The sequence below is a fragment of the Nomascus leucogenys genome, chromosome 22a, assembly GCF_006542625.1.
Source record: "Nomascus leucogenys isolate Asia chromosome 22a, Asia_NLE_v1, whole genome shotgun sequence".
Classification (NCBI taxonomy): Eukaryota; Metazoa; Chordata; class Mammalia; order Primates; family Hylobatidae; genus Nomascus; species Nomascus leucogenys.
In genome coordinates this window covers 64,484,243-64,628,421 of record NC_044402.1, presented here as the reverse complement: position 1 = coordinate 64,628,421, position 144,179 = coordinate 64,484,243, and the positions used below count along the sequence as shown (strand labels likewise).

General features: G+C 38.1%; 1 protein-coding gene across 1 annotated transcript; it reads left to right on the top strand.

The window, feature by feature from the left end:
* Positions 1–51,049: 51,049 nt before the first annotated feature.
* Positions 51,050–110,189, top strand: TFAP2D (transcription factor AP-2 delta). The gene is made up of 8 exons (XM_003254169.1): positions 51,050–51,597; positions 52,603–53,100; positions 56,590–56,650; positions 66,348–66,513; positions 66,686–66,804; positions 82,483–82,624; positions 88,787–88,900; positions 109,787–110,189. The coding sequence occupies exons 1-8, from the start codon at positions 51,559–51,561 to the stop codon at positions 110,004–110,006; spliced, it is 1,359 nt and encodes a 452-aa protein (XP_003254217.1). The 5' UTR covers positions 51,050–51,558; the 3' UTR covers positions 110,007–110,189.
* The last annotated feature ends 33,990 nt before the right edge of the window (positions 110,190–144,179 follow it).

Sequence of the window (144,179 nt, the reverse complement as noted above, 5' to 3'; positions counted from 1 at the left end):
TACGGCAAGCCTTATTATTTTTACAACAGCATTTGCCTACCTTTGGTCTGCAAATAGCAGAAGAAAAAATCCAACAAACCTTTCCTCTTATTTATCTTGGTCAAAAAATTGCAGAAACTACTGTTTCTCCTCAAAAGATACAATTTAACCTCTCCAAATTGCAAACACTTAATGATTTTCAAAAATTGCTGGGAGACTTAAACTGGGTTCGACCTTTTTTGTCCCTTACTACTGCTGACTTATTACCTTTGTTTAATATTTTAAGAGGAAGCAGTGATCCTACTTCTCCCCGGACTCTTACTTCAGAAGCAAAACTAGCCTTACAACTTGTAGAGTCCGCAATTCAACAAGCTCATGTTTCTCGCATAGATTACACTCAACCTCTGCTTCTGTTAATTCTTACCCCTCACTTATATCCCACAGCGGTGTTTTGGCAACACTCTCCTTTAGAGTGGTTACATCTGCCATCCACTCGTCACAAGACTATCCAGCCTTATGCAGAATTAGTGAGTCAACTTATTATGGCTGGCCGCAAAAGGTCTCGCCAAATATATGGAAAAGACCCTGATATCCTCACTGTTCCTTTTACTCAACAACAAATTGTTTCTCTTTATCAATTCAATCTTTCTTGGCAAATAGCACTTAGCAATTTTACTGGTCAATTGTCAGTTCATTACCCTAAACATAAATTGTTAACCTTTTTTCAGCGTACCTCATTTGTTCTCCCTCTTCATCATTGTCATCAGCCATTAGCCCATGCTCACCTTTTGTTCACTGATGGTTCAAAAACAGGTGTTGCAGCCGTCATCGCTGACAACCGTCCTTTTCGGTTTCCCACTACTTATTCTTCTCCGCAGCGAGTTGAACTTTTTGCCGTATGCCAGGCCCTACAAATGTTTCCCTCTGAGCCCACTAACATCTATACTGACAGTGAGTGGGTTTTTCGCAGTAGCACTCATATCGAATCTGCTACTATTTCTTCCTTGCTTGATGATGAACTTTACCAGTTACTTTCACTTTTACAATCATGTTGTCGACAGCGTACCGCTGCCTATTTTGTAGGACATATCCGGAGTCATTCTCTGTTACCTGGACCGTTGTCTGCTGGAAATGCAGCTGCTGATAAACTTTGTTTCTTCACAGAGAATGCTGTCCAGCAAGCAGCTAATTCCCATGCCATACGTCATCAAAATGCTCACAGTTTACGATTGCAGTTCAAAATCACTCGTGAAGCTGCTCGTGCTATTGTAAAGCATTGCTCCACCTGCCCTCAGCTGCAACCTGTTCCCCATTATGGAGTTAATCCTCGAGGCTTGCAGCCCCTACATTTGTGGCAAATGGATGTTACTCACTACCCACCTTTTGGTAAATCTAGTTATATCCATGTTTGTATAGATACCTTTTCAGGTTTTCTTTTAGCCTCTGCACGCTCTGGAGAGGCTGTTAAAGATGTTAAAGCTCACTTACTCTATTGTTTTCAAACCTTAGGAATTCCCCGGCAACTCAAAACAGATAATGCGCCAGCTTATGTTGCTAAAGCTTTTCATTCTTTCCTTGCACAATTTAATATTTCACATTGCACTGGCATCCCTTATAACCCACAGGGTCAGGGTATTGTTGAACGTGCACATTCCACCATTAAACATCAACTTGAAAAAATTAAAAAGGGGGAACTTTACCCCCGCACACCTGCAAATTATTTGCATCATGCTTTATATGTGTTGAATTTTTTGCGCCTGGATGCTGCAGGACGCTCTGCTGCTGAGCGGTTTTGGCATCCGGAGGCATCTACAAAAGCTCTTGTAAGGTGGAAGGACCCACTGACTGGACAATGGCATGGACCTGACCCTGTGCTGATATGGGGACGAGGGAGTGTTTGTGTTTTTCCTGAAGGGTCTGATGGCGGATCTCGGTGGATTCCGGAGAGGCTCGTCCGGCATGCAGAACGGATTTCTGGTGAGGATGAGAAACCTCAATCTGTACAGCCCCTCGAGCAGTCCTCCGGGCAGTCCCTCGAGCAGTCCTCTGGGAGTTCGTCGCAGAGCTCCTCGCTGTCGTCGGCGCCCTCGCCGCCTAGCCATGGGAACACGTAACTCTCCCTTTCCAACTTGGGGTCAAATAAAGCATCTTGCAGTTACCGCTCAAGATATGCTTACTACTGAAAGCAAGCCCTTCACTCCTGAAAATTTGTTCCTGGCTATGCTGGCTCTCCTGAGCTCCCAGGTATTGCCCACTGAAGGAAAAACTTATTGGGCTTATGCGCCTGAACCCCCTCTTTTGCGTCCTGTTACATGGAATGACGCTAATGTGCCTGTATATACCAATAACACAGACTTATTTGGGGGCTTAGATGGAGACTTTATTATCCCTGTTTCCACCATATATAATTATACAGGATCCACTGCTACACTGCCTATTTGCCTTTCCTTTACTCCAATGGCTGGCTGTCTTACTCTTGGGTATGAAATTCGACGTGTGGCAGGATATCTGCCTACGGCGTTACATACTATTGTGCAGTGGTGGCTTTCATTCCGGGGCTTTTCGGGATTTCCCACTAAGGCGGTCGCCCCAAACAGCCAACATCCGCCTCATGTGCTTCCCCCATGCCCTGTTGTCACTCCTGGACAACATGTTGTCTCTAAATATCCTGTATGGCAAAGTTGTGCCTATCTGCCTGGAACTCAATATCAAATTCCTCATTATGACATTGCTCTTACTGACTGGTCTCACCCATATGCTCGCCTTCCTTCTGGGACGCGTAATACCGCTACTGGAGATTGGACGATGCCTATTATTACCACTCAGAAGGGACGAATACAAGAACACATTTGGCGAGCCGCTGCTGCTTTAGGAGAGGTAGAATTCCTCTCTCCAGAACACTCTCCAGAACAGACCACTCACACCACTCACAAGCGAGTTCGAACTGGGTTGCGTGCCTGTGTGCGTGCTCCCTATGTGTTCCTTTCTGGACTTTTTAATATTACTGTACAAGTCCACATGGGAAAGTTAGTGTCCCCACATTTAGCTCATAACATTTCCCATCAAGGTGAAAAGAAATACATTATTCATTGCCTGCATTGTAACCTTACCAACTGTGTTACTAGAGACAATTTCAACCTAACTTTGGCTATTTTACAGCAGCCTCCTTTCGTGATGCTGCCTGTTCATCTTAATGAAACCTGGTATACCGATCCTGGTTTTGCTGCATTACAAATAGTTGTTGAGTCTCTGTCCCAAACAAAACGCTTTTTAGGACTTCTCATTGCAGGAATAGTAGCACTTGTTACTGCTGTAGCTACTGCAGCAACTGCAGCTGTGGCTATCACACAATCTATTCAAACTGCTCACTTTGTAAATGACTTTGCAAAAAACACTAGCACTGCTTTAGGAACTCAAGAACGGATTGATTTAAAAATCAATGCAAAGTTGAATGCACTAGAAGAGGCTGTCGAATTTCTAGGCATGAGAGTAGAGGCCTTATCTACTAGACTCCCCCTAAAATGTCATGCCGAATATGAATGGATCTGTATAACAGCTCACGAATATAATCAATCTCAGTGGAGCTGGGAAAAAGTGCAGGCACACCTTCATGGAGTCTGGTCAGCTAACAACTTCTCTTTAGATGTTGCCTCGCTACATAATGAAATACAAACAATGCAACAAGCACATTTAGATATTGTAAATCCTAAGGATGTTGCTGATAGCATTTTGTCCATTTTTCATAAGTTATCTCCTACATCTCATTTGTCTGCTATAATTATCAGTCTAGCCACCCTTGCAGGTATTGTTTTATTAATTCTTTGTGTTTTCCCAGTCTGTCTCCGAGGAGCCTTCTCTGCCATCACCCAGCTCCGGATAAATCATCAATGGCTTCTTTTAGAAAGAAAAGGGGGAACTGTGGGGAGCCAAATTCACATTCCCATGCATTGGCAAAGCCTGCAGACAGGAAAGTAGGTGGCATGGCAAAGACCCCACCAGAGATCGTAGGTGGCATGGCAAAGACCCCACCAGAGATCGTAGGTGGCATGGCAAAGACCCCACCGAAGATCCTGTTATGGGTACCTTCCTGTTCTTACCAGATCAGTGAAGCACTGTGAATGGCTTTTCATAGTTAATAGTTAGCACAAGACAGACTGCAGAGGCCGCATCAAAGGAAGACAAAAACAATTATTATCCGGACTTTTGACCCCTGGCATGTATAAAAGCACTGAATAAACCAGAGCTGTCGGCGCTTCCCTATCAGGGAACCGTCCCTCCTAATCCCGCTTTTCTGTGTCTTTCTTTCATCATTCTTCTCACTACTTCTCGGTGCATCCCTGAATAACCCCTGCGGCAGGACCGCAAGACAAAACAAGCCTGGGAAACATGGAGAAACCAGTCTCCACAAAAAATACAAAAATTATCTGGGCATGGTGGTGCATACCTGTAGTACCAGCTACTCGGGAGGCTGAGGCAGGAGGATCACTTGAGCATGGGAGGCAGAGGTTGCAGTGAGCAGTGATCGCACCATTGCACTCCAGCCTGGGCAACAGAGCAAGATCCTGTCTCAAAAAAGAAAAAGAAGAAAAGGAAATCTAAAATAAATAAAGAGGTCATGGAAGACATTCCAGGAATGAATCAAGAAAGAGAAAAGTCACGTGCACATAAAATTTTAATTCACAACAAATTAATCTCTCAAAGTATAAGTTTATGTAAGAGAATTAATAAGATTTTGGTAGAAGATGTAAATTGAGACCACGTTGAGAAAATCTTAACTGACCTACTGAATGGATTTGCACTTTAATCTTCCTCAAATAGATCTCATAATATCACTTTGTTATGCAATAAATAAATATTATTTATTTTTTCATCTCGTAAAAAATAGTCTAGTGGAACTATAGTATTTAAAACAGATTGAGGCTGGAGTGATTTAAAACAACAAAGTCAGTTTTAAGGCACTTAATACTGGTTTTGGCAAAAGAAAATTAAGTGTGAAGTAAGGAGTTTGAGAAGGGAAAAGGGAGAAGGAGGAAAAAAAGCATGTGGAATGTATCTGTTATTTACCAAGTTCATTCACATTTAATCCTCCTTAAAAATGTTATGGGGTAATATTTTTACCAATGCAGAAGTAGGCTTAGAGAGGTGTACCAACATCTAGGTTTTCACACATAATATGGGCTAGACTTGGGATTTAAACCTAATTTCATTAATCTTTTTATTCTGTGAAAGTGAGCTATTGACTAATAATTTGGCATTAATGTATACCCATGTTTGGGAGCTCAGAAGAGTAGTAGACTGTTTGGAAAGTATGATGTGGAAGAAACAGTCAGAAATATGAAGAAAACAAAAGAGCAAAATGTTACTAAAACCAAAATGAAAGCAAATAACTTTAGCTAGTCTGGGCAAGAGGATCAAAACAGTTTTCTTTGAATAGAGAGCAAATGTGTGCTTATCGATAAACGGAGGAAAATCAGGCAGAGGTCAGGACTGGTGATGTTAGAGAGAATAGGGATAATTAAGGCAAACCTCTTATGCCATGTTTAGTTTTTTCACTTTTTTCTCCTGTAAACTCAAAGAGAACTTCATAGCTTATGTAACAGACTCAATATTGATCCTTAGTACAATAGAAAGAGTAGAGAGGGGATATAAAAAATGCATGTATATAAGACTGGAACTAGAAGTAGCCAAGTGAGTTAGACAAGTGTCCTAACTGTGGTATTCTTTAGGGCTAACCCCAAGTGTTTGAGTTCTCCTTTGGAGCACAAAATAGGATTTTACTTCCACACTCTCTCTGACATTAGACATGGCCATGTGATCTGCTTTAGCCAATGAAATATGAGTGAAGGTGACAGAAAATCTTTAGGAGCCTGTGCAAGACTCATATTTCCCTCCCACTCTCACAGAAGTGTATAAATTATCAAATGGGATCCGTAACTCTGACCAATAATTATCAAATAGAGAACATTTATCAAAGCACTTGTTGATTGTGAGGTGTTGCCTGTGTATGTCTGTGATGTGCAGATAGAATGTCAGGTTTTTGGCCGGGCACGGTGGCTCACGCCTGTAGTCCTAGCATTTTGGGAGGTCGAGGCAGGTGGATCACCTGAGCTCAAGAGTTTGAGACCAGACTGGTCAACATAGCAAAACCCCGTCTCTACTAAAAATAGCAAAATATTAGCCAGGCGTGGAGGTGTGCACCTGTAGTCCCAGCTGCTTGGGAGGCTGAGGCAGGAGAATCACTTGAACCAGGGAGGCGGAGGTTGCAGTGAGCGGAGATCACACCATTGCACTTCAGCCTGGGTGACAGAGCAAGACTGTCTCAAAAAAAAAAAAAAAAAACTCAGGTTTTCATATGGCAAGTAATCATCCTAGAAACTTTCAGTAATTACTGGATGTGGTACAACCTATTGTTAAGGAAAATTTACAAGCCATATCTTATATTATTTTTACTGACAATGTGAGGAGCCAGTAATATTAGATTATTAAAGAATTTTTATTCTTATTAAAGTATTATATTCAAGTCATTAATATTAAAGACATCTAATATCACATTAGGCTCCATTTTTAAATATGTAAGTAATACTCATTTTTAACAATGACTTAAATAAGATATTTATAACCCAATTTTCCTGACAAGTCCAACTGAAAGCTAAAAAATAGGGTCATAATTTCAATAAATATTCAAATTTTAATAGATCAAACTCCTATATATTTGATGTCTAGAATATGGTTGCCCTCATCATTTTGGAAGTGTCTCAAGGTGTTGTCATAAATGTACTCATAAATGGCACTTATAGTGCTGCCATGTAACCTCCTCTTCTTTGGCTATTGAGAAATCACCATTCCACTGGTCTGGCAATGCACGTGGATGCACACAGTTGCTACTCTACTCTGGCTTGGAAGAAGAAAGGGAAACCGATCTCCCATTTAGTACTCCATATCAAGCCTGGCGTGAGTCCATGTCTCAATTTCTCTGTTAGTCAGGATAAGCTAGTTAAAACTGTGTTAATAACCCCAAATTTCAATGGCTTACAACAGGGGACAGCAGAGTACAGCCTACAGATCAAATCTGGACAACTGCTGGTTTTTGTGAATAAAAATTCACCGGAACACAGCCACATCCATTCATTTTTGTATTTTTTCTATGTCTGCTTTTGTACAAAAATGGCAGAGTTAAGTAATGGCAACAGAGATCGCAAAACCTAAAATGCTTACTATCCAGAACTTAAGAGAAGAAAATTTGCTGACACCTGGCTTAAAAACAACAAAGCTTAATATCTCAATAGGCCAACATCAATCACATGTCATCAGCTCTGCTCCACATCATCCCAGGCTAATGGAGGCTCAACATCTGGACAACGGCTTGTAACATAGCAGCAGGAAATCACCAACAAACTTGTAAATGCTTCTATTAAAAAGGGACATAAGATACTTTTGCTCATATTTCATTAATCAGAGTAAAGGATATGACCATACCTCACTTCAAAGAGATGTAAAAATGTAATTCTGTGTTGTATCTAGAAGAAAGAGAAACAGAAGTATAGGTAAGCAAACCTAATTATTTTACCATTCCTCAAAACATAGAAAATTTAAAAACTGTAATTTTTTGTTTTTTTAATTTTTTACAGCTTTATTGAGGTATAAGTGACAAATGATAGATAAACTGCACCTACATACAGTGTACAACTCATATATGTATATCTGGATACCATCGGAAACAAGAAACATTTTTATCACTCCCTGAAGTTGCCTTATATTCCTTTGTATTCTTTATTTCTCTCAGCAAAGTTTTGTAGTTTCCAGTGCACAAGTCTTTCACATCTTTGTAAAATATATTCTACTTATTCAAATTTTTGATATAGTAAGTCATATTTTTTATTTTAAATTCCAACAGTTCATTACTAGCATATAAAAAAGCATTTTCATATATTGATCATTTACCCTATAACATCTCTAAACTCAGTTCTAGTATCTCTTTTGCAGATTTCACTGGATTCTCTACATAGACAATCATGTCATCTTTTAATAAAGACAATTCTTCTTCTTCTTCCTTTCCAACCTAGATGACTCATATTTATTTTTCTTCCTGACTAAACTTTGGTAGTGTATATATTCCAAGGAATTTGTCAATTTCATCAAAGACGTCAAGTTTATTGGCATAGAGTTGATAATGTTTCCTTATTTTTCTTTGAATATCTGTACAGCATTAATAACATCACCTTTAAGATTTCCAATAATGTTAACTTGTGCCTTTTCTACAGTTTTCTGATCAATCTGACTAGGTGCTTTTCAATTTTATTAAGCTCAAAAAAACAGCTCTTAATTTCAATGATTTTCCCTATAATGTTATTCCATTGTATCTTTATTAATTTCCACTCCGGCCTTTATAAGTTTCTGTCTTCTGCTGTCTTTGGATTTTATTTTCTTCTTTTTTCTGGTTTCATAAGGCGGAAGCTGAGGTCATTAATTTAGGATGACCATTGTTGCCCCTGCTTGCCCAACACAAAAGAGCACTATTATCAAAGAAAATCCTGGCAACAATATTGGAATTTTTTTTAAAGAAAAGCTACATCACCAAAAGCCTTGATTACACATAATGTAATATTATTTGGGAAAAAACATAGACATTGACAACTTTCCATTTTTAAATGATGTACAATAGATTCTTAGTGTGAAACTTTTAAAGCTATCTTGAGTAATTCATTTTATTTAAAGATTTTTTTGTATACTTATGTGTGACAAATTACAAAATTTATGTCTGGATGGACCTCAAAAACTATTTGCAATACATTTAAAACAAACATCTAGGTAATTTTAAAAAGCAAGGCAGATGGCCATACATAATTGGCATCATTTTTTTCTTGGTGGGACATGAAATCAAGGAAAATCTTATTATTAAAGGCATTTTAGATACAATGAAGTATGATATTTCACTGGACAAGACATGTCTTTTGAGTTGTTTTTCCAAAATGTTAGTAGAATCAATAGTATTTGCGAACATTCTAGTCCCGAACACCTGTGAAAGAGGACATGTTTTCTCAAGATTAAAAAAAAAAAAATCAAGATTAGGATTGGATTGTGGTCTGAGGCTATAATGCATAGCAAAGTAAATGGCTTAATTAGGATACCCAAATTTGGTCTCCTTTGTATTTTATTAATCAGTGATGAAATCATTGCTTCCCACATAAAGTTGCACTTTACCAAATTCATTGTTTTCATTTTATTCTTTCCTGGTGACCTTTAAAGCAGGCAGAAGAGGGTAGACCAGAGGACTTAAATAATTTATAAATTGACTCTTTTGCCTCACTAGTAAATCCCTTAAGCATAAAATTTCCCAAAACAAAAAGAAAAAGAGTAAGCAAAGGTGGAAAAAATAGCTAAATGCAATTTCCTAAATAAAATGCCTGACACAGAATGAGATTAAGATAGGTGTTTCTTTTTCATCAAAGTAGTCATCTTCTCATTACTGAATTGGCCTCACGACAGTATACCTCAATGTCTCTTGAGACATCAACTCTGGCATATGATCAGTGGCATGTCAAGGGTAGGTAGGAGTGATGTGCCCTGGTTGCCAGCAATAAGAGATCAGACTGTCTATTTAAAATCTTAAAACAATGATAAAATAAACTAAAAATTGGGCTGCTTTTTTTTTTATCACCAGGTACCAGCGATTCTGAACAATGTCTAATAAAATGCTTCTCATCAGTAGGATGGGCTACTTCCACACATCACTGCCCCTTGGCTGCCAACCAGATCATCAGATGCAAAAAAGTGAGGTTAGTGTGAGGAAGTATGAGAGAATAAAGAAGGCTTGAAGGAGAAGCTTGTCAATTATTCCAGGTGCCCTACAGGGGCATTAACTGACTCCCAGTATATAGAACTTCAAATATTCAGAGTTCAGGCTTCATAAGGCAGTTTCCTTCAAAGGCTCCCCTACTTACACACAATACAAGAATGAGAAAATTATTATACCAGGCATTTGTGTAGTTAATGAGTCAAATTAAAATGGCAATAACACACTTCCTTCTTGTCCTTCTCTATCATAAACCACACCCTAAGGCGGAAGCAGTTCTCACAGATCAGTTTACTCGGCAGCCTGGAGGATTGCTTGACACCTGGATAATGAGGCAAAAACATAAAATGCAAGGTTTTCAAAACTATTGAAATTGAAGAATAACACAAGCGTTGGTCAGGAACTAAGAAAAGTAGAATGGGGTGATATTTATACATTTCATTTGTGTTCTTCTGGTCACTGAGGTTATGTATACAGTAGACAATTAGTGTTGACAAACTATATTTTATAGACTTTATGGGCTAGTTGCATAGGGATTTGTGTGGGCTTTATTGTTTTTAATATATTTTTTAATCCACCCCTCTGGAACCATGTGGGTAGACAGGTGTTAGGGTTAAAAATTCATATGGTATGTGATAGGATTTTGGTGAGGAAATGGAGCAGAAGGGATGGACATTTTAACAGCTTGTGAGGTTTTAGAAGTGAAAAGGGAAGGGGGAGAAGTATTTTGCCTATTGAAAAAAAATTATTGAAATATACAACTTATGCATACTGAGGTATCAAAAAGGTTTAGTTCTAAAGTTACAGAAAAAGTAATAAATCAAAAATATTTTGTAGGACTAAGAGACTATGCAAAATGGGAATTGTTCTCCAGAAAATTTTCTAACTAATTAGCATAGGGACAGATTAATCCTCTTATTAATCAGTAAATCAATGTAGGACAGACAGAGAAAGAGGGAAACAGGCTTGTGATTTCTTAAGAGCCTGTTTGCATTTATTTATTTATTCAACAAGATGTAATGTGCTGTTAATATGTGCAAAAAACATCCTAGGAATAACTGTGGAGGAAACAAAATTTTTTTTAAAAAATGGGTTCTCCCCTCCTTTAATTTATAAGTGGGAAATGATATAAAAATAAAAATTGTTACAGTTTTTGTAATTCTACTACATATCAGGCATTTTTGTAGGAGTTTTACCTGCTTTATTTGTAATGGTGGATTTTTTTTTTTTTTTTTTAAGAAGGAGTTTTGCTCTTATTGCCCAGGCTGGAGTGCAATGACACCATCTCAGCTCACTGCAACCTCCACCTCCCGGGTTCAAGCGATTCTCCTGCCTCAGCCTCCCAAGTAGCTGGGATTACAGGCACCCTCCACCATGCTCGGCTAATTTTTATATTTTAGTAGAGACGGTCTTTCACCATGTTGGCCAGGCTGGTCTCAAACTCCTGACCTCAGGTGATCCACCCACCTCAGCCACCCAAAGTGCTGGGATTACAAGTGTGAGCTACTGTGCCTAGCCAAGGGGAATATTTTTAATTCCCATTATACAGAAATTTAAGCTCAGAAAGTCTTAAAGATCATAGAGCTATTACATAATAGAATCAAGATTTCAACCCAAAAAGATTTGAAACTTTTTTGCACTTTGCTATATTAATAACTGCAAAGGCACATGTGGGAAGCAGAAACATCATGATACAAAATGATTAGAAGTTTAAAGGAAAAGACGAAATATATTTTCAACCCTCCTCTTCACTCTGAACCCTTGCATTTCTTTCAACATCATTGACATCCATTTTTGTTTTGTCATTTATTGAATAATTTAACAAATATTGATTACCTTCTATACTATTATATTTATCATACTATTATATATTGTATGATATATTAAATATATTAAATATATAATTTACTTATAATAGTATGTACTATGCTGTATTATATACTCTACTAATATATTGACTATTGGCGCTGTCCTAAGATTGAGAGGCAGAGATAAGTAAAGCAAAGCCCCTGTCATCATGGAACTTGCATTCTAAAGTGGGAGTTGGACAGGCAATAAACAAATAAACAATATAATGTCAGATAGTGAAATGTGCTATGAAGAAAGATAAAGCAAACCGGGGATAGGAAAAATGGTGCTATTTTAGACCATTTAGAACAATACCACTCCAGAGAAATGACATTGCAAATGCTGTCCTATAATGAATTGTGCAAATACCTGAAGATGGACACTCTGAGTAGAGGGAAAGACTAAAGTAAAGGCCCTAAGGCTGAACACACTTGAAACAAAATTTAAGAAACAGCAAGGGGGACTTGTTGTATGGCTACAGTAGAAGAAGAGCTGGAAAGAGTGGCAAAGCATGAGGTCAGAGATGGTGTCACATCATACATGAGCCAGATAATGTAGGTTTGTATGGGTCATGAGATTCTTTAGTTTTATTAAGTGTAGTGAGAAGCTGTTAGAGAGTTTTGTTATTGTTGTTGCTTTTTCTTAGCATCAGAGGAACCACACTGAATATTGGAGAGCTTTGAGGAAGAAAATAACATCATACAATTTACAATTTTTTAAAATTGCCTTGGTTGCTACAGGAAGAACAGACCCTAACAGAAGAAAAATTGAAGGCAAGGAAACCACTTAGAAGATTGTTTTAATTTGGAAGGGAAATAATGACCTTTTCAATACATAGTTCTGGGTCATGTGTATCTATATGGAAAAAAACATGAATATTGACCTCTAATTCATATCATACACAAAACTTAATTTAAGCAGAGTGTGATGGCTCACACCTGTAATCCTAGCACTTTGGGAGGCTGAGGCAGGAGGCCAGGAATTCAAGATCAGCCTGGGTAACATAGCAAGACCCTGTCTTTTAAAAAAAACAAAACTGTTTTTAATTAGCCAGGTGGACATGGTGATATGCACCTGCAGTCCTAGCTACTTGGGAGAAGGGGGAGGGAGGATCACTTGAGTCCAAGAGTTCAAGGCTGTAGTGTGCTATGATCCCACCACTGCACTCCAGCCTGGATAACAGAGAGAGACCTTATCTCTTTGAAAAAAAAAATTTAAAAAACAATTTAGTTTCAGAAATCCTATAAGCTCAATATGAAAGCTAAAATATAAACCTTTAGAAGAAAACATGAGAGAATATGTTCAGAACCTTGAGAGAGTCAAGGATTTGTTTAAAAGGACACAAAAGCACTAATCACAAAAGGTTCATAAATTGTACTTTATTATAATTAAGAATAGTTGATTATCAAAAAGAAAAAATTAATACAGTAGAAAGGTAAGTGCTAGACTGGGAGAAGATATGTGAGTCAGATGATTAGATAGATAGATAGATAGATAGATAGATAGATAGATAGATAGATGATAGATGATAGATAGATAGAGATAGAGATGATAGATTAGATAGATATAGATAGATATAGATAGATAGATAGATAGATAGATAGATAGATAGATAGACAGATAGATAGATAGATAATAGATAGATAGATACTGTATAACCGTATAACTAGTTCCAGAAGATAGAAGAAACCTGCACATGTTAACAAGGCAAAAAAAAATATTTAATGTAATCATGGAAATGATATCCTGACATCTTTGCCATATTGCATTGGTTGAAAACAAGTCATGGTTGCCACCAACATTCCAAGGGTATTAGGGGCATGAATACCAGGAGGCAAGGATCATTGAGAACCATCTTAGAGTCTACCACGTATCCTGCCACCCCCTGCTTACACAAAAGGAAGCAGACTATACATGCTATTCTCATCTTCCCCCTTTTTTTTTTCTTGTTAACTGAACTAGTACTCACTCCATAAGCGAACAGGGAAAACTTTCCTATTCCTTTTTAGAGCTTCATAGTATTCTTTTGTATGGATGCACTATATATTTTTTTCAATCAGAAATTTGGGTTGTTTCCCTAGTAAACTGTGCTGCAATGAATTACCTCATGCATACATAATTTCTTTCTTTCTTTGTTTTACCAGTGTATCTGTGGGATAAATTTTTAGAAGTAATTTCTTCATCACAGGTTAATGTACATATAATTTTGTATTCCTTACAGTAATGTGTGAAAGTACCTATTGTATTCTTGAATATAATATTTCATTTGTAATTTTAATTTCCATTTCTCTTACAGGCAACATTAAGTTTCTTTTCATCAATTTAAGGGCTATTTGCATTTTTCTGAGCTTTCTATTTGTGTCTTTAGTCCATTATCTCTGTTGTGTGATTGGCCTTCTCATTTTTTTTTTTCTTTATTGAGACGGAGTCTCGCTCTGTCACCGCGGCTGGAGTGCAGTGGCACAATCTCCGCTCACTGCAATCTCTGCCTTCTGAGTTCAAGCAATTCTCGTGCCTCAGCCTCCCGAGTAACTGGGATTACAGGCGTATGCCACCATGCCAAGCTAATTTTTTATTTTTATTTTTAGTAGAGATGGCGTTTCACCATGTTGCCCAGGCTGGTCTCAAACTCCTGACCTCAGGTGATCCACCCACCTCGGCCTCCTAAAGTGCTGGGAATACAGGTGTAAGCCACCGTGCCCAGCCTGGCCTTCTCAATTTTTATAAGCTTTTTAAAATATTGGAATAATTAATTGCCCTTTGTTTATGGTATAAGATAAAAATATTTATGCCTTTTTATGCTTAGGTTTTTGCTTAGTGTACATCCTTGTCTTTTCCCTGACCCTAACAAAAAGCAAACATCTCTAACACTTGCCCATTAAGAAAGACCCATTAGCTCTCTTGGGCTAAGGTTTGTAAGTGTATATAAATGTTTATAAATTTAGATATATAATCAAGTTAAGGCAGTAACTATCAATTTCTAATTGTATATTATTAATATGAATAATTATTGAGTTATGTCAAATGCTTTGTTGTCAAGTGATTTTTCTTCTCTTTAGCTCTATTTATTTTTAAGTATATTATGGGTCTTCCAATTATTAAACTACACTTGCACTCCTGAAATAAACACCACTTGATCATGATGCATTTTTAAGTGCTCTTGGAGTCTTCCTGCTAATATTCAATTTATCAATTTGGTATTAATACTCTGTAGTTTTCACTTTGGTGTAATTTATGTCAGATTTTTATATCGATTTTATACTTGTTTTATTAAAAGAATTAGGAAGTTTCTTTTTCTATGCCAAGAAAAAGTATAACTAGCTTTAAGATAATCTTACTTATCTATTTTTACAGAATTTTATATCTTGCAAATCATACTTATACCTAGACTGGAAATTTGAGAGATGTGGAGAAAAACATCATAAAGTTAGATTGTGCTGGATACTTCAGTAAGGTGTTATAAATGGAAAACTCTTCCGACTGATATATATCTTGAAAAGCAACAATCCTTTTTACAAGAGGTCTTTTTTGCTTGGAGTAAGAAATTCCAGGCTGCTAAGGGTCAGATTTATCATGCATTCTTCAGAAATTGCAATAGCCTGATAGGCAGTTTCAAGCCAAATAAAACCTAAACAAAAATTAGGTGTGGGAGGGAAGGACTCGGGAAAAATTGTGATATGGGAAGAGCCAGAAAAACGAGCAAGCATGGTCTGACAGGCCCCTCCAAAACCCCTTCTGCAAGTGCGCTGGCCTGACAAAAGTAATAATTATAAACACCTTTCACTGAGAAGAAGCCTGGGGCAGGAGATAGAGTCCTGTTCTTTCCTGTTGATCTAAAGAACAGGCAAAGAGTAAAGCCAATGGCAAGAAGATTTGGAAAATGGGCAGAATTCTACAGCCAGTTACTAACAAACAAACTGCAAAGGGAGGCAAGGGTGAGGGTTTTGATGGTAGCCTATAGTCAAGTACCAGGACCAGATAAGAGCAGCAAAAGTCATGGAGAACTGAAAGAGTAGAAAAGAAACTCAATCAAGTGTAGTTGATTAGAATTGTAAGGGGTTTGTATTGCTGAAAAAGAAAACAGAAAATCTATTTCTGGCAAACAGAGACCTGTCATTGCTAGTCTCTAGGTCCAGGCAATTCATCCTCTACCTTTTGCCCCATCCCCAACACACCCAAACCTACAGAGAGTAGGACACTAAAGCGTTGCAGCTTCTGGAAGAGAAATCCCTCTCCATCTCCTTCAGTTGTGGCCACAAAAGGCAATAAACTAGGCAGAGAATTTTACTGGACTCACCAAGAAACCATTTCTCCAGGCAAGGCAAAGATTTCTTGTTCTTCTTGCTCAAGAGACTCTTAGAGACGTGTAAATTTGTAATTTATATATTGTCGAGTCATGTGGAGGCACATCTGGACTCAACCTTATGAGAGACATCTGGAATCGGGGATAGATGCAGTAGCTAGAAATATGTGTCTCACACTGGGGAGGGGCGAATGCATTTCGTATAGCAACTAGGATGGTTCTTATATTCATTAATCAGAAAAAGTACACATATGCATTTATATGTGTGTTCCCATACAAAGATGCTAGATGCTTAGGAAACCACTTATCCATCTAGGTAAGAGCTAGCTCTTATCTCCTGAAAAATTCCTCTTTTCTAATGGAGAATCCATCGTGTATTATTCAGATAGGGACTATCTCACCTTTTCATAGTCTTTATTCTGGGTACTGGGGATACAACAGTGAACAAAATAAACCAAATCTGTGGCCTCCAATAGCTCTCATTCTCGTCATTAAAGAAATACTATAAAAAGAAAAAACCTAATACATATAAAATATGTCCAGGCAGAGCACCTGTAATCCCAGTGTTTTGGGAGGCCAAGGTGGGAGGATTGCCTGAGGCCAGGAGTTGGAGTATAGACTGGACCACATAATGGGACCCCATTTCTATAAAAAATTTAACAATTAGACAGATGTGATGATGCACACCTGTAATCCAACCTACTCAGGAGGCTCAGGGGGAGGATGGCTTGAGCCTAGGAGTTTGAGGCTGCAGTGAGCTGTGATTGCGCCGCTGCATTCCAGCCTGGGTGACAGAGACCATGTTGCTTAAAAAAATTTTAGAAAAAGGTCAAAAATGATCAATGTGAAAAAATAAAGAAAGAAGTACAAGGGGAAGTACATTATTTAATTAATCAATTAGTGTTTTCAAAGTAACAGTTGCTGGATTTTAATGCACAATATGCTCAAAAATTTTGAAATGCACAGAAAATAGCAATCAGTCCTGAGCATTTTTTAAATTTGTTTTCTTTCTCTTTTTAAAAAAACATTTAAATTTTCTCTTATATCTAAAGCCGTATCTAGAAAATGCTGAAAAATTTCTGAAGCTGATTTAATATAAGCACTAAAATATGCCATTTATTTCATTTATGAGGTATCGATGAGATCTGCAAATATTTCAAAACTCACTTTTCTCTCTGTAGAGCTGTCAAAACAAAATCAGTGACTTTAAAATATCTTAAATTTATCTCTGCAGAGTATTGGGACTTTTTCAGAAATATATCATTCATGAGTAATTCTTTGGCTTCAAATCCTGTGCAGAGGAAACAATAGAAGGAAAGGTTTGCAGTGTAATCATTTCTAAAGAACATATTTTAAACCATATTCACAGTAATTCATGAAGCTTTAAGAAGAAAAAAAGAATGTATGTCATCAGCTTAGCCATAGCAAATAAGAAAACTCATGCATTAAACATTGCAAAAGGAAGTAATACAGCTTTAGTTCAATCTGTAATTTGTGAGCTATCACAGAGATTCTGGCTTGGCACCACTCACAAATGTTCGCTGAATGTCATTGAAAAGGTTTGAGAGGACTCTCCAAGGACCAATTAAAGGAATGGAGAACTAGGGAAGATTGTTCACCACTAAGAAAAAGCAAGAAGAATGGCACAAGATGAATGTGGCTTTCCAATTTTATTATTTTGTCTGTAAATAGAGAAACACGAGCTAAAAATAAATAATATTAAACATTTCATTCAGTTGTTTGTTCCTCATCATTAAGAAGGAGTTTTCATGCAGTTTTGATTGCCCGTGTTCTCCTAAAGTCTGGTAGTCCTCCGCTCCCAAATACCAAACTGAGTCATCGACTACATTGTCATCACCCCTTTATCCTGTTTCAATATATATATGTATATATACATATACATATTCATACAAACACAGATATATTTCCAACTTGTATAATTTCATTTAATTAACAAGTAGTGTGTGATTCAAAAAATAGAAATCAAAGATTCCTATTCAACTATACAAGCCAAAAGTTGTTTAAGATATTCTTTATCAACTTAAACTCATTACCAACCACCCATTTTCATGTTTCATGTATGATATGTTATACATGTATCATTAACATATATAATGTCCCTTCTAAAATTGTTCAGGGTGTATAATAGACACTCAAATATCAATTCACTAATTAGTTAACTAATTGACTAGTGGGACTGGTTGGACTAAGTGTATTTAATAAATCCTTTGGAAAAAAATCTTTTCTTATTTCCACAGGTATTGTTTATCCAAAGTTAATTGATATTTGATGTTTTCAGAGATTTAAGAGGAAAGCTACTGACTAGATTCATTACACATAAGGTTTCCATTTACATAATTAGTTTTTGTAAGTCTGAGCTATGGATGGAGGAGAAACCGCAAAAGGAAGATGAACAGAATGGAGGAGTAAATGGGTTCTCTCACTTAGCCTATGGATTTTAATCTTCTCAAAGGTAAGGACCTTCTTTCTGTATTCTTCTATATGCTACACAATGCCTGATGATAAATAATAAATCTTCATTGATAACTTGTTATACTATTAAAAGGCAGAAATCTAGAGAAAACCTAAATTCCTTAAAGTGATTCTGTCCTGAAGAACTCACTACTTTGTTCTCTCTTCTATCTCTTTTTCACTTTGGGGTAGTTTTAGTCCTTTTCAGGCTTAATCTCTGAAATAAACCACAACCATTTCTGTTCTCAAACAAAGGAAGGGTGAGCAGCCTTGCAGAAGGGAGAAGTCCAGTGCCAGGTCCAGTTAGAATAACTGGGTTGAATGAGGCAGCAGAGTGGTGAAGTCAAAGAGTCCTGGATTGAGAGTAACCAGGCACGCCCTATAAAACAATTTGCCTTTCCTCTCTGAGATGGAGTTTCTTCATTAGTAAAATTAAGTGACTGAATCATGTGTTCCATTCTAGCTCTAATACTCCATAATTTTTATAATTTCTCTAAGTCATATACTTCACAATCATTTATAATTAACATAGATACATTTCACACTGACATGTCTAATGTCAAGGTGAATAACCATTTTCTAGTGATTTTCTTTACTTTGTTATGACCAATTGATATGTAAAAACTAAGTTTCACTCAGTGGAGTATACGCCACAAACAAGCCTTTTAGTACTACTATAGACAGTATCACAATGTTTTTTTCATTATGAGCTAACAGGTCCTTTAAACCCAGTAGACTTATGAGCTCCTCCAGGGCAAGTACTGTGTCTTAGTCATTTTTTATCCTCCGTGCATGATCTTTAGCATGAAAACATTAAACATTTTTAATAATTAGCCTAAGTAGCTAGAGAAAAGCATGCCGAAGAGAAGCATGCTGACCAATTTCACTTCCTATGCATGACCACGAACCTCAAGAGAGCCCTCAGTGCTCCTGGCAATCAAACTGTATTTCCCTGGTTCACTCAGTGCGCACTCATAGATGTCTACTTCAGACTTCATTTTCTATTCTAAATCCTCAACACCTCCTATTTTCTTCTAAAGAGAGTATCCATCAGCTCCCATGTACATTTCTATCAGGATTTTATATGTCTTCCTCCTTCTACAAAGGATGAGCAGCCTGTGCTCCTGGGCAAGTCAACCCATTCATTTGTACAATAAATCCCAACCACTTACCCCAACACAAGAACAATTATTCATTCAGCAGTTCTCCTTACTCTCTCCTGAACCACTATGTTCTCTCTATATATCTTTTACATCAGTGTACACTCATGTGATTATTTCTCTCATCTTAAAAAAAAGAAAACTCTCTTTTGACCCGACTTCTGCCTCTAACTGCTGCTCTATTTCACTTCTTGAATCCACTCCAATCATACCTCCCATTTTCCACCAAATCTGCCCTTGTCAAATTTACCAACGACCTCCACCTGCTAAGTTATGACTGTGAATTCTCAGTCGTCATCCTTCCTGATCTGTCAGCAGCATGTGACTTGGTTGATTATTTCTTCTCCCTTAAAATGTTTTCTTCACTTGTCTTCCAAGGCACCACACTCTGCTGGTTCTCCTCCAGCATCGCTTCCCTGCTTCTCTTTCTCCTTCGTTGATTCCTCCTCATCTGCCCAGCTTCTCAAAAGTGATGGCCTCTAGAGCTCAGGCTGTGGACTTCTCTTCTTCTATCTCTCTATGTTGTCTGACCCAGGTCCATGGAGTTTTAAAACATCCACATGACAGTAATTTCAAAATTCATACTAAATTTATATCTTGAGGCCCAACCTACCACCTAGTATCCAAATTTGTATATTCAATTACCTATTAACATCACTACATGGAAGTCTAATAGCCTTCTTAAACTAAACCCATCCCCAAATCAAAGTCATAAACTTCTTTCTCAATCTTTTTTTCTAGACAGGTCTCACTCTGTCACTCAGGCAGGAGTACAGTGGCAGGATCATAGGTCACTGCAGCCTTGACCTCCTGGGGCTCAATCAATTCTCTCACCTCAATCTCTTGAACAGTTGGGACCACAGGTGCACACCACCACACCCACCTGATTTTTAAAAACTATTTTTGTAGAGACAGGGTCTTGCTATGTTACTCAGGCTGGTCTTAACTCCTGGGCTCAAGCAATCCTCCTAGCCTCCCAAAGTGCTGGTGAGCCACAGGCGCCTGGCTGTTTTTTCATACTAAATAGGTATAACTCCATAATTTCAGTTGCTCAAGCCATTAAGTTGAGTCATTCTTGATTTCTCTTTTTTTCACATTCCAATATGTAATCAAATTATATCAGATAGATCTTTAAAAATATATCATGAATACAACTTTTGCCACCTTTACCCTCACCACTCTGGCCCAATATGTCATTATTTCTCACCTGAATTATTGCAATAGCCTCCTAACTTCTTTGGCACTTGCTTGCCTCCAGAAAATTCTCAGCATAGCACCAAAATGATCCCATAATGTCAAATTTGGTCAAAATACTGCAATCTTGGCTGGGCGCAGTGGCTCATGCCTGTAATCCCAGCACTTTGGGAGGCCAAGGCAGGCTGATCACCTGAGGTCGGGGGTCTGAGACCAGTCTGACCAACATGGAGAAACCCCATCTCAACTAAAATTACAAAATTATCCAGTTGTGGTGGTGCATGCCTGTAATCCCAGATCCTCAGGAGGCTGAGGCAGGAGAATTGTTTTAACCTGCGAGGAGGAGGTTGCAGTTAGCTGAGATCGTGCCATTGCACTCCAGCCTGGGCAACAAGAGCAAAACTCCGTCTCAAAAAATAAAATAAAATAATAAAAAAAGAAACATCTTGCAATCTTTTCTCAACTCAAAGTAAAGGCACACACACCAAAAAAAGCCTCATCAAAATTATCAGGCCTCTTGTGTCTCTGGCCTACTACATTCGTCCTAGGTATCTTCTTCCCAGCCACAGTGCCCCCCACCCCTTGCTGTCACTTAAACACTCTAGGTACATTCTTATTCAGGTCTTTGCACTTGCTATTTCCTCTGCCTACAATATTCGTCTCCCAGGAGGCTTGCTCTCTCACTTCCTTTAGGTCTTTACTCAAATGTGAACTCAATGAGATCTTCTCTGTCCTCCCTGTATAAAATTTCAACTCCTCCCTGTCAATCCCCTACAGTCTCTATCCCCTTTTCTGCCATATTCTGGAACATAGTAAGATCTTGATAAGCATTTGTTTAATGAATAAAAACTAAAGAAAAGGGAATAGCAATAACACGAAGTCTATATTAGACATAATATTTTAAAAATGAAATCTATTTTTAAATGTCTCCAAGAAATTCATAAAGCGCTAAGATTTCTTAAAAGTCTTTCATTAATAGACAAGAGTTATTTATAACTGGCATATAAATCTTTTGGAAACAATCAGATGCTATTAAAATATTTAAGAGTTTGAAAGAATTCTCCTTGAGAATGAGAAATATTAACAGATGAATTTTATAGAATTATTGATTATTTATCTTTGCTACAGACTTAAACTGGAATTCATTCTTTTCTTTGAGAATACCAAGACAAAGCAGTTTATATTTAATTTGAGTTTGATCTTCACTAGTTAAAGAAAACAAAATTAAGTAACATCCCAAAACTTATATAATCCACCTAATATATACATAGTAGGGACATAGTAAAATGAAGTTTATTTCTTCTGGTTTACTGTTGTTGTTATTATTTTATAAAGTATTTTTATAATTTACTGCCTAAACTATTTGTCTCATAATCACAGTGTTTCTATAAGCAATTTAAAATCTTTTTCCAATTATATAACTTTTGCCAGAAAGGGAGCTAGTCACTAAGTAGAATAAAACTTAAGACTTTTCTTACTGTTTCTTAGGGAAAATTTGCTACTTAGACATTACTTTCATGAGCTATCTAAGGTAGTTGCTATTATATATATTTAATATTTTAAACATAAGGATTCTGAAAAGCAAAAGTCATGAACCAAATAATAGTTGAATTTGAATTTTAAATTTTAAACTGAATGCTGGATATTAAGGAGGGAGACATTAGTAACTTGGTTAGTAGCTTTACATCGTATAATGTAAGTAATCGTTAAATGAAAGGAAATACAATCATTATTTTTTTTGAGGGGAGATGTTTGGCCACCTTCTGATGATTTCTTAGCCTGGAGGGAAGCTTCTGAATATGAGCCGTTGAAATGACAGTGAAGAACTGAAGTTCAGCAAAGTCTGGAGAGATTTAGGAACAAAGAAAGGTTTTTCGGTTTGTGGGTTTTTTTTTTTTTTTTTTTTAAGAACTATGAAATTAATTCCTAATCCAGAGGGTCAAACTCTCCTGGTTTCAAATGAGCTCTCAAACTGCATTTAAGCTCCTCGAAATGAGGGTTGCTGATTGAAATTTGGGGGAAGCAGAAAGTGACTTGCTACTTCCGTTTGTTTTAGTGATTTACCCTTCCTCCTGATGTTATATTACTTTCTTTAAAAGATACTGTTGAATCCATTGTTTGGGAGACTGTTTTTCATTTACCCATCAAAGCACCCTGCCTCCTTCTTTTCAGAGTATTATCCAGAGTGCATACAGGTAGATAAAAAGAAGGATATAAAGTCAATGGTCATGGGCAGAAATTAGCTACAGTTAGAAAAATAAGTAGCAGATATCCAGTGGTTTTTACTTTTTACTCTTTGAAAGTCTCCCTGGAGAGAAGAGAAAGGGAGAAAAATGTCCCTCTAGTTCCTACAGAGTTTTACTCTCTAGTTAGTCATAAACCTGAGTGACAGAGAAAAGATGAAGGCCTCTGCTGCTCCTAGGAAAAGAAACCAGTATAAGAATATGTTACATAACCTTGCACAAAAACCATCATTATATGTGCATAACCTTTAGCTCCACCCAAAACCAATCTTCAATTAAAGTAACAACAATACTAAGAATCATGCTGAGAATCATTTATCCAGCCTCTGAAGTATTCTTCCTTCTTCATAGGAAATATATAATTTCTTCTTTTTCTTTTATTTATATACCTGTGCATTTGTGTTGGTGGATGTGGTAAAAGCTTTAAATTGGTGCACCAGCCTCCATTGCATGACAAAGTGCCAGACAATGGCTGCCACATCCCCTGTATTTTTATTTAAGGCTGTAAGTCTTTCTTCAAAACATAAACTATAAAAATATAAACATTGTATTTGCCATTAGGATGGCTGTGAATTTATTTTTCTTTCTTGTTAAGTAGGTTCAATTTGCACTTATGACAAACCAGCAAAGGAGGTGAAAACAAAATCTACTGAGATTGATGATATTATCGCATGGCTGGTTTTAGGCCTTGAAACCCCATATCACAGACTTCTGAAAACTTGACCCAAAGGAATCGGTAGTAGTAATCCAGTTGACACATAAGAAAAGCCAAGTATGAATATGGGCACGCATGTGTATATGTGCAGGTGTACGTGCGTGTGTGTGTGTGTGTGTGTTTGCCTATCTTGCTATTTTCTACCTGTAGACATTGGAAGGCTTACTTCTTCACTACACAGGCTATCCAAGGAATTTCCACTGAAGCAGCAGGAAGTCAGATAAATCATAATTAATTAATTCTATATTGAACCAAATCCCAACCCCAACTCCAATATACTTGTTAGACTCTGCTTTAGATTGCATATAATTGCTTGTAATTGACCTAAATAAATATGAATCTCACCTGATTCTGGCCACGAATTTTATCTGTTCTCTCTTGTTTATGTCATGGCTGAAAGATCACAGCCAAAAAGAAACAGGACACACTCTTTACTTTTACTCTGAAAGTCACCACCGAAACCAACAGCATTGCCACCACCACCTTCACCATGACCAACAACACCACAACTACAACCACATCACCACCACCATCATTACCACCACTGCCACATCACCACCACCACCTCCAGCACAACTATCACCACCATTATCACCATCACCGTCACCACCATTATCCCTTCATCACCACACCAACACCATCACCACCAACACTACCACTCCCACCTCCACTACCATCACCACTATCACCCCCACCTCCAGAACCACACTACTAGCACCTAACGTGTACCCTGGTTGCAATCCTCATGTTACATAGTACTTACCAGTGGTGTTTTCAAAGTAGGTATAATATATGCAGCTGCTCTCTCAGTATTTGCATTGTGAAGCCAGCAAAACCTTGTTGCAACCTCAGCATCCTTATCAGAGAGAGAACCTCAAATGTAACTTCGTATAATTTTTTGATAAACTTTTTAAGGAAAAGTAAAGTATCATTGGTGAAATGTGACTTAACTGCCTTAACTGCTGCCGTTTCAGAAGGTCAGCTTTCCCTATAGAGCCTGTACATCTCAGAAGATAGTAAGGGCCAAGTCCTGCAGGTTCAGAATAATCTTGAAGATCTTCCAGAAAAATAGATTGAAACGAAAGTGAAAATAGTACTTCACTCTGGTTCAAAACAAGGACTACTCCCTGAGGAAAGAGTTTGGAGGAAATTAAACAGATTATAACTAAAGTAACTAGTAAGTTAGAGGATTCTTAGACTTAAATGTGAGAAGTATCAAGGTTTGTAATTTATATAAAAGCCATGAATAAGATCAATTAGATTTTTTCACCAAATCCCAAAATTTTAAATGCAGGGCCAAAACCATGAAATTCAAAGAAGATATTTTTAGGATAAATAAATCACCTTTGTGAGTGGTAAATTTATGATATGGACTACAACAAGTGGTAACATAAACTAGAGATACAAGTATGTAGATGGAAAATAGATCAAAATGATAAATCTAGATAATGGGAATCTAGTTATGAGAGATTTTTTAAGCACAATAAAATAAAGACAATGATGTTTTCACATAAAATACTATTTGCCTTACCCTCAGTGTTTTAACATTGGGATCAATGGACCATTTTTCTCACCCAGAGAATAATGGCAATTTATTCATTGCCATTATTTCAAGAGCATGGCCTCTTGGGCCCACTTGCCTCTGTTTGAATCCTGGATCCATGACTAACCAGATAAGTGATTGCTCAGGTCACTTAACTTCTGTTAGGGTTTTCTTAGCTCAAGAATAGTAAGTAATAACTCAGCCTACCTCTCAGGGTTTTTGCGAAGATTCAATAAGATACTCCATGTAAAGCATTTACCCCAGTGCAGGATATATAGTAATTGCTCAATTGATTTTAAGTTTCCTCTATAATAACATAAAATAAGCAATTTATAATTTACTATCAAGTTAAATAAAGAAATAGGCCCAGCATCCTCTTAAAGATTCAATTCGACCCTGAAAATTCTTTCTTCTTGTCTTCATGTATCTATCATCAAATGTTAGATCAATAACTTTACTACTGTGTATAATCAGCTAATGCCACAAAATGATGAATTACAAATAGCCTCATAGCCTTGGTGGCTTACATTGTTAAATACTTATTTTTCTCACTCATTGGGGTGGGGTTGAATTTTCGGTAATCTCAACTAGACTCAGGTGGGCTTGGCCCAGGTCAAGGTCTGGGTTAGACCTGCTCCATGAGTTTTAACCCCCACCAGGGACATATAACAAGGCAAATATGAAAGCATATTTTAGGGCCCTATAACATTTCATGGGCCAAACCAAGTCACTTTGCGAAGACCAACATTAAATGGGGCAGAAAAGTACACTCTACCCTCAGTGCAAGGAGGGGGAGCAAATATACGTTGAACAACTATCCTAATGATCACTCCAATTAATACCAAAGGTGAGCAGAATTTTAAAAGAAAGGAGGGTGTGGGGAAGGACTCTCACTGTAAACAAGATAGCTAGAAATTGTACTCATGATTCATGTTTCACTTCAAAATAAAGAGTCAAATTTGACAAATACACAGGGGAAAATATAATGGAAGCATCAGACTATGTCCAAAAAGATCCAACAGACTCCATCATCTGGAGCTTCCAAAAGGATAGTGGCATGATCTCAAAAGTGCACATTGCATTGACAACACAAAAATACACATTGTTACTCACTCAAAGAGCATGCTCCATTCAACAGTGTTCTTATGTCCTTAAATTAATATTTATTAAAGCAAGGATATATGCTGTTCAAATAAATTTAATAGAACCTGTAGAAGCATGGCATGACCTAATTTATGCTGACTGTAAAATACCATCCTAGAGTTTGTATGTCAATAGCCACACATTTCTTAGTCCCCTCTCACTGAAAAATATTGGATAAAAGCAAAAGCCTGAAGGAGGTAAAAAGATACAAGCATCGTATGTCCAGAATCAAATGTATTGTGAGGTCCCTGGCCAATGATACTGGTTACTTTGTAAATGAATTGGAAGTCCTAATTCTGCTTTAACTTAGACATATGATTATCCTACAGCTTGTAAGAAATCAACTTTAATCCTCTTTTAAATGTCATTCAACAAGTTCTCTGCTGTACAGGGGATGCAAATGAATTTTTCTTATCAAATCTTTTCTAATTCACTTTCCTTCCACAGGACATTCTCAGAAATAATTTAAGACTGGACTCAGGAACTTGCTCCAATATTGAATAACATATGTTTGAAGCATATTGTCTCTCCAACTAGCAAATTATTTCCAAATCACTGTTCAAAGCAGAGACCCTTGCTCCTCCACACAAAAATTAAACATGAAATATTTCTGGCATATTATGTCCACATCTAAGCTGTGCTGTATATATTTTAGTGTCAGCCCAAAATAAAAATTTTAAACTCCAGCATTGTCTACCCTATTCAAAAGAAACCCAACTTTCTTATTATGTAATCATAGCCAAGTTTTCAAGAGGTTGGGAGATATAACTAAAAATGTACCTTCTCCAGTTAGAGAAAAATAGTACTAGTACTTGTTCTTCAAGCATACAAAGAGAAAAATAAATATTGAAATGGAGTCCAAGTCCTGGTTTAGTCTCAAATCTGAAGGATAATATGAAAAAAACTACATTTTCAAGCATAATTTTGAGTTGGAAAATAAATACAATTTTGCTTGTGTGTTGATAATTAGGCCCTTTTAACAACATAGCTATTAAAATGTCCCTGTGAGTAGCATGTAATATATAATCTGTATGACCTAAAACTGAACGTATACACTTGGTTGAACCCTTGATACAGAAATTTAAAATGAAATTTATGAGGCTTCATTAACCATATGCGACCCTTCTAAGAAAGTCTTGGGATGCATGAGTTCTATTTCTTTCTCTGCTTCAGTGTAGACAGTTATATAAGTGGCTTTTCGTTTGTATGTTTGTTTGTTTTGTTTTGTTTGAGACAGACTCTCACTCTGTTTCCCAGGCTGGAGTGCGGTGGCGTAATCTTGGACCTCTGTCTCTCAGGTTCAAGAGATTCTCATGCCTCATCCTCCTGAGTAGCTGGGATTACAAGGCCCCTGCCACCATACCTGGTTAATTTTTTTTATTTTTAGTAGAGATAGGTTTTCACCATGTTGGCCAGGCTGGTCTTGAACTCCTGTCATCAAGTGATCTGCCCACCTCAGCCTCCCAAAATGCTGGGATTACAGGCATGATTACATGCCCAGCTTATGTAAGTGTTAAATGATTCCATTTACTCTACACCAGCATTACCTCTTTGGGTTTTTGAAGAAGTTATTATACCAGTGACAGATCAATATTACATTTCGAGCTAGAAGAACATCAGTCAGTAACTGTTACTGTCTTTTTCTCCTAAGATACAGGGTTTTGTGTGTGTGTGTGTGTGTGTGTGTGTGTATCATCTGGACACATTATATACATACATACATATTCTTAGGATGTAGATGCTAAGATGGTAGTTCCTATCTAAGAGTAACATGTGTGACTCCCAGTATTTTAATCCCACCCCCATTTTTAGGAATTTCTCACTTTGTAAGGCCTGATAAGAGGAAGAACCTGTCCCCCAGCCTGGACAACATGGTGAAACACTGTCTCTACTAAAAATACAAAAATTAGCCAGGTGTGGTGGCATCCTCCTCTAGCCCCAGGTACTTGGGAGGCTGAGGCACAAGAATCGCTTGAACCTAGGAGGTGGAGGTTGCAGTGAGCCGAGATCAGGCCACTGCACTCCAGCCTGAGTGACAGAGCAAGACTCTATCTCAAAAAAAAAAAAAAAAAAAAAAAAAAAGGAACCTGTCTTCCATGAGGAAAAAAGGCTAAAAAACTGGATTAAAAAACTAGATACTGATTCTTTTGCCCTTCATTACAACTCGAAATAGCACATAAACTAGGCTTGGCCGATCAGACATAGCTTCCCCAGGTTTGATTCCAGGAGCTAGTAGAATAGAAGGCAGGGATGTTGGAGGATCCATGCTGGAGGCAGTGGCAGTGGTTCAGGATAGTATCCAGTGTTCAACAAGCAATGACAATCTTGTCCTCACCCAAATAATTCTAAGGCATGATTTATCCTTGAGATTCACACTTCTTGGGACCTTTACGCTGCCTGTTTTACAAAACAATTTCTGACAATTAAATAAACCATTTGAAATCTTTTAAATAACCTTCCTTCCTGCAAAATCACTTAAAATCCGTTTGGGTTGCTTGTAGCAAGGAATCTTGACTAAATACACCTAGGGCTTTGCAGAAAAAAATATCAAGGTACGAAATATGCTAGCTGTGGTATGTGGCAATCTTTGAGGCAACCGTGACATATAACCAACCTCCTAGTCAGAATTACCTAAATAAAATAATAATAGCTGCTTACCTTAAAATTAAATTATTAGGTTGGTGCAAAAGTAATTGTGGGATTCGTCATTACATTTAATATTTAGCAACAAGTGTAGATTTTAGGTAAAGTTAACAGACTTAAAATACATTCCTAAAATTATATTCTGACTACCCACACAGGTGGTTTCTACACCACTCCCACCTCTCAAATATACTGCAAACATCTTATGCTAATTATTTTCATTAGCTTCTTAAAAAAAAAAAAACCATTCTACACCTTCCTGTGCCTTTTTTGGTTCCCTAGTAGGCTTGATTGCAGCTTGCATAATTTGGGCTCCCTGACCATTTTATTTATCTATTTGGATTTTTCAGTTGCTGGCAATAATGGCACAATGTCTTTGGCAGCAGTTGTGCCCTGCCTTGACCACAGCTCCTGCTAAATATGTGTAGCTCCTGCAGGCTATGAAAGAGCAACAAGATAACAAGAACCTGGAGGGCTGAGTGTTGTCTGGGTGTTGTCTTCATCCGTTTGGTTGAAGCTGGGTGATGTCCACCAAAGGAATGAGGAAGGCAATACATGGAAAGTGCATAATTTCCTTTTAAGTGAAGAATGTAGAGGTTACACACATCAATTCTACTCACATTCAGTTGGAAAGAATTTAATCGTATGGCCACGCCTAGCTGCCAGAGAGGCTGAGAAATGAGGTCTCCAGCTGGATAGCCATATGTAACATCAACATAACTATGGGATAAGGGAGAATGCATATGAGGGAACAACTACTCATCTTACACAAAAGCTGTCATGAGGATTCAAAAAGCATATGAAGAGTGCCTTGTCCTTAATAAACAGCACATAAATGTTGGTTTCCTCTCTCTGCGTACTTTCCTACCCAATAAGCTCAGAGCGCATTTCTGCCATGGAACGTTATTACACACAGTTCTCTCTGTATGGCACAAAACTCCCATTATTGTTTCCTAATTGAGTTTAATGTGTGCCACTAAATCACTGAGAGCCATCTGCTCCATCACTCCTTTTACATTTACCCAAAGTCCATGTGCAAGTACCAAGACAGTGTGGTTAGAGTTTATTTCTTGCTTTCATTATGTTTAGAACTAATTTTCAGTAACTTGGTAGAAAACTTTAAAAATAAAGTGCTTATATTCAAGTTGTAAGACATTCTACTAGCTTGGCTGTAGCTTGAGAGTTATAGTGAAAACCAAGTTTAAAAAAAATTGATTTTATGTTTTAGAGCAGTTTGAGGTTTACAGAAAAATAGCAGTGTGGTGTATTTGTTACAACTGATGGATGAATACTGATTCAACATTATTATTATTAATAGAGATCTGTAGTTTACATGAGGCTCACACTTTGTGTTATACAGTTCCATGGGTTTTGACAAATGCATAGTGTCATATAGCCAGCATTATAGTATCATACGGAATAGTTCCACTGTCCTGAAAAGCCCTGTTCTCCACCTATTCATAGCTCCCCCTTTTCTGTGAATCACTGGTAACCACCAATCTTTTTAAATACTTAACAAATTGCCCCTATTCCATCAGACATCAGTTCCTATGGTTTTGACTTTTCCAGAATATCATATAGTTGGAATCATACAGTATGTAGCCTTTTCAGAGTGGCTTTTTTCGCTTAGCAATATGTATTTTTAAATATCCAACTCTTTTACATTTTAGTTGTTTTATTATTTGCTTTTTAATTGACAAATTAAAATTCTATCTATTTATGGTGTCCAATATGATGTTTTAAAATATGTATACATTGTGGTATGGCTAAATTGAGCTAATTAGCATATGCATTGCTTCACATATTTATTTGGGGTGAGAACCCTTTAAAACTATTTTCTTAGCAATTTTCTAGTATGCAATATGTTGTTATTATCTAAGTCACTATGTTGTGTAATATGGTGACTATAGCATTCCCCCTTGAAAGCATTCCTCCTATTTAACTAAAATGTTGTATCCTTTGTTAAATATCACCCCAGTCCATCACCCCAGTCCCCTCCATCCCCTAGTCCTTAATCACCACCATTCTACTCCCTGCCTCTATGAATTCAACTTTTTTAGATTCCATACATAAAGGAGATCATGAGGTGCTTCTCTTTCTGTGCCAAGCTTATTGTATTTAATGTAGTATCCTCCAGGTTCATTCATGTGGTTGTAGATGACAGAATTTTCTTCTTTCTTAAGGCTGAATAGTATTCCATTATGTGTATTTCACATTTTTTTATCCGTTCATCCACTGATGGACACTTAGATTGCTATAATGAACATGAGAACATTAATTATAGCATTATTCACAAAACCATGATTTCCTGTGTTCAGGATGAGGCTACCTTGAAAAACTTCTTAAAAGTTAATTTTTAAAAAGCAATAAGTAATAATGGAAAAGTAGTATGTAGGTGTCAAAGTGCCAAGTGTTAAAGTTCACTCATACAAGCCAAACTTCAAGCAATAATCAACCCCTTATTTACTTACTGTGATGATGTAAGCAAGAGACAGAAATAGGCACCAGTTCCCTAACGTTCTATATGTCCCAATGCAACAGCATCAAGAGAGGATCAGACAATATGCAGCACAGGTGGGAAGGATTGTCTCACTCTCTAGGAAGCCCAAACAAACTGAAGAGATTCTGAGTTCTTCTGGAGTTCTTTCTGAAGGAAGTGGCAGTGCAAGTTCTTGACTGCAACTCTCTCCAAAAGAATACAGTACACTGGCTGTGCAACAAATCTAGTGTGGGGAGAATAACTGTCCCTCATAAAGCCTGTCATGCAAACCCTTTGTCATTGCCTATAGTAGAGCCTGAAAGATCACACATGGTATTTTGCGTGTATCCTTTGCTTAAAATGTAATGTAATGTAACGTGTCTATCCTTTGCTTAAAATCTTTAGTTGATCTCAATGTCTCCAACATTAACTGTGAACGTCTTTACTTGACACATTCTCAGTCTAGCTTCAACAAAGACACTTGTACTTCACTTGTGCAAAAACATTCTCCATGATAGTCCTGTGAAACTACTAGGTTTCACCAAATACACTGTACAACTTTCTATCTGTTCTAAGGCTTTTCCGATGTGCTTTTCTTAGCATAGAGTATAATTCATCTATTTTCTAGTTCATACTTTCCTTGTAATCATTAAATATCTAATTCAAATATTACCTCTTCAGGGAAGATTTCTCTGGAATCCAAGAGATCAATAGCTCCACACTTCAGTTTCAGAGGTAATCTACAAATCTCTGTTCTACTACAATTTCACTCTAACGTTTTGGAAGCCATCAAGCCAAGTCAATAAGTCTAACTATGGCCAAATATTCTGTGCTCTGTATTCCTTCAATATCCATTCTCCTCTCTTTTATAGTAATAGAAGTTTAGTTGGTCTCACAGTTTCCCCAAATAAGACTACATTTCCCAACTTCCACTGAAGCTAGATGTACCCCTTGACCATGTTTTGAATAAAAATACTGTTTGCATTTTCCTGATAGTGCCTTTAAAATGTGGAATAGGGCCATTTCTTGCTCTTTCACTTTTCCATGGGCTAAATGGTAGATATGATAGAAGTGAAGCATTCATTTAAGGCCAGATGAATTGTAAAGATGGCAGAGCATGAAAAAGACCCTCTTTTTATGCAAACATAGGTAGCATATTGTCTAGAACACAGTGTGTGTCAAATCAATAATTACTAAGATCTACATTTCTATGGACACAGGGCAAATGATAAAACAATAAGGCAAATATAGATATGTTGATTTCCTAAGGCAAGTGAGAGTGGGACACCATGGCAGTTACCAACATAATTAGCCATTGGGTTGGGCAAAGCCAAAAAATAGTATTCAGCTTTGTAAGGATAAACATATTTTTTTAATCTTTATCTGGACCAAAGATGAAATAAGGGCTACTATAATTGGTAGAGGGCATTTAAGGAAAGGCAGAAATATAAACATACAAAAATAGAAATAAAAGGGAACTGACCACCTAGAACTACTTCAAAATTTTACCTGGAGAATATATATTACAAAATTCTAGCAATTATTAATTGCTCCCTCCAACTTTAAAATTTTGCAAATACTGTAAGATTTCTTGTGCTAAAAAAAAAAATCTCCAAAGGTAAGTGTCCCAGCCCATATGGTGGACATTTTTCCAGCTTTAAAAGTCATTCAGGATCATTTTCACTGCATTCTGTTAGTTAAAAAGAAACATTAAGGTTAGTCTAGGTTCAAGGCTAAAGAACATACACACGCACATGCTTCTTGGTGGAAAGAGTATAAAAGATTTTGTGAACAAGTGATAAAATCTTCACTTGATAAGTTATTATATTTGTAGACTAAGGTCCTAAAGTTTTTATATGTGCATTCTGGGCCTGAGTTACTGAACACAACACATATTTCTAATACTATAAATCAAACATTATTTAAGCAAAGCTATTACACAGAACATAGTATCTATTTTTTAATTATAATGGCATCCTTTACCCTAAGTCTTCTTTTCAAAGTTTGTAAATATATTTCAAATGTAACAGACAGAATATATTAGCAAAAACATGTTTGCCATAGCAGAAACTTCCTCAAAATAATTTTTCAAAATACAAATTAGATGTAAATGTTATGTATATTTATAGACAACAGATGATATTAGAAAGCCTTGTAGATATGTTTCCCAAAATCTTCCTACCCTACAATTACCATTAGAAATTATGTATTTTTTACAAAGCTGCATCTTTAGCCTAAAAGCTCAGATGGGCAGTTCTATGGCTTACTAATTTTAATTGTCATTATTTCAATTAGGAGTCATTCATCCCAGTTTATTCTGGATCAAGTCTAATTTCTGAGTCTGCAGTAGTCGGTTAGACTATTGCTTTAAAAGAAGCTCAATTTATTGTTCAGTGGCAGGAATATTATTCTTATTTGGGGAAGTCCAAGTTGTAGAGCTGGCCTGAAAATGATCACATACAAACAAAATCTACCAAATTTGACTCTAGCCTCATGCTTTCAGTTTGATATGCTATGACCTGCACTTCTGCCCTAATGTGTCTCTGTTATCTAGTTATCATTCCAAGCAGTCTCGTGGGAATTTCAGGTTTATGCTTTGAATGTGAGTATCATTTCCTTTTCTTAGAACAAAAAAAGAGAGTTTCCCAAAAAGAAAAAGGCTTTATATAAAGGACAAAATGATAGGTATATTCTAATATTAAAGTGGGAAGAAATAAAATCTATAGGAGAAAAGCTAGATGTTGAAAATGTAAATAAATTATTATAATTCTGTTACTTTGATTTTCAATACCACATATCAATGCCTAGATTATGACCATGCTTCTTTACAATGTCCCTCTTCACCACATCCCAGAAAACTCAACCTACACCACTGTCTGCTCCACTTTATGAAGTCACATTTTGATACCAGAGTTTGCCATTCATGTTTTGTTAGAATTTTTAACTTTTTTTCTATATACATACTGTTGTCCCAACTCAATTTTAAGTTCCCCAAACAGCAAAAATAAATGTTTCATGTATTTTTCAATGTCTTCTTTACTATCTGATATTACAGGTATATAAATATAATTGGTGCTTAACAACTACTTGTCATGATTTTAATTTCATTAACTTATTGCAAATCAACATGTTAAACTTACATGTAAAGAAAGGTAAAAGAACTAACACTGATTATCAGAATCAGTTTAATTTTGAATGGTTTCTTGAAAATAAAACAAATTTGTATGATGTAAAACCAAATCAGACCCTGATTAACTATTAAGAAAGCAATAATAATGATTTTGTTTTAACAAAGGGTTAGTTATTCCACAATAATACAAGATAAAGGAGGTTTGTGGGAGTAAACCTAACAAATAAAATATAAACTTTCAGAGAAAATTAAGAAAAGTTGAAACAATTATGATTATTTAAGCTTTGTTGACTAAAATTTCCATATTATTTATGTTTACTTGGAAATAAAGTAAAAACAGTGACTGAAAGAAGACAACTTTTAACTTATATAACAATGGCATCACTCGAGCCCAGTAGAGTTTGAGGCTGTGATGAGCTATGACCACACCAGCCTGGGCCACAGAGTAAGCAAGACTCTGTCTCAAAGAAAAATGAAAACAAAAACAAAAGAAGAATGGCAAATGGCATGACAGGACTAGAGTGAAAACTTCAGGAGTTGGAAATGTTCAGTTATAACTAAAGAAGGTCAGGCCAGGCATAGTGGCTCACGCCTGTAATCTCAACACTTTGGGAGGTCAAGGTGGGCAGATCACTTGACCAGCCTGGCCAACATGGTGAAACCCCATCTGTATTAAAATTATAAAAATTAGCCAGGTGTGGTGGCACATACGTGTAATCCCAGATACTCGGGAAGCTGAGGCATGAGAATCACTTGAACCCAGGAGGTGGAAGTTGCAGTGAGCCAAGATGGTGCCACTGCACACCAGCCTGGGAAACAAGGGAGAAACTCCATCTCAAAAAAAAAAAAAAAAAATAAAGAAGGTCAAAGCATAAAGAAATCTTAAAGATGCTTGATATACCTACCTAACATTAGAGACAAAGTATCTAAGACCAAGAGAGCTTCTGAGATTTGCCGTGGGTATGAAAATTAGTGACTAAACTGAGAACAGAAAACATCTCTCTTCCAGTGCCCTTTTTATAACAATATACAGATATCCACCCACCTATCGTGAAGAATAATGCACATTGGCTCATTTGTAAACTCTGTTATTTTGAATTCCTTAACAACCTTCTTCTCTTCCAAAGAATGCTTCAAATTTTCCACTTATTGTCTCTTTTCACCACCTGCATGATATGTCAATAAAGTATTAACTGCCAGCCTTTCTGGTGGGCAGAGGAAATCAAATTGTCCATTTCATACAACACATGATGGACAAAGGAAAAACCTGGATTGGCATGTATTCTTCACCAGTCCAAGGGTACTCGAACTTCAATGAGAGAGAAAATTTGGACAATCAAGTGTTGATTTTTATATTCAAATATCTCACTGTATTCTTAAAAACTAATTCCACCAAAATTAATGCAAACTTTTAATTTTTAAACATGTATCTTTAAATCAGTTCATTGGCTTGTACTCCACAGTGTTCTGGCCAAAGAAGGAAAGAACTCAGCTTTTTTCATTAATTTAGGATGTTTCCAAAGTATGTAATTAGCAAAAAATTCAGAAAATTTACTGTGAGTAAAAATCAGCAGGCTGCTTGCATAGAATTATTTAATGAATAAACACATTCTTCTAGATAAAGGTTTTGATCCCTTTTTGCCCGGGAACTTATTGCCTGGTAAATTGTATAAATCATGTCCAAAAAAAAGTAGGTGGACCAAGAAGTAAATTATCAGGGCCAGATGCAGATGCCTAATACAAACAATACATGCTCCAGTAGTTCAGTGGAACGAGAAATGCTTAGAGAGGGGGCTGGAGGGGTGGAGAGGTGGGGGATGGGGGGGCGGGGGATGGGGTGTGGCTAATATAACTGGACTGGATACTGCTGCTACAAAGAACTTCCTCAGAAGAAAATAAGAATGATTCTACAATTAAACCCTTTGAAGGGTTGTTTCACTGTCACCATATAGACAGCTTTTGAATGCAATATGTAGGACAGCATATCCAACTGAAGTGCAAAAATCCTTTTCAAAAAAAGTGTTTTCCTTATTACCTTAGGATCAAATAATAAATAATAATCATAAATGCAGCTTGAGGAGGAAAAGCCACACTCCCATTTATTCTTTTTTTGTGTTTCGCCTTAAAAGAAGCTTTGATAGTTTTATACATCACTCAGCATCCAGCTCATTTCCGTGTTGGTGTGTTAACCTTCTCCCTCTGGACACTTGGGATATTAATATTATCCTCTGTAACAATCAGCAGAAGAAATAAAGCATTTACACAAATACTGCAAATTAGATTAAACTGCAGTTCTGATGTAACCCTGTGACATACAGTTTCTTGCGAATTAAGCCAAATGTACAAGCATTTAATGACTAATCCTTTTAGGTATTTTAATGCCCACATGAAGATTTATTGAGGAGAAAGGGAAAGCATATGCGATTTTCCGTTAGAGCCTGCCTGCGGGCGGAGGATTGAGCAGATTGGCTTTTTTTAATTAATATTTCAGTTCTTTGTGTTTTGGCGGGCAGGTTGCACGTGGCCCTGGTACTGAACGGACAGCTCCTTTCTCTCAGGCTGTGTGCTGGGGGCTAGCATTCTAGGAGGGCAGTGGCAGACCCTGGAGACAGGAAGGGAGAAAAGGAGGGGGCGGGAAAATGAGATCAAGTGCTGTAGCCCCCCTTTCTTCTACCCCACACAGCCATAGGCTTACTTCCTCCAGAAATTAACCTACAGATCTATATTGGTAGAATTAGTCATACTAGAAGCCTTCTCAGTTCAGCCACAAAAGGGGAGGAGAAAGCTTGTCAGACCCTCCTCCTTCCCCTGGGCTTACTACAAACAACTTTTCTGATGCTAGGAGGAGACCTTTGAAGATAAGAAGGGCAAATTCGCCTGCATTTTAGGAATCTTCCTGCAGATGGGAGGGTTCTAACTAATGAAATCTCCAGGATCACACTTTGTTTTTAATGTTATGAAATCTTGTTGAATAAAGTAATATATGGTGTGTGTGTATGTGTGTCTGTGTGTGTGTGTGCATATGGTGGGGGGAAAGAAATAGATGTAGATTTAAATACAGAGCCTTATCAACTTAACTTTAAAAAGTCAATGATCCTGAAGACCTTCTGCTTTTCTATTTAATCTTATTACATAATACTTCCAAAACATAGCTTTAATTTTGTTTTGAAAGTTTATCTTAGCATGAGAAAGAGAAATAAAGAACTGCGAGCTCTTGGTAACTACACATTTCATCTAAGTAGCTGAAAACTTCAAATTGTTGCCATACAAATATGAACTAGAGGATTTAAGCATGTTTTTAAAAAATTACATCTTCAGTATCAGTGTGGATACCCTCTGAGTCCAGGCCTCCTAAGCAAAATACATTAGGCATGTGTCAAATATGTCACACATTTGTGTTAAACTAGAGATCTAGAGCATGTATTTCTATTTACATTTCTCTCTTTATGGCAGATATTGCAATTGCTTTTCATTTTCACTTCTCTCCTTCTTCTGGGAATAGGGGAAGAGATTACACTCTCCAGATGCCCTATGATTAAGCAGAGCCACATGACTAGATCTGGCCAATGTGTTTCTGGAACCAATAACTTATTTACTTGTAGAAGACCCTCCAGCACCCTCCACCTTATGAAGATGCAGAAATAAATATCTCACTAGATCCCTCTGTGGCCAAATGGAGAACAGCTCCATGGTGAGGTATTCAGACTCACAGTGAATTGTGTGTTTGAGAGAAATAACCTTTTGTTGTGTTAAACCACAGAGATTTGTGAGTTGTTTGTTACTCACAGTATAGTGTCTCCTAATAAGATTAATTAACTTCTTTGAAAAAAGTTGTATGCTGTGTGCATGGTCAGGATGGTCAATTATTGGCTATTCTGGGACATTATAAAACAATGCAAATTCAACAGAAATGAAATGCAAGCCACATATGTAATTTTAAATTTTCTAATGGCTACATTAAAAAAGAACAGGTAAATTGCCTTTTAATAATACATTCTATCAGCATATCCAAAATATTACCATTATAATTAATATGAAATTATGAAATATTTTACATTCTCTTTTTCATATTAAGTATTTGAAAATCAAATGTGTATTTTACACTTACAGTATATCTCAACTTGGACTAGCTTTATTTCAAATTGCCAATGCTTTCTAACCAAAGACCACCAAGCACACAGCTGTAGTTGAAATTTGGTTTATAACTTTCAGCAAGAAAGGGCACATGTCATGGGAAACCAGTGAACATCAGAGTAAAACAGTGTTAGAAAGGATTTGGACTTTGGTTGGATAATTTCAGAAATGGTCCAAGAAAGCAGTGGTTCACACTGTATTGAATTATCTCAGAAAACAGGAAGAACTCTGGTTGGGTACCTCAACAAACTTTTTATACAGTGTAAATACTTGAATGGCCCTGGAGCTAGAAATGGTTAAGAAGTAGCAGTCACTCCTATTGGCCAGAGGAGGAGAATGTTTGGTATTTTGTGGCTTAAACAGTGTTCATGTTTTGTCTATGTGCAGACATTACTAGAGTTATTACTTTCATCTTGATCCATCATGGTCACAGAGAGGCCCTGCCTGATATTGATGTTCTATAAGATTGTGCTCAACAGGAGAGCACCAAGACCTAACTGTGAGTGCCAGATCAGCTTGCAGGAACACTAAGTTCTCACCGATAGTACTAGGCCAACTCCTGATATCAGGGGATGCTGTTGTTGTTTCCTCCAAGTGTTTGTATTAGTCTGCTAGAACTGCCATAACACAATACCACAGACTGTGGAACTTAAACAACGGAAATTTATTTTCTTACAGGCGTGGAAGCTGAAAGTCCAGGATCAAGCATATTTGTTTTCTTCAGAGGAGAGATCCTTGGCTTGTAAATAGCAATTTTTTTTTTTTTTTTTTTTTTTTTTTTTTTTTGCTGTTTCCCCACATGACCTTCCTCTGATGTCTCCTCCTCTTTTTATAAGAACACTAGTGCTCTTTGGTTTGGGATTAGGACCCAACCTTATGACCTCAGTTAACATCCTTCAAGGACTTATTTTCAAATACACTCACACTGGGGTTAGGGTTTTAAGATAGGAATTCAGTCCATGACAGTCCTCAGTAGCCACATGTGGCTACCATCACTGCATAAGACAGCACGGTCATAGACAATTTGATATTGCTTGTGTCCATCTGTTAGACACTCACATTGGGTGAGAAAATTTCTCATTAGAATAGAAAGATATTTTGAAAGTTTTGCTGCTGGTAAAGGGAGCTCTGGATTTTCTTTGGTTTATCTTTTCATTATCTTCTTTCCCTATAATGAAGGTACTGTAATTAGGTGTTGAGGTGGCCCTATATTCTGCACTAAGGTGCCATTGTATGAACAGTTGAATCAAGTAAGTGAAATATGTCCCTACTCTTTAGCATTTTTAAATATCTAGTGAATCAATCACTTCTTAAAAAAATAGACTGGACTCTATGGCATCATAAATCCCTAAATGTCATTCCAAGCCACCCAGTTGGCATTCTCCCCACCCTAGTAGGAGTCATAACATAAACTCATTTCATGTAAATATACCATCTTGGGGAAAGACAAGATGAGCTTCCTATATTCATTTTCTAATAAGGCAGTAGTCATATTTATCTGTGGAAGTATGAAAAGGTTCCATGTTCTCTGGAAAAACACAGTCTGTGAAGTGACCTTTGGTTTGCTGATTCTGAAAAAAAGAGTCAAAATTGTTAGAATTAACAATTTGAAATCCTCACTCCTTAAAGACTGGGCAATTTTAGCCACCATAATCTATATTATAATGATGCACAAGTATATTGTCAAGGTATAAAATTTCTACATTTCAAGGATTTTGAATTTTGCTGTCAACTGCATCTGAAACACACTTGACCTTGTCAATGAAAAGAACATTAAAATGAAGCATTTCTAACATTCTCCACTACTCCCTGTCCTCCATCACCAGAGTCCAGATAATTAATGGGAGAGCTTCCTTCTCTAAGTAAAAATTGAATGTGCCAGGGCAGAGCACCTACATGTGCTTAGTTTTGCCACCATCTAAATCTTAGCATTCAGGTTGGAACACACTCCTAAATGACTAATGCTGTTTCAACGTATTTAACTAGGGAAAGAAACCTGTTCTCTTTATCTGCTGGCACATAAATATATGAGAAGTAGATAGTGTTCAATCATACAAAGAGCCTTACCTTGTATTATTTATCAGAATGTCTGCATTCATTACAGATATTTCTAATATACGGTACATATTTAATACATCACAGTCTACACCTGTTTCCAGTGTCTTGTACTAGCGAGAAGTTCCAATGTTAGATTTAGTCTATAATTTCTCTGTAAAGAAGGGTGCAAAATGGCTGGGAGCAGTGGCTCATGCCTGTAATCCCAGGACTTTGCAAGGCCAAAGTGGGTGGATCACCCGGGATCAGGCGTTCAAGACTAGCCTGGCCAAGATGGTGAAACCCCATCATGACATTGGGTAGCATTAACTAGAAGCTTTGTGCTTCCAAATCACTTTTTGGTTTTTAAGAATTTCTTGATGCTCTTATAGCTTGCATTCGATTTTGATCCTTTATTCTTCCTATTTGTCAGGTGCACAAGATTACCTTCCTTTTTTAGCCTTCTATCTTGTAACCAACAATTCCTGCTTGGTGGCCATGTACTTGGAAAAAGGCCGCATGATCTTTCTGGCTCCACTCAATGTTTAAGGCACCCTGCTTCCTTTGCTTGCATCCCACAGACTATTTTCCTCATCCTATTTACTGCAGCAAATTCTTAGTTGATGAGATTGTGTTTATCTCCCTTTAAAACCCTACCTATCCTGAATGGTCTGTCATTGTCTGCCTTTAAAATCCTCCCTCTTTCTTCTTCCTCTATTCTCTAAATAATGATGGGGCTAAGTTATACCCAAAGCTCACTTTACAAAGTATTTCCTCAGTACTTTGCAGAAAACATCAAACAAAAATGCCATTTTAAAAGAGGTGTATTTTTTCTTTTAGAATGTAAGCCCCTCAAGAGCAGGAACAATGTTTTCTGTATTGTCCCTAGTACACTGTAAATGCTCAATAAATATTGATGATGGGGGGAGAAAAACCACAAAAATTAGCCGGGAGTGGTGGCGGGCACCTGTAATCCTAGCTACTCCAGAGGCTGAGGCAGGAGAATGGCGCGAACCCGGGAGGCGGAGCTTGCAGTGAGCAGAGATAGCACCACTGCGCTCCAGCCTGGGTGACAGAGCAAGATTCTGTCTCCAAACAAACAAAAAAAAAGGGTGCAAGAGGTGACATTTTCGCATCTAAAGATATCAAAGCAAAAACCTATACTGCCCCATTTCACTGAACTTAAAATGAACTTTCCATTACATGATCTATTCCAAGCCAGATTGCCAGGATGCCCCTAAGGGGGAGACATTCCAAGAATCACTGGAGTGAATTTATTTTTTTTTTCAGTACGTTTTTTAGTAAAGGCCCTCTATCTAAAAACAAAGACTGGAAAAAGGATGGGTGGTTGAGAGTAGGAGTGGAAACTGATCAAGAGAGGATTACCAAAGAGTAGGGGTGGGGGTAGTCTCTTACTGGGATTACAATGTCCATCCTTTGCAGATGACATTGAGAGATAGAAAGGGGATTCAGTAGGGTGGCTATTGTTTTCCTCAAGGCTTTTCATGACACCAAAATAGAGAAGAGGCCGGATGAAAAGGTATCACATTCTGAATCTAGACTTTTGAAACACAGCGCTCTAACAAGGATGTCAGTAGAAATATCTATGTTCAAGACAGACAGACCACAGTTGAGTGTTGGAAAGGAAAGGTCGTAGAAGAAAAACAATACTTTTCATCACGATTAGGATTGATATTAAGCCAACGAAGAGACTTGACCTACCAGAAAGAATGTGAGTTGCAGCAATAAACTATACTAAATAATTTTAAAGTACATTATCAATTCCAAAGTTGTTTCATACCTATTTGTCCTCATTTAATACAGCCTGGCCATGAAAGAGAGCAGAGTGGTTAAGTGTCTGAGGTCCCAGAGCCAATCAGTGGCAAAGTCAGTGAATACTCCATTGTCCTCCACTTGCTCAAAAGGAAATCAAAGGAGTGAAAGCCATCCTAGCAATTATCCAATGTCCCTATGATGCCTACAAACAGAACTAGCTTAGGAGGAAGGGGCATTATCACAGACCACCGAAAGTGGCAGGGCCAAATTAGGAAAATATATATTTTTAATGGAATGTTCTGTTGGGTCAGATCTGTAATAAAGCAGATATTGTGCAAATTTCTGGACACTATCCACAGGCATTATAGACAGCAAAGAAATAGTAGGAAACAAAGGAATAAGGCAAATATGAATGGGCCAGGAGTTTCAAAACAAAACTCTTCAAGGGTAAGTAAAAGACAGACGTGAGGTCTAAACAGCATGCACAGAGTGTGGAGATTCGGCAAGATTACATAATGAAGTCGAGAAAGTGTAAAGACAAACACTAGCAGAGCCAAGTTGAAGAAAAAAGGCGATTGCACCAGAGATTAAGATAAATAAAATAATAAGGCATTGTTCCAGTACATAAGGAAGAAAAGGTCAATGGAAAAATAAACGTGGCCTCTGAGAGGCTACTGGGGTAATTGACAGAAGAAACAGACTAAGCTCTTTCAGAAAAAAAAAAAAAAAAGTAACTGGAGGCCTTGGTTGCCTCAAAGCTCCCCAAGGCTAGTAGGAAGGAGAAGAGGCAGGAGCTTGGGGTCAGCAACAAGACAGATCCACAGGGGTTGGTTAGAAGGTAGGAGAGGAGCTATGTACCAGGGTGACCAGAACATGAATTATTGCGGATGAAGAAACACCTCCATGCCCCCACTTCACTGAGACCATGCACAGGATGTTGAGGCAAAATGAGACAGAAACCTTTGGAAATTAGAAGGGAGGGAGTTAAGTCGGAGCAGAATTCCAGGAAGGAAGAGGCGGTACCCCGGAATACATTGACAGGATGGAATGGAAGGAGAGGCTGAGGGTAAATGTGGGGAGAGAGAAAGAGGGAAAGAAGGATGGAGAATGAGAGAGGGTGGAAAGAATTGAGAGAGAGAGAGAGAGAGAAAAAGAGAGAGAAATGAAGGGAGGGGAAGAAAGAAGAAACAATGAAATTTAAAAAAATTTAAAGACCAAAATGTTAATTAAGCCGTGAGGAAATACAAAATAGACATTTAAAAAAAGGACTGGACTACCGAGCTGTCCATTCCCTGAATCCTGAACCAGTGACTTGGGGCTGAGCGGACACAAGCATCTGAGTTCTAGCACCAGTCCTGGCTCTGTAGCTCCAGTGGCTGTGTGACCCTATACGGCAGTAGAGGGTAGAATCTGATGGCCACTGGAGTCTCCTCCAGCAGAACTTTCTTTGGTACCATCTGTCCAAGGCTCGCAAAACGGGGCCTAGGAAAGCAAGAGTCTGCACTGATACTGTCTCTCTTAGCAGCCTCCTTAACAACTCTCCCTCTTTCCAAATAATAGCCAATATTTATAAAGGTATTCCTTGTCCACGTTGATCTTAGCGATATATATATTCACTTACTTCTCGCAACAGCTGGACCAGCTAAGTGTATTATTTTTCTCATTTTAGAGGTGAGAAAATTAAGTAACTTGCTCAAGTGGAATTGATGCCCAAGAAGATGCCCAAGTAGGGTTGGTGCCTAGGCCCTACGGTTGCCGCTCAATTCGTGCAACCTCAGTTACCAGGGGGTCCTGGGGCCAGAGCGAATTCACCAAGCTGCAGTTGCCTGCTGCTGAATGCGAAGAGGGCACAGGAGACTGGCAGGTACAGCTGGTGGTCCCTTCGGCCTGGTTTCCCTGGTGCGTGCCACAGCCTCCGAGATCCACGACTGGCCAGGGGGAGCCACCGACTCCGAAGAGAACCAGAGGTGGACCAGCCAGGGGAGAGGGCAACCCTGGGAGCAGCGCACCCTTGTCGGTCCTCTGGAAAGCTAGCGATAAGATCCGGGAGGCTGAATTTGAGGCCGCGGTAGTCCCGGCGACTTCCCCTGGAAGGTGTGACGATGACTTGTACTGCAAAAGAAGCCTAGACCAGGCCTCCGTGTGGGCGTTTTCTTTTAGGCGTTTGAAGAGGGATGGAGACTGTGGGTGGGGGCGGGGCGGGTGGGTAAAAAGAGGAAATTAAAATCCTGGAAAAGTTTAGACGCAACGGTAAAGACCAGAAGATGGAGGGGGGCAAAGTAAAACTTCTGGATTTGGGGCCAGAGCCCCTGTGACCCAGGGATCACTCACACCTCCTTGAGTCTCACTTTCCCCAGCTCACAGACCTGCTAAGGGGGAGTGGGGCTTGGGATGAGCTGCGGCCAAACGCTTCCGTTTCGTCATCTTTTACAAAGGGAATACATTTGCACTAATACCTGCATCCAAGGGTTGAAAGAATGAAATGATACAATGCTTATAAAGGGCTCGAAACGGGGCCTGGCACGTATGATAAGAGCTCAATAAATGTTAGTTGCTGCTACTTGGCTGTTATTTTTTCGTTTATACAAAGAGGATAATAATTATACATGTCCTGAATGGCAGAAAAGGGGAGTGTTCTCAGGATCAAATGAATCAATACTTTTTAAAGCGTTGGTAAACTAAGGCTCCATATGCAATCAGAAGGCTGGCAGACGGACTTCCAAAGCCCCTTACAGTGAGTGCTACAAGGTTCAACAACTGAAAGAAGAAAAAGAGGACAAAGTGCAGCCTCTTTCGGAACTCAAACATTTCTTGGCCGAAAGAGGCAATTTTCCCATGGGAGAAAGGCCTTAGCCAGAAGAACTGGCTTCCTGCCTGAAGGCGTGCAACCAGCCAGGAGGCCTCCAGGGCATCGTGCCCTCCCGGTCTCCGGCCCTGCTGCCTGGGAGTGAACGTCCCCTGACGCGGTAGGGCTGGCGAGGCAGGCTCTGCATGCGCCCGAGCTTCTCGCAGAGGGCGGGTGAGTTTGCGCCCTGCCTGAGCACAGCTTGGCAGCTGTTGCAGAAGGGCGGTGAGCCTGCCGTCTCAGATGAGGGCCTCGGCTCCAAGTTCCATTGTTATCAAAGAGAAGACTTCAGAAGAGGGAGTTCTCCTACTTAATTTTCCACTAATACGTTCGCAAGGCTTTTTAATTGCTTGCAAATGCATTTTCTCTGTACGATTATGGAATCCGTGTTGCCTGTCGGCTGCAAGGCTAAGGCGGAATACAGATCCGTGTTAGGCTTTTGACAAACAGCCCAGGGGGCGGGGTAGGGTCGTGAAGGAGGAGGTTTTGAAAAAAAAAAAAAAAAAAAAAAAGAAGAAGAAGAAAAGAAAAGAAAGAAAAAGGAGTTTAAAAAAAATCAATGACAACCCTTAAACTAAAATGACTGCAGAGTCTGTCAGGAATGTTAATTTCCCCCAAACATCTTAAAGCTCTTTTTAAAAATGGCCTGCCTGGCCGGGCGCGGGGGCTCACGCCTGTAATTATATCCCAGTACTTTGGGAGGCCGAGGCGGGCGGATCACGACGCCAGGAGTTCGAGACCATCCTGGCTAACACGGTGAAACCCCGCGTCAACTAAAAATTTAGCCGGACGTGGTGGAACGCGCCTGTAGTCCCAGCTACTTGGGAGGCTGAGGCAGGAGAATCGCTTGAACCCGAGAGGCGGAGGTTGCAGTGAACCGAGATCGCGCCACCATGCTCCAGCCTGGGCAACAAAGACTCCGTCTCAAAAAAAAAAAAAAAAAAAAAAAGCCTCCTTTTCTTGTTTGCAATTAGGTAATGTTTGACGCAACGTAGCCCTTCTGTCATAGAAAGTAGGTTGGGTGTAGAATACCGAGAAGTAGAAGAGTTACCAAATTTGATTACTTGATAATTTATTAAGAATTATCAGATTTGATAACTGGAAAAGGGAGGGACCTTTCGAAAGAGACCCAGAGTCGGCATCAGCACAGGCCAGAAGGAAAGGAAGCAATCACTGGGAGGGGAAACCTCGCGCGTCTGCGCATGAATGCCCGTTACCATGCCTTTTCTCTCCGAATAATCCGATCCATACAACTGGATCAAGTTTTCGATTGCTGTCTCTGCCCAGAGTTGCCCTGGTATTTGGAGCACTTTTCTGTCTTCATCTCGACTAGTGAAGAATAAATGAATAAACTAGGCGTTGGTTTACGGCATGGCGAACCCAACATACTCTTCTTTTCCACCACCTGAAGTATTGCCCCCACCCACTCACCAGAGCAGTGACTGAGTGACTGGGAGAGGTTAGGAACTTAGAAGAATCACACCACAGGAGGTCCTTGGACTAGAAGACGTTTCTGAACCATTAGAATCCGGAGTGACTGTGAAACTCAGACCCTGCTGTAAAAGGGCCCTGAGGGTTCCCTCTGTGATTGTCTCTAGAAGACCCCAGGCTGAGTGCCTCTGGGAAGCCTACCAAGTGGAGGCACTGAGATGGTTGGGGGTTCTCAAAATGGTGGAAGGGGGCCCGAGGGCAGATGGAACAAAACACCCCTAGATAAGTCGCAGGAGTCCTTTGGTTACTATGGATTCTCTGAAGGCACCTCTGCTCTTCATGTTCATCCAAACAAGGAGTGAAAGGACAGAAGCTGGAAGCAGTAAGGAGAGGTGCTGATTTTCAGACCTACATATCTTGTTTTGCTTTGCGGAATGAACATCATTCACCTATATGGGATCCTTAGTGCTCCACTGTTCTTTCAAAGACAGGGTCTTTGTGACCGTGGAAATTGTTTCCTATTGTGTAAATTCATGTCTGGTTATAGAGCTGCACCTCCCACTGAAGCAGAACACACTAAATTTCATTCTTAGACAACGTACACACATGCTTGCTTAAGGCAGAAGTATAAGAGATTCAATCCCACCTCCATCTACCTTTTGTTAAAAAGGAAGGGAAGGAGGGAAGCAAGGAGGGAGGGAATAAAAGAAAAAAAAAACAGGGAAAGAAAAAGAGAAGAAATGAAGGAAGAAGAAAGAGAGAAAGAAAAAAGGGGGAGGGAGGGCAAAAGGGAGAGAGCAAAGAAGATATTCTGTTGATTCATGTGTCCAAATACATCCAAGAAAATATTTTTGTTTCAAAATGCCCAAAGTAATTCCAATAATTATTCCACTTTGCTCAGTATTATATAGGCAATTTTGTGGGAGAAGTGTATTCAATCAATAAAAAAACAAAATCAATTTGCAATAGCAAAGGAAACCCTAAGTACCAAAAGAAAGAGAAAAAAGAAAGAAACCTGAAGAAATACATGTTTATTAAAGCTAGGGATAGGAATGAGTTTGTTTGTAATTGATCACCAACCTCAAACACACAGTGGAATGGCAAACTCTTTCAGTGAAGATGTTTGAGATTGGATGAAAACTGGAGCAACTACCCCAAAACTCTTCCAGCTCTGGATCCTAACCAAGACAATAATGATATATATATATAAAGATTTCTTTGCAGATTCCTAAAGTGACTGCCATAAGACATTCCTTCCTGGCATGTGCAGCATGGAACCAGAAGGAAGAACAGGAGCACTGAGTGCTGAGGAACAATCTTTTCAGCTTTTGGGGTGCAAGGCCAGCAGCGTATCCACCATCCTCTTGCCGGCTATTTTGAGTGACTGACGCCAGCCTGGCCTCTGACTGAGGCTGGAATGCGCACCACGGGTTCCCTGTTGGAGGGGGCCCCAGGCAATAGTCACCGAGTCTCCAGAGTGCTGTGGCCAGTTAATTCAATTATGCCACCCACTGGAAAATGAGTGGCCAATCACTCTCCGGAAAAGAAGTAAAACAGAGAAAGAGGAATCAACTTTGCTAAAAAGCCCAGTCTTTGGGTCAAGTCAGACAACACTTATTAATTGCTCAAGACTATTAATTGGATGGGGGGGTGTCCGACAGAAATGAATGCTACACACACACACATCACATCATACACACACACACACACACACACACAGAGGCACCAAACACACCACACACCTGCCTCAGTGAGTTTCTTTAGAAAAGGGACGCACTGAGCAACCCCAGAGCAGATGGAAGGGAGCGCTGACCAGTATGTGCATATGGCATGGATGATTTCCTCAACTTTGTTTCTTTCAGGGGAAAACAGCTTTTTTATTTTTTTAAGTTGGGATGAAGTGGGAGGGAGCAGTTGGCCAAATGAAGTTTCCCTGCAGTTCAGACGCTGGTGTGGGAAGCCAAGACATAGGGTTAAGAGGGATGCTTTCTAAGGTAGTCAAGGGCCCTGGCAAAGGAAATCTCAAAACTGAAAGAGAGACATTTTATCCTTCCTGCTTCATTTTCCTGAAGTACAAATGAAAGGGTTTTTTCTCATTCTTTAGGATCTTTAGTTTCCCCTCATGTCCACAAGAGTTCAACAAGCACATAAGTTAAACCCTGGACACTGTTTGGATACCTAAAAGTCACTCAGGAAAGTCAACCATGAAAGTGGGGTTAGGGGGTGGAATGGGATGATTGCTAGTTAGTTGGTGATGTCCTGATGTTCACAGGGTCCAGGCTACTGGAGGTCATTCCATGGGGTGTACTCATTTCAAGGCCAGAGCTCATTACCAAGAGGATCATAAAGCTATATCTTCTGAGTGCGGTGGCAGGGGTGAGGGCGGCTATGTGTGGCTCTTCTTCCAGACAGGGACAAACATGTGGACCAAACGCGCTGAGCCAGCAGGCAGAGCAGGCAGCCACATCTTCCTGAGCCTCCTCATTGTTGTTCCCCGGGGAGAGGGTTTTGTGTCTGCTGCCTGGACCTAAACTGGGAAGAGAAGGTACCTTCACCTTCAGTGAAGACGTATCTGACAGTAGGGGTGTTGGAAAGGAGATTGCAACAGGTCTGAGAAGGGCTATCCTCTTCCATTTGACTGGGACTAACTGGGAAGCCAATATCATCCACCAGGAAAAGCGCACCTGGGAATTCCCCAAGATAACCTGCAAGTCCTACATATTCTTCCAGGGAGTGGTCTGCACTTGCCCATGGGCAGGGGTGCCCGAGTCAAGGTCGTGGGGGCAGTCTCCATCTCCCAGAGATGATTAGATTAGTTATTTTCTCTGTGGGTAAGCTATGGGGGCCCCACTCAGTCCTGGTAAACAAAGACTCCACTGCAAACATTTTTGGGATTCAACCGCTAGAGCTAACAGCACTTATTTTACCCCTTTTACTTAAAGATCAAGTTGGATATTCTTCCTTTTTGTCATCATTGGTCTCTCAGTCTCCTTACTTCATTAGGCCAAAATATGGAATTTCAAGGACGGGTGGGAGGGGGGCAGCACTGGCACACCTTGAAATAGTGAACAAGTGTTGGCTGCTGACCCCATGTGGGGCTGAAGAATCGTGTATCTCCATTTCAGACAATGCATTTCAATTCTTGTCGTGTGCCTTTGTCCATTTGTATAAAGCAAAGAGCTCTGAGTGACAGCCCCAGTTAGCCTGCATGAGCAGATCCTAATAAACCCTCCCAAACCCCAAACTAAAAAAAAAAAAAAAAAAGCCACATGCCTGTTTGCCTGCGGCTTATTATTAAGACACCTTCTCAGCTTAAACACTTAAAAGCAAACCAAATGAAATGGCAATTAAGACTGAATTACCCCTTCTATCTATGAGATGAGTCTGTGGGGCCAGCCAGTTCTTTCTTATAATGTAGACACTGAGGAGCAAAGCCTCAGTATTTCAGGTTTATAGCTACCACCACCCCCTCTAGGCACTAGACAACTTGGTGGAGGAAGCTGAATTTTGAAGGAAGGAAAGCTCAAAAACTATTTGAAAGTCAAGAAATCCACTGAAGAGATGGAAATAGGTGTGCACTGCTTCCTTCCTGCCCTCTATTTATAAAATATAACTTCCAAGCGTTTAAGCATTATTTTTGGGGGTAATAGTGTTCAAAAACCTAATGCTACACTAAATGGTCTACACCCAACCACCACTAGCACTGTTTCCAAAAGGGAAGAAGAAAAACACAAGAGAGGGGATATGGTTTGGGTTGGGGAGCGAAAGACAACATTTTACCTAAATGTAGAATCTTGTCTTACATCTTTATTCCCTTGCGTTTTTCCTAAATGCATTGCCAGTTACACCATTTCCTGATGATGGAAACTTGGGACTGTCCATCACCGTTATTTATTTTTAAAGCTTCTGAAAAGTGTAAGCCACCGCTTGATTTTGCCTTTCAAAAAAGGAGAAAGAACCCAAATTCAATGTAAATATGGAAAGACCAGCATTGTTTCCACTTGGGCAAAGGCAGACACCCCAATCTGGGCAAAATTGATTCGGGTGGTTGTTGGAAAAAGCAGCTTTCAGCATCCAGGGAGTGGAACCAATAGGAATGAACACTTCCCCATATAAAAGGAAGCTTTAATTAATATATATTTCTATGTCTAATATACATATATTGGAGCTAGATCTCTAGCTTCACAACAAAATGTGTGCAAATACTCTCCACAGAGATAAGTCCCCACCTCAGTCGGTATAGAAAAGCATGATAAAGGTTGGAAAAAATGGATAAAAATGTTGAAAGAACCTCCAGTTCCTTATTAGGCGAAGATACAATATTTATTCCTTGTCTCCTGGGATAAATCTCTTCTGCCTATTGTCCTCCCAGTTCTCAGTGCTGATGCTTAATTTTCAAAACTTCTATATTACCAAGGGACCTACGACATCAGCCAAAGAAATACTCAGCAAGTACAAAATCTGTTCCAGGGAGCTGCTTTTGTGCAGAGGGAAAATTTTGTTCCTACAGGTTTTTAAGTGGGTACGAGGCAAGGAGCTATCTGATCCGGGCAAAACCATTACAATTTAGATATCTATCTATAGAACATTTTTTTTCCTTTAAAAATTGGAAAATACAAGAACTTTGGATTTTTTTTCCCGATTCTTTTTTTGGAGGGGGAAATTGCATCGTAAGCTTTCGGAGAAACCCAACATGTCAACTACCTTTCCGGGACTAGTCCACGATGCCGAGGTATTATTACTTTTTTTTTTTTTTTGAGCGCGCGTGTGTGTGGCGGCGGCGGCGGTGGCGGCGGCGGTGGCAGCCTCCCCTGTCTCTAATCTATATTGGACCGTTACGTTTAATTATAATCTGTCTTTCGGGGGAAGTTAAGGAAGGAAAGGGGAGAAAGTTCGTTATGACATCTGTCGCCAGGGAGGGCAACTCTCTGCCACGTTAAGAAACATTTGCCATAATGAGAGGGAAAACATAATCCTAATAATAAAAGGGGGGAGTGAGGAGAAAGAGATAGAGACGGAAAAAAAGATTCTCAGAAAAGCAAAGAAAAGGGACTGGTGGGGGAGCAGTAGGTGGACAAGGCGGATGGGGAAAACGCACCCCTTTTGGAATGGGCTTATTCAAGGAAAGGGAAGCAGAAAAGGGGGAGTCGGATTCCCTCTCTCAAATGACTAAGGAAGGGAGCAAATTGAACGATTTGCACAGACTGGATTTTTTAAAATATATGGACAATGATTTTGAACAGCCGGGCCGAACATCTCGGCATAGACAGGCGCAGAATTTCGATGCTGGGGTCTAGTTAGAGTGGCAAGGCGGCGCGGGCCAGAGCTCTTTTCGGGTGGACTCGTTCCTCTGCTACCCGCGGCCCCGGAGTCAGTTGCAAACCTGGATCCCAACACCAAGCTCCCTGCACAAGTTGGGCAGGGGCTGTGTGTGTGTCTGTGTGTGTGTGTCTGTGCGTGTGTGTGCGTGTGTGGTGTCACCCGCACCTATATAGGGTGGGGGATTTTTTTCCGCTCTCTCGACTGTGAGGACGAGGCCGCCCACCCCCGGTTCGCCTGTTTGCAAAGGCCCTCTGGTGAAGACGCTGAGACCCGGCTTCGGCTCGGCCCGAGTCGTACGCGCTCGCTTTCCCTGGAGTGCCACAGAAAGCTCCTGGCTCTGGGAGAGCGGCGCCTTGGTTGCAAAATGACAAACCTCAAGTTTTTCTGCTCTCCCTTTTCCCCCTCTTCCTTCCAGATACGTCACGACGGATCAAACAGCTACCGTTTGATGCAGCTTGGCTGTCTGGAGTCCGTAGCCAATTCCACTGTCGCCTATTCCTCCTCCTCTCCTTTAACTTACTCCACCACCGGCACCGAGTTTGCGTCCCCCTACTTCTCCACTAACCACCAGTACACCCCGCTCCACCACCAGTCCTTCCATTACGAGTTTCAGCACAGCCACCCGGCCGTCACCCCCGACGCCTACTCTCTGAACTCGCTCCACCACTCGCAACAGTACTACCAGCAGATCCACCACGGGGAGCCCACCGACTTTATTAACCTGCACAATGCGCGGGCGCTCAAGTCGTCCTGCCTGGACGAGCAGAGGCGGGAGCTGGGCTGCCTCGATGCCTACCGCCGCCACGACCTGTCCCTCATGAGCCATGGCTCTCAGTATGGAATGCACCCAGATCAAAGACTCCTGCCAGGGCCCAGCCTGGGGCTGGCCGCCGCGGGAGCAGACGACTTGCAGGTAAATAAGCATGCAGCGAATTTGTCTGCTCCCTCCCCTCTTCGCCCTCCCCCTCCCGCCCCATTAATGCTCCGACTGTAAAGCGTCTCTCTCTCTCTCCCTCTCTCTCTCTCTCCTCTCTCTCTCTTTCTCTCTCTCTCTCTTTCACACACACACACACACACACACACACACACACACACACCACTTATGGAAAGTTATCAAAACAATTAGAGGAGGAGTGTGCCCGTTCTGTTCCTCTCATTGGATCCAGGCATTTCACCTGGACGCGCGGGAGTCCGGGCGGCTGCGGCCCTCCGCCTTTGGTTTGTCCTCACAGAAGCCTTTTGTGAATCAACATTTGTGACCCTGAGGGGATGAGGTGGGGGAGATCGAGGAGTCTGGGGTTGGGCCAACTGGACTCAGAGTAAGACCCAATAAATTGATGACCAATCGTACCCTCCATCTCCTCACTTTACAGGGTCTTCCGAGGCGTCCCAAGTGTTTGTCTCAGACTGAGCTTGTGGAGATCTTACTACAAATAGGCTTGTTCTAAGGAAATTGTTGGGACCCTAAGTTTGAGCAAAAGTTTCACCAAATACACTAGATTTCTGCGGAAAGTACAGAATCGCAAATGAAAGTCTCAAAGATCTACCTCAAGGAAATAATCCGCACAGTGCACTTTGCCAGGGTGTAGAGTTGAGTTTAATTCTCTCTGCCTGATGTGCACTGAAAACCGCAGCCCAGTTAGGTAATTAACAAGTTTATTTTTGCTCTTCCAGCCATTACATTTTACGTAAAATGCACCTCCTTAAAAAGACAAAAATGAGGCAATAACGGTAATGAAAGAGGGAAAAAATAAAGAAGGAAGGGAAGAAGGAGAAAAGGAAGGCAGGAAGGGAGAAAAAGAAGAAGGAAGGAAAGAAGGCAGGTATTCAGACACTGTGGAGGCCGTCACTCAATCAGATGATCTCTCTTCTACTTTATTTCTTAACACATGTTTGCACATTCTTTACCAACAATAGAATTTATAATTATGCAATTATGTTGCCATAGGCATATTTCAAACAAATGAGCCCACAAATACCCAGAAAAGAATTCAAAAGACCCGTATTTTTAGCTCCTTTTAGCTAAAAGTGCAGTTCTACCTGTGAGTTCCTACTTTTTCTGTCTGCACAAAGCTGGCCGCCTTCTTAACACTCTCCAGGACAAATAGGGAAATAGTCTAAGAACACAAGTTGGAGACGTAAGAGATCCCTTGTTGCGCACAGAAAATCTTTCCTCCTCATTTACCTTTGAGCAAGAGATTATTTTTAAATTAAAGTGAAAGCCCTTCCAGTTCCAACAAAGAGCCATAGCAGTAAGATCGGTGCACAAGAAAAAAGATTTGGCTCCATAAACCTTGACTTTCTACATTTATATTCACAAAATAATTTTATACGCTCAGGGCATTTTTACATTTTTCACAAGGATCCTCTTATGTCTCAAGAGTGAAAAAAATCTGCCATTCAATGCTTAGCTCAACTAAAACCTATTTACTCCTTTTAATAGCCGCGTCTGCTGCTGATTTTTTTGTATCTGTACAAATTTTTTTTCTGTGCTAGGCACAAAGCCGGGCATTTTTCAAAAGAGCGGATTAGAACATTTGCAAGCACTAGACAAAGAGCGAATCCCGTGCAAAAGGACACCGTAGTTTATCCAATTTTCGACTTAGTGCCATTCAACTGGTCATTTATGCAATGTCATCCGACCAAACAACATGTTTTACTTATGAGGGGAAAAAGTTTGTTAAGTGAAGAAACCAAGATTCGCTTTCTTCTAAGAAAATAAACATTGTAACCGTGCGCCAGAGAGTGGGAGGGAAAGTGGTTCACTGCTTTGGAGAGTTTTGAAACCATTTATCATCTACATTTCAGATATTTTGAAAGCTTTTCTTCAGGCTATCTCTTTTTCCATATACAAATGTCCTTTTTCTCTTTTATTACTCATACTGAAGCAAAATTACTCATACTAAGGGACACACTCCAAGATACTAAAAGAAATATAGTACTGCGTGTGATACACGTTTGTACCTTTACATAGATATATCTATGTATGTATATCATAATATATATCCATCTTTATCTATGTATTTAATCTATGAGTGCTATGTAGCGAGTTTGTAAATCTGACAAGTTATTTTCTTCCACTGTTCTTGCCCCAAGTTGGCAGAATGAAAAAGAAAGAGTCATAGCTACTTTTAAAACAAGAAATGGGGAGGGAGTGTGTGGGAGAAACCCGTCTCTCTCCTTTTATTTCTTCCTTTTTAAAACATTCATCAGCATATGCCTCATTTCAAATGCAACAAATGTAAATATACTTTTCCCTGCACAGAATTTTAAGTGAAAGTCCAATGGTTTGGAGGGCGGTCTAAGTCTGCCTAACAGATGCAAACAGTCTTGTGGCTTCAGTTCCATCTTTGAGTCCCCTAAAAAGATTTGCTATGGCCAACAAAGGAAACTGTCACACCTTTTCCCATCACCGCTTTAATTTATGCTCAGTCTCCAAGTTTTTTTTTTATATTGATTTGATAATCACTTTAAGGCAGAACATTTAAAATAAGAAAGAGCTCGTGAGTAGGTTGAAAAGGGGGGTCTTACAGGCCTGCCTCAATATGGTGAAAATGGGGAGGCGAAAGGGAGCCAGGGTTGTAAAGGTTGTTTTGTAAAGTGGGTTTTTATTATGCACCGACTCTCTCCGCATTTACTTAACTCTTCACGGGCTGTTGGGTAGGTTAACACCCTTCAAGGCCTCTTTCATGTCCAATACCTCGTTTGTTTGTAAAGGAAAATGAGCCTTTAACACATTTTGATTTGGGAAAAAAGAAAACGACAGACAGGGAGAAATTTTTATTTTTCTTAATCAAAAATCAGCAAACTCCATCTTTCCAGCTCCAGGGATTCCTCAATCCATTAGGACTTAGAAGGCCTACAATGAGTGAACCTGAAGATTTTTCTTTCATAAGGCCCATTTTGGGTAGCATTATAGGATGTTCCTACATTTGGGGTAAAACAGAACCTCTATAAGACATCCTGAATCCTGCATATGAAATAGCTCCTCTGTGTGCTCAAGAAACCCACAGTCCCAGACTTGACACTCTAGGTGTAATTTGCTCTACTCAGAAAGTGCTGAGTGTACACTGTCTGTATATATGCTGTGTGCCTTGATGGGGACTCAAAGGGCTTCTCATTCTCTTATGCCAAGATGAAAGACTCCCAGGCACTTTGAAGTGTAATATTGTATGGTGATGTAAAGTGCATACCTTAAGATTTATACAACTTTTAGATTGTGGTTTTTCTTGCAATTTTTTAAAAAACTGTGTTTGCTGGCAAGCTTGCTTCAGCTCAATGCTTGCTTTTAAATGTCTACTGAGACAGAGTTCAGGGATGGGCTAGTCTAAAAGACTTTTCCTACGTGGTCATGCATATGAGTATCCATTTAAGTAATTTTATTTCTGTTTCTTTTATTAAGGGCTCTGTGGAGGCCCAGTGTGGGCTTGTTCTCAATGGCCAAGGTGGAGTGATAAGAAGAGGTAAGTAACAAGTAACAACATGTTAACCCTAGACATTCTTCTCCTATCTCTTACTTTGTTTAGAAGATCCAGTTGTGCTCAGATTCCTTTTCTGATGATTAAGAAAACAATTATGCTTAGTCAATTATTCTAGTCCAACACTGTCATATCCACATTAAACAGCCTCCTTTCTTCCATTAAGGTTTGAACCCAGGCTGTGCCCAGAAGGCTTGTGATAGGAGATATTTGTTGCTCCTCACAGAACAGTGACAGAATCAAAGTTAGAGGCAGAAGGAAAGACAAAAGAAAAAGGCAGAGAGAGAGAAAGAAAAGAAAGAAAGAAAGAAAGAAAGAAAGAAAGAAAGAAAGAAAGAAAGAAAGAAAGAAAGAAAAGCTTCTCACACCCTCTTCCTCCAGTACTAATACCACATCCTCCAGCAGAATTTCTGGTCTTTTTTAGCCCTAAATGTGCTAGCCACAGCCTGGGTGTTTGAGGTGATGGTGTTAGCTTGAGGCTTTGAGAGATTCTGTGAAAGGCTAGACCATTGAGGCTTCAGGGGAGGCTAATGAAACACCAATATTGTAGCTGCCCTTATTTTTCTAAGTGTCCAGAACATTTCTTTCTTTAAGGGAAGGTGGGAGGAGGAGGTGGTGTTAACTGTACTGGATAAAGCTTTCTTGTTCCCATCTGTTGAGGGAAACATCTGAATCCAGAGTTACCCATGGAATTGGAAGGTGGGGGAAGGCAAGAGGAGAGGAGAGAGCTGTTGCTTTCAGCTCGGGCACTAAAGGGGGCTGCATCTCAGATGTTCCATTTTGACAAAAGGTTTTGAACTATGACATTCTCAGGGCCTTAAGACAGTGCAGATTTTGCTAGCTTCCCCTACTTAACTGTACTCAAAGCCTCTGAAGTTTATTTTTCTAGCAAGCTGAGTAACCCAAGCAGCACACAAGGCAAGAGGGACCAGCTGTTATCCTAACTTCATACGAATTAATAAGATGTGGTCTATTCACCAAGACTAATTCCTGCTTCAGGGCCACAGTTGTCTGCAGTAACAGAACACTAAAAACTGAGTCTCTTCTGATGGGACCAGATAAGTGTCCTTCAGCCCCTCTCCATCCCTTTGAAAGCTTCTTGAAAGATTTGTTTTTCTGGATAATGTGCTGGTAGAAATCAGGTGATTCTTTCATGTTTAAACGGCAGATTTTACATCTCAATGTCCAATGTAAACTCCATTTAAACTAAGGCGGAAAGAAAACAAAGGGTGCTTTCCTTTCGGAACTTGGTTATTGTTTTAGTGGATGCTGGTAGTTTACATTAAATTTAAGAGAGCTGCTCAACTCTTCTTGTTTCACCCTATGGAGATTAAAACACACACACACACACGTGGTATAACTCCACAAAGATTTTTTAAATGAGGAATATTAAGCTTGCCAGCCACGCTCGTACTCAGACATATTGAAATGGAATAAAATAGGCCCAAGACTGATGAATATTGAATGCCCTGTGTTGGAGGAGGCAAAAAAAAAAAAAAAAATGACACAGTGAACAGGGGACCAGGTGAGATGTGCTGATCAGTGGTCTGTTGGGACGGGTAAAAATAAGGTGAGGGAAGAGCACTCAGGGCGCGTAGAGACGTCGGTGGTGCTGAAGGACAGCGCCGCTAATTAGGGACGGGAGCCCGCTTCTCCCACAGCCGGCCTCTTGCTACTGCAGTTTTGCATTCAGTTCCACACTTATACCAAGATCACCTTCTCAAATGCTTGGAAACTGCATCTGAGCATAAGATACCTGACAGAGGGTGGAATTACTTGAGGCCGAGGAGGGAGCTGGAGAGGAAGAGGCTTTGGAATCAATTGAATTTCTGGGGAGAGATTTAAGGGACACCCTCTCACCCCCTCACTCAATTCCCAAGAAAGGCCAAAGCTCTTAGGTATCTCCAAAATGTTAGCTACTTTATCAGAGCCACAGAAATTATCTTTCTTAGGTGATGCTTTATTATTCCTGTAGAATTCGGTCCCTATTCTTCTCACCTAAAAATCGTCGTCGAATCTGCTACTTGAAACCAAATATTGATGTCATATGAGAACAGTGAAGCTCCACAGAGAAAGGGAATGTAATCTGGGGTTTACATCTGTCTTGTTTGACTAAACCCCTCTTCATAGGAATTCAGATTTTAGCTGCTGAGTTTATTCCATTTCCACGTGTCTTAGAGAAAGGCCAGTTAACCTAGTTGAGCCTTGGAGAGGAGGGTGTGTGTCTATACGTGTCTGTTTATTCTGAAACAATCAATGTTCATGACAATTTACAAGTGGGTAGCAGGGAAGTGTATTCCCAAAAGAGGGCGTATATTTTGCTGCAGCCTGCCCAGCCCCTCATCTCAGAACTTCCTTTTACAAAACCCTAAAGAAGCCTGTTTTCTCAATTGTCATGGTAGTACACAGGACCCCTAATATCAACAGCTCAGACTACTTGTGTTCATCAAAAATCAGGAAGATTATTAACTCAAGTGCTACTATACTGCTATACTTCATATAACCCGATATTGTCTAACAGCTGAGATAAGAATGTCTGTTTTTTTTCCAGTTCATGCTTTACAGATGACCCACCACATGAAACATGATTTATTGCAAAGCACAACTTTTCGCCATTTTCTCTTTTCTGCTAAGTTCCCGGATTAATTTACATTTCTAATGGTTTCTAGAATGTACTATGGGAGGAAAAAAAATAGATTCCACTTCCAAAGACCCCAAATGGTGTTCTTGAAGAAATATGGGTGCCTATGTACTTTACATGAGTTAATCAGGGACACTGTCCTGGTTTGCAGTGGCGTGGAGGGCTTGGGCGTTCTCAGTTGTTCTTCACATTTGGTGACTTCAACTTGTAAAGAACAAAATAGCGTCGCCCTGACTCACTTTGTTAAGTGGCAATTACATTATTTTAGCCTGTAATGAAGGCCCGATAGCCAAAGAATGCGTGGAAGAGGGGGCAGCAGAGAGGTAATTACCACCTAGATAAAATATTTGCCACCGCCTCGGAGGCGCAGCTCCCTGCGCGCTGACTCTCGGTTAATGGTGTGCGCGATTTTGCCCGCAGCTCCGCCACTCCAACCATCAGAACCAATAATCTTTACTTTACCCTGTGCTCGCGTATCGATAGCTTCTTTCGCCTCGGGCGTAGGCTTTGATATGTTAATATTACTGAGTAGCAAATTCTGCAGAGATCATATTAATGTTGTACGTACAGAGTGGAGCTTTGCCTTCGTTGAATATTCAGATATCGGGTTTCAAAAGGCATCTCTTGAAGAAATGAGGCTTCTATTTACAGGAGTCGTCTGTGTTTTTAATCATTAAAAAAAGAAGAAAAACCCACTCTTTTTTCCCCCCCTGAATCTTCTGAGGCTCCCTTATGGGCGCCTCCCCTTTGCCAGACACCGGTCCCTTTCATTTCTCGCTCTGAGTATTTAATAATAAGTGAACAATGTTGATGACGATGGTGATGATGAAGCTCATAATAAATGGATCCATATTGGAATCGCAGGGTGGGAGTTCAAGTGGATAGTGGGCTGTGGACCTCAGAAGTGGGCTAGATGAGAAGACCTAGCTTTTCCTTACGTGGGTGGAAAGTGACATTTTGGCCCTGGTCTCTTTTGTGAAATCGAGATGGCAACTAAAAAGTGGGGGCGGGGGGCGGGAGAGGAAAAAAATGAAAAAAGTGAAGAGGGGAAGCGCCCTTGTTTCGCTTTGTGATCATTCTGCCTTGCAGCCCCAGGCTAATTTCAGAAGCTTAAATACTGCCGTAGCCTCTGGGCCACGCGAAGAGGGAGCGGACCGGCCATGGGCAGGCAGGAGCGCTTTCCCGATTGCCCGTGGCTACACAAAATACAAACTACTTTGAATCAAAACATTTTGGAGGAATTAATATGATCTGAACTCTGCACGTTTTAAGAGAGTTTGAGTTTGTCAGAGCGCTTAGAGGTGACTGGCACGCCAAGGCAAAGGCATTTACGCCGCGGTACAAACATTGTCAGATCTGATTTAATTTCTTTAAAAAAAAAAAAAACTTCCTTGAAATGGAACCTTAGCTTCAATTGCCCAGTCTGCCAATAACAGAGTAGAAGGACCTGACCGCTTATCCCTTTAGCCGGCCTCAAGGCCGGCAGCAGGCTGCTTGAGAGGAGGACGCGGTTTCCTCTGCTTCTCTGGGTTTCAGGAAGGCCCAGAGCCTTGGAATCCGGGATGGAGAAAGCCGTGGATTCTTTCAGCAGCTCCTGAAGGAGTACAACTGGAGGAGGGTGGGAAGCCTTGCTCCTCTTCCTTTGTCAGTACTCTTCGGATTCCAGACGGATTACCTGGAATCACTACTCTCGCTAGCCAAAACTCATCTCTATGGTTCATCCATTATGGGTGAAGATAGAGCCAGAGATACACCTCAAGCCTCGCCTGCCTCCTTAGTCCCCAGTGCAGATTCTGCAGGTTTGAAATTCAATCTCCTTTATATGAAATCTAAAACTCTTTTACCAAAGCATCCAGAGGCATGATTTGTTGGAAATCTTTTGGGGGGTTGAGGGTTATAGAGGGGAAGAGGTGGCTTTCCCACAGCCTACAGCCTTTTCTCTAATTTCTTTAACTGCTTGGAAAATCAACAGAAACCGAAACACTTTCTGCACTGGGGAATGGGGATTAATCTCCCCCCAGCCCCCGCCATACACACACCCTAATATACACCATTACACACCTACCGCCACATTAAACCAGCCAGTCTCTTCACCCACACCTCTCTTTTGTTCTGCCTGGAATCTACAAAAGGAGAAGCGCATTCGGCCCTGGTAATCCAGCTCCACCTGTAATGTTATACCCTTCCCCCAAACAGCACAATTCGCTCCTGACACATCATCAAAGGCCTACTTGATTCCAATTAAGTCCTCATCCTTTGCTGTTTGATTACAATTAATATCTGCTGCCGTGGGGGAGGGGTAACATGGGGGAGGAGGGTTAGGAAGGGTGAGAGGCTAGAGGGGAAGCAGCAGAGAATAATTCTACCCACCCAACTCACAGGCGCACCTCGCAGAAATGCAACCGCAGAACAAACAGGGACAGGAAACTCTTGTAATCGCTTACATATTTTTAATGTGTCAGAAAAAAACGAGCGATCACTGGAGATGAAGAAGGGGAGAAGAAAAATCCCTGCCGTTTGTATTTCTTTCATTTGAATTGTAAACATCTGTTTGGCTGTAAGGCGAACAGATCATTTATTTTGCTCTCAAGATTTGGTCTAATTATGTCAACACCGACGCTACGACGAGTGGGGCGGCGCTGTGGCTTTGGAGAGGATGCGCGCACCGGCCCAGCGCCCGGAAGCCCGCTAGGAAGTATTGATCGCACCTGGAGAGCGCGCGGGACCTCTCGCCACAGCTGGGTGCGTTCTGAGAGGGGGGAGGCGCGGAGGCCGTGCGTGTGGCTCAGAGGCAGATTTAGAGGCTCCGGGGACCCGCGGCTCCTTGGAGACAGCCGCCGCTGTTTCCTCTGCCCTAATAGCCTGGGATGAGAAGAGAAAAAGCTCACCCAGGCGCCGGCGCTTGTCTTTCCCATCCAGTTGCAGCACAGACGGTGGCGGGGTATGTGTGTGTGTGGTGTGGGGGGGCCTGTCTTGTCCTACCCCGCAGTTCACACCCTGCAACGGGGTAGTTGTTTTAAAAATAAGTGGCGGGGTTGGGTGGCCTATAATCAGGTTGCCGAGCGTGCGTGCATCCATTTCCCGTTGCACCTCCTTACAAGGCGGGGAGATAAGCAGAGCAAGTGTGAGCATCTTCGTTGTTTAGATGGACAGACTGAGACCCAGAGTCATTCGCCCAAAGTTGCGTGAGTCGATAGTTGGTCAAATTCTTACTTGTAGCCCGGTACTCTTTCCACTGCCTCACACTGTCTGCAGACACTTGGCCAGATGTCCCCAGCTATGCCAAGGCAGCCAAGGTAAAGCCACCCCATGCTTCTTCAAACTGAGTAAGATCTAACAAGATATGGCAGCTGGAGGATCTGCATCCATGTATTTTGCGCTAGTTTTGTCACACCTGAGCCGGAAGTCTCAGGCTGACTTCTTCCTGTAGCTATGGCAAAGTTATCCCTTTTATGAAAGCCATGTCCTAGGCAAAGGACCTTGAGTAGATCGTTTCTGATTTCTTACCACTGTTACCATAGCTACCCATCAGAATTTGCAGCATCACTGAAAATAGAAAGCCCTATCTCCAAATTCCAAATTTAAAAATAGTGAACTTTGTGAAAGTATTGCTTCTGTGAACTGTATATGGAAAAGGGATGAACTCTGGAGAAGTTCTGCATGAATACACTGGCTATAGAATCAAAGACATTCCTAATTGGGATGCTGAATCTAGAATGATTATCACATAATTTCAATAAGAGCTGACACGTGACACAAGCACCATGAGGAAGTTCAACTAGTAACAATGGGGATGACTACTGTAAATGGCTTGGTGTGGGCCAACGTTTCATAACATTCTTCCTTGAGATCTCATCATTACCATCGGTAGTCTGGATTATCTTAAAGAAGTATCACTCCCTCAGCACCTTCAATCTAAAGGCCAAACCCTGGTGATATTGACCTATTACTTTTTTCCACCTCTCTAAAGAATAAATCACTTGAGAAGAAAGATATCAGGTTCCCCATGTTGCTGTAAACTCTACGAGTTGCCAAATCTTTAGCCAGAACTAGAGAGTTCCCCAAGGCTGCAGCAATGCCAAGTATCAAAGCAACAGAAATTCCCTTTAAAGATGCTGTGACGCAAAAAATAAAAGACTCTAGATTTGATGGCTAATCCTGAATACAAAATAAATCCTTCAGGCAATTTGTGTGTGCATAAAGCATACTCTTAATATGCAGCTTGTGTAACTTACCTAATAAATAAATGTCTACTTGAGCATAAGCCAGAAGCCCAACCTAGATGTAGGAGAGGGAGACTCTGGGCCCAGGGAATTAGCACGTGGGTAGGTAGCAGACTCAGTGGCTTCCCTGGGAGCAGCTGGCTTTCAACACATAAGGTCCACTTTGCCAAAAGTCTTCCAGTTGGGGAGAGCCTGATCTAACAACTTCTTTTAAAAATGATAATCATCCGCATCTCCCTAAATTAGGTTTCTAATCCACTGAAGATTAGTAAATACAAGAAAGTTCTAAAATTGTGTTATTCCCTACCCTTAGCATCCAGGAAAATAATTCATGCATATACTCAAACGCTCTGTTCTCTCACTCATCATAAACTGGAAGCTAACTGGCAACTGGGTGAGATTTCTTGGTCCTGATTTGTATACTGGCTAGTATGCAAGAGAGGAAAGTTTATGTAAGAATATCAATTTGCTTATGATTCGTAGTGACTGTGAGTAGAGGTCCATTTTTAGAAGAGGGCTATGTGAATTTTGCATAAAGACATTGATTTCTCTTTGTTTAATATATTTGGTGTAGACTTATCTAATTCCTAAAATAATCAGGATCAAAATTCTCACAGTATGACTCTACACCACAGATTCAATAATAGCTACCTTGCTTTCCTGTTCATCTAAAATTTTAAGAAGTCATTTAAGAATTTATTTTTGAAATGCATTTTACATCTGTAAGTACAGAGTGAAACCGATAACAAAAGTGAAATGGTAGTCTTAGGTCCAGGAATCTGGCGGAACATTTTTATTATTGTATTTTGGCTTAAAACTCGGTAAGACTATGAAGAGGGGGAAGTTACAGGAGAATTTGTTTTTAGCTCCTAAAGCAGGTGTTTACATGGTTTGCCATTGCATTGGCTACAAGTTTGATGTCAAGAAATGGATTTTAATTTGACAATTGAGATTATGAACTCTCAGATTTCTAACTGAGAACAGGTTTTCAGACACTGGCATGGAGGTTTTGGCAGAGTGCACAGGACCTAACTTCTAGCCTGAAGATGGTTGGCTACCCTGACATTCCCACTGTTTACTCTTCTGGTTTTTGTTGGTTTGTTGTTGTTTTTTAGAGGGGCTTTAGAATGCTTAGGGAGAAAGATCTTGGTCTCCAGCACTTGCAAGGAAAACTTGGGTGACCAAAAGAGAGTCAGGAAGAATTCCAGAAGGTACAGGGGTAGAAATGTTTTAAGAGTGGGGCTAGGTTAACTTCTTCTGTCTCCTCAGGTTTGGGATCCCTTTGCCTTTTTAAATGTCCTCCCAGGTTCTTTTGCAACCCAGCCCAGGGAAAATACCAGAATCTGAATGCCAGAATTTCTACCACCGATGTAACATTCCATATGTGCTAGTTAGTAAATGAGGGTAGGAGATACCTTGGAGGCAAGTGGTAAATCCTAGTTCAGTGCTTCTCAAACTTTAATGACCGTGTGAATCATCTGAAGCTCTCATTAAAATGCAGATTCTGACTCAAAAAGTTTGGAGGTGGGTCTGAGATTTTGCGCTTCTAGCAAGTTACAAAGTAAAAATATTTTAGACAACGCTCTTCTGCCCATTTTTCTTCTCCCACCTACTTTTTTAAAACCTCTTTTCTCTCATAGAACTTGTCCCTTTTCTGGATGTGGGTTGTAAGATTGACCCTAGCTGACGAAATAAAATACATGATCAAAAAAGCCAACTTCGAATTTGCCTCGGACACTTAAAAACTCTGCCTTCAGATTGCTCAATGCATGAGGTGGTTTTGGATCCCGGAACTGTATAGTCACCATGCTAGCAGGGTGGACATTGGCTCCAAAGTCTTGCAGTGGGGGAGGAATTGGACACTGGGAAATGCTTCTCAGAGACGATCACCCTTGGATCCTCAAGTCCTCTTCAGTTATTGTCAACTGCCTGAGGATAGGGAACATACACTGCTGTTCCTGGAGGAGATTGAAGCTCAGGGGGCTTTCTGGAGCTTGGAGGCGAAAGCTTCTGTTCCAGGAACCCCAGCATGGCAATATTGCCTTGGTGATTTTGCTACTGACAATTATCTTTGCTTTGCTCCCTAATAGTAATAATGACAATGACATTTACAAAGACAATTACAAAAACAATATTATTGTCAGCTAACATTTAATAAGTATTACGATTACTTATTCTAGGTCTTGTTCTAGGTCTTGTGCTGATATTGAGGGCTGACATACAATAGAGGTATTTAACCTATCATCACCTGTATGGATTAGAAATTTCTTTCAATGAGTAACTGGTTTTTAGCAGTGCCTGGGATTGAGTGACTGTTTTGCCTTTAATTGGCAGATGGATGAGGAAAAGATGGCAGTTTTCAAACACTTTGGAAAAGACAGTAATTGTGGATCAAACGTTTCCATCCAATGTGTACATTGTGCATCTGTGTGTGTACATAAACACACAACCATGTATAAGTAATACCTAGTCTTTGTGAGCTTAACTATTGGAATTCAGGTTTTTGATTAATTGAAGTGTTTCTTAGTGTGGATGTTGCCAAAATTAACACTGGTGAGTCAGTCTACACTCCATAGGATGCCAAGGTTTCTAACAATTGTACACTCACAGACATTTTCACAAACATTGAAAAGACATGACCCTGAGTAGTATTTGAAAGAACATTTAGAGCAGCTCTCTGTGATGATCTGGGGGATATATAAGTCCAACTGTTAGCATGTATTCCCAAATCCAGAATAGTCTTTTGATGTTAACTGCCTCTCATGCAGTTAGCTTCTTTCAGTGTCACTAACATGTTATATACTTTTTTTCTCCCAAGGTGGCACCTGTGTGGTCAACCCCACAGACTTATTTTGCTCTGTCCCTGGCCGTTTGTCCCTTCTTAGTTCTACTTCCAAATACAAGGTGACCATTGCTGAGGTAAAGAGGCGCCTCTCCCCACCCGAGTGCCTCAATGCTTCACTCTTGGGAGGCATTTTGAGAAGGTAAGACAAAGCTGTATTCTGGCACAGAATTTCTGCTAACTGATACCATACCCTCAACCCTTAGTCATGATGTCTTCCATCTGATAGTGTATTCCCCATGTGGTCAAGTTGTCTCATAATTTTCATCAGAATGTGAACTTTCAAAACCTAGTTTTTGTTTGTTTTTGTACAGAGCAAAATCGAAGAATGGGGGCCGCTGCCTGAGAGAGAAATTGGATAGGCTTGGCTTAAACTTACCAGCAGGAAGACGGAAAGCAGCTAATGTCACCCTCCTCACTTCCTTGGTCGAAGGTATGACTTTTCAGTTTAGCAAAATAATGCTGGAAGGTTGGCATGTCTTTGAAACTCAGGTTTCTTAAACTATGCTGTTTTATTTTTGTCTGTACCATTAAGCAAGTCAGTTAACAGTTAAGATAAATTTCCTAAATTATCTTGACAATGATGATTAAATTAGACTTAATATAAGATTTAGATAATTCATAAAATATCATTTAATTTACTAATCTTGGTAGTACTAGGAAATAAGACAATGGAAGTTTTGGGTACTTCTCCAAATAGCCTCTAAATAACAGCAACATGAAATTGGCAGTACTCTTGTCATTTGCATTATTGTTTATTTTAGAGTTTAAGTAAATCTAACTTAACTCTTTGTAATTCAGTACAACATGATCTACAGGAGAAATAACCCTTTATGAAGAGTTCACAGGGGTCTAGGCATGATACTGAGACTGAAATCATGTTGTATTAATCCTAGTAGACCTCTCTAAAGACATGGTGAACTTTCAAGGCTGTATGGATGGATAAGCTCAGGTCAGTCAGAGAGAGGTTAAGGTTAACCAGTCATACAGAAAGAGAAATGGAAATGAATATATTCCCAGAAGTTGTTTTTTTCCAACTTACCTCTTCCCTTTTTTTCTCCTGTTAAGGTCTAAACTTTACATATTCTTATTCAGTCTTCTTTTAAGGAGAGTTATTATTGAAAGGTTTTTTTTTAACATTGTGGGGAACTTTTTGAATGTCAAAGGAAAGTTTTTTCATCATGTAGAATGCTATTGTTTAAAATATAAAAGGCAGGGGCCTTTTGCCAAGCCTCACCTTGAACACACCTGCTTTACTTCATACATCTGTTATATGTCTATATGGCACTGTAGGAAGTAGTGAATGAAACACAAAACCAAACATCTATAATTTTTTTCAGATTTTCAATATGTAGCATTTACTGTACAACATTGAGAAGTAGTGTGTTCTTGATATTTGTCTTCGCAGAATTGCTTTGGTGATTTTGCTCTTAACAGCCATCTTTGCTGTGTTCCCTGATAGTAGTCACAATAATAACAACCACAACAATAACATTGACAACTGACATTTACTGTGTTACTATTACCATGTTCTAGGTCTTCTGTTGTGTTTGCCTGTGTGTGCTGGTACTAAAGGCTGGCATATGGTAGATAGCTTTAACCTATCATACACCCACATTGGGAAAGAGCAAAGTAGAAAAAAAATGACTAACAGGTTGATTCCAAAGGGAGACAGATTTATGCACATTTTAGGTAAAAATTTGGGTAAAAATTATTGTTATCATTGTTTAAAAATATAACAAAACATTTGCTCAGGATAACAGAAGGGATTCAAGAATCATATGGGTGGTAGGACTCGAGTAGTTCTCAAACCCAACTACACAGTAGAGTCAATTGAAAAGATTTCTGACAAAGTGCCTGGGTCTCATTCGCAAATCAACTGAAACTCATTCTGGGGGGATGGCTTAGGCATCTAAAGTTTTTAAAGCTCCCCAGGTGATTCTGATGTATAGTGGTGTTTAAATATCGTTGATTTAATTGTTCCTTGGAATACTTTTCACTATCCAGGATGATTGTTTATGAATGCTCATGAAATTTCTAATTGGTGTGAAAATTATCAATCCCAGTAAAGACTTTTCTCCATGCTGTCTATGAAAGTACTGGTCAGTACAAACAGAAGAGCCACAAAAAGTATGTTCACAATTCTTATTGATTTTTATGGTAGCCAAGAGCACTGGGATATCCTGCGTGGGAATCATCAATCTGTACTAGCATCAAGGGTGCAGGTCAAATATGTGGAATCCTAGGATGATCTCTGGAGTCTTGCCATCCTACTCTTTCTGCATACCTCTCCTATCCCAAAAGTGCCTGACTTGTGTTCTATTCCTGTGGCCTCTGCTCACAGACAGTTATCAGCCTTGGCTAATGAAACAAGATTTTATCCTTTTGAGGAGCATCTTATCTTAATTGTGTGCTTTTGAAATCCCCAATATCTTCAGGATGCAGAGAAATAAATCTTTCACTATTGAATTCCAGGCACATTGATGAAACCTTAGAAAACAGATTTAGAGCCAAAGAGATCTTTTGCACCATTCCATTCCTGACATAGTAACACCCTCAAACACACTTTCATACAGACACACACACACACACACACACTTTAAAGTTTTAGTACTATATACAATATTCTCTGACATTTTAATTTGATTCCATATTTTGTTTCTTTTAATGTTCATTGTAAACCCACTACATTTATTTCACAACTCACTGTCGAGTCATGAGTCATGACCTACAGTTTTAAAAATTACAAGTTATATTGGGGTATGAGGAGAACCTAATCTTTGACATACAAGGACATTTTATCTACATTGAAATAGGCTTCCTTATAACCCTGAGCTGACATGAAGAGTGACTTCATTGTTGATGACTCTCTTTTATATTTTTATCCCCATATTTCAGTTGGGTTGGTGGTAACAGCTGATGACTCCTTTCCAGCCAGCAAGATGCCATGTTCTGAATTAGGTCATGGCCCCTGGAACTCTGCAGACAGTATTAGGTGTATACAGAATAATAGTAACCCAACTCTGATTCATCAAACCTCCTGAGACATTGAAATCGTTGATGTTTATCAGCATTTTTGGCAACTTGATCCAACATGGGTCTAATGTTTGTTCCATTTGTACGGTTTTACTCCTGTATGAATTTCACCATACTTACCATTTCTTGTTTATAAATTCTTGGATTGACCGTGTTTTTGAGTAATGTTTTCTCCCTCAATCAAATATTTTTGCAAGAGCCAGAAACTTTTTAGACATTTTTATTTTCAAAAATTCAAAAACTAAAGATTTCTAGTATCTAAAATAGGCCATTGGCTTTCTTAAATGGTCTTTCTATGGTCTTGTGGGAAAGAATACTACTATTTCTTTCATCATTTTTAAACTGAAATCTCTCCTTTATCTTCTGGATTTTCTACATTAACTTATATGTGCATTTTAATTACCAATAGTTAGTAACTTAGCTTTTCTTAACTATCTCTAGAAACTGTTGCTTGAAATTGTTATAGAATAGTCTAGCCATGACCAGATGAGTAGTTTCTCAAACATCCTGATGACCCAATACATTACTGGGGTTCAATCATACTTCCGCATTTTAGCATAATATTGAGCATAAGAGAAAAAAATATCTAATTGATTGTATACCTCACAGAGTAGACTTAGAAATAAATCTCATGAAGGTTAAACTTCTACGACTTTGCAGTATTTGACTCTGCCTCTTTGTGGGGAAGATTTGAATATAGCCTTGCCATTGCTGATATTTTCATAGACTACCAATGAAGGAATAGTGTGTGGGGACCCTGGAAGGCTTTCCACACAGAGATGATGTAATCTTTGTGAAGAGCCAATCAATGAACAATAAGGTGCCTTATGATGGGGATTCAAATTAGCAAATGAACATTTGTTTTTCAAAAACCACACTTGTTACTGACATAACAGGTTTCATTAGCATATCCCTAGGTTTCTATGCTTGCCTTTGGTTTTTACTTTTAAAAAATTATTTTAAAAATCATTTTTCCTATATTCCTTTTAAATGGAGTCACTCTATGAATAGCTCCTAGCTTTGTTTTCAAATCCACATATTAGAGCCATTATTTTTAGAAATCATTTTAGGGATGTATAAGATAGGGTTATTTGATGCAAATTTATACTATATTCCAATAATTCACAACTTTTCCATTACAAATATTATCGTACCTATGAACTAATGGGATGAAGAACTTTAGACTGACTGAATGTTTTCCTACCTGATAAAGTTGTTTGAACAGTGAACATTTTAGTAAGGCAGATATTTAGACTGGGGATTTTGGGGGGGTCTACATAACATAGATTATTTAATTTTGAATGAGACAGAAATGTTTGAATTGAGTCCCATGAAAGCAATACCACATTTAACTTCTTTTTCAACTCATATGTCTTCATCTAAGTGGTTTAAATCTATAGGCAATAATTAGGTATAACTCCTTGTATGCTGTTTTATTACAAGTCTCTTCTTTCCATTTTCCTTTGCTAATTACATTGCTCTCATCCATTCTAGTATCTATAATATCAGAAATATGTCAGTCTCTGAAAAATACAGTGGCTTGGATTTGCTTAACTGATCTTCTTGAAGAGACGTTGGAATAATTTTATACTCTTCTAGAGTGGAAATAATTCTCTTCTAGAGTGGAAACTATTCTCTCTAGAAAACATTCAAGGAATTTGACCAATATTATAATTCTAGTTTTAACACCCTTGTTATATGTTTATTATTCTTGAATTGGCAACTTCTGTGGATGCCTCCTCCATGTTTTACTTCAGAAGAATGTTTGCAGAGTTGGTTATTCAAATAAATACAAGGAGTCAATGATCTTTTCATTCCTGCATATCACTCCTTTCTTACCTAGGAAGTTCCAAGATGAATGACATCGCAGAGTATTACCAGAAGAGAATTCTGTCTGCCTGAGTGGTGTGCTTCCTGTGACAGTTCTGCTGCATTTGCAAAAGCTTATGTAACCTTCTCAGCCAACACTCAGGGTTCTGAAAGTATAGATTATTTAATCTCATAAATATAAATACCTTGAGCTGAAATTTGTTATGATAGAAGATCAAATTCTCTCTCTCTCTGTCTCTCTCTCTCTCTCTTTCTGTGTGTGTGTGTGTGTGTGTGTATGTTTAAACAGTATGGGACAATGGAGGCTATAAATATGTATCTGCAAAAGAAAGGGAACCAGTTCCAAATATTGTGTATGATCTCCATCAATCTTTCTCAGTTTAAATCCTTAGTAACTGTTGCTCTTGTCTTTCATTTCAAAATATATACTCTCATACCCTATCTTGGACATCTTAGCTCATGTAAATTAGTTGTTTTGTGCTACTTGCAAAATCTATTAACCCTTTTCCTGGTACTCCTCCCACCACTTCTTACCCTCAGAATAATATCAGTTTTGAAGTAGGGCCTGACTTTGGACTGGTTACTTAACCAAGCTGAGCTTCATTTTCCTAATTCATAAATAAAGACCATCATATCTATACTGATGAGGATAATGCCAGCTGTTATAACAGTTCCCAAAATGTCTATGGCTTAACATAATAGAAGCTAATTTCTCACTCATCACAGTCTGATGTGAATGTTCATTATGAGGGAACTTTTTTATTGTCAGTGTCTCATTTGGAGACCCAGGGACCCAGAATTCTTCCATCCATAGCTTACTTTGCCTAAGTCTTAGGAATCCTATTCATCTAACTCACAGATGAGGAAAGGCATAATGGTGAAAGTATACTGCTTCTTATCCACTCTAGCCAGGAAATTACCCAGTTACTACTCTTCTCGTTCTATAAGAACTAGTCATGTGACCACACCTTATTGTGAGGATAACAGTGGGATATGCTAGAAAATGTAATCTCTAGCTGGGCAGAGTCTTCTCAGAAACAACTCTATCATATATAAAGAAAAGATAAAAATTTTATGGTCTAGCACCCATATCTACCCACAACATCTGCCCTATGTTTCTTTTGCAGGATTAACTACATTCACATAGATTAAACATTTGCACAATAGGCCTCTCATAGAGCCACTAAATAAAAATCAGTACATGTGTCCTAATGTGTGGTTGCTGGAGTCAAACAAACTTGTCTGAACTCACTTCTACACTTGCTGTAAGGGAAGACACATAACCTGTCTGAGCATAAGTGTCCTTATTTATAAGGTGGTGTTAAAAAATAACACCCTTCACATAAGATTGTTGCAAGAGTTAAATCAGAATGTTTGCAAAGCACTTACCACGGTGCCCAGCATAAAGTCATTATTCTCAAATGAGAAAACTAAAAGCAAAGTGAGAATAGCTGTTCTGCACAGGATTATACAATTGGGTGCAGCAAGGATGAGAAACCAGATCTTCTGGTTTGCAGCATCATGGCATATTTTCCATTTGGATTTGTGTTTGTGGCATATATCATGAACAGTTTCATTGCAGAGTTACTTCTGAATTTAACCAAAGTAAAACTCAGGGATAGAAAAAAGGTTACCAATCTTTAAGCCTGTTTTTCACATTAGATTGGTCCTCCCCTTCTGCTAGGAACCTTGAACAAGTTTCTTGAACTTTCTTGTGTCCAAGCTTCAAAAACTTTGTCCACTAGTACAGGGTTTTTAAAACCTGATGAACCTTCTGCTTCTACTTAATCCCTCAAAGTTAGGGGGACATTAAATCTTGGTTTAATTTCTTCTGGAAAAAATTATCAATAGTATCCATTGTACTTTTTAAAGGATGCCAATTCATTAAGTTATTAGTTACAAGATTCCCCTACAAAACCTTTTTATTCCACTGTGGCCAAACTTCCAAAAGGCAGTAGAAAGAAATCCTACCACTTGGAGTATTTCCCTTCTGCCTTTAATCTTGAGCCTAAATTATTGTATTCTCAAGAAACAAGGGAAAACAACCGATTTGTCAATGAACTCTTTCCTATAGATAAGATCTACTAAGAAAGTTTTCTTGGTGTGATTAGTCTATGACTTTGGAAAGAAGTATCATTGACTGCATGAGAAGTATAGGCTTGGAAACCGGAATCAATTATTAGGGATAACATCTGTTTAGGGAATGCTCATCATAAGTCATTCTTCTCATAGAGTTTAGAACAAAGCTAATATTCTTGTTGCTCTTACACAGGTACCAACAATCAGCTTTTTTTGGGTGGTGGTGGTGACATACGAAACTAAAAGTCATATGAAACTTGAGCAACTCATGGACCTCATTTCCCAAATAGCTCCTTCACTGGCCTTCTCCAGACATTGCATTCCCACATTAGTCCCACCTTTGGGAGAAAGGTTTTCAGCTTTCTTCTAAAAGTATATTTGATATGAAAAGTGTAGTGCATTGATCTCTTGTATTAATAGCTCTAATTGATGTTCACTTTAGTTAGACAGTCTCACCTGGAAAAGCTCTGCTGTTCCCTTTTGCATACACACATTCTGGCACTCACAGTGTTTTCTTGGAGACAGTTTTGCATATTTTTTAGACTATTAGGTTTTGTATCATTCATAAATGTCTTATTCTAAGTACAGGATAATTTCTATGTAGGAGACTCTGCTTCGGTAATTGGTAATTAGATAAAACTTATTGTTATCTATTATCTAAAAACTTACATTTATCAGTATTCAAAAATTGGTCTCAATGAACCTGAAATAGTATCACTCAATATTATGGATAAATATATACCATCTTAGAGTATATCTTTTAAAATTATTTGCAAACTTTCTAATATCACTCCCCTGTGCTGCATTTTAAGATTTCATTCATTTCTGGGGGGTGGGGATGGTATTTGCATGTAGAGGCAGAAGGAATAGGATACTATACATACGTCACTGTGTCTGACTATGTGCTTGGGTGTCCATAAACTCCTGTTCCTACTCATAGTGACTGTGCCACATAAAGACAAATATAGCCAAACCAATTTGCCTCAGTTTTTCCCTTGCCACCTTTGACCTAGCTCATTATTCACTCTTGCACATAGTGATGCTCACTAAAAATAATGTTTGAATTCTCTTCTTAGTGTCTTTCTTTTCTTTTTTCTATGATTCTTCCTTTCAAAACTTAATGGATCAACTAATGCTTTATTCCTTTTTTTGTTTTGTTTTGTTTTGTTTTGTTTTTAGAGACAGTCTTAAGAGCTCTGTTGTCCAGACTGGAGTGTAGTGGCGTGAACACAGCTCACTACAGCCTCTACCTCCTAGACTCAAGGGGTCTTCCTGCCTCAGCCTCCTGAGTTGCTGAGACCACAGACACGTACCACCATGCTTGGCTAATTTTTGATTTTTTGGTAGAGATGGGGATCTCACTTTTTTGCCCAGGCTGGCCTGGCTCAAGTGACCCTTCCGCCTTGGCCTCCCAAAGGCTAGATTATAGGAATGAGCTGTGGCCCCCACTGCTTACATTTATTGAAATTTGTAGGTATTTTAATCAAATTGCAGGCTATAATTATTCTTAGTGATGACTAACTTTTATTGAATAACAATGGAAAACTTGCAATTACCCACATTCCATCTACAATAAATATTTGAGTTCAGAATTAAATCTTTCTAAGAATAAGGCAAAGAGTAATTTTACTTTTTGATTAATATAAGTTTAAATAAATAATACAAACAAATAGTTCAGGATTCAAAAGTTACAGAAAAGTATTCAGTAAAATACTTCCTTTTCACTCTGTTCCCCAGTCATTCACTTCCCCTCCCAGAAGAAAACAAATGTTATTAGTTGATCTTTTTCCTTCCAAGGATATATGTGTGTATCTCTTTTATTCATTTTTAAAATAAATTACAGTATTCTGTAGACACTATTTTGCAATTAATTTTTTCACAGTTTGTCTTAGTGTTCATTCTTTTTTTTCAGTGCTTACAAGTTGTTTGTTCTTTTAAACACTCATGGTATTTTACTGAATGAATTTATTACAATTTATTTAACCAGTCCTCTTCTGAATATCATTTAGGTGTTTTCAGTCTTTGGCTATTACAAATAGTGCTTCAATGAAGAACCTCAGACTTATACAAATAGTTCCACAGATATGCAAGCACATATCTTCAATAAATGTCTAGGAATGGCGTTGCAGGGTCAAGAAATGATTTGCATTTATAGTTTTGATTGATTATTGGCAGATTCTCCTTAATAGTGGTTGCAAATTTATAATCCTGTTAGTAATGAGGGTAAGAAGCATTGACATTATAGTACTTTCCTGTACTCTAAATTAAACAGGAGGCTATTAATTTTTTTATCATTGCTTATTTGATTGACTAAAAAAAATCTCTATTATGAGGGAGATTCAGAATATTCTTGGACTTTTATGAGCTTTTCTATTTACTTATTTTGTATTTATGGAGTAATATTTGTACTTACCTTATTGGTTTGTAAGTTTTCAGTCTTATTAGGAAAATTGGCTTATTAAATGTTAGTAAGTCTTTCATATGACTTACTTTCATTTTTCAGTTGGCTGTTATGGGTTTTTGTTTATTTGCTTTGTTTATTGAGGTCTTTGCATGCAGAACTTTTTTACATTAATATAATTATATTCTCATATTTTATTTCATGGCTTTTAGTTTTAATTGCAACACTGTACAAGGCCTTTTTAATTCCAAGATCATAAAAATACTATGTTATCTTCTATTTACTATGTGGTTTCATTTTTTATGTTTAAATCTATGATCCATCTGGACTTTTGTTTCATGGCTAAATGTATGCTATAGATGCAGTTTCATTTGTTTTTTTCCAGGTGGCCACCTTGTTGGCTTAACATTTTCTATTGATAATCCATCTTTTTCCTACGAACTTTAAGTGCAAGCTTCATCTTATATTAAATCCCCCTTAACAAATATGCTTTTCCAATAGGCTGAAGTCTTCGTTTCCCTAACAATGCTCTCTCTACTTCTACTACCACATTTTCTCTTTTGTCTATAGAGTTCGTACCATATTAGCCAAATAAGGGAGTTCTCATCATGCAAGAACCCAGACAGACAGAGGCTCTTATCGTTTCATATTAACTTGCTAGTGGCTGCTTTCCCTTTTGTATAAGTCATAGAATCCTTATATTTTTGGAAGATGTGCAGTTCATCCCTACCTAGTGCTTTCTCTTTATCTTAGGAGAGTGGTTTCTCATCTCTGGTTTGAGAGAATTACTTTAGGAGCATTCAAAAACTGCAGATGCCCTGGCACCAGAGATTGATTGATACGGGGTGAAACACTTTTTTTAAATTATTATACTTTAAGTTCTAGGGTACATGTGCACAACATGCAGGTTTGTTACATATGTATACATGTGCCATGTTGGTGTGCTGCATCCATTAACTGGTCATTTCCCTCCCCTCTCCCCCCACCCCACGACAGGCCCCAATGTGTGATGTTCCCCACCCTGTGTCCAATTGTTCTCATTGTTCAATTCCCACCTATGAGTGAGAATATGTGGTGTTTGGTTTTCTGTCCTTGGGATAGTTTTCTCAGAATGATGGTTTCCAGCTACATCCATGTCCCTATAAAGGATATGAACTCATCCTTTTTTATGGCTGCATAGTATTCTGTGGTGTATATGTGCCACATTTTTTTTAATCCAGTCTATCATTGATGGACATTTGGGTTGGTTCCAAGTCTTTGCTATTGGTGAAAAACATTTTTTAAAGCAAATTTCTAGGTTATGGGAGTAGCAAGGGTTGAGAAAGCCTGCCTTCAAGTATAGTCTATTTTATTAAATGGCTCCACTGATAGAGGGATTTACTCTATTTTTCTGTTTTTCATAGGTTTTTCTGTATATATTTAATTCTTTCTAACAAGTCTCTTTTGCTCTAGTTCTTCCTTATATTCTAGGAGGGGATGCTTCACAAGACTGTTATCATAATTAACATACTAGTAACATAATCTGAAAGCTTTTTCATTTAACAGATGTCTACTGAGTAACTATTGTGAATCAGATGCTGTGCTAAGTGCAGGATATTTAATGGAGAATGAAACTTTCACTTTGAAACACAAAGTGTTGGTGTTTGACAAAAGCAACATCAAACTAGTGAAACTACTATATTATAAGGCACCTCTCCAGGCCATAGATCCTATGATGTATAGAGTCGTGGAATGCATTCCTTTCCGAAAAGTCTGGGAAATCTGTAAGTCAGGGCATCAGATATACTTACTTTGTGCTTCAGCTCCAGGGTTTGCTAAAGCTTGATATTATAAGAATTTACTTAATTCTCAAATTTGCTTTCTAATAGGTACTTCTTGGAATAATCCCATAGAATTGAATGTGCTATTTCTCTGTATGTGAAAATAAAATTCAAATCATAAATATATGACTGGAGTTTAACACATGCAAATTGTTATTTTCATTTAATAACATTGGGTTTTGTAACAGTAAGTTAAACTGAATTGTTTTTAAGGCAATATTATTAGAGTGACAGTTGATGAGAATTATCTATTGAATAACAATGTACAAGTACTGCTTAGTAAAAATTAGTGTTAAATATTAATTTTTTAGTTGTGTAAAGTAATTTTTTTGAAAATACCATAATTTTAAAGAAATAATTTTGTTTGTTTGTTTGTTTTGAGGTGTAGTCTCACTCTGTCACCCAGGCTGGAGTGTAGTGGCATGCTCTCAGCTCACTGCAACTTCTGCCTCCCGAGTTCAAGCAATTCTCTGCCTCAGCCTCCTGAGTAGCTGGGATTGCAGGTGCCCGCCACCACACACAGCTAAATTTTTTTTTGTATTTTTAGTAGAGATGGGGTTTCATCATCTTGGCCAGGCTGGTCTTGAACTCCTGACCTCGTGATCCACCGGGCTTGGCCTCCCAAAGTGCTGGGATTACAGGCATGAGCCACCACACCTGGCCTAAAGAAAGAAAAATTCTTAATGACTGTATAACGATTGAAAGTCAGGTATATTTATTTTTATTGTTAAAATGCATTTAAACCTGCTTCTTATAAAACTCAGGATCTTGGCACAATGTGCAATCAGTTTTTCCTTAAAAAACATTTTGCCATTAACTTTCTATTTCAGAGCAACATCAATGAATGTCACTTAAATTTTTCCTGATATTTCTTCCTAATTTTTTACTTTTTGCTTTGGAGTGTGGAAAAGTGAATTCTCTAAAATCAAGGGGGAAATTTATCTTTTACGTTCTTGCTATGTTCTGGAATTTATTTGTGCCTGCTTTTTAAGAGATATGTTTAATATAAGTATTAAATATCTGGTTCTGTTACTACTGAAAAGATGAATATCCTTCATGGTTTTCACTTTTTTAGTAGGTGGGGTTACTATGTGGCACATACAGCCTAAAGCCTTGCTCTTGGAATACTTTTCTCCAAGCACCAACCTGATCCACCTACACACCCATGTACCCTACTTCTTTTTTAAAACTTTTATTTTAAGTTCAGGGGTACAAATGCAGGTTTGTTACATAGGTAAATTTGTGTTGTGGGTGGTGGTTGTGCCAATTATTTCATCACCCAGGTATTAAGGCTAGTACCCATTGGTTATTTTTCCTGATCTCTCTCCTCCCACTCTCCACCCTCCAAAAGATCCCTGTATGTGTTGCTCCCCTCTATGTGTCCATGTGTTCTCATCATTTAGCCTCCACTTGTAAGTGAGAACATGTGGTATTTGATTTTCTGTTCCTGTGTTACTTTGCTAAGGATGCTGGCCTAAGACCTAAAGACAGAAATACCATTCTATCCTACTTCTAAAATAGGTAATTATTGAAATGATATGGAATAAAATGAAGGTATTTCAACGTTAGTGTGTTGCTTCAGTTGTATTAAATTAAAAAAAAAAAAAAGGTGGATGGCCAAGTGCTGCAATACATTGAAATAAAGGGATAGCTTAAAGTAGCCCTGAAAAAAAAAAAAAGAAAGAACAAGAACAAGGGTATTCTACTTCTCTCTCAGGAGTGAGGTGACGGCAGCCATATTTGCTGTTCTGGAAATAGAAGGGAAAACATCCTCGGGCTTTCCTGGATTGCTCTTTCCACCACAGGTTATTGCACTTCAGTTCATTGTTCATATAGACATTTTGTGCCACCACAGAGGCAGAGGAGCTCATGGATTTTTATTTTCCCAAATCAGTCAAACTCCTTACAGTCATGTTAATATGCTTTTCTGACTGTAAAATGTCTAGTTTTCTTAAACCTGTTGACTAAAACATCTGTTGTAAAGGACTTAACTATAGATTTGTCATTGTTTCTGAACACCATGTGTATTTTAATTAATGGATCCATTTGTTCATTCATTTTTGGGCCCTCACACACAAAGTTTTTGTGGCATGATATACACATTTTAACTACATATCAGAGTGTCTTCACTTGCCACTTCTTTTGATGTAGCATTGCTATACATCCTGTAACAATGTTAAATCACAAGCAGGAGAAAGCAGTAAACAGAACTGAGGGAAGGAAGGATCTGGCTGTCAGTGTAAATGTAAATAGCAGCTGTCCCATTCAAACTGTTTTTAAAACTGCCACACGGTGAGAGCTTTGCATAAAATGGGACAGATCCGCAGGAATCAGGTTTTAGCACAAAATTCAAGAGGCGTGCTGCCATCCTCGTTTGCCCTGTTTTACCTCTCCTACTATTGTGCAAACAGTAAAGAAAAAGGACTGGATGGATGGATGGATGGATGGATGGATGGATGGATGGATGGATACATAGACAGACACACATAGATAGACAGATAGATGGATAGATAGACTGTTAAAATGTTATTTAAATATCTGTTTCGGTATGAACAATAACAATGTGCAGCTATATTAATATATGTAACTTGACTTGCTGTACAAAGATGACTCTACTGATGGTATTACCTGTTAGTTACAAGATACTTTTGAATCCTAAGGTCCACATGAGTTTATCCTCTGGTCAGGAGCTGTAGCGTTATTTGATGGGTCAAGGTTTAAAACATTTTTACTTCCAAATTAGAAACTTCCCAAATAATCTCCCTTCTATCGTTTTTCAAGCAATAGTGAGTGTCCTGTATGGCATAACAATGACTTTAAAACACACACACACACACACACACGCACACACACACACACACGCCTTTGTGCCATTTCTTCTGCCAAATACGCACATATTTTCTTACCTTAAACTGTGACCCCCCATTAAACTAGCACTATTCAGATTAATATAGAGATCCCTTCCATTTAGTTACATCATCTCTCTATTTAAAATAGAAGAAAAAGCAATGAGGTTTTCCACCACACAAATATTAAAATTGCAACTAAAGACCTGCCATTGCTCATGTGAAATATGTGTGGGGAGGGGCATGCTCAGAGTTTACAAAACATTAACCACACTAATATGTTTGCTTATTGCAATACCTTTTATATTAAACTAGACTTTTTTGCTAAGGCCTAGAACAGGAGGTCTCACCTTGTGGGAATGAAAAAAATAGTATCTTTTGTTTTGTTTTGTTTTGTTTGGAGACAGAGTCTTACTCTGTCACCCAGGCTGGAGTGCAGTAGTGTAATTATGGCTCACTACAGTCTCAACTTCATGTTGTCAAGCAATCCTCCGGCCTCAGACCCTCAGTAGCTAGGGACTGCAGGCATGCACCACCACATCTGACTAATTTTTAAATTTTTGTAGAGATGATGGGGTCTTTCTATGTTGCCCAGGCTGGTCTCAAACTCCTGGGCTCAAGGGATTCTCCCACTTCTGCCTCCCAAAATGCTAGCATCTTTACTAAGGATATTTTCATTGATATTAACCGTTCTGTTTTGTATATTTTGTATATCTATAAACTTTCCCTCCCTTTTCTTCATATTATCAGCTATTTCATTTTTTCCTGGTACTTGTAATATAACATCTTGTATTATATACTGTGATCATAATAACAACAAACATGAAAAGATTATAGGTAATATTCATATAGGTGCAATAAAAATTATAAAGTGCTACTAAGATACTTGTTGGTGCTACTATTATTGTTATGACTATCATTTTCCTAGAGACAGGCAATCTTTGGTACTCTTTTTATTCCCCATTCTACCTAGCACTGTGCCTTGAATAAAGTAGGTGAGTAGATGCTTAGTATTAACAGATATACAGTAAAAACTTGATTTTATTTTTAACTTTTAGGTTCAGGGGTGCATGTGCAGGTTTGTAATATAGGTAAACTGTGTCATGGGGGTTTGGTGTACAGATTATTTCATCACCCAGGTAATAAGCATACTACCCAATAGGTATTTTTTCTGATTCTCTCTCTCCTCCCACTTTTTACCCTCAAGTAGGTCCCAGTGTCTGTTGTTCCTCTCTTTGTGTCCATGTGTTCTCATTGTTAAGCTTCCACTTATAAGTAAGCACATGCACTATTTGGTTTTCTGTTCCTGTGGTAGTTTACTTAGGATAATGGCCTCCAGCTACTTTTGCAAAGAACATGATCTCATTCTGTTTGTGGCTGCATAGTATTCCACGGTATATATGTACTACATTTGTTTAGGAAACTGGATTTTTTAAATTAAAGTTTAGTGGACAGGTAAGATTTGCCTTGACTGAGCTTTAAAAATACCATTGTTTTCCAGATTGATTTTCATCACTTAATTTTACTTTGCTGGGAAGCCATTCTTACCCCATTTCTTAAAAATTTACTTGGGTTTAGGATTTTGTGAAAGAACAAAGTTATTCATGATTTTCCAAAGTTCTCCGACTTCCTTGAAAAGTTATATGGACACTTCGCAGGTATTTTAATAGGTCGCATGGAAAAAACATCTGAATAGTTTAGACACACTAAGAATAGGTTGTAGGTTCAGCAGCCACAAAATGACTTGTCCATGGAGCCATTTCGCTTGGGAGTCACGTGTAAAACCTGGGAAGTCAGTCTGGTCTAATGGCCAGAGCCATGAGGGGAGTCAACACTTCTGGATTGTGTTTCTGTTTTTTTCCCCTCAATTTTCCACCTATCCCTGCCTGCTAAGTCACTTCTCTGTTCCTCAATTTCCCCTCATTCTTCCTCATTACCTCCCCTCCTCCCCCGAAAGAGGTCTTTTTTCTTGAATAGTTTAAGTAGGAAAAATGATTTGTCTGACCACAGCCAGGAGTGAGGCTTGAGCAAAATGCAAGACACTACTGTTATTAAGGTTGGATGCTGGTGAGAAACTCACTTGTGTTATCTGCCAACAGGGGAGGCTTTGCACTTGGCTCGGGATTTTGGCTACACTTGTGAAACAGAGTTTCCAGCCAAAGCAGTAGGAGAACATCTTGCCAGACAACATATGGAACAGAAAGAACAGACAGCAAGAAAAAAGATGATCCTGGCGACCAAGTAAGCAGAATGGTGAAACCTCTGTGTGCTTTCATCTTCAGTTTTTTTTTTTTTTTTTTTCGTTTTCTTTGAAATGAGGAAAACCGTCTAGAAGGCACCCATTCTCTAAAACAAGGAAGGTCTCACACACCAGCAGCTAGATATATTCAACAAGGACTTTCTACCCTTTGGTGCCCAGGCAAGGTTTACAAACTGCCCTTGATTAGTGATAAGGCTGTCATTGAAACTGATGAAAGTTCTTGGAAAACTTCTCCAGAATATGCAAAAGCCCCTTGGAGAAAAACATGTTTAGGAAATGTAGATCCCAGGCAAATATGCCTTTGGTTGCTATGTAATTTGGTCTAAGGCACTCATTTTGCCTTAATAAATGAGGGTAAAGATCTCAAAACACCATAAATGTTTGGAGAATGTGACAGAAGATGAGGTCACATGTTGGTGAGAGGCACCAGGGAGACTTCTGGGACCAAGGATCACTATGAGTGCCCCCATCCTCTCTTGTGTATGAGTAAGCAAATCATCCTTGTACTGCCTCATACTGTTATTGTCTTTTTTTTTTTAAGGTGTAATGTATTTCAAAGCTTCTGGAAATTGTAATTACATTAAATTGCAATAACATCTTGCAATTAAAATGCAAATTAAAATAATGAGGAAAACGATGTAGACAAATTTGACAATACAATAGGAAAGGGGGAAGCTTGCATAAGATGACTTTTAAATTCCTTGACCCTTGAAAGTTCGTCAATAATTTGTGAGAATACTGCCATTTATTGTGTAAAAATCCAGCAGAACCGCAGATAGCGCTGCAGGTTACGTTCAAAAGTTTTAGAGGAAAATCCTTCTGGTAGTAACCAATTCTTGTTATCCTCTCTTTATTAAGTTATTGATACATATAGGCTGTTAAGAATCTTAAATAATTTTTAATTCTATATTAAGATTTTAGAACTGATAGTTTCAGCTGGTTAAACTGTCATTTATGAATTAATTTATTTATTCAGGGAAAAGTATTTTGTTGTTTGTTTGTTTGAGACAGTCTCACTCTGTCACCCAGACTGGAGTACGGTGGCGCGATCATGGCTCACTATAGACTCACCCTCCCCAGGTTCATGTGATCCTCCCACCTCAGCCTCCCAAGTAAATGAGACTACAGGCATGAGCCAGCACACCCTCCTGGTTTTTGTATTTTTTGTAAAGATGCATTTTTGCCATGTTGCCCAGGCTGGTCTCAAACTCCTGGGTTCAAGCAATCTGCACTCCTTGGCCTCCCAAAGGGCTAGGATTACAGGCATGAGCCACTATGCCCAGCCTTAGGGAAAACTTTTTAAGAGAAAATCTAGGGCAGAGAGTATTAAAAACATCACTTCTTAGAAACTGATAAAAAGTAATTATTTAATGCCTTTATGACATACTGGCTAAGATTTAAATTGGCTCAAAATGCATAAAACCAAAACTAAATATTCTCTTTTCTACCAGCTTCTTATGTAACACAGGTCTTTTTAGAAATTTAAGGAGTATATGGGATACTTACCATCTCACAGGTTTGTCCAAGACACTTGAGTCCCTTAATTGAAGTTTACACACTTGCTGTGGCTGGCACTGTTTGGACTTAGGATTATATTTATCTATTGCTGTTCTGAAAGTACTAGATTATCTCATCTTGTCCCAAAGACAAGAAAAACAAAAGTTGGTGGCAGAAGGAATGGAGAAAAAGCAAAACAAGATTAAGGGGAAGGGAATAGCAGAAAGAGAGGATGAAGATCAAGAGATAGAGAAAGAAAATTATAAGGCAGGTATAAAAGTTGCACTTAAAATCTGGGAATAAATTTTGTGATGTGGAAGCCCCTGAAAACTTGCTAGTAGGAAGACCTAAATCTGAACCTTTTGCACGGTTTGTTTTCTGGGAGTCTTTATCTCTACCGTGTACTCATTTCCTTTTCCAAATAACTTCTTGACTAAATTTTTTTTTCCAAATAATTTCAGTCATGTTTCAGTTTCTCCAAAAGGACCTGAAAGCACATATAGTTAGTTTGAATCCTTTACATTACAGTAGGAGAAAGATAAAGACTTGTTACAGACCAAGAGAATTATACAGTACTAGAGTTTCAGTAATATCTCCTAGGTGTTTCCATAGCATATCATCCTAGCTGGCTGGATCATGCAAGTTTACCAACGCACACATCCACGTGAATTTTACTGTCCCAAAATACAAATTTCCAAGAGAAAACACTTTCATTTTTTCTACATCAAAATGATTTGGTTGTGGTTTTATCATGCATATTCAAAGACTTTCACTCCTTAATCCAGAGAAACACTTCTTCTTGTCCTCCTTCCCCCAGGAATGGTTTTGGAAGTATTCACCACTACCATCATTGATGCAATAAATACAATTCCTATTTTCTTGGAGATTCCCATCATTCTGTTGAAGTGTGCAGTAGTCTCTGAGTACATTCGAATTGGCACTGAGATTTTGTTTTAATAGAAGTAAATGCTAGAAGAATTTGAGGGAAATAAGAGAAATGCATCCATATTTGCCAAAATTATACTGAGACATCTATTTTTGAGTAGCGTATTTGACCAGGTAGTATTATTTTCCTCTTACCTGGGATCTAAGTAACATATATTATTTTAGGTGATATTTTGAACTTTGATTTCATAAAACATTGTGAGAACATGTAATTTTATTTTATCTGTCTGCTCAGAGCTGCACATTTGCAGACCATTAAATGTCAAGCAAGAATTGAATCCACTCATTTCAATTAACTTATTTTACAGAAGAGTAAATAGGCATAAACATCTGAAAATTATAATACAGCTTTATAGTTTTTTATTTTTGTTATTTATATGCATCCTATCTTCTTACTGGACTATGTGAAATAAAAATCAGAGACTCTAGTCATAGCAAACATATGTAATATAACCAGTAATCACTATAACTAGATAAACTAGGGAATGTGTAGAAATAACACCCTTTTTGTGCAACATATGAATGGACCCAACATGTGTTCTGAGAAGTTTCTAATTTTACACCAGTGGTAAAGCATTGGATATTTTCATCAATTAAAATGGTAAAAGTTAATATTAAGTAGCCTATATGGATATTCATTACATCCTGGTCAGTTCACCTTTATTCATAAGACTTGGACAACATTATAGAAAATACATATGAAATCTAAAATTTATTGAATGAGAGATCCAATTGCTAATCTACATTGTCAGATTGGCCTACATATTTCTTTTTTACCTCCATGGATTACAGATTCAGTTGTCGTTAAGTATATTGCCAAGTATACGATCGTATAAAGGGCCTATTAATTAAGTGTCATTAGTCTTCTAATGCCTCTTTATTTCCAGTGTTTTGTTGATTAAATATTTTTGTGTAATTTAGACATTTATTTAGGTGAAAGAATAGAAACTGAAACATTTTTTGAATTCTAAAAACGAACCAGACAAAACGTGTTTATTTGGTTAATAGAAAACATATTTAAAACTTTTGATTGAATTTAGAACTAAATATGTCTAACATTTGATCTGCATTAAGGTAAAGCAGAATAGTTAACAACTTTCAGTATTACCATACTATTAATCATCTAAAGGTGAAACATAGAATTTGGATTTCAGACATCAGCTAAAAACTTACGTCCTTAAGGACAATGATGTAAGTGATAAAGTTAGAATGTATGATTCACTGAAGATCATCTTGTGTTACATAATTCATAATATGACACTTTGCCTTGAGATGTAAGATTGTTTCTTTTTGTAGGTTTACAAATAAAAAATTAAATAAGAAGGAAAGTAGTCATAAAATCATAATTCTGTAAGTGCCATAATGAGATGATGGTGATAATTGCCTAAGGGGAATCTACAAGATTGTCATCTGTTTTCAAGTCTAAGCTTGGAAGTGAGTGAGTTAAGCTGTAGAATTACATATAAAAGGGAGAGAGTCTAATATTACTCCTGGTAGAGCCTCATGTGTGAATTATTTAGCATGAGTTAAATTTTTCCACCTCTTTAACTTTCTCTAATTTCTTCATCAATTTTATTATAACTTGCTGTATTATTCATACAGGAACAAAGTTGATTTGTCAACTTAAAAGTTTATTCCATTATCCAATTAATTCTGATATTATGCCACAATAACTAAAGCAATGTTTCAATCTTTATTTTAATGTTTTAAAATTTACTTTGATAGAAAAACTAAAAGACTGCTAAAAACAAAAGTCTAAAAACAACACCAATCTTTCTTTGTAAGAATGGATCGTAATGATGACCTACCATACAGTAATTTGGAAATGATAGCATGAGGCTAAATTTAAAATTTTAGTTAGAAATTTCCATAAACAAAGACAACAATTCTATATTAAATAACACAAAGCACAAAAGATTATGATATACTCCTCAAAATGGCACCAAATACTTAGATTAAGTTGTATTCATTGATTAAAATATAGGGAATACACCTGAAAACAGGTATATTTCATAAAGCAACTAAGTCTCACAACAGAAAATGTGAGTTCAGAAGAAACCTTCTCAATGAAAGTAGAAACACACAGTTGTTAAAAGCATGTATTCAGATGCTGTATCTCAGAGATCCAACTGGCCCTTTAGGAAGGGGATGTGAAGTACCTTATTTCATTGAAGCAGATAAGGACTTTGTTTTTCCTATCTCTGACTCTTTTTTACTTTCACCTGTGTTCTGCAAACATGAAGAAGGCAATTTCTGTGAAATGACACAATATTTGAACACTAGCATTAAACCAGACCCTCACTGTTCATTTAAAATATCATAAGTGATCTTTGATGGAATTCAATAAATTTTAGATACCTGATTAAGAAGTCGAAACCCCGTCTCTACTAAAAATACAAAAAATTAGCCGGGCGCGGTGGCGGGCGCCTGTAGTCCCAGCTACTCGGAGGCTGAGGCAGGAGAATGGCGTGAACCCGGGAGGCGGAGCTTGCAGTGAGCCGAGATTGCGCCACTGCACTCCAGCCTGGGTGACAGAGCGAGACTCCGTCTCAAAAAAAAAAAAAAAAAAAAAGAAGTCCCCACCGATTTTTAACTCAGTGATCACTTATTTGTACTTCAAGATATTTTGTCACTTTTTGGTAGTCATTTGTTAATGACACAAATGCCTTGCAGCAGAATAATGGCCGGGTTCATACTCACTTGAAATAATTTGACTCTTCTATACCTGTCTTTGTTTACATTGATAATCAAAGTCAGGGCTACATTATTACATTTTTGCAACTGTCCATTGTAAAAACAGACAAAAAACCTAATTACTGTCATATTATCCCTTGATTTACGGAGTCACCTCACTTTAGATGATGGATGTTTTTAAGCAATTCTTTGGCAATCTTTACTTTTCAGAGACTGGACTAATTTAGTGTTTTGTTGTTAAAGTACAAAAACAAAAACAAAATCTCTTTGTATAGTGTATTCTCCTTCTTTAGAATTATATCATTTGGAGTGTACATCACAAAGTCTTTATTGTTACATGTTAATACTGTAATTAAACTGAAACCAATGACCAAAAACCATAACCATTTAAAGCAAAACAAAAATGTAGCAGAAAAGTTACCTTGAGGGTAATTTTTGCAAGAAATTGGCTTACATGGAACATAATATAACCATTTTTTGTGAGGCTAGTGAACTAAATTACTGGTGATTATCTGCTTCAAATATTAGCATATAAAGTTAGCTCATAAGAATATGAATTCTAATGCAATATTGGGAAAAAAGGATTTTCCAAAGTCTGAATCATGGCTCTGAAGTAAGACTATAACTTTAATGAAATTTGTTTACAGATATGATGTCTAAAAAAATCACATTTCAATTTAAAAGATCAGAGTGATCATTTCATATGGGGTTCCCCTTATCCTGAGGTTAATTTATGAATAGTCATCTTAAAAATGAACATTGTTCTTATCAGTGCTCATGGATTGTTATTTGTTTGAAATGTTATATGATTATCCTACAACCGTTGAGAGCAAAGTCACCATTGTGAAACTCAACTGTATGCTATGAATGGAACTTTTGAGGTTGCTTTATGAAATGTTATCTAGACTTCTTTTAAAAGAGAGAACAAGTCTTTGGTTAAATATCATGGGATGAAATTAAAGCCCAATTTCAAAATTTCAATTTTAAATTTGATTCTTTTATTTTAGACAAATCTGTAAAGAATTCCAAGACCTCTTGAGCCAAGATAGATCACCACTGGGATCCTCCAGACCCACTCCAATTCTAGACCTTGACATCCAGAGACATTTAACACATTTCAGGTAAGACTGGTTTTCCAGTTTGCTCAAATTCTTTACTAACCCAGACTCTTGTATTCCTATCACAGTTCTATTTAGAGATACCACTTATTTATTTATATGGTGACTGTCCTAGTCCTTTCAGATGGGCTATAACAAAATACTTTAGACTGGGTAATTTATAAACAACAGAAATATATTTTTTACAGTTCTGAGGGCTGGGAAGTCTGAGATTAAGGTGCCGGCAGTATTAGTTAGATAAAGGCTTGCTCTTTGCTTCAGAGATGGCACCGTCTCCATGTTCTCCCACATGATGAAAGGGCCAAACAAGATCCCCTGGGCTCTTTTATAAGGGCACTAATCCTATTCATGAGGGTTCTGCCCTCATAAGCTAATCACCTCCTAAAGACGCTATTTAATACTATTGCATTGGAAATTAGGTTTCAATATATGAATTTGGAGTGGGGTGGAGGGGACACACGTATTCAGACCATAGCAGTGATTGACTGAATTTTTTGAAATTCCAAGCCTGTAAAATCAAATTGAGAGAATAACAATGCATGAAGCATTTTAGATTGGAAAATTTTATATCTTTATGCATTGTTAGGAAATCGTTACTTTATAAAAGTGAACACTATTATTTCAAATAATACTTAGCACTTCTGGATGAGGGTTCTGAAATCTTTTAAATCCTTCTTTATCTTGGTGACACAATTGTTTAGTGGAAAGATGCCATGACAGAAATTAACAGGATATCACTGACTGGTTTTCCAGAAGTATGTTAAAAATTTTGATGCAATTAGAAACTGCAAATGGTTCTTAAGTTAGACCACACAAGAGCATGAAATGCATTATTGGAAGCATATTTTAAATTTCATTTTCTGACGTGTTTTGGGAATGAAGAAAATATTTTTTATCTGGTTAGTTTATGCCCCAGATGGAAGGTGAGAAAGAACATGGTAATTACTCAGGTGCCTTACATTTTTAAAACTCTAGAATTTTAATGCCTACATGATAGGCATATCGTATCCTTTCTAAGTTATTATCATTTAGTTAAACAATGATAAGGAAAGACTAATACACATTAAATATTAAAATGCTTTCAATACCTGTCAAAAATTGTAAAGCTGTTGAGGAGGGCACTTCCTTATATAAAATAACAAGTGTTTAAATAAGTTGAAATTTAGGCTGCAACATCAGAGACAGTTAAATACAATATTCTATTTTACAATATGTCACAAGTTTCCCGAAGATGTAATAGACACACATCTCTGAAGACCCAACTTAGAATTTATCTTCCAAAAATGCACAAAATGTAGGATATATTTCACAGGACTTCTCTCCTATCACTCAACTGAGCTAGTAATAGGAAGTGTAATAAAATTGGGGGAAAATAAAATGCCCAGATGCCATGAGCAAAAGATTTTGGAGTTAAAGCCTTTTCAAATCCTTGTATCTGTGAGCCATTATATATGTAAGCTACCCACTCATTCCAAACCTTTATTTCCTCAGCTTTAAATGGGATAAGAACCCCTCCATTATATGGTCATAGGTGAGCTAAAATGAGACAAAGAATGTAAAGTAAGCATTCAGTAAATGATGTATCATTTACCTTCACCACCAATCCAAGTTTAAATTTGTCTCCAGCATTATATCTACACAAATAGTTTTCACATTTTTGTTTGTGTGCATAATAAAAGGATTTATAATTTTTACAAAAGAACAACTCAGAACTTAATTTTCATTGAGGTTTGATTCTGGATTTAAAGAAGTGTGTTAAATTACAATTTTACTCAGAGAAGGAGCATACTATTAAAGTACAGAGAAATGAGACTCTGTCATGTATACTAGATTATTTCCAATTACAGATGCTGAGGACTTCATCAGATAGTAAGCCATCCTTTTTATGCTCAAAACAAAATAGAGCAGCAGTCGAACATCAGCTATGGTGTGAAATAAATAGGCAAAACATTTGTTTCCTTAACATAGGCACAACTTGCTTATTTGTCAATACATTAGTCAGTTGCCAACTTAGTGCCACAGAACTCTTTAGAGAAAACTCACTTCAAAACGTGAGCTGAGCATTTTCTTTGTAGGCTTTATATGCTCTTATTTACCTCCCCATACAGAATATGGGAACAAGCTGGTGTTACTCAGAGTGCAGCTAAATATATCGTAAATGGCTACCCTCACCCCTAGTGAAAAAGAAAGTGAGATTATATTGGAGGTATAAAACTAAAGATTATATATGGCTTCAGTTTCTTAATCACAATTTCATGCATAACCATATCTTAAAACTTTCTAACACTACGTATTTACTTACAATAGTATCATCTATAAAATGTTTATATTATTTATATATCGAATATTTTGAATATTAGAAAGTTATGATTTCCCATTTATTATGCTTTTTAAATGTTTGCCAGAATTGTTATTTTTCTTTAATTGTAAAAATCTTCTGATTTCATAACAAAAGTAGTAGGATGATACAAATCGCATAACCAAATATTTCTTTATAGCAAATTTCCTACTATATCTTTTTCTTAAACTGTGATTAAAAATACATAACACAAAATTTACCATCTTAACCATTTCTAACCAATTCGGTAGTGTCAAGCATATTCTCGTTGTATAACCAATCTCCACAACTTTTTTATTTTGTAAAACTGTCTCTGTACCCATTAAACAACTCCCCATCTTCTCCTCTCCCCAGCCTCTGTCAACTACCATTCTGTTTTGTGTTTCTGTGAATTTAACTACCCTAGACATCTCATATAAGAGGAATCATACAGTATTTGCCTTTTTGTAACTGGCTTATTTCACTAAGCGTAATGTCTTCCATGTTCATCCATGTCATAGCGTGTGTCAAAATTTTCTTCCTTTTAAGGATGCACAGTATTTCTCTGTGTGTGTGTGTGTGTGTGTGTGTGTGTGTGTGTAAGTGTGTATGTGCCTATATATGCCACATTTTGTTTATTGATTCATTCATTGATGGCAATTGGGTTGCTTTCACTTCTTGACTATCATGACTAGTGCTGCTATGAACATAGGTGTGAAAATATCTCTTCAAAATCCTGCTTTCAGTTCTTTTGGATATACACCCAGAAGTGAAATTGCTGGATGATATGGAAATTTTATTTGTCATTTTTTGAGGGCCTATTCTACCATTTTCCATAGCAGCTATACCACTTTACATTTTCACAAATAATGTACAGGGTGTCTATTTCTCCGTATCTTCACCAAATAGTAGCCATCCTAATGGGTATGAGGTGATATTTCATTATTGATTTGCTCTTCTCTAATGATTAGTGATGTTGAACATCTTTTCATATGCTTCTTAGCCATTTCTATATCATCTTTGAAGAAATGTTTAAGTTCTTTGCCCACTTTTTGACCAGGTTATTTTTTTTAAGCTGGAGATTTTTATGTAGTCTAGATAGTAACCTCTTCTTGGATGTACAATTTGCAAATTTTTTTCCATTCTGTACATTTCTTTATTAGTCTGTTGTGTTTTTGATACATAGTTTTAAATTTTGATGTCGTTTAATTTGTTTATTTTTACCTTTGTTGCCTGTGCTTTTGGTGTCAAATCCAGGAAATCTTTGTCAAATACAATGCAGTAAAGCTTTCCTGTATTTTTTCTTCTAACAGTTTTACAGCTGTATGTCTTGTTTCAGTCTTTAATTCACTTTGAGTTAATTTTTGTTTATGTTGCAAGGTGAGGGTCCAACTTCATTCTATTTCATGTCTTAAATTTTATCATTTTAAACAAAAGATACATGATTGGCATTTCCAATTGAAACTTGAAGTGAAGGTTCCCGATGTAGACTGAATTTAAATGTGTGTAATTTCTTTACTGCACATTTATTTTAAAAGGCATCAACAGAATATGTTAACAATAGGATAGCAAAAATCAGCTTGTTGCTTAGCCTTGAAATATACTCTGCTCTTTACAAGTATATTTCTTAAACCTGGCTTTATATCAGAATCGCTCTTGAAAATGTAAAAAAAAACAAAACTCAAGGACTGGAGGACATATTTAATATTTAAAGATTTGATTCAGTAGTTCTAGGGCTGGACTCAGGTATCTATGTTATTTTTAAAACTCTCAAGTAGATTCTGATTGTTAGGTAGGTTTAAGAACCACAGTTCTAGGATATTCTATAACTATAAGCTTTTTTTTCCTGTTTTGGGCGAAGAAAAACTCCAATTCCTTTTTAATGGGTTACTGAGAATTCTATCAAGTTTTGTACTGTATACTAACATATTAAAAACATTCTATTGGGAGCCCGAGGTGAAAGGATCACTTGAGGCCAAGACTTCAAGACCAGGCTGTGCAACATAAAGAGACTCCATCTCTACCAAAAATTTTAAAATTAAAAATAAAAAGGTTCTACATTGATGATTCTACTAATAATCTGGATAAACATGTGTTAGCATACAGCATGTCTTTTTTATTTTTATTTTATTTTATTTTTTGTGAGACAGGGTCTCAATCTGTTACCCAGGTTGGAGTGCAGTAACTCAATCATGTCTCACGGTACCCTAGACTTCCTGGACTCAGGTGGTTCTTGAGACTACAGGCATGTGCCACCATGCTTGGCTATGTTTTTGTATTTTTTATAGAGATAGGGTTTCACCATGTTGCCCAGGTTGGTTTCAACTTTGTAGGCTCAAGCAATCTGCCCACCTTGGCCTCCTAAAGTGCTGGATTACAGGTGTGTGAGCAACCGTACCAGGCCGAGTGTGTCCCTTTTAAAATTTTCCGCTGACAGTGACAACTGTAATTTCGATAGAACTATAAGCTCAAGAGAAAGATGAATTACGAAGGAGACATATCATATCTGACTTTGAAAGCAGACAATTGTCAGAGTGTGATTTTCCACCATTTTTACTGAATGCTGGCTGAGAAAGAAGTGAAGAGGGAGTGTAATTGGATAGGCATAAAGAATACGCTAATTAGTACCATCAGCTTGTGTTACTATTTTATTTACTTTAACCTCCTTCCCAATGCAGACCACTTAAAAATATACCTTATAGTTTGGCCAATTTGGTGTCTTGAGAACTGTGGCTTACTTTCAGCAGATTTAATATGTCCAGACAAAGCACAAATAACTACTTCTAGTTTTCCATGGCAGTTGACATATCAGTGTGTTCTGGGAAGCCGTATGCATAGCAGTGACCCTTCTCACAATTCACAGCCTGGAAAGCTTCTTGTTTCCATCAAAATGACAGAAGGCAGACTTATTCATTATTTATAATTTACTGAGTACCATCAACAGTGTGTATTGTTGCAGAGAACACAGCAGACACCACAACACAAACAAGAAGGGGGAAAAGATTTGATTGACATCTGTGGAACACCCCATAGACTCACAGTTCCTGGGAATAGTGGTGGCAATTAGAACAAGGTGGCATTGGGGTTTCACAGTCCGAGTAGCCTCGGCTCAGATGGAAACCCAGAGCCCTGACTTTTTTGAAATGTTAGAAATTCTCCTCTTTGAGATTTCAGGAAATCTTAAAATTTTCCCCTCTTTGTCTCTTATGTTCTCATAATCTCCTTGAATCTGAAGTCAAGCAAAAGCACATATGACAATGTAATAAGTTAGACTATCTTGAAGGCTCAGTCCAGGGAAGACACCCTGTCCAAAAGATGAGAAAACCTTTTTTCTCAGCATGTACCTTGGGAGGCTGAAGTTTTGTTGTTTCTGTTATTTCTAGTAGAATTATTATTTATTGTTTCTACTATGTTAATGGCAGGTAGTGAAAAGATGACTAGAGGATTATCCCATTCTTTAGAACTTCTAAAGTGGAGAATAATTATATATATCTATACATTCTATATATGTAGAGAGAATATATATATAATTATTCTATATATACAGAATACATATGTCTATATATTGTAGAATATATTATTATATATAATTATTCTCTCTATATAGAATATATAATTATTCTCTCTATATAGAATATATATATAATTATTCTATATATATAGAACATATATAGTATATATAATTATTCTCTATATATAGAATATATATATAATTATTCTCTATATATAGACTGTATATATATAATTATATATATAAATATATAGGCTTATAATATACAAGAGTGATGCTACAATAGAAGATTAAGCATACTGGTAATTTACCTGGGGAAATAAGGAAATAATGAAATAAGGAAATTTCATTTTTTTATCCATAGTACCTAGCAAATAGTATGTATGCAATAAATATATGTAAATAAATGTAGATATACGTGCTTAATTCTCCTATTTAACTCATAAATTATCCTGACAGCCTACCTTCTTAGAAATGTACCCTCTTACTACTGCCTTGGGAAATAAGGAATGTATAGACAGTCCCAGACATCTGTGTGCTTGCTGGTGATTAAATTTTCTTCATTGATTCTCAGTGTTGGAAGGCCCTTAGCATTTCCTACTGTCCTTCAACATTTAGACCTTCTCCCCAATATCTCTGTCAAGTTACCATCCATCTCAAGCTTGGAAACTCTCAATAATAGACTGCTCTGTCTCTCTGACAACTCTATTAGAAATGCCTTCCTTCCGTTTCCCAATGTCCCACTTCTTGTGGGCTTTACAGAGTTACTTTCATCCTGGTTCCCTCCCACTTTCTAAAGGCAGTTCTCATGTCTTCCCTAGTTTTCTCTTCAAGGGTTATTCATTCCCATTTCCTTCAGGGTTACACATATGACATGCCTTACAGTCAACTTAACTGGTATTTTCTGATTGCTCTGTTCTTGGCAATATGCTGAAGAGCGGATATTTGTCTCTACTTAAATGTGAGCATGTTTAGTTTTCTCCAAGAAGCCTAAAGTGTGCATAGTTTTTGTTTTTTGTTTTTATTTTGTTAAATTTTCTTGAGATGGAAAAGTGGCTGGGAAGGTCATCAACAGTGGGCAGTTTTCTTCACCAAGCATTCTTTAGTGTGAGAAAAGAAACAATGAAATTTCAATTAAATCTGTAATCTCAAAAGCAAGGGTCAGCAGATATGAGTTAGGGGAGATCTTCCTTGCTAAAACCGGATTTTTACAAGGAAATGCAAAGATGGGCCTAGGAGAAGGTTCAGAAGGCTGCCTAAAGTTTACTCAAGCAATGAATCTTTGTCAGGAGACACATACATTAAAGCATCCATGGCAGGGCTTTTGATGAATTTTTATGGATTTTTACATTTAGCACATAGGAGACTAGTGGTTAAAACAATAGAAGCCAGAGGTAATTGTTTCTAATTAAAAGTTGCAAACACGACCCTGTAATAACTACATGTGTGAATAACTGGCTTTGGGGAACACATACATTGTGAAAGAATTTTGGTTAATTTTTATTTAAATATTGTCTCTCTTTGTTGAGCTATGGACTGGAGAGAAATCCACAAAGAGACAATATGGCATGGTGAGAAGCACTTGGGATTAATTGTCAGGGGATCTAACTCAGTCTCCACTTGGTTACCAGCTAGATGTGTGGATTTAGAATAAGCATTGCACCCGTGTGACCTCTGCATGTTCATGAGTCAGTGCAGTTAAGCTGGGTGATCTCTAAGGTTCTTTCTAGACCAGTAATATTTTACTCCATTCTGCATTTACTGATTCATTTTAAATCATTACTTGTGCTGAGTTTCTATATCATCTCATATCTGCTTTTTACGTTTTCTCAACTTGTTCATCTTAAAACATCAACATTTCAATAAAGTTCATCTTAAAAAGCTTAGCATTTTCATTCCTCTATTTCAAACAGAAAATACGTCCAATAGGGAGAAATGTAACAAGATGGTTAATGTATCCCTATAAAAATCTCCATTCTCATACATAAAAATTATGGTGCAGGCATCAAATGTTATCACTTTCAAGAAGTTGACTTGGATGTAATTGATAGTGGTCTCTTCTAATGTATGTGCAATGATTTTTATTTTAGCCTGCTTTGCTAATGAGCTGAACTGAGGTAAAATGGAGTCACAAGGACCCATTCATTCCCCTTTGGGACCTCGAAGTAAGTGGCTGAGAAGAACAGAAGGAATGTGACTTTAGGGCAGTGGATGAGCACACATCTCCCAATCTGACAGAGATTCAGGGTAGTCATAAACATACTTCCCCAAATTGAGTTTCATAGAGCACTAGTCAGTCCTATGAGAAGCTCTCTGAAAGTGTTTCATGGCCAAGTGTTTTTTTGGTTAAATAAACCCTAATTATTATACCTATCTTGAAGTATGACAATGCATATTGGCATACCAAAGATTCCCAAAACCCTTTTTGAAAGGAGGTAATACTTAGCCACAGCTTCTAAAACTTGACCATGAAAACTGTTTTTAAATCTCAGAGTACATATTAACATTACATAAAACTAAGATTCTGCAGAAGGTCTTGTGGGAAATGCTGCAGAAGTTTATCATCCTCTTTTTCCCAAGGAGGAATGCAGACATAATAGGCATTATTTCTTGGTCCTGAGGAGACATACTGAATTTTTTCTCTGCATTTAAATGGAAGGAGGGTTGTTTAAAAAATACTGATGCTTTGGATTCATCCCAAACCAATTAAATCAGGGTCTTTGGGGTGGGACCCATACATTGCTATTTTTGAAATAAGCTTTGTGAGTGATTTCTTCTATGCATCTAGGGTTGAGAACCACCAAGTGAAGAAACCACAGAACATTTGAGAGTGTTGTCAAGGCTTTGCTTAATGAGTAGATGTCAATGATTCTTCACCACCAGAGAACTAGATACTTTAATTGTGTATCTTAATTAAATTCCATTTTAAAAGTACTTGGGACCATGAGATAAGATAATCTATGTAGAAAATAAGTATCATCAACTGGTTTCACCTTTCATCTGCTTTCTGAATCATTTAGGCTACAAAGAATAGATGCCATTGAGTTCTGGAGGATAAGCCCCAGTTACATGCCCCATAGTAATGGTCTCTCTCTATGGCCTACATTTAGAAGTTGTGCTGCTTTAGAGATAAAGTGTCTAATACTCAGAGCCATGAGAGGAAGTAAGGTTGGGCGGAGAAGACCTACAATTCTTTGCTGTTGTTGTTGAGGGTCTGTTCCCCAGACTTCCTCTCTACTGGCTGTTCTCATGAGTAGAAGGCACTTATCTAGTGGCCACCTAACACTGTAGTGAGATTATAGACTGCACTTGGACCTAAGCATGAATAATCTTAGAAGGAAGGAAAAGGAGATTTGTCTTCCATTTAAATCTTACTGTTTGCATGCTTCCCAGAGGGCTAAAAGCAGAACTGAATGATATCAGTATGCAATTCTAGAAATAAAAAGATTAGTGATAGTAAACACCCATTGAAATGATGCAACATAACAAAATAATAGGAATAATAACCCAAACACCATTTCAACCTTCACACACACCAAAAAAAAAAAAAGGTGGGAGAGAAAAAGGCTTGCTTGCTTTTTCAGGTAAAAGGTTGAAACTTTACAAAATGAAATTAGCTTTTAGTCAAATTACTTAAATGATGATGGCAGGCTATTTTCTCTTGATTTTCAGTCTTCTAGTTTGTAGCACGATAGTGTCTATTACCTCCAGCTTTTTGTACCCCAAAAGAAAGCTAGAAAAATTTATCTATGGTTGGCAGACATAACTGAGTGATCTAATCTTCAGTGACAAATGCTAAAGAGACTTTCATTTCCTTTACAACACATATTGAATCAGTGTTTGCTTAGTAGGTAGAAAGGTGCTGGATACCAGGCACAACTCTTGCCAAGATAGGAGGAATTCAGGAGAGGATTCCATATAAGTTTGCTTCAGGCTATGTTTTAGAAAATTGCTTTAGTGGTCTAATTTAAATTAGTTTAGACAAATCAATTAAAGTAAAGATAAAGCATTTTTGAAGGACAATTAGAATAATATGGACACAGCTTGGTAGCATTTATCTAGCATACAATTAAGCTAGTAAAATATAAACTGTGCTTACTTAGATTAGAGAAAGTAAAATAGCTCTTATTCCTCTAACATTCAGATTCCTATACTAGCTTACATTCTAAGTAAGAACTGAAGCTTTGGAGATTTTAAAGATAAATGTAGGTAAGGCCTTGACCATGAGCAAGAAATGTACTTAACCAGGGATTATAAGGTGTGAAGAGAAGTTTGTGAAATTCCTATTATATGGAATTTTCTGATAGGTCCTCATCATTAGTGTCAAGCAATTTCCAAGTATAAACACTGTCCAAGTTAAAAATGGGTCGTTGCTACCATCTTATTAGTAAAACCACACAGGGAAAAAGAAGAAAGGATTAAAGTGTATTTTCTTTCCAACAGCAGTCTCTTTTCTTCCATCCTCTATTCTACCTCTTCTCTTTCATTTCTGAGCCTCAATTTCTATAATTTTGACACCCACTGTTAGAGAATACAGTTTGAATGGTTGCAATACATTTCCATGTAAAAAGTTACAGACTGTATCAGTAAAACCTTCAGGTCAAGGCCGCTGGTCAAGAAGAAGATGCCATTTTACAAAAAGGCAAAACCAATACAAGTCCACAGGTGCACACACACTCTTTCTCTCTCTTTCACACATATATATGCATACACACACACACAAATACACTACACACACGAGGGCAAAATCTCCCTAGGAATGGCTACTCTACCCAGTGGTATTCTTCAAATCATTGAAATGTAAACACTTAGGGAAGAAACCTGACACTTAAGAAGAAAACGGAAAAGTAGAGCTTCACCTCTGAATCCAGTAAACAGTTACCTCCTTCCTGAACTGAGCCAATTTGAGGAGATGGCTTATGTTGCAAGAAAGGTGCTTTAGAGAATGTTAATTGGGAGGTCCAGCAAAATAGGAGCTTTTAAAACCATGAATAAAATTAGGAAGATGACTGTTAAATATAAGTTACATTTTCCCTAACACCAGGTGCCGTAAACTACACTAGTCTGAATTTTCTCAGCAGGTGATGGTATTGTTCACAGACAGTTGTCAGAGCCTTTCTGCTCCTCAGTGTGAAATTAGTAATAGGAAAATGAAATCAATGAGCTGTAATCTAGTTAGAGACACAGAGAGAGAGAGAGAGTGAGAGAAAGAAAGAGAAAATGAATGACAATATAGTCCAAGGTAGATGTAGTCTCTAAGTCCGCCTAGCTATGCTCCAAACCTCAAATTTTGACCTTTGCCTTTTTAGTTTAGACTTACTGATTTCGTAAAGCTCTTTCCTATGAATAGCCCTTGAGTCAGATCTTCTTCTTAGTATATTGCAACACTAATTTGCTTTTTACCCAAGTGGACATGTTTTCCTTAATCTCCCCTAAATTTCCTATCATTGATTTTGGCTCACCAATTAAGCTGTCTATCACATTAAGGTTTTTCAGAACTTTGGTTCTGTTATACAATGCAGGAAATTTCCTCTCTATTTTAATACCAGCCATTAAGCTAAAAATCTATGATGCCTTCAATCACATTGTTAATTAACATGTCCAGCAGAGTGGGATTAATGACAGCCTTGCAGCAGTCCACAAGAGACATCTTTCAAGGTTGACAACTGCCCTTACATCCACACTTTGGGTGTCATTGTACAACCAGCTGTGAATTTCCCTTACTTTGCTGTCATCTAGCTTAAATTCCTCCTCCCCTCCAACTTTTCTTACAGTATATGGGGAGACTTTGTCAGATGCATTGCTGAAATTCTACACTTAATTATATTGCTACTGCTCTAATAACTCATTTATAAATGGAAATACAGTTACTTTATTACATATCTTATTAAATCCATGCAGCATTTCAGTGATTACTTCTACTTTTTAAATACATTTCAGCTTTTTAATAACCCATTGTGAACAAATTGTCATAAATCCATTCAATGGAATACTTACTAGCAATAAAAAGAAACAATATATTGATAAATACAACATAAATGAATCTGAAAATTATTATACTAAATGAAAGAAGCCAGTCATGAAAGTCTATAGACTTCATGATTCAGTTTATATGAAACTCTGGGGAAACGTGAAAATTATAGGAACAAAAACTAGAGCAGTGATTGCCAGGAGCTGGGGCTTGGGAGAGTGAATTGACCGGCAAACACATGAGAAGCTTTTTGGGTAATGGTGGTAGTTACACCACTGTGTGGGCTTGTTAAATTTCAACCAAATGTAAGCCTGAAAAGAGTAAATATTACTATATGCAAATTCAATCTTGATAAATTCAAATTTTGAAAATATCCCATTACAGAAATGTGTTAGACTAATTAAATATAATTTAATAACCCAGAGTTTCTCAAATCTTTTTTCTTCCTGCTTTAACTATTACTTTATGTCCCATCTTCCAGGATTTCTCAAAGATTAAAGATTACCTAACAACTTCATTGTCTCTGAAACATGTGCTTGTATTTTCTTTGTCCATAAACAGGTGATTTCTAGACTTAAAAAAGGTCTCAACTTCATTAATTATACTATTGCCAGCTTTAAAGATTGAACTCTGAAAAGAAAGCAAAGAATTATTTAATCTTTCATATGCTAACAGAATACTCTTCCCTGCAAACATTGGGCCTATCTGCACTATTCCTTTTTCTCATTCTTGGAACAAAACTTTGAAACAAAGCCCTACAAATCCAGGCATCAAAGATTCCCAAATGAAACCAAGAAACATTTAGCTGTTCATTAATTCAATTATTACATACATTGCTGTGCAATATATCCATGCAATGAAACTACGTTTATATCCCTTTAATCTATAAAAATAAAAATAAAGGAATTAGTATTGTGATTAAAATAAACATAAATAAAATTGTTTAAGGAAAAAATATTACTCCAGAAACTGGTGTCCCCACCCCTTCTTCCCCAGGCTAGATGCCTCCTGGAGGTGACTAATACCCAACTGCTGGCAGATAATGTCAGGTGAAGTATGCATTGATAATAATAGTTTTCCATCTCAGACCTGTTTATTTTCTTACCAGCTTTATTGAGGTATAATTGACAAATACAAATTATATATATTTAAGATGCAGGATATGATGATTTGATATATACTGTGAAATGATCACAACAATCAAGTTAATACATCCATCACCTCACATAGTTACATTTTGGGTGTGTGTGGTGACAACACTTAAGATATATTCTCTTAATTATATCTTGAATATAAATAATTTTCAAATATATAATGCATTATTCTTAGCTATAGCCACCATGCTATACAGTAGATCCCCAGAACTTATTCATCTTATTACTGAAAGTTTGTACCTTTTGACCAACATCGCCCCATTTCCGTCACTTCTTAGGCCCTGACAACTACCCTCTACTCTGTTTTTATGGTTTGGCTTTTTTAGATTTCACATATAAATGACACCATACAGTATTTGTCTTTCTGTGTCTGGGTTGTTTCAGTTAGCATATTGTCTTCCATATTCATTCATGTTGTCAAAATGGCAAAATTGCCTTCTTTGTTATGGCTAAATAATATTCCATTTTATATACATCTTGACCATTAGAAATAATGCTGCAATGAACATGGAGTTTAGATATCTCTTTCAGATACTGATTTCATTTCCTTTAGATATATACCCAGAAATGGGATTGCAGGATCATGTTGTCATTCTAATTACAAGTTTTTGAGGAACTTTCATAGTGTTTTGCATAACGGCTGTGCCAGTTTGCTTTTCCACCAACAGTGTGCAGGGTTCCCTTCTATCTACACCCTCACCACCACTTATCTCTCAGCTTTTTGAAAATAGCCATCCTAACAAATGTGAAGTGACATCTCATTGTAGTTTTAATTTGTGTATCACTGATTAGTGATGTTTAGCATCTCTTCATATACTTACTATCCATTTGTGTGTCATCTTTGGAAAACTGTATGTTTGTGTCCTTAGCCCATTTTTAATATCAGGTTATTTGTTTTTTTCTCCTGTTGAGTTGCATGAGCTCCTTATATATTTTAGATATTAATTCTTGTACCAAATGTATGGTTTGCTAATATTTTCTCCCATTCCATAGGTTGCCTTTTCATTTTGTGATTGTTGCCTTTACTGTGCAAAAGTGTTTTTCATTTGACCTAATCCCATTTGCCTATTTTTGGTTTTGTTGCCTGTGCTTTTGGTGTCATATCCAAAAAATAATGCCAAGACCAATGTCAAAAATATTTTTCCTATTTTTCCTTCTAGGAGCTTTATAGTTTTGGTTTTTTATTACTTTTCAGTTTTTAATCAATTTCAAGTTCATTTCTGTGTATGGTGCAATATGAGGATCCAATTTTACTTTTTTGCATGTGGATATTCAGTTTTTCTAGAATCATTTATTGAAGAGACCATCCTTTCCCCATTGTGTATTCATTAAGATCTTGTCAAAGATTAGCTTACTACATACATGAGGGTTTGTTTCTAGCCTCTTTCTGTTCCATTGGTCTGTGTCTGTTTTTAGGCCAGTACTATACTGTTTTGATTACTATAGCTTTGTAATATAATCTGAAATCAGTAGCATGATATTTTCATCTTTGTTCTTGTTTCTCAAGATTGCTTTGGCTATTTAGGGTCTTTCCTGGTTCCCAATGAATTTTAGTGCTGTTTTTCCTATTTCTGTGAAAATGCTGTTTAAATTTTGGTAGGGGTTGCACTGAATCCATAGGTTGGTTTTAGTATGGACATTTAAAAAAATTAATGCTTCCAATCCATGAACGCAGGTTATCACTTTCCATTCATTTGTGCCTTCTTTAATTTCTTTCATTAGTGTCTTATAATTGTTAGTATACAGATCTTTAATCCTCTGTGGATAAATTTATTCCTAAGTGTTTTATTCTTTTTGACATTATTTATTCCTTTTGATACCATGAGATTACTTTCTTAATTTCTTTCTTAATTTTTCACATAGTTTATTGGTACTGCTTAGAAATGCAACTGATTTTTGTATCATGCAACTTTATTGAATTCATTTATTATAACAGTTTTTCACGGAGTCTTCAGGATTTTCTAAAATCATATCATCTGCAAACAGAAACCATTGAACTTTTTCCTTTCTGATTTGGATGCTTTTTATTTCTTTCTCTTGCCTAATAGTTCTGTCTAGGACTGCCAGTACTATGTTAAATAGTAATAAAAGTGGTAAGAGTGGGCACCGTCTTCTTGTTCCTGATCTTAGAGGAAAAGTTTTCAGCTTTTCACTACTGAGTATGATGTTAGCTGTAGGCTTGTCATACATGGTCTTCATTATGTTGAGGTACATGATTTACTACTTGTAGTAAAAATCTGATATACTTGGATTGTCAGTTATGCTCTGATGCTGCAATGTTATTCCCATTCCTCTTCCTCACTTTGTGACTGGGAGTTTAGCCTCACCTGTTTTCTTCCCATTGTCCCCTCTGTGCTACAGTTTTACATTTGTTTGGGGATTGTTACTTCTTTCTCCCAGGAATTTTATTTAAGTCCTCTCACCACTTTGGCAAGTTTCTATCCTTTGGAAGTAACACATCTGTTTTTCAGGCATGAGGAAACTAATCCCTTTTTCATCAGTATCGTCAAAGAAATTGTGAGTTTCTTTGAGTGGAATTTCAATTGGCTGAGAGAGGGAGGACGCACAAACACACACAAATAGGAATAACTGTCATGTTTGGGTATTAAAAAGAGATAAGCTTGAGATAAACTTTACAAAAATAAGGTAATAGAGCACATGATTACATAGGGTGAAGGAAGGCGACTTGGGAAACATTAAGAAAACTGATATGACCTGTGAATCCTCTATAGTCACCGTTCTTTTACAAATGTAGCATAGACATGCCTTATCTAACACAATGCAAATTGTCTCCAGGGCCTCATTGAGGATAGAGTTTTAGAATTTAGAATTTAAGTAACTTCTATATTTTGACTGCCTATTTCAAACCATCATGGGTACCATTAACCCTGGTGATATTTGCATGTGAAATGCGCTCTCATCAGTAATCTGGTGAAATTACATGCAAATGCCAAGCATAACTTAAATATCAAACCTGTAACTGAAAAATATTTTCCAAAGTTGAAAATCATCTCTATTATCAAAGAGTTTGAAGATTTGACTATAGTTCGTTACCTTGCAGGTGACCTTAGTCTTTTTTTTTTTTTTTTTTCCTGTCTAGGATCAAAAGTCAGACCTTCTATTTTTCCTTTTTTTGGAGATTCTACATTATTCCTCTCTCCTTTTGTTTTTTTTTCCTCTCTTTTTTTTTTTTCTTTCGAGACAGAGACTTGCTTTGTTGCTCAAGCTGGAGTGCAATGGTACAATCATAGCTCTCCGTACTCTCAGGTTCCTGGGCTTAAGCGATCCTCCCACGTTGGCATCTCAAGGCTCTGAGATTACAGGCATGAGCCACTGAACTCAGCCCTCTCCTTTTCTGTATGTCACTGTGAATGAGATACACACCTATTTTTCTGGATGACTGGGGCTAAAAGAATAGCATGATGTTTCCAGGACTTTTTAAAACATACTGTGATTGCACACTTCTTTTTACATTATTGTAGTACATTAGATTAATTATTTGGGGTTCATAAATTTCACTGAAAACTGCTAGAAAAAAATCTTTGCCTTACATTTATTATCATTCTGTGCAGTGTGCTATGCATATTTTTAATATGCAGGTAATGTTAAATTAGGTAATTAAGAAAATTTACATAATGTTTTTCATATTGAATGATGACATTTCAGGTCATGAAAGTCAAAATGATTTTTTTTTATATTGAATATTCTTCAATTGACTTTAGAGTTCTTTGTTGAATGAAGTGGTTGGTTTTTTTTTGTTTTTTGAGACAAAGTCTCCCTCTGTTGCCCAGGCTGGAATGCAATGGCACGATCTTGCCTCCACCTCCTGGGTTCAAGCGGTTCTCCTGCCTCAGCCTCCTGAGTAGCTGGGATTACAGGCGCGCGCCACCACACCCCGCTGATTTTTTTTTTCTATTTTTAGTAAAGATGGGGTTTCACCAGTTGGTCAGGCTGGTCTCGAACTCCTGACCTCGTGATCTGCCCGCCTTGGCCTCCCAAAGTGCTGGGATTACAGGCATGAGCCACTGCACCCAGCCCTGAAGTGGTTTTTCAATTTCCATAACCTCTGTCCATGTCCTTGATTTTAAGAACACCATAAACATGTTATACTCTTAAATTGAAGCTTAGAGTTGGAAAGAACCTAGCAGATGTTCTTGTTAGACTACTGTCATTTTACAAGGCTAAATAACTTCCTCCAAATCATGAAGTGCCTGAAGTCAGAGCCAATGTGAGGACTCGGTACACTTGGTTCTCAATCCAAGGCAAAGATGACAATGCAAACTGCTAATGATCAGATCCATATTTTGGAACAAGAAAGCCCATCAGTCAAGAAGTGATACCAGCTTAAGAAGAATCTTTAAATATGGAAACAGCTCTTTTCTCAAAGTGGATAATAAAAGCATTTATATATAACTACCTACCTGTACTTGATTTTAAAAACCCTGCTCTTAGACAGGAAAGTGAGTAAAAAGCATCTGATTTAACAAGCCATCAAGGCTGCCCAAGTACAAAGTTAAGTCAGAGGAACTGAGCTAAAACTGCCCACAGAAAATGTGATTTCTCAGAGAAGAGGAGTAAAATGTACCCTCAGCCTGGGAGGAACATAAGTACAGAATATCCTATTTCTCAGGCAAATTATTTAACTTCTCTGGGACTCAGTTCTTTGTCTGTATAATGGAAATAATATTATCTAGTTCTTAGTGTTGTAACTAGAATCATATGAAGTGATACAGATAAAAAACTTAGAACAGGACTTGACATATGTTCAGAACTCAAAAATTAGATATTAACTTCAATAATACCCAGTGAAACTAAATAATATTGTATATTATTCTATAGATGAAGAGGTGAGTCACAACAAACAGGACACGCCGATATAGAAGAAAATTTAAAAAGAAGCTCTAAACAGGAATAAAACATGAGAAAAGAGACAGTTTGTGCCTGGGGCCAAACATCTGGACATTAATGGTTGGCTTTACCCAGTTCTTTTTGTGGGTATCACCATGATTAATTCTTCCGCCACTCCAACAATTCCATTTGTTGTCCAAGATCCCAGATAGATTTCAAATTATTTGGCTTCCCTTCTTGTTGTCTCATTGTAGAAATAGAGCTTAAATTATTTTTCCTGCTTGGCAATGCAAGACCTTGCAGCAGAGGTGTGGATATAGCAGTTGAGCAGTGATGTCTTACACCACAAACTTTGGTGCAGATAATTGCCCAAGCATTGACCCCTGTTTTTTCCTACATAATCAGAGATTGGAATTTTCTTTTTTCTTTTTAATATATGTTAACTATGATGGAGGCTCAGGGAAAACTTTGTAATATATTCAGAAGAAAGATGGTAACAACCTATGGAATAATGAGGGACATGCAGAAATTTTACCCTCTACCCAGAAAATATACCCAGCCAACAATCTCTATCATTTATCTAAGACTTCGTTTAGATCTGGCATCCTCCTGAGCCCTTTGCGTAGACTAATAAAAACAACAACCCCACATGGTAGATCTTACTATTACCTCCACTGAGGCATATTAATAGGCTGCCTTAAACCCCAAATCCTTCATTTGTATTATTATAAAATATTATTATTTTTGCTGTTAAAGATTATGTAAGTTAAGAAAGGTAACTATAGGTAGCTAAAGTATTATGAAGGGCAGTACTATCTGATTTAAAAACTACTAATATCATAATAACAGTTACAAACTAGGACTTCAGCAGTTAATGGCTTTATTAAATGTACTATACACATATGCACAATGTATGTATATATATATATATATAAAATAACATGGGCATACTATGTGACAAGGATGTTTTTCTATATTATTACGAGACATAGGAAGCAAACTGGCAGAGTGTCACTTCAGGACAGTTAGCATAAGTGAACAATCTGGGTAGCTTCTGTTCACAAGAAGACTAAATCTACAGTTATGTGTTTGTTCAACCAACAATGACATCTGTCGTGGTTGGAAGAACTACCTATGCTGAGGTCACCATAACATTCCTTATATTTGCTTATTAGCTTTTGTTATCAGTTAATTAGTTAGTTTTCAGGACCTAAATGTTGAGTGGCTGACATAAGACAGGGTTTTATTTCTCTCTCATTTAGGAGTCTGGAGATGAATAGGTTCCTTCTAACTTGTTTTGTCCCTGCCACCTAAGCGATTATCTACATAGGGCATAGCTACCCTTTTAAGCAAGTGGGAATTGCATGTATCACTTCTCTTTATGTTACATTGTGGGTAGGTTAAGTCCCATGTCCAAAACTCACTGCAAAAGAAGCTTGGAAATGTAGTCTCCAGCTGGATGGCCATATGCCCAGATTAAAGTGCATTACTATGGAAGAGGAGAATGAAGTCAGAGAGACAGCTAGCCATGAGGCACACTCAGCCAATTATGATTTCATCATGTGTAGTCTATGCCATATATGCCATTTTTGAAAGCAAGATGTTTCCACACATAGAATCTAAAGGTGTGTTTTCTAGCTACTTCTTAATGAGGTGGAGAATGAAGTCATGTGTTAAATATTTAGACTTGGTAATAGTTAGTGTGTATCAATCAAAACCACATAGAGATACCATCTCACACCAGTTAGAATGGCCATCATTAAAAAGTCAGGAAACAACAGGTGCTGGACAGGATGTGGAGAAATAGGAACACTTTTTTATTGTATTTTATTTTATTATTATTATACTTTAAGTTTTAGGGTACATGTGCACAACGTGCAGGTTTGTTACATATGCATACATGTGCCAGGTTTGTGTGCTGCACCCATTAACTCATCATTTAGCATTAGGTATATCTCCTAATGCTATCCCTCCCCGCTCCCCCCACCCCATGACAGTCCCCGGAGTGTGATGTTCCCCTTCCTGTGTCCATGTGTTCTCATTGTTCAATTCCCACCTATGAGTGAGAACATGCGGTGTTTGGTTTTTTGTCCTTGCAACAGTTTGCTGAGAATGATGGTTTCCAGCTTCATCCATGTCCCTACAAAGGACATGAACTCATCCTTTTTTATGGCTGCACAGTATTCCATGGTGTATATGTTCCTATTTCGAACACTTTTACACTGTTGGTGGGACTGTAAACTAGTTCAACCATTGTGGAAGTCAGTGTGGTGATTCCTCAGGGATCTAGAACTAGAAATACCATTTGACCCAGCCATCCCATTACTGGGTATATACCCAAAGGACTATGAATCATGCTGCTATAAAGACACATGCACACATATGTTTATTGTGGCACTATTCACAATAGCAAAGACTTGGAACCAACCCAGATGTCCAACAACGATAGAGTGGATTAAGAAAATGTGGCACATATACACCATGGAATACTATGCAGCCATAAAAAAGGATGAGTTCATGTCCTTTGTATGGACATAGATGAAGCTGGAAACCATCATTCTCAGTAAACTATCACAAGGACAAAAAACCAAACACTGCATGTTCTCACTCATAGGTGGGAATTGAACAATGAGAACACATGGACACAGGAAGGGGAACATCACACTCCAGGGACTGTCATGGGGTGGGGGGAGAGGGGAGGGATACCATTAGGAGATATACCTAATGCTAAATGACAAGTTAATGGGTGCAGCACACCAACATGGCACATGTATACATAGGTAACAAACCTGCACGTTGTGTACATATACCCTAAAACTTAAAGTATAATAAAAAATATATATATATAAATAATAATTAGTGCATATCAACTCTATTAATGACAAGTCTTCCAAAATGGTCCTGCATTTCTTATATAGTCAAGAGCAATACCTTCAACTGTGTTGTATCTTCCACAACACTTAGCATCATTTAGGAACACAATAAATACCTGTTTAATTGAATGTTCTGAATTATATGGAGAGATTTGCTATTTCACATGATACTGCAAATCATTCACCTCTTTTTTCCTATCACTTCTCATTTCCAGTTTGATCACTCATGGCTTTGGGACTCCGGCAATATGTGCAGCTCTAAGCACTTTCCAAACAGTTCTCAGTGAAATGCTAAACTACTTGGAAAAACACACTACTCACAAAAACGGCGGAGCGGCGGATCCCGGCCAAGGACATGCCAACTCGGAGAAAGCCCCCCTGCGGAAAACTTCAGAGGCTGCCGTGAAAGAGGGCAAAACAGAAAAGACAGACTAGCTACATCAAACAGAATCTATTTCCAGATAGTCTTGCTGCTGATATTTTTTCTAATATATATATCATTGAGGGTGACTAATCTTCAGTGGACCAAATCTCTACCCTTCCCCAGCCCTCCATAAAAAACAAAAATGGAAATGAAAAATGAAACAAAAAAGGACAAAACCAAAAAAAAAAAAAAAAGGAAAACTGCAGTGTAACTGTGTGATGAAATTGTCACCGTTTAATTTTATGTTATGATAAACTCCTTTGTGCACGTAACTTATTGTCTGAATTATATACATCACAGTTTTTAAGCACTTCTGGACTTTGGAGAGGCAGCACATGCTTTTTCACATCTAACTGATGCACTTTCTTACCCAACTATGTAGGTAGGGGTCAGAAAGCATGACCAAACTGGAATCCACACCAGTACTTACAGCTCCAGTCTTTCTCGACTTAACTCCCTTTAACTGAAGAGTGCCTCCTTCCACTAAATAGGTCAATCTGGAAATTAATCTATTAATAAATGTTTGCGTAACTGAAAGGGGCAGTTATGAATCTGTGAATTGACAACAGATCTAAAATTTTGATCACCCCTAGCCCACTTAACTACCAGTGCCTTGGTGGTATTTAAAAGTTCCAGGAAACTCTCTCCTATCTATGACATTCCCACCCAATCCCAGGTCCATTTCACCCCACCCCAATAGCTAAGAAGATACTAGAAAAGTATATTACTGAAGGGATAAGAGATGACTCTTCCATCCATTCTCTTCATATCACCAACCTAGCAATTGAAGAAAACAGACCCACTGCATTTAGTGGGTCAGGGCAGGATGGATGTACGAAAGAGTAGCTTTGCCTCTGTTGGGCTCCTGATGGAAAGCAGTGGCATTGTTTTGCCTGGAAAAGCATGGGAATAGGAACAGTGATCTTTCTGGGAAGTCCTGCTTCTCAGAGATGGGAGAAAAGAACAGGGACCTAGGGGAGGCCCCTTGAAGTGCTGGTGGCCAGTGATTGTATGGTTAAGATGAGAGCCTTCCTTTTTCTGCTTTTGTGCTTCTTCTACCTGCCCGATGGCTGTATTCTAAACCTTTAAAGGCACAAAAGCATTCAGGTCTGTGTTCAATAAAGAAAACAGAAAAAATGATCAGAGAAAACTTTTGCTTTTAAGATGCTTTCTTTTTTCATAGTTTGTTTTTATAACTTCATTGTCCTTTAGTTAAGACACTGAAAACAAGAGGTTCCTGGCTGTAAAGGCAAGAGGCTAATTGAATGAAAGTTTGGTGCATATAAACCTGAATGTGTCAAGAAACCTGACTGGTATTACACTGTACTAACCTTTCTACTGTTAACAATTCTCAAACTTCTAGGCCAATAAAAATGTAGGTCATTGTCTATGTAAAAGGAAAAAAAGAATTTTTTTATTAATGTGTGGACTCCTGACAGTTTAAGATGAAGACATTCTCCTCTCATTAACATATTTAATTACTTTTTAAAAGCCTCTATCATATTATAACCCCATGGGAAATATTAGTATTATTTTTAATTGAGGGGAAATAGCTCAAGAGTTTTCACGTAGAGATCACAAAAACTATTTTTACCTAACAATAATTCTTAAAAATTATTTGACCTTGATCTTCAATCTTGTACAGAAAAGTAGAACCATACCAATGAAAAATTAAATTTTCTAGCCTAAATTTAATTAATAGAAAACACTACTAAGGAATTCCGTAATAGAAGAGCTTAAAATAAAGAAATGTGAAATAATGAATTGTGCTTTCATGTGTTTAGTTCCATTTTTAAAATTTTTCTATTATTCATGGCTTAAATTTTTTTGAAATAAAATAGAATAAAGCCAAAATTCTGCCGCAGTTCTAAATTTTCTCACAAAATGTATGATTTAATCTTACAAGAAATTTCCCATATTGTAAAATATACACATGAAATAAAAATGATCAATATTTCAGTTTAATAAGTAATAGGAAAGTTATGTACCATGTGGACGACTACTTCAATTAAATTTCCACATTAACTTGCTTTTATTCTATTTATTATTAACAATACATTTGTATTTAATATGGCATTTTGATATGCATATCTGCTAGGTACTTTATGTAGTTATATGCCATGTCAAATGTTCAACAATAATCAGACAAAAAATTAGATCTGGCTTATATTACCAGCTTACTTTTTCACCTTTAGCTGTGACTAGTTGGGGTTCTAAACACCTCAATGGGATGTTATTACTTACTAGCCTTGGAAACAAAAATATAACTACAGTGCATATTATTTACCAGGATTTGGGGTGTTTTAGGAGCCTTAAATGGACAGCGCCCATCATTTAACTTAACCAGCCATTAGGATATAAAAGAATTGATGGACTGGTCATGTTTAGAATCGTTATCATATTCTAATAGACATTGTTAACATACCAACTTTTGCCTTGTATATAATAGGTACTCACCACTTTTTAAATAAATAAATAAATGAATGTGTGTGTGTTCTTTGTCCAAAATGGGCCAAAGGACCTTTTAATTTTGATTTTTTTTCAGTACTCAGTGCTTTAATCTGGTATGCTTCCTCCATTGTAATTTATAAATAATTATTTTTATTTGAATAAGAAAACATTTCCAAGAAGACACATTAGTTTCAGATAGATATATTTCATATGGAACAATAAAGAAAACTAGTTAGGTATTAGGATTTCAACAAAAGTGAAGTTATTACCTTTATTGTAGTTTGTAGTAAAAGAAGATGGCTTGGACCGGGTGTGGTTGCTCACGCCTGTAATCCCAACACTTTGGGAGGCCAAGGTGGGTGGCTCACGAGGTCAGGAGTTCAAGACCAGCCTGGCCAACATGGTGAAACCCCGTCTCTACTAAAAATACAAAAATTAGCCGGGCATGGTGACAGATGCCTGTAATCCCAGCTACTCGGGAGGTTGAGGCAGGAGAATCGCTTGAACCTGGTAGACAGAGGTTGCAGTGAGCCGAGATCGCACCATTGCACTCCAGTCTGGGGCGACAAGAACGAGACTTCGTAAAAAAAAAAAAAAAAACCTAAATAAATAAAAAATAAAAGAAGATAGCTTGAAAAAAATCTTTCCGATTTTTAATATTATGATAAATAACGGAAATGCTTTTTCAGATAAACTATTACTTCCCCAGAAAACGTATTCAAATCTCTCATACTTACCCCAAATTAATAATGACAGCATAACAGTTTCATATTTAAAACTTAATGGAAAGTAAAACTTTTATACAAAGTTATGTTTGTTTTAAGACTGTTTGAATAATCCATTTAATGCCACTATCATGGATATGTCATCAGAGTCACCATTTGACTTAAGAGAGGTGGCTCTAGAAAAATTAATGAAAATTCAATTACTCTGTTTCTTCTCTGGAAAGATCAGAGCAATTAAAAAATGCCCAATCTATTCTTCTGCCTTCTTTTTAGATGCCTTAAAAAATAGAGATAATCCTTCCTGGCTTTTCAGTTCCTTTTTTCCCATTTTTTGAGAGTATGTTCTGTTCAATGTCTAGAACAAAATATAACCCTTTAGGACCTTTGAGTACCCTGATCCAAATGTGACAGTGATAAGAGTTCAGCCCTCTGTCATGTAGTGCTTTTAAGATAAATGTGTCAATAAACTATTCTTGTTAATAATGAGTAAGGTAATACAAAACATTTTCCTATATTTTCTTGCTTCTATGCCTCTTTGGAAGCGTTTTAGAAAAGTGGAAATTAAAATATATATATATTTTATTTTATATATATCATATATATATTATATATATACATATCTAAATTCTTTACACAATGAATGTGCCATCTCCTTACAAAAGCCAAGTCAATATGTGAGAGGTGTCATGACCTACAGTGTCTAAGAGTATGGACTAGAAAGCCAAACTACCCGGTTCAAATCAAGGCTCTCTTACTTGCTACTGCTTGACTCTGAGCAAGTTGCCACACCTCTCTGTGCCTCCTCCATTTTCCCATCTGTAAAATGAGGATGATAATAGATACCTACTCACTGAATTCTGAATTACTGTCAGAATCAAAGACTTGGTGTATCTAAACTGTTTAGAGCAGAAAAGGGGCATGTTAGTGCTATGTGAATATTAGCTAGTGTCTTTAATACTTAGAATTTGGACAAATCATTTTTTTTTTTTTTTTTTTTTTTTGAGACGGAGTCTTGCTCTGTCACCCAGGCTGGAGTGCAGCGGCGCAATCTCGGCTCACTGCAAGCTCCGCCTCCCGGGTTCCCGCCATTCTCTTGCCTCAGCCTCTCCGAGTAGCTGGGACTACAGGCGCCCGCCATGACGCCCAGCTAATTTTTTTTGTATTTTTAGTAGAGACGGGGTTTCACCGTGGTCTCGATCTCCTGACCTCGTGATCCGCCCACCTCGGCCTCCCAAAGTGCTGGGATTACAAGCGTGAGCCACCGCGCCCGGCCTTGACAAATCATTTTTTATCTAGAGATCAGTTTGTCTTCAGCTTCTTGTACCCTTTCTATGCCAGGCTTCGTCCTAGAGACTGAAGATACAGAGTGGAATACAATATTTTTATTGATGTCAAGCTTCTCATCATCTCCCATGAAGATAATAGCCATTAGAATATGGTATGTGTCATGATGAAAATACACACAGGGTGCCCAGCACAAGCCAGACCAGGATCTAGGAAACAGGAGATGCGGGAGATGGGAGGGTGAAAAATTGAGGGGAGAGTTGTGATCAGGGAAACGGGAAGCTAGAGATCAGGGAAAAAAGGCTTTAGGATTCTAGGAGACTTAAAAACATTTGGGGCAGTAAGCTATTTTGAAAACTAACAGACACACCTTGTATTTCTGGTTATTCCTACCTTCCTTCCACATTTTGGGGCAGCTAACATGTTGCCTGCACTGCCTCAGGGAAGGAATGTGACACAGAAGAATGCAGGCAACAAAAATTTTAAAGAAACTTTCATAAAAATGTTCAGTTTCAAAATCTTAGGCTCTAGAGGGGACTTGAGATTTAAAAGCATCTCAGTCAGGACCTTATTACTTCCACCTGCCCCGAAACCTCCCCCACAACACCACACACACTGGAGACCAGAATATAATCCATAGGTTGGGGAAAGAACAAAGAAGAAGGAGGTTTTTTTTTTTTTTTTTTGAGACGGAGTCTCGCTCTGTCGCCCAGGCTAGAGACAGTGGCGTGATCTTGACTTACTGCAACCTCCGCTTCTTGGGTTCAAGCGATTCTCCTGCCTCGACTTCCGGAGTAGCTGGGATTACAGGTAAGTGCCACTATGCCGGGCTAATTTTTGTATTTTTTGTAGAGAAGGGGTTTTGCCATGTTGGCTAGGCTGCTCTTGAATTCCTGACCTCAAGTGATCCACCCACCTCGGCATCCCAAAGTGCTAGGATTACAGGCATGAGGCACTGGGCCCTGCCAAAGGATAATTTTTTAAAGCTTAGTGTAGCATTGCATATCTGAGATAGGGCCATGTCCTGGGGGTGAGGTTGGGGTGTGAATCCTGTTATAGAGGTGGAATTATGTCCTCATCCCAGAGAAAAGCCCAGGGGAGGAAGAAAGCCCAGCACAGTACAGAAGCAAAGAGCTGTCTATGTGATGTTCATCTAGGCAGGTGGCACTCAGACAGATTCACATTTCTCCTAAGGAGTTTATTTCAAGATGGCAGGGGCAGACTAGCATGATGTGGATGCAAGAGGAACAAAGGAAGCAGCACTTGAATATTTCAGGTTCACCCAAGAGCAATCCAGATAGCTGGCAAGTATGCAGATTCCTCATAGGTTGGACACAAGGACACACAAGAAAAACCTGAGACACGCCAATCAAAGACTAGATAGGAATTCAGACCTTCTCCCTACTCAGGGATTTCAAAGAGAACGAGTTAAGTGTTAGAAGGCCGAAAGAGCAAAATGAGACAGTGTCACCCAAATACTCGTAATTGAAAAAGCAGCTACCATCCCCAGAAATGGGGGAATAAAAGTAAGGAACAAAAGTAAGGAACAAAAGTAAGGAAAGCAGCTACCATCCCCAGAAATGGGGGAACAAAAGTAAGTAAATTTCCTGAATGTAGGAACTTCGAAGCAAGCACACTCCTACCCATGGGTGTTGCTTGAACCTCTGTCTGAGAGAACCCACCTCAAGATTAATGCTGGTGGATCTTCTGAGAAGGTAGAGCGTCCTAATTCTGGGAGTGCAAAAGAAGGTGGAGGCTGGAGCCTTAACCTACCTCTTCTGCTGGAGGGATGATAGCAGGAACTGGAAATATGCTGGAACATCCTTTCCCCCCTTTCTTCCTTCCTTCCACTTCGACATGTGCCCCATTGCAGAACCAAATTAGAATCCAGTTTGCAAAGAGTTATGAGAAATTTAGTTGGCAGACTTCCAGGCCTAGCATCACAAACTACAGAAGCCAGCATCAACAGATGAAGACCTAGGGCAGATGTTCCTCCATGTCTGGTGCTACATAAGCCCTCCCCATGAAACCCTGGGACACATATGTAACCCAGGGAGACCCTGAGTGTACTGAGAGCTAATTTCTGCCACATTTCCAAATGAAGGCTCTAAAATAGAAATTAAGTCACATTATAGAAAATAAAGTGACATTTCTCATATAGCCAAATTGGCAGACATGCCTACTACACAAGTAAATTATCTATTTCAGCTACTTCCCATCTGCATCATAATTTAAGAAGACGAAGACACTTAAGAAAAATTGAAATAACTAAATAAATCCCCATTAGAGTCAGAAGAAAAAAGTTTAATGTGGCCATGTTGGTTATTGCCAGTTAGAACCTATTGTAAGTTTTCAAAGCTATTCTTTAATATTGCATTTCCTTGATTTTTTTATATCAAGACCTATTTGGAAAACAGGCACTAGGTATGATACAAATTCACGTTTAGTCTTCCTTCCAAGTTGAGTCATGATGTCCTACTGTCAATAAAACCTAACTATGGGTTTAAATATTATCTTTTGTTTTCTCACCATCAACATTCTCCCTGGGCAACGTAATGTTCTACCATAATTTCTTTCTTTTTTTTTTTTTTACATTTCTTTTTTTCTTTTTATATTTTTTTATTATTATTATACTTTAAGTTTTAGGGTACATGTGCACAATGTTCAGGTTTATTACATACGTATACATGTGCCATATTGGTGTGTTGCACCCATTAACTCGTCATTTAGCATTAGATATATCTCCTAATGCTATCCCTCCCCACTCCCCCCACCCCACAACAGTCCCCAGAGTGTGATGTTCCCCTTCCTGTGTCCATGTGTTCTCATTGTTCAATTCCCACCTATGAGTGAGAACATGCAGTGTTTGGTTTTTTGTCCTTGTGATAGTTTACTGAGAATGATGGTTTCCAGTTTCGTCTATGTCCATACAAAGGACATGAACTCTTCGTTTTTTATGGCTGCATAGTATTCCATGGTGTATAGGTGCCACATTTTCTTAATCCAGTCTATTGTTTTTGGACATTTGGGTTGGTTCCAAGTCTTTGCTATTGTGAATAGTGCCACTATAAACATAGGTGTGCATGTGTCTTTATAGCAGCATGATTTATAATCCTTTGGGTATATACCCAGTAATGGGATGGCTGGGTCAAATGGTATTTCTAGTTCTAGATACTTGAGGAATCGCCACACTGACTTCCACAATGATTGAACTAGTTTACAGTCCCACCAACAGTGTAAAAGTGTTCCTATTTCTCCACATCCTCTCCAGCATCTGTTGTTTCCTGACTTTTTAATGATTGCCATTCTAACTGGTGTGAGGTGGTATCTCATTGTGGTTTGATTTGCATTTCTCTGATGGCCAGTGATGATGAGCATTTTTTCCTGTGTTTTTTGGCTGCATAAATGTCTTCTTCTGAGAAATGTCTGTTCATATCCTTTGCCCACTTTTTGATGGGATTGTTTGTTTTTTTCTTGTAAATTTGTTTGAGTTCATTGTAGATTCTGGATATTAGCCCTTTGTCAGATGAGTAGATTGCAAAAATTTTCTCTCATTCTGTAGGTTGCCTGTTCACTCTGATGATAGTTTCTTTTGCTGTGCAGAAGCTCTTTAGTTTAATTGGATCCCATTTGTCAATTTTGGCTTTTGTTGCCATTGCTTTCAGTGTTTTACACATGAAGTCCTTGTCCATGCCTATGTGCTGAATGGTAATGCCTAGGTTTTCTTCTAGGGTTTTTATGGTTTTAGGTCTAACATGTAAGTCTTTAATCCATCTTGAGTTATTTTTTGTATAAGGTGTAAGGAAGGGATCCAGTTTCAGCTTTCTACATATGGCTAGCCAGTTTTCCCAGCACCATTTATTAAATAGGGAATCCTTTCCCCATTGCTTGTTTTTGTCAGGTTTGTCAAAGATCAGATGGTTGTAGATATGCGGCATTATTTCTAAGGGCTCTGTTCTGTTCCATTGATCTATATCTCTGTTTTGGTAACAGTACCATGCTGTTTTGGTTACTGTAGCCTTGTAGTATAGTTTGAAGTCAGGTAGCATGATGCCTCCGGCTTTGTTCTTTTGGCTTAGGATTGACTTGGCAATGTGGGCTCTTTTTTGGTTCCATATGAACTTTAAAGTAGTTTTTTCCAATTCTGTGAAGAAAGTCATTGGTAGCTTGATGGGGATGGCATTGAATCTATAAATTACCTTGGGCATATGGCCATTTTCACAATATTGATTCTTCCTACCCATGAGCATGGAATGTTCTTCCATTTCTTTGTATCCTCTTTTATTTCACTGAGCAGTGGTTTGTAGTTCTCCTTGAAGAGGTCCTTCACATCCTTTGTAAGTTGGATTCCTAGGTATTTTATTCTCTTTGAAGCAATTGTGAATGGGAGTTCACTCATGATTTGGCGCTCTGTTTGTCTGTTATTGGTGTATAAGAATGCTTGTGATTTTTGTACATTGATTTTGCATCCTGAGACTTTGCTGAAGTTGCTTATCAGCTTAAGGAGATTTTGGGCTGAGACAATGGGGTTTTCTAGATATACAATCATGTCATCTGCAAACAGGGACAATTTGACTTCCTCTTTTCCTAATTGAATACCCTTTATTTCCTCCTCCTGCCTGATTGCCCTGGCCAGAACTTCCAACACTATGTTGAATAGGAGTGGTGAGAGAGGGCATCCCTGTCTTGTGCCAGTTTTCAAAGGGAATGCTTCCAGTTTTTGCCCATTCCGTATGATATTGGCTGTGGGTTTGTCATAGATAGCTCTTATTATTTTGAGATACGTCTCATCAATACCTAATTTATTGAGAGTTTTTAGCATGAAGGGTTGTTGAATTTTGTCAAAGGCCTTTTCTGCATCTATTGAGATGATCATGTGGTTTTTGTCTTTGGTTCTGTTTATATGCTGGATTACATTTATTGATTTGCGTATTTTGAACTGGCCTTGCATCCTAGGGATGAAGCCCACTTGATCATGGTGAACAAGCTTTTTGATGTGTTGCTGGATTCAGTTTGCCAGTATTTTACTGGGGATTTTTGCATCAATGTTCATCAAGGATATTGGTCTAAAATTCTCTTTTTTTGTGTGTCTCTGCCAGGCTTTGGTATCAGGATGATGCTGGCCTCATAAAATGAGTTAGGGAGGATTCTCTCTTTTTCTATTGATTGGAATAGTTTCAGAAGGAATGGTGCCAGCTCCTCCTTATACCGCTGGTAGAATTCGGCTGTGAGTCCATCTGGTCCTGGACTTTTTTTGGTTGGTAAGCTATTGATTACTGCCACACTTTCAGAGCCTGTTATTGGTCTATTCAGAGATTCAACTTCTTCCTGATTTAGTCTTGGGAGAGTGTATTTGTCGAGGAATTTATCCAGTTCTTCTAGATTTTCTAGTTTATTTGCGTAGAGGTGTTTGTAGTATTTTCTGATGGTAGTTTGTATTTCTGTGGGATTGGTGGTGATATCCCCTTTATCATTTTTTATTGCGTCTATTTGATTCTTCTCTCTTTTCTTCTTTATTAGACTTCTTAGTGGTCTATCGATTTTGTTGATCTTTTCAAAAAACAAGCTCCTGGATTCATTAATTTTTTGAAGGGTTTTTTATGTCTCTATTTCCTTCAGCTCTGCTCTGATTTTAGTTATTTCTTGCCTTCTGCTAGCTTTTGAATGTGTTTGCTCTTGCTTTTCTAGTTCTTTTAATTGTGATGTTAGGGTGTCAATTTTGGATCTTTCCTGCTTTCTCTTGTGGGCATTTAGGGCTATAAATTTCCCTCTACACACTGCTTTGAATATGTCCCAGAGATTCTGGTATGTTGTGTCGTTGTTCTCGTTGGTTTCAAAGAACATCTTTATTTCCACCTTCATTTCATTATGTACCCAGTAGTCATTCAGGAGCAGGTTGTTCAGTTTCCATGTAGTTGAGCGGTTTTGAGTGAGTTTCTTAATCCTGAGTTCTAGTTTGATTGCACTGTGGTCTGAGAGACAGTTTGTTATAATTTCTGTTCTTTTACATTTGCTGAGGTGTGCTTTACTTCCAACTATGTGGTCAATTTTGGAACAGGTGTGGTGTGGTGCTGAAAAAAATGTATATTCTGTTGATTTGGGGTGGAGAGTTCTGTAGATGTCTATTAGGTCTGCTTGGTGCAGAGCTGAGTTCAATTCCTGGGTATCCTTGTTAACTTTCTGTCTTGTTGATCTGTCTAATGTTGACAGTGGGGTGTTAAAATCTCCCATTATTATTGTGTGGCAGTCTAAGTCTCTTTGTAGGTCACTCAGGACTTGCTTTATGAATCTGGGTGCTCCTGTATTGGTTGCATATATATTTAGGAGAGTTAGCTCTTCTTGTTGAATTGATCCCTTTACCATTATGTAATGGCCTTCTTTGTCTCTTTTGATCTTTGTTGGTTTAAAGTCTGTTTACCAGAGACTAGGATTGCAACCCCTGCCTTTTTTTGTTTTCCATTTGCTTGGTAGATCTTCCTCCATCCTTTTATTTTGAGCCTATGTGTGTCTCTGCATGTGAGATGGGTTTCCTGAATACAGCACACTGATGGGTCTTGACTCTTTATCCAATTTGCCAGTCTGTGTCTTTTAGTTGGAGCATTTAGCCCATTTACATTTAAAGTTAATATTGTTATGTGTGAATTTGGTCCTGTCATTATGATGTTAGCTGTTTATTTTGCTCGTTAGTTGATGCAGTTTCTTCCTAGCCTCGATGGTCTTTATATTTTGGCATGTTTTTGCAGTGGCTGGTACTGGTTGTTCCTTTCCATGTTTAGTGCTTCCTTCAGGAGCTCTTTTAGGGCAGGTCTGGTGGTGACAAAATCTCTCAGCATTTGCTTGTCTGTAAAGTATTTTATTTCTCCTTCACTTATGAAGCTTAGTTTGGCTGGATATGAAATTCTGGGTTGAAAATTCTTTTCTTTAAGAATGTTGAATATCGGCCCCCACTCTCTTCTGGCTTGTAGAGTTTCTCCCAAGAGATCCGCTGTTAGTCTGATGGGTTTCCCTTTGTGGGTAACCCGGCCTTTCTCTCTGGCTGCCCTTAACATTTTTTCCTTCATTTCAACTTTGGTTAATCTGACAGTTATGTGTCTTGGGGTTGCTCTTCTCGAGGAGTATCTTTGTGGCATTCTCTGTATTTCCTGAATCTGAATCTTTGCCTGCCTTTCTAGATTGGGGAAGTTCTCCTGGATAATATCCGGCAGAGTGTTTTCCAACTTGGTTCCATTCTCTCCGTCACTTTCAGGTACACCAATCAGACATAGATTTGGTCTTTTCACATAGTCCCATATTTCTTGGAGGCTTTGTTCGTTTCTTTTTATTCTTTTTTCTCTAAACTTCCCTTCTCACTTCATTTCATTCATTTCATCTTCCATCGCTGATACCCTTTCTTCCAGTTGATTGCATCGGCTCCTGAGGCTTCTGCATTCTTCACGTAGTTCTCGAGCCTTGGCTTTCAGCTCCATCAGCTCCTTTAAGAACTTCTCTGCGTTGGTTATTCTATTTATCCATTTGTCTAATTTTTTTTCACAGTTTTCAACTTCTTTGCCATTGGTTTGAATTTCCTCCTGTAGCTCGGAGTAGTTTGATCATCTGAAGCCTTCTTCTCTCAACTCTTCAAAGTCATTCTCCGTCCAGCTTTGTTCCATTGCTGGTGAGGAGTTGTGTTCCTTTGGAGGAGGAGAGGTGCTCTGCTTTTTAGAGTTTCCAGTTTTTCTGCTCTGTTTTTTCCCCATCTTTGTGGTTTCATCTACTTTTGGTCTTTGATGATGGTGTCGTACAGAAGGGTTTTTGGTGTGGATGTCCTTTCTGTTTGTTAGTTTTCCTTCTAACAGACAGGACCCTCGGCTGCAGGTCTGTTGGAGTTTGCTAGAGGTTGACTGCAGACCCTGTTTGCCTGGGTATCAGCAGCGGTGGCTGCAGAGCAGCGGTGGCTGTAGAACAGCAGATCTTGGTGAACCACAAATGCTGTTGTCTGATCGTTCCTCTGGAAGTTTTGTCTCAGAGGAGTACCCAGCCGTGTTAGGTGTCAGTCTGTCCCTACTGGGGGGTGCCTCCCAGTTAGGCTGCTCAGGGTTCAGGGACCCACTTGAGGAGGCAGTCTGCCCGTTCTCAGATCTCCAGCTGTGTGCTGGGAGAACCACTACTCTCTTCAAAGTTGTCAGACAGGAACATTTAAGTTTGCAGAGGTTACTGCTGTCTTTTTGTTTGTCTGTGCCCTGTCCCTAGAGGTGGAACCTACAGAGGCAGGCAGGCCTCCTTGAGCTGTGGTGGGCTCCACCCAGTTCCAGCTTCCTGACTGCTTTGTTTACCTAAGCAAGCATGGGCAATGGCAGGCGCCCCTCCTCCAGCTTTGCTGCCACTTTACAGTTTGATCTCAGACTGCTGTGCTAGCAATCAGCGAGACTTCGTGGGCGTAGGACCCTCTGAGCCAGGTGCGGGATATAATGTCCTGGTGTGCCATTTTTTAAGCCCATTGGCAAAGTGCAGTATTAGGGTGGGAGTGACCTGATTTTCCAGGTGCCATCTGTCACCCCTTTCTTTGACTAGGAAAGGGAACTCCCTGACCCCTTGCACTTCCTGAGTGAGGCAATGCCTCGCCCTGCTTCGGCTTGTGCACAGTGCACTGCACCCACTTCCTGCACCCACTGTCTGGCACTCCCTAGTGAGATGAACCCAGTACCTCAGATGGAAATGCTGAAATCACCCATCTTCTGTGTCACTCGCGCTGGGAGCTGTAGACCGGAGTTGTTCCTAATCGGCCGTCTTGGCTCCACCACCCCATAATTTCAATTACATGTCTTTTCTCATGGCAGAGACCAATTGTCATCTAACAAAGTCCACTTTTCCTTTGTCCTGCCGTATATTCCCATATGAGAGGTTGGCAATTTTTTTTTAAATAAAGGGCCCAATAGTAAATATTTTAGTCTATGCAGGCTATGTGATCTCTGTTGCAACTACTCAACTCTGCTGACATAGCATGGAAGTAGCTATAGACAATATGTAAACAAATGGCCATGACTGTATTCCGATAAATCATCATTTACAAAAATAGGCAGTGGATTGGATTATTCCTGAGGGCCATAGTTTGCCAATCTCTGACCTAGACTAAACTTCTTGCTGTTTGTAGCCATGCGATTAAGTTATCTCCAGAGGTAGAGTGGGAGTGATACTTGCTACTTCCAGGATTTACCAGTAAAAATCAGTCATGCACTTTTCTTGGTGTTCTGTCCTCTTCTACATGAGTTATATGATAAAGTTCAGAGCAAGGATTCTCCATCTTGACACTATTGATAAAGAATTATCTGGCACATTTGGGGCCAGATAATTCTTTATTATGAGAGCTATCTTGTGGGCTGCAGGGTGTTTAGTAGATTTTTGGTTTCTATGCAGTAGACTTCAGTAGCATCTCTCACAATTATAAGGAGCCAAATTATCTCCAAACATTGCTAAATCACTCCTAGTTGAGAGCCACTGTCTTACAGATGGCAGAGACACAAGATAGAGAGTACCTGGATCCTGGAATAGCCACATGGAGAAGAAGCACACATTACTTTGACCTAAACATCTATTATTTTAAGCCACTGAAACTGGGATGAGGGAGTCTGGGAGGGTGTATTTACTACTGTAGCTTGCCTGTCTTGGCACAATGCTAATGAATTATAAATCCATAATGTTCTCCTGCACTCCAGATCCATGTTGTCCATTTTCAATGGTTATTATCATCTTATGAAAAATAGCAACTTCGAACTCAACACACATTAAAATATGGAATACTAATCAACCTCCCTCAACCAATTACACATCCCAAATTTTCTATCTCTGCTAAAGACAACTCCATACAGTTGCACAAGACAGAAACTTGTGAACCATCTTAACTATCCTTATCTCTACCCTCTTTTATTGTTAATTACTAGATTCTGATAAATTAATATAAAAATATTATAACAAATTCACCTGGCTGGGTGCGGTGGGCTTATGCCTGTAATCCCAGCACTTTGGCAGGTCAAAGTGTGGGGATTGCCTGAGTTCAGGAGTTCGAAACCAGCCAAGGCAACATGGCAAAACTCCATCTCAACTAAAAATACAAAAAGTTAGCTGGGTTTGGTGGTGATCGTCTGTAATCCCAGCTACTCTGGAGGCTGAGGCACAAGAATCGCTTGAACCTGGGAGGCGGAGGTTGCAGTGAGCCGAGATCACGCCACTCCCTCTAGCCTGGGTGACAGAGCGAGACTCTGTCTCAAAATAAATAAATAAAGTAAGTAAGTAATTAATTTGTCAGGACCTAGTGAATATGACTATCAGATAGCCAATCACTTAGTTCCGGGCACTAGCAACTCATGATTGCTTTACTGCAATAGCCTCCTAACTGGATTTTCTGCCTCCAGTCCTGCTTTTTATTCCATTCTCCTCACTGGAGGGATAAATTCTAAAGAGTAAATATGATTTGCACATCCCAAATAATCCTCTTCATGGCTTGCTATTGCCCTTATGACAAAGTCAAACTTCTATACAATTGACAATATATCATTCTGACTTGGCCTTGCTCCCTTCTCCAGTCCCTTTCAGCTTTATCTTGCTTCCCTGTTTCCCCCATATCATCCCCTCCTCACACACACAGTCCATTGTCTAGCCACATTAAGCTTCTTGGAATTCCTGAAACTCTTCACACTCTAAGACTTTGCCAATATGGTTCTCTTAGCTTGGAACATTATACTCCACCATCACCATCCAGCTCCTACTTATTATTCAATCAGCTCAAAAGTCACCAATTCAATGCAGCTGTATTCATTTTCTACTGCTGCATAACATATTACCACAAGCTTAGTGGCCCAAATCAACGTCCATTTATTAGTGCACATTTCTATAGATCACAAGCTCAGCTACGCTCAACTGGGTTCTCTGCTTAGATGCTCATAAGGCTAACTCAAGGTAGCAACCAGGATGGGCTCCTTTCTGGAGGCTTTGGGGAAAAATCCACTTCCAGTCTCACTCAGATGGTTGGCAAAATCTATTTCCTTAGTTATAGGACTGAGTACCTATTTCTTTGCTGGCTATAGGGCTTGTTAGTGCTCTGAGGGGCCACTCTCAGGCCTTTGTCACATAGTACCCTTTGTGTTCAAAGCCAGCAACAGCGCATCCAACCAACAAATATCTCTCTGACTTTCTATTATTCTACCAGACACAGGAAAAAAAAAATCCCTGCTTTGAAAGGACTCATATGATAAGATTATGCCCACCCAGCTAATCTCTCTTTTGATTAACTTGAAGGCAACTGATTAATAGCCATAATTTTATTTGCAAAATGTTTATCATCTAATGTAATATAATCACAAGTGTGATATCACATTATATTCCCAGTCCCAGGGATTTGGATGAGAAATCTTGGGAGTTAGTGTTTACAATTTTGCCTTTTGCAGACAACTCTAATTTTCTTTTCTTTTTTTTTTAATTTTTATTTTTTATTATACTTTAAGTTTCAGGATACATGTGCACAATGTTCAGGTTTGTTACATATGTATACATGTGCCATGTTGGTGTGCTGCACCCATTAACTCGTCATTTAACATCAGGTATATCTCCTAATGCTATCCCTCCCTCCTCCCCCCACCCCACAACAGTCCCCGGTGTGTGATGTTCCCCTTCCTGTGTCCATGTGTTCTCATTGTTCAATTCCCACCTATGAGTAAGAACATGCCATGTTTGGTTTTTTGTCCTTGCGATAGTTTGTTGAGAATGATGGTTTCCAGCTTCATCCATGTCCCTACAAAGGACATGAAGTCATCTCACACCAGTTAGAATGGCAGTCATTAAAAAGTCAGGAAACAACAGATGCTGGAGAGGATGTGGAGAAATAGGAACACTTTTACACTGTTGGTGGGAGTGTAAACTAGTTCAACCATTGTGGAAGTCAATGTGGCCATTCCTCAGGGATCTAGAACTAGAAATACCATTTGACCCAGGCATCCCATTATTGGGTATATACCCAAAGGATTATAAATCATGCTGCTATAAAGACACATGCACACGTATGTTTATAGTGGCACTATTCACAATAGCAAAGACTTGAAACCAACCCAAATGTCCAACAATGATAGACTGGATTAAGAAAATGTGGCACATATACACCATGGAATACTATGCAGACAACTCTGATTTTCTAAACCATGTTTCTTTTCTTTCCTTTGTGCTCCCACACCACCATTCATCACAGTTATGCCTTTTTTTTTCGTTTTTCAGATGGAGTCTCGCTCTGTCACCCAGGCTGGAGTGCAGTGACACCATATCGGCTCACTGCAACCTCCACCTCCCGGGTTCAGGTGATTCTCCTGCTTCAGTCTCCTGAGTAGCTGGGGTTACAGGCACCCACGACCATGCCCGGCTAATTTTTTGTATTTTTAGTAGAGAAGGGGTTTTACCATACTGGCCTGGCTGGTCTCAAACTCCTGACCTCAGGTGATCCGCCTGCCTCGGCCTCCCAAAATGCTGGAATTACAGGTGTGAGCCACCGCACCCCACCCAACCATGTCATTTATTAAAGACATTTAAAATAATCATTTACCTTATTATCTCTCCTATGAAGCAAATAATTCTTAGTCTTTACAACTATAAAATGAGGACAATTATAGCACTTACATCATTGGGTTGTCATAAATATTAAATAAAATATTTCATGTAAAATAAGAATAATGCCTGAAACATAGTGAGGGCCCAATCAATGTTAGCTGTTAATATTATAATAAATGGTGGAATCATTCCTGTTAAATGTCATAAGGATTTAAAGAGAAAATCATGTATTAATATCTTGCCTATGGTTGCAAGTTGCAAGTAGCCCAAGTATCTACCTGGCACATGGTTGTCACATGTTCATTCATCATAAATGATGGGAAAATGAAGGAATGGAATATGTAATTCAGGGACTAGCCCAAGGTATGTAGAGAAAATATGTATGATTACCTGGGAGAAATAAAAGCAACCATAAATTATTGGACACCCTAGAAGTGTTTTCAGATACACAGTGTCTCAGTGACAGGTATAAAATATCTCATGTATTAACACAGAAAGTCAGTATCAAGCTCAGCCTCCAATGTATAAGTTCCACAAGCAAATTGTTAAAAATCAAGATTTAGATAACATAGTAATGGAAAATAAAACTGATGGCTATTGTCTCATCTACAGCAAAGCATTCTTCATTTAAATTATTATATCCTCAAATACCATCATTATATCCTGAAAAGGATATAAATATGTTTATTGTTTCCATTATTTATTGGAGCCTACTTACTAGTACAGTCAAGATGTTTTGTTTGTTTGTTTGTTTGTTTGTTTGTTTTTTCCTGGGAGTAGTGGAGGGGATAAGGAAAAGCTGCATTTCCTTTCTGGCTTATAAATATTTACCCTAATTAATTAGCTTCCATTTTATAGTGATTCACTTCCATTTTATAGGTTTTTGTTTTCTTAATGAATGACAGAATTCCACTGGAAATTATGGTCTTTTATCCTAGAGGTTAGAAAGCTATAATGACTCTGCAACAAGATACTATTGTAATGGTTCTATTGAAGGGGTTTTGGAGAAGATTGCTTGTGACTTCCTTAGATCATGAGGAAAAGCAGTACTATGCTAAGAGCACACTGCTCATAAGTTTCTCCCCTATTGTCTGGCTAAATCTATCCAGTATGAATACATGAATTTAATTGTTACAGAGACATAGATCTCCTAAAACACATAATAATAACTTTAGAAATTCCAGATTTCTTCACAAATTGATCAAAGCTAAAATTCTAACCATCAGTAACCCATCATATTTAGTCAACAAAGACCTTTCTGAATCTGGAAATTTTTGAAAAAATTATCTTTTCATTATCAAAATGGAATCAAATTAAAATCATTAATTTATTTACTCAACAAATATATATTAAGAACTTACTATATACCAGTCAATACCTTAGACACATAATAAAAGGTGCTGAGTAAGTTCAGCACTCAAACTTTAAATGTTATTCAATCTTTTGTTGTCATTGGTCTTGTTTATTTAAGACTCAAATTAATTTGGGGTCTTAGATCTGAGAGCATATGTTCTTTTCAGTGGCTATAAATAGCAGTTCTCATTCTGTACTTATTTTTGAGTAAGCCCTTTATCACAGACTAGAAATATTTTATGCTAGTATGTATTCATTTATGCCCCTAGATCATTTTAAACATACGATTTAAGACAGCTTCTAGGAACTTATAAAAATAATGAAATACCATAAATTAGAAATAGCTGAAAAAGACTAAGGAAAATTAATGGCAGGGCAATAAAATGGAGCAAAAAATGAGCCTAATAAAAAATAAAAGCCAGATGCAGTGGTGTGAGCCTGTAGTCCCAGTTACCTGGGAGGCTGAGGCAGTAGGATTGCTTGAGCCCAGGAGTTTGAGGCTGTAGTGTGCTATGATCACACCTGTGAATTGCCACCACACTACAGTCTGGGCAACATAGCAAGACTTCACCTCTAAAAGAAACAAAAAAAATAGAGATATGACTATTTTTTATAGGCGTGTAACAAATTTGACTATGAGCATCCTAACAGCCACTGCAAAATGGAAAAGTTGACCATTTATTCAATTCACAGTGTTTGTGTCTAAGACTAAACCAAAACAATTGTTCAACACAACTATTTCTGATACATAATTAGGAAAAAGAGTGTTTCGAAAGAGTATCTGGAAAACCTGTCAACAATATCCCATCTGCAGATTAGTTTCTCAACCTTGGAACCACTGACATTTTGACTAGAGGGAGTCTGTCCCATGGGAGTCTGTCCCATGGGAGGCTGTCCCATGCATTGTAGGAGTTTTAGCAGCATCCTTGGCCTCTACCCACTGGATGACAATAGCACTCCTCCTCCAGCTGTAACAACCAAAAACATCTCCAGACATTGCCAAATGTCCCCTGAGGGCCAAAATTCCACATCTCCCCACCCCCATGCCTTGCCTTTTTTTTTTTTGAGACGGAGTCTCGCTCTGTCGCCCAGGCTGGAGTGCAGTGGCGCAATCTCGGCTCACTGCAAGCTCCGCCTCCCGGGTTCACGCCATTCTCCTGCCTCAGCCTCTCCGAGTAGCTGGGACTACAGGCGCCCGCCACCACGCCCGGCTAATTTTTTGTATTTTTAGTAGAGACGGGGTTTCACCGTGTTAGCCAGGATGGATGCCTCGCCTTTTAAGAGCCACTGCAGTAGATCTAACAAGGAGAAAGACTGTTTCTTAGACAAATGGCATTAATGTCAAAATACAATTCAGTGAAAACAAGAGCCTTTTTAGTCAGAACAATAGTCCAGTTATTCAGCTTTCTACAGGCTTGGGTTAATCCAAGGTTGTATTTAGAGTAACTAACTAATAGCCACCCATCAGGGCTTCTAAGGCTGTTCCTCTCAGTTGAACCTCTGATACATACCGGGTTGCAGTGATTTCAAGATTGTCCTTCTAAATAAATATTGTTCCATGTTACACTTTTTTTTCCCACCTTCCTTTACCCACACCCTCTGGTGGTACTCTTCTACACCAACTCTGAACTTAGCTATGTGACATTCTTTAGCAATTAGATAGTAACAGACAATACAAGCAGAGACTGGAAAAAACATTGCTCATCCTCCACCCCCATTACCTAGAGGACAAATCCAGACTAGCCTGCCAGAGGAGAAGGGATTTTGTGGAAAAGAGAAGAGTTTCCAGCCAACCTCTCAGACGACCACAGATGCATGAGCAAGTCTGACTAAGCACAGGAGAACTCAACCAAGATCAGCTGAACAGCCCAGCCAACCCAGAGACTCAAAAATAATAAATGGTTGCTGTTTACATTCCTTACGTTTTGGGGTAGTTTGCTATCTAGAGATACGTAATTGACAAGTGCCAATTTAAAACTGCTGTGCTGGAAATAGGTTGACATCCTCTTAGAAAAATTGAGGGGCCAATAAAGGACTTCTCACCTCTTCTATGAGTGAGCTGATGATATATCTGCTGGAAATATCCCATATAGTAGCCAAAGACACCAGACCAGTGATGAAAGTGGGTGGTGAAGGCTGTTTTATATTTTAACATAACAAGTATATCTGTAAGGTTTTGTAAAATAATTTTTGATGATAAAATATATGTTGGGCTGGGCACAGTGATTCATGCCTGTAATCCTAATGCTTTGGGAGGCCGAGGCAGGAGAATTGCTTGAGTCCAGCCTAGGCAACACATAGCAAGACTCTATCTCTTCAAAAAATTTAACAAATTAACCGGGAGTGGTGACATGTACCTGTAGCCCCAGCTGCATAGATAGATAGATAGATAGATAGATAGATAGGCTTGAGCAAACAAAATATATATATATATATATATACAGGCTTGCGCAAACAAAATTTTCAGCCACGATTGAAAATACCAACACTCTCTTTTCACTGATTCAACAAATACCTATTGACTTATTCGTCTGAGCACAGTGCTGGGTATGTGGTGCTGAACAAAATGGCCCCTGCATCCATGGAACCAGAGAGAGGGAGCAGCACTAGGGCCCACGTACAAGACTGATTAAAAGGAGAGCCTATGGTCAAGTTTCCTGGATCATGACCTTGGCTTGCCACTATCCTATGAGGTCCCACAGATACATGCTTTCAAATTGGGAATAATGTTAGGCAAATTACTCTTCATGCCTTGATTTTCTTATCTGTGAAATGAGGATGATAATACTAACAGTACTGCCTTCTAGGACTGTCGTGAGGCTTAACTAAATGAGTGCATGCAAATTGCTTAACAGAGGGCCTAGCATGGAGAAAGCCATTTTGAGGGCAGTTTTGCAAAGAATTAGGAGTGAGGAACATGTTGGAGTTGGACTGTTTCAGTTAGAATTTAGGCTCAACCACTTTCCTGGCTCTGTACTCTGGAAAAGTTCCACAACCCCTCTAAAACTTAAGTGAAGTGGGACAAATGACATAGTGAGAATTAAAGGTGATAAACTCTGTAAAATACATAGCATATGCCTGATTCACAATAAATGCTCATTCAGTTATAATTTCATCAAAATTAACAAATGTACAAATTATGTTAAATGCTTTTATGAAGAAAAATATGGCAGATATTTAACTTAGACATGGAGGGGTAGGGCAAACCCTCTCTAACGGAAGGGACAATGACCTGAGGGAGTAGTTAACCAGTCCAAGGGGGAAAGAAAGGGCATCCCCCAATGAAGGAACAGTATGCACTGTTCCTGAGGAGGCCCCTGAGGAGGGAGAGAGCTTGGGATTTGTAGAAACTGTCAGAGGTCAGTGAGATTGCCATGCAGGAGTGGGTGAGCCAGGAGTACAGGTGGAGAGGAGGCTGCAGAAGTGTCCAGGGCCATGTGGCCTCACTCTACATCCTGTATTTCGTCATAAATACAACAAGCAGCGAGTGAAGGGTTTTAATCTAGAAAGTGATGAAATCCAATTTACCTGTCATTCTTGGAAGGCTCTTAATGTCGGTCCTTTGGCTTTCTTATCTCACACCTTTTTTATTCCAATTTCCTTCTGGTTGCAAAATAGGCAGGCGATTTGGGGAGCTTGGAAATAAATGTTTTAAAATCTTTTTAGGAAAGCAGATATGTGCAAGTGGGACCAGGTGAACAAGAAACAATTGCCCAGCCCTCAGAAATATAAACATCATTGGCATCAGCAAAATGCCAACCCTGCCTTCTTTTAGAGGGGAGGGAAAAAAGAGAAAAACTACTCCCATCTAAATCCTTGGGGTAAAAGTCATCTAGATTTACAATACAATTGTTTACCCAAAAAGTAAAAGACAAGAGATTTAACTTCTGCTCTTAGACTTAAGCCACTGTAATATATGGAAATTTGGTAAAATTGATATGTGAAGTTGAATGTTGCTTTGGATTGAACAATAATTTAAAACAAAATTAATCTTTCAAGTGTGTTTTTTTAAAAAGATTTTATGCCTTGCCTTTAGAATTTCTAAAAAAAAAAAATTCTAAACCATTGGTCTTGTCTGCTATCATATTTTGAAAATACTTTTATACACACAACCCCAAAAAGTGAGTGTTTGCTTATGTTTCATAAGTATAGCAGTTCTCATTTTAATAATTATGACTTATGGATTAAATATGTTATATGAAAAAATATTATAACATTAAATTTCAAATTAACTGGACTTCTAGAATTAAAAATAATAATTAAAATATTATATATACAATTGAAAACCACTTAAAGGCCCTGGTAGGTAGCCATTTAAAAGGATCCCCACTCCTAAATATCTGTTAAGTTTGGTCAGAAAATTCTCCAAGACAGCTTCTTAAGCCTTAACAATTTTCAAAATTAAAAAAATTATAAAATGTTTAAGGGGAAATGTATTTGACCATATTTTATTATACCTGGTTCTTCTCTTTACATGTAAACATATAAATTCAACATTAACAGAAAAGGCAGGCTTGAAGTTTACTGAAAGATGTATCAAACTTCAAGCACTCATAAAAGTGAGTATATGGAACCCTCAATTATCATCCAATCTGAGAAAACGTCTGCAGACAGAATCAAGCTGCACAGATCTAATGCACTAAGGCCAGCTGTTCACAAAATCTCACCTATGCAGACCCACTACGGGATACGTCCAGAACAAATGGTTTTTAATAAAAGAAACAGATGAATGCTCAGTCTTGTTCTGGCCGCATAATACTTTTGTGGCTTGTACTTTAACTAAAACAAAGACAAATCTGTTAGGAGACAATTCTCTGTGGGTCTCTTGTGTTTCTACATGTATTTTGCACTGACTATTTCTGTGCCGAACTGTCTTTTCAAAGATGTTTTTATCGTGTACCATCGTGGAAGATAGAGATAGTGTCTCCCTTTGGCGCAAAGGGCAGGATTGCTTACAGCCTTAGTAGGTAGAGATGATATCTCCCTCCAGAGCAGAGGATAGGCATGCTTTTGTTTATTACCCATTATAAAATATTCGTGTTCCATAAGTTCAGGTTTTCTCTCTTGTAACACAACCCACTGCATGTATAGGTGTCAACTGACCCTCTTCACATTGTTCTGTGAAAACTGGGAACTGGCACAAAGGCTTACACTCTGGCTACTTCTGCTGCGATGAGTAATAAAGTTGTTTGTCTCTGACCTACAAGTCTTGTGTCTTCTGCCAGCTTATGTGAAACTGTGGCAGGCTAACTTGTTAGTTTGCAGGTAGAATCTCAGCCCCTTCACATTTCTTGACAAAACCATTCCCTGAGGAATTCTCTGCTAATTCATGCCTTTAAATAAATCTACATATATGGGAGGATTTAATCTCTCTGTTCAATGATACATTCCTATCACCCAAAACAGTGCTAATGTGAAGTGTCACCAAAATATTGATAAATAAATGAAAGAAATTAGAAGTATTATTTGGAAAATACATGCATAATACAGGGGTTTTGCCAAAAAATAAAATTTCTGGCATTCCGAAAGAAAGGGTTTACAAACTAGAAAATAGTGCCCTGTATTAAAACATATTCTGAAAATATTTCTTAGAGCTTTAAGCAATTCCATTTAATGAATATTTGTTCCCAGTGCTCATGGGCCAAAATTTGAAAACTTTAACAAGGCTTAGAGACCCTTTATTTGTTTTTGGCCTGTCAGCCTCTCCAGCTTTATCACCCACCAGACTGACTAAGGACTCCTGGGCAGATCTGGATCATTTTTAGCAACTTGCCAGGACAAGTCATGCCATCTAGATCTTGCAAATACTCTTCTCTTTGCCTGGAGTGCTCTTCACCCACCTCCTTCCCCACTCACACCTGTGAATCCTTCAGGTCTTAGTTTACATACCAGATGCTTTGGTAAGCATTCTCTGATATCCCTTACCACCTAATTACCAACTAAAACTACCATCTAAACTAAGATTAGCTGCGATAAGAGCACACTCTTCTTATACTACCTCTGCATTATATTTGTTTACTTTTTTCACAGCACTTACCACTATCTGAAATTATCTCATTTATTTGTTTAGTGATTTATTTCCTGTCTCCATGAGATTGGGGTACCTGACACAAAGTAGGTCATCAATAAATATATTAGTCAAATAAGTAAAGAATAAATGGAGGTACTTTATAATTCTTTATTATTTTCCTTATTCATTTATGAGCCCAATTGGACTGTAAAGTCTTTAAAAGCAGGAACCTCACCTCTCTTATTTCTACAGTGCCTGGGACAGCAGCAAAAATTATTGATGTAATGATAAAGATTGTTATAGCAAACCACTCAAATACTCACAATAAGAGGAGCTATTTAGAGAATTTTCAGTTGAAGTGAACCAGAGATGAAATGCAATATAGCCGCCTAATCCTTTACAAAAAAAAAGCAGTATTTGAGATGATATGGACTTGAAATCTTATACAGGAAAACTATTAAAAATTACCGTATATATTGCTTTGCTCAGAAAACTCTTCCTGTCTCTTCCATTGTGGCCTACTCATCTCTACCCACTGGTTCCTCAAATTCCAGTTTAACTTTCATCATGGCTAGAAAGTAGCTGAGTTATAAATAGCTGGCACTGCCTGGCAGTCTCCAATACTGGGATACCTCAAGGAGTTGTGATCTGGGAGAGCATTTAGATTTTCTTACTTCCTTTACTTTCTGTCCTCCAAATTGAAACTTGGCACAGACAGAGATAATCATAATAAAAGGAGGAACAAGGACAGTGTGGATGTTATGGATGATAGAGATGTGTACATGTGAGTGTCTGCATATGAAATATGATCAAGCAGTTGGTGAGATCAAAGAATAAGTGCTGAGACAACTCTCTGCATATCCTAACATGTTTCCAAGTATGGCATAAGCAAACAAGGTTTGGAAAAAAATTATCTATGCAGTCAGAACTCTAGAAAAAGATCTCTGCCCTAAAAATGTTTCTCTAAAGTTACTTTTAAAATGTTAATTCAATAGTTAATAAATAAACTAATAATTATAGGACACAGATTTATCTGACTATAACATATTTTAGTAACTACTAACAAAATTGTCGCTAGTATTTTATACCATAACAACTTGGTACTTGTGGTCTACCTGAAATTTATCCAGTTTGTAGCAGCAACGAATTACTCAAAAGGGCAACCACAAAGTCTTTCTGCAGAATTCGGCTCTAGAAGAAAACCGAAAAGCCATTTACCTTATTAAATAAACTAGTAATCACAGGGACATATTTATATTCCCTATAACCCATTCTACAAAGGAAATATAGTATAGATGTTATTTAAATACAGAAGGAATTAACAAAGGCAATTGCAAAGTATAGGCTTCTCTGGTGATGAGCAGTTTTGAGTCACATACCAACTACCAATTCCCTGAAGAAGAAAAATATTACAATGAAAATTTTTTTGCTTCACTTATAACAAGAATTAATATAATGTCTCTTTTTCTTTAATTTTTTTCACCAAAAACTGTCACCTTATTCTCTATCTTCAAACATATCTGAATACCATACTTTCAAGATAGCAGCAGTATTTCCCAAAGCCTTCGTGCTACAGAGTGTATTCTACTGCCCTCTGCTGGAAGAGGAAGTGAGTTATCATTCATCAACGGGATTGCTGGAGCAAGTGAAGGAAAAAGTTGCTCCCTTATCCGTTCAACAACTAGTTATTTATCACCTACCAGCCAATGTACCAGATAAATGATAGATCAATAGGTAGACTGATCTATCAATCTACAGATTCAGAATATTATTCAGAGACAAGATTGGTTCTCTGTGCTCTACAACTATATTAGATCTATTGATAGAACAAAGCAGAACTTCCTCAAACCTGCAAAGTAAAAATAGGACAATACTTTTAAAATGACAAGTGACAAGCATTTAATGAGTGGGGAATATGGAAGGATTAATCCTAACTAATGTGCAGATAGTTAATAAAATGAAGCTTCTTAGTAAAGGGAAGGATCTAGGTTAGAAAACAGGAAAATTGGTGTCAGATAAATAAAGAAGGAATAAATGGATAGGTAACTGAAGACCTTATCATGGCATTATAATTCTTTATTACATCTCTTTGTCCGTTTATGAGCCCTTCTGGACTGTAAAGTCTATGAGAGCACTTAATGCAACGTTCAGTAAATGATTTCACTGCTCTGTGCCGTGGTTCTCTTATCTTTAAAGTAGAAATTTTTCCTCCAACCCTACAAGCATATTGAGGGTGACAAATAAACAGTGTGTGTTATTTTGTATGTGTGTGTGTATGTGAATTTTCTTACAATATGGATGTTATGTTTAATCTCATAACTTTATTTGAATCATGGATTTAATTCAAAGTTTCCAGAAGGTTTATGTGAAATATAATGGCTTAAAATCTTAATTGGTCCCAGTTTGGGAACATGTTGTATCCTTCCTTGCCAGTTACTTTTGACATTCATTTTTGAGTCTAAATGATGCATCTTGACTCACTGAATCTTTATTTGGACTCAAACACACTGGCTCAGCAATGTGGTTTCAATCGCTGGGCTAAGAACTAGCATGGGTTTCATATTCAAACAGACTTGGATTCAAATCTCAGCTCTAACAAAATATTTAATAACTGTCAGAGCAAACACTTGCATAACGTGTACCATATATAGCAACCCCATGAGGGAAAAACTGTTATAATTCTCATTTTACAAATGAGAAAACTAAGTCATGGAGATTGTTCAATAACTTTTACATACTTAGTCATATAGTTATTGAGTGGTGGAGTCAGGATTCAGGCCCAGGTCTAAAGGCTCTAGAACTCTTGTTCTTAAACCTTACATTGCGCTGCCTATCTTCCCCGAATCATATTTTCCTAATACATAAAATGATAGTAGAGAAACCAAGCTGAATTCAGGGAAGCATTGGGGCAAATGCATATGAAGCATAAAGCAGAGATCTTGGTACACAGAAGGTGCTGAATAAAATTGTTGCTAGTATTTTATGCCTTAACAACTCGATACTCAAGGACTACCTGACCTTTATCCAATTTCTGACAGCAATGAATTACTCAAAAAGGCAACCATAAAGTCTTTCTGGAGAATTCAGCTCTAGAAGTGAACCAAAAGGCCATCTTCCCCACACTCTTCATTTTAGATGTAAGAATCATGATGCCTAAAGAACTTCAGAGGTTTACCCAAAGAAGCACCAAAACCGGATCCCGGAGCCCCTCATGGTCAAATGGGTTTGCCATTTCCATCATGCTGTGTTTTCTCCTGATTTAGCTTGCTATCTGATTAGCCCCACTTCTGGAAAGTTTTGTGAGAAATTCTAGACTGCCTTTTATGTGAACTCAGATGATGGTACACCTCATCAAATCACATACATCACTTGAAAAAGCGCAACAGAAAAATAACTATGGTACATCTTCCCTATTAGATTATTAGATATCATGGCAGCACACAGATACAAAATATTTTCAATTTCCTTCCATGACTCATACATGCTTTATTTTTCCTTCGTCCAAGTAATCAACCTTGGATTTCTAGTATGGCCACGTTTATTCAAAAGGAAATTTTATACACACACACCACCCCCTACAAAGTTTCACAGGACCACTTGAATCTGAATTTTCTGAAGTCTTTAGTAAAATGAAAATCCCTAGACTCTACTCCTGATTTACAGAATAAACTGAATCAGTATTTCTGAAGGTGGAGACTTAGAAATCATATTGAATTCATATTCCCCATTAAAGCATCCTAAAGCTTGAAAACCACCACCTTAGGGCAGAAAACTATGGTTGAGCACAGAGGAAAGCACATTACACGTCTTAAGCCCACATTCCCAGGACCGAGTTTGATTTTTTGATTTTCTTTTCTGCTCCCACTCCCTCCCCCATGCCCATCATGTGTTTCTCTCTTCCTTTCTCTCTCTCCATCCCTCTCTCTTTCTCTCCATCCCTGTCTCTGTCTCTCTTTCTCTCTCTCTGTTTCCTTCTCTTTCTCTTTTGCCTTTTGCCTTCTTGGTAAAAATGGGATCTGTATAGGCTAGAAGATGCTTATGAATTTCAGATCAGTATTTATGTTTATGTATACGTGTGTGCCAAGGACTGTTGGCTTTAATCACATTTCTTAATTTATTGCAGCATATTTAAATTCAATATCAAAATTTATTTCTGACACTGGCAAAAATCTCCATGGAAATAACTAGGCAGTTCACCCCTAAAGAACAACTCATTTGGGGTGAGCTAATCAGACAGAATAAGGTCACTTCAGGACTTTGTGGGGCTAGTGGGTTTCAAGGACCTCTCTTTGGCCAGTCTGCTGAGAAAATGAATCAGGGGAGAGAAAGAGGCATGGAAAAGCACACCCACGTCCTTCAGGTAGCTCAAGCACTACCAGAGTCCAGGCTAACCGAAGGATGGAGGGGCAGGAGACCAGAAGGCTAATTGACAGGAAGGTGGAGGCCCATAAAAATGTGACCAGCTGGGAGAAAATGGAGTCCCCATGGAGCTTTGGAAAGGAGAGAAAAATACCCTTTTCTTCACTGAATACCCTTTTCTTTCCCGTGGCTTTCCCAGGCTTCTTTTCTCTCGCCTATCCATGGCCAGGTGGGTTTGATGGAGCCCTAAGATGGCTTCCCCTTTCCCTACTGGACTGATATTGTGTGCACAACTAGAGTGGGTGTTAGGGTGAGATTTTTCTACCTCCCACTCTTACATCTTAAGTAATGGGGCAACCCCATTATCTACATAATTCTGGGCCTAGAATCTACATGTACAAAATGCACAGAATAGTTGAAAATGAATATATTCTCATGGATCATTGTTTAGAAGCAATATCAGACCCAGAGACCACAGTGTATTACAGTTGTCATTCCTGACTTACAGAGTTTTCTTGGGCAATACAAGTTGCCCTCCCTGAAGTTTCAATGGTATTAGGAAAGTTGTATTTTGTTTCCCTCTCCTCAACCCATAGAACGTCTTCAGCCCCTATTAGCCCCTTAACCATTCCATAATGTGACCTCCAGTACAGAATATTTACACCCTTGGTTTCCTCAAATGTTTGATGTGGTTCCTCCAAAGGATCAAAATATTCTTCAGATCTTTCTTCAAGTGTCTGCTGCTTCTACCTGTGTAAGTAAATAGCAAATGGGAAGGTGTAATCACTATACATTATTTATAAGCCACAAAATTCTATAGTTCATTCATAAACCCTCTGGTAAAATAGGCCTGTACGACTTTAAGTTGGAACATTTGAGGGGATTTCCAGTTAGCTTCAAGTCAGTTTCCACAGCACTAACTGGTACATTCTAGCTGCGTGTGATATCTTTAAAAAAAAAATGCACTAAGCCTGGCGCAGGGCTCACACCTGTAATCTTAGCACTTTGGGAGGCCAAGGTGGGTGGATCACAAGGTCAGGAGTTCGAGATCAGCCTGGCCAATATGGTGAAACCCCATCTCTACTAAAAATACAAAAAAACTAGCTGGGCGTGGTGGTGCGTGCCTGTAGTCCCAGCTACTCGGGAGGCTGAGGAAGGAGAATCCCTTGAACCCAGGAGGTGGAGGTTGCAGTGAGCCAAGATTGCACCACTGCACTCCAGCCTGGGCAATAGAGGGAGACTCCATCTCAAAAAAAAAAAAAAAAAAAGCACTGAATTCCTACCCCTGTAAATATTTCCATCTAGGAGTTCCACCATCTATCAATAATGATGAATTATTAATGTACATATTGTTGTTAACTATAGTTTGCCATGGTACGCTAGAACTTATTCCTTCTATCTAACTCTAAGACACTTTCTTGAAGATATGGGAAAATCAGCTTATATATCTATGGTCTTTTATAATAAAGGGCAAAATTTATTGTCTAGCCTCAAAAACCTTCATTTAGTTATTCAATAAATATGTATTGAGGACCTAGTAGGTGCCATGCACTCTTCTAGATACTGGGGATATATCAACAAAAACAACAACACCAGCAAACCTAAAGACTGTGACGTCACTAAGCTTACATTCTAACTTGTGTTGCTTAACAGGAAGAGAAATAGCTGGGAAAAAAGAAGATTTCGGTTCTAATCTTTATCTTCTAACTTATTTCCTGTTACCCATTTTATTTATTTTGACCTCACAGCTTTCCTTCCTCTTAAATAATTGTTTAAAAAGAAAATAGGCTGGATGCAGTGGCTCATGCCTTTAATCCCAGAACTTTGAGAGGCCAAGGTGGGAGGGTCACTTGAGACCAGGAGTTCAAGAACAGCCTGGGCAACATAGCAAGACCTTGTCTCTACAAAAAAACAAAAATAAAAAGTTAGGCAGGTTTGGTGGCCTGCACTTGTAGTCTCAGATACTTGAGAAGCTGAGTCGGGAGGATCAATGGAGCCCAGGAGTTCAAGGCTGCAGTAAGCTATGATCACACTGCTGCAGGGCAGGCCAGGTTCAAAGTTAGGTTTAGCCCATGAGGGTTCTTGGTAGCGGGATGAGGGAGAGTGGGGATGAATGGGAATATTTAATGGGTGCAAAAATATAGTTTGAATGAATAAGGTATAGTATTTGATCATACAATGGGGTAACTAACTATAGTCAACAATAATTTATTGCATATTTTAAAATAACTAAGCGGATGAGATTGAAATGTTCCTCAAACAAAGAAATAAATGCTAGAGGTGATAGACACCCAATTACCTGATATCATTGAATGCCTATACCAAAAATCACATGTAGCCCATACATACATACATACATACACCTAGTATGTGCCCATAATAATTAAAAACCTAAAATAAAAAAATACCTTTTACTTGCCTCATTTAGGTGGATTGAAGTTTGATAAAGCAGCATAGATACAGAACATCATATACACAAAAGCATGCAAGAGACATCCATGAGATATACTGAGGATGAGCCTCAAAGAAGTCTTAATCTTGCTCAAGGAGATGGCTGTGCTGTGAAACATACAGTGATGATTAATTACCAAGCTGTATGCTGTTGACTCTAGCTTGTAGTCAGAGAAATCAATGAGCACTTGAGTAATGAGAGGGTGACTTAAGAAAAAGGTAAAACTTGAACTGATTCCCAAGTTATATTAAGGTTAGGCAGAGTAAGAAAAGTATAGAGATGGGAATTGATACGTAACTGGTGTACAATGGTTAGGACTGTTTAATAAGAAATGGGAGAAATAACGCACCAAGTAAAAGGCATGAAAAAACATCTGGGTGGCTTTAAAGTCCTAAGAGAAATTTTGATGTAACAGAGAGCCAGTGGAGGGCTCAAGCATGAAAGAGAGATTCTGACAGTCCTGTCTTTGGAGAGTCTATACTAGATGCTGATTTTATGCTATAAATTTCTCTTATGAATAAGCATGTCCTGACGTTGTCGGCCTCCTCCAGTGGTAAGAAGCCTTCCCTTTATAGACCTAGCAAAATCCTAAAGTCTTGGAAGAAGGGGAGAAATGTATGTATGCTCCGAAGAAACCTGTCATCACCACACCACCGGATCCTCCATCTGTACCTATTTGGGAAGACCCTAAAAGTAAAGCAAAACTTTTGATTCAACTTTCCTCTTTCAGGCCAAAGAAGAATAGCTTGGTCTTCAATCATGGTCATTCCATAAAGCATTCCAAACTCGGAAGACTGGGAAAATACAATTAATATACATTTGATACCTAAATGTAGTAGGTGGCTGGGGAAACTATCTTACCGTATTAAGACTCTCAGAGTAATGTCGTCAATGAGTTAAGAAAAGGTTTAACAGGAAATCCAAAGTCAAAATGGCTTGCGTGAGAAAAAGTTTATTTCTCTCTTACATAAAAGAAGTACAGAGGCAGGCAGTCCAGGGTTGGTGTAGTGACTTCACTCATCAGTAGTCCAGACCTCTTTCTGTCCTTCAGCTCCACTATCTGAACACAAGCTTCCATCTTTAAGTTTCAATACATGGCATCATCATACCTACACTGCAGACAAGAGGAATGAGAAAGAGACAAAGAACTAAATGTACCCGTCTCAGATGAGTTGCTCCCTTTGAACAGCCTTCCTAGAGCCTCACACCACATTGCACTTACAGTTCACTGGTTATATGACTATATGACCATCAGAGGCTGGAAAAGACAGTCTTTCAGCAAGTTTTATTCCTAGTAAAAATGAATTCACTAAGGCTATAAAGAAACTGAATTTCAAAGTCTGAATATAAATTCATTACAAATGGGAACAGAACAAAGTGAAAAATGGTGATAGTGATAGTTAAAGAACAAGATCTAAGTATTTTTCCCAGGATTAGACAAGAAATCAAACAAGAACCAGCTGTCACATCTGGGCCTTTTCTTTGGCCGTATAAATTGCTGTAGATTGTGTTAACATACACTTCACTCGGGTTCTCTAAATATTAACATTCTACCTAAATTGCTTTATATATCCATTTGAGAATAAATCACAGACATAATTCTCCTTTACCCCAAAATACTTCAGTGTGTGTTTCCTAAATTCAAATACATTTTTATATAGCCACACCCTAATTTTCAAAATCAGAAACAGAGTATTAATAAAATACTACTTTATAATTTACAAACTTGTTTAGATTTCTCCAAATATACCAATAATATATTTTACAGCAAAAGAAAATATCAGATTATATCTTGCATTCAGTTGTCGTCTCTTTAATCTCCTTCAATATAGAATAGTTTCTCAGTCCTCCTTTTATGATTATTAACAGATATTTTGTAGTGTATCTCTAATATTGTATTAGTTCTGTGCTTCCTCCCCACAGAGGAAAAAGAATGACTTTATAATGGAGATACCTAGCAGACACTGTGTTAACGAAGCAATCAACATTAATAACACCAGCAATGGCACAGGTTTACATCATTTGCCTTCGATATGATGCAGTTGACAACACATAATTCCCAAGCTATCCCTACCAAAAATGCATAACGGAATCTAATTTCATGTTTATTTCTTGTAATATGCTAAAACTATTCAAGCAAAAACATTTTTCCCTTACACTATCTATTATTGTAATTGAGTGATGAACCATGTGTGGTTCTATTTCAGGCACTAAATTAAACCATCTTATTTACTTCAAGATCTAGATTGTTTGCAAGAAAAAGGTGAGTCCTATAAAGAAAATGATGCCAGGTGTTTTTTTTTCACTCTATCATATCCACGTTTCTAGGCTTCCATAATTTCCTCCACTTTTTGTATCTAACCAGTTGTGTTCTCACTCTTTCTTTGTATATAAAAGTGTAAACCCAGAATCTGGTGAGCTAAAGGGGAAACTTAGTTCCCATCCAATGTTCTAGATTTTGAAGGAGGCAACATGGCTTATTATGTTATTTTTTAACCACCTTCTAAAGTTGCTTTGTGTTTCTTCACTCCAATCAAAAGATAAAAAAAGATTTTAAAGTATTTGTTAAAATTAATCTTGTCTCTTTTCCCAGGAATGCCCAAAGTATAGTATTGCCATTATTTGCATAGAGAATGAAAGCTGAAATGTTCCCATGGTCTAATAGCAAACTATGCCAAAATTTAAATTTTCAGAGCCATTCCCCATTCCTCATGAAACCCAAGCTACCTAAGTAATGAAAAGAATCATGTTTTATTTATCAGCATCTATTGTTTATCTTCATTCACAATATTTCATTTATCTTATTTGTTTCATTTTATAACAGAGGTTAATCTGGAATGTCTGATTTTAATTACAGATTAACTTTATACAGAACTTTTAAAGTATGATTTTTAATATAATTTCTTCCTCACCTCAAATCCCTTGGGCAGGCAATGTCAACAACTTCTAATAATGTTCTTTTAAAGATTACATTAATAATGAT

Excerpts from the sequence above, each read along its gene's own strand:
- TFAP2D (XM_003254169.1), top strand. The coding sequence starts at position 51,559 with ATGTCAACTACCTTTCCGGGACTAGTCCACGATGCCGAG. Across the intron at positions 56,651-66,347 it reads AGGTGGAGTGATAAGAAGAG|GTGGCACCTGTGTGGTCAAC; the intron begins GTAAGTAACAAG and ends TTTTCTCCCAAG. Across the intron at positions 82,625-88,786 it reads AAGATGATCCTGGCGACCAA|ACAAATCTGTAAAGAATTCC; the intron begins GTAAGCAGAATG and ends CTTTTATTTTAG.